The following is a 137,525-nucleotide window of genomic DNA, read 5'->3' as shown; positions in this document are numbered from 1 at the left end:
GGTAGCGGAGAGGAGAGGAGAGGAGAGGAGAGGAGGTGAGGGGAGGGGAGGGGAAGGGAGGGGAAGGGAGGAGAGGAGAGAGGAGAAGGGAAGAGAAGAGAAGAGAGGAGAGGAGAAGAGAGGAGAGGAGAGGAGAAGAGAGGGAGGGAAAAGGAGAGGAGAGGAGAGGAGAGGAGAGGAGGTGAGGGGAGGGGAGGGGAAGGGAGGGGAAGGGAGGAGAGGAGAGGAGAGGAGAGGAGGAGGAGAGGAGAGGAGAGGAGAGGAGGTGAGGGGAGGGGAGGGGAGGGGAGGAGGGAGGAGAGGAGAGGAGAGGAGGGGAGGGAAAAGGAGAGGAGAGGAGGGGAGGGAAAAGAGAGAGAGGAGAGGAGAGGTGAGAGGGAGGGGGAGAGGGTGGAGGAGGTGAGGAGGTGAGGGGAGGGGAGGGGGAGGGGAGAGGAGAGGAGAGGAGGGAGGGGAGGGGAGAGGAGAGGAGGGGAGGGGGGAGGAGAGGAGAGGAGGGATGGGAAAAGGAGAGGAGAGGAGAGGAGAGGAGAGGAGAGGAGAGGAGAGGAGAGGAGAGGAGAGGAGAGGGGAAGGCAGGAGGGGAGACGAGAGGAGAGGGGAGAGGAGACGGGAGAGGGGAGAGGAGAGGAGAGGAGAGGAGAGGAGAGGAGAGAAGGAGAGGAGAGGAGAGGAGGGGAGGGAAAAGGAGAGGAGAGGAGAGGAGAGGAGGAGGGGAAGGCAGGAGGAGGGGAGACGAGAGGGGAGAGGAGACGGGAGAGGAGAGGAGAGGAGAGGAGAGGAGAGGAGAGGAGAGGAGAGGAGAGGAGAGGAGAGGAATGTCATACTGTTATAAAAAGGTTTCATTGGAGTCACTTGTTGTGGAAAGTGTTACCCTGACATGGTCTAAATGGCCGTTTCCATGGAGTTCATTCGTATTGTTTTCAGTGGAGAATTTCAGTCCACCGCGGTCTAAATGCTCTTTCACAGACCTTTCCCACATTGCCAAGAACAAATTTCTGGGGAAATAAAAATCTCCACCTGTGTCACTTCACCTGCCAGAAAATGAGGAAAAGACTTGGTCTTTCTACTGCGCAGCACATTTAAAATGTAAAAATAAGGCCAATGCTATTTCCCTTTCGAGTCTAAATCCACCTGGGATCTGCATGTCTCAGAGTATTTACATTTTGTCTTTTATCCTTACTTTGTCCACCTCTCACGGATACGTGTGAATAAATAAAACAAAATTACAGGACAGCAGCAAGCCTTTATCGTTAGAAAATCTTACTCTTTATCTCCATCTCACATGCTTTCATTCACATGCACACCATCCCTGTCTTCTCTTTTGCATTTTATCTCCCACTCTCTCTTCACTCTTTTTTTTTTTCTTTCACACCGATGCTGCTGGGGATTTCTTTCTTATCTTATTGGTCACAGTCTGCACAGAGCAGGGACGGCATTAGGACAGGGAGAGGGGAGGAAGCAGGATAATTCCGCCATTTAATTAGTTTCAAACTTTTTCTCCCCTGGAAGACCTGTTTACTACACTGTTGTGGCCAAAAACATGGACTCTGATGCTAAACCCCATTAAATTTCACTGTAATTGGTCAAGCCATGAGCTCATGTTAGCAAAGCCTTTACAGCTGATTGGCATTCCCCACTGCGGTGGTCACAAATCCCAGTCATTTTCTTTGGATAAAGTAGTCAGCTTTAGACTCTTAATTTCTCTTTCTGTATTCAGCTTCTCTTTCTGCAGCAGCGGGAAGTAAATGAGAGGTGGACACCCGCACACAAATATTACTTTTTAAATGAGAAGTTTTACATTTTCATGCCTGCAGTTAGCAGCAGATAATCTGATTCTGCCAACAGGAGAGAAAAGAAGAATAGGCTCCCGCATGTTAAATATTTAACACTTTAATGTGAATTTCACTTTTAGTTCATGGTTTTTTTCGTGGTCATTATTTGTGATTTGTTTTTTTAAAATATCTTTCATAGGGATGGGTCATGATTTTCCAATATCATTTTTGCAACTTTCTTCTTGTCTTATTTCCCTTGTTTTTACAGGCACCTAGTAGTAATGCATTAATGCCAGACGGTGGCAGTAAAGCATCTAAAAGCTGTTTGCCAACCACCAGTAAATAACAGAAGAACACATTGCTACCTGCTTTGGGTAAAACGTGTGCGGTGCTGTGAGATTACAATATAAACATGCAACATGCAAAGAAGAGTACAACTGTTAAAAAGTTCTGTGTTGGACTCCTCCAAAAAATAAAACAAACATGAGGTGCAGTGCAAACTCTGCTAGGTAAAGCCAGCATATCATAAGTCTAATTAAGTTTATCATAGCTATTGCACCTTCATTTGACAGAACCGAGCAGTCGGTCCATCCAAAGATCAACAATCAATGGCGAGTTTTGTTATTAGATGAAGTTAGTTTGATGTTGGATGTGCAAAAACAAACAACAGCCCTTATCTCAAAGATGAAAGCTGAAGACTTGCTTCTCATCAGCTTTGTTGAAGATGAGGGTTTTCAAAATGTGATGATGGCATTTGTTGAGCTTGAGTTTTCAGAATGAGTGAGTGTCTTTCTCTAGTTCTGTGTGTGTGAGGGGGAGTGGGTGCTTGAACATGCTGGAAGTATTCATCTGAAGACGGGTTAACTGTGGCCAAACTACGGGGATGCACAAGTCAGCAACAACACTCAGATAAACTGTGGTATGTAAACCATGAGTGATGAGTGGTATGAAGGGGGTCCCAAGTGTGCCAAGAAAACAACCCCCTCCATCATCATACTACCACAGGCTGTCGTGGACTATTGACAAAAGGCATGTTGGCTCCATTGACTCATGCCAAATTCTGAGCCTTCCATCTGCAGCTTCAGCAGAAATGGACATCCATCGGACCAGAATACGTTTTTCCCGTCATCAGCTGTCTGGTTTTGGAGAACCTGTGCTCATGTTTCCCATTCTGATGTTTGTTGTGAACATTTCCAGAAGCCCCTGACCTGTAAATGCAGGATTTTATGCAGTGAAGACGAAAACTAGGAGCAACAGCTGGGCGGAGCCAAGGTGTGCTGCCTGTGCTTTCAAACCAAAACGAAAAGCTACAAGCTCTTAGAAGGGTTTCAAAACTCCTTCGAACTGAATTGGAGACACAAAAAGTGATTTGCTATCACATCAGATTTATATTTTTATGTACAGTTAGAATAACATTAACTGACGCAGCTTTAATGTTTTTGTGCAATTTTGCAAAACATAGTTAGTGGCTAAAAGTGATTTAATGACATTATGAGACACAGATGAGTTGCACAGCCATTACAGTAAAAAAAACCCTGGAAGCACAGAGCATCAGTTTGACTTGTGGAGAGAGAATACACAGGCACACAGCTATGTAAGAGTATATTATAGAAGCCCAGAGCTGGAATGATGACGCAGTATGAGAGACTGGCTCAATCACTGAACGTGATTGAAGTACCACGTGTGGTACTTCAGACTCTGGCTCTCACGATGCATTGCCCACTCCTCATTTTACCTCTGCGGCCAACTCTGAGATGTATCACGAGCAGGCACCTGATACCTGCTGCCCAGCTGGACGTCAGTGGCAGTCTTGTTAACAGAAAAATAACAATTTGGCCGTAATATCGAGGCTATTTGAGAAACGTCATAACCAACACTTGCTATTTATATTCCAGGCGTGTGTGCGCATATATTTATGCTGACTATATTTGGATCCATGTGATTATTTGCTCAAGCGGTACAGTGTTTGAAAGCCTGGTTGTTGTGTATTTACGTACTCTTCTCTGTGCACTCTCATGGTTCTGTGTGTTTGTATGTGAGAGAGAGAGAGAGAGAGAGAGAGAGAGAGAGAGAGAGAGAGGGTTAGGGACAAGTCACTAAGTCAATGCATGACCTTGTCTAACCAGCTGGGTATCCAACTCATGACAACTAAAACTTTCTCAGCCCTAAAGCCTATTTATACACCCATACAGGCCTCTTTGATGTCAGCACTTAAAAGCACCACTAACTCACCCTGGAGGAAGAGCCCGGCACACAGAGGATGCTCTGGATGTCTCAGCCTGTGTGTAAATGTGTGTGCACGCCAGTTTATGTATAAGAATGTGCGCATGTGTCCGCGCACTTGTGTTCAAACGTGTGGGTGTGTGTGTGCTCTCCGTCCACGTTTATGTTCATGATGACTCGCCATTTTTTAACTCCCCCATTTCTCATCTCTCTTTCTCTCATCCCTTTTTTTTTTTTTTTTTTTTTTTAGCTCTAATGTCTGAGGCGCAGTCTTTGTTTTGAGGTTTTAATAAGCCTTCATACCTCCTAACTTTCTCAGGACATTTTATCATCCAGCTTTTTTTTAATCATTTCCCTTCTTTGTCTAAATCTGAATCTGTCCCATATTTTATTTATTCATTTGCTGAATAGATATACTGTATCTGTGTCTTTTTTGTCAACAAACCACTGATCTGCTGGCCTACATTGTTCTTCTTAGTCTGCCATAAATATCACCTACTTGGGATGTCCTTGGCAGCATGCCATTTCAATTATCTTTCGTTCTAACTTTCTCCAGAGTAATCTTTTAATCTTACTGCTATCCACCGTAGTCTCAGCCCAGTCTTTGAAAATCACTTAGCGTTTTTTCCCCCTCTTTAATGTTCATCAAATATTGAATTTCTTTTCTGTTTTAATTCAGCACAGCCTACCACTGTGCACGTGCTTGTTGCATGCTGATATTTGACTTTTTCATTTCAAAAACAAAACAAAAAAACTGTACTATACTGATTGATATGATCAGACACTGTTTCAACTAATACCATGTTCAGAAAATCTGCTGCTTTTTACAAGCTCTTGTTGTGAGATGGATTTACATTTTTCTGAAACAATAATAGTAGAGATGAGAAAATGACCAGTCAGCAATGAACTGTCATAGTTACCAAGGCTGAAAAATCTGCCATCGACTGTGAATACAAATAGTACAGAATAACATAAAGGTACCCTGTAGAATGGTTGACCACTAGAAGCGCTATGCAGCAATGTTTTGATCCGGCGGCAACCCGCTCATTGTTTTGTGAACTGACATTTGGAAGCCTTGAGTTTTGGCCGTCGGTGTCTTGGTTCTTTTGGACTAGAAGTGACCACATTTCGACGAGCAGGAGAGGAGCAAGGATGGATCTGACTTAGAATCATAAACTGTATGTACAAGTGGACGTAGCTTCTGGTTCTGAAAAATGAGGCCAACGTGAAAGTGCCATAAAGTGCGATACCACTGAGTGCCACTAGTGGTAGGCTCCAAAAAGATTTCAGCCCCATAAACTCCCATTAAAGTTCTCTCATTAAATACAAAGTCAATATTTTTTTTTTCCACAAGGCACTTTAGTGTTGTTAGCTGTCACTCCTTTGTATTAGTTTTCTGGCGGTCCTTCTGAAAATAATCCCATCAAGAAGGCAGGGATGAAGTAGACCACAAGTTAGCAAACAATGCAGGTTTCATATTGCGAACAAAAAAAAAAGTATTTAATAGGGATGGGGCATGATTTTCAAATATTTGAATAGTCGTTAAAATATAAGCAATCGATTAGTATATGCAAGTATCATTCTTATTTCCAGGCACCTGGTTGTAATGCGAAACACGTTGCTCGGCTCCGGAGATTTGCAGGTAAAACTGTGCGGTGCTGTGAGTTTAGATGCGACGGCGCAAACAGCAAAAACATGCAAAAAACGAAGACAGCTTCCAGAAAGTTCTGTGTAGAACTCCTTCAAAACATGAAAATGAGGAGCAGTGTTATCTCCAGTCTACAGCTCAGCAGAGTGAGCAAATTTTGAATATGGTTTTTGCTTGAAATGCCCATGCCTGGTATGTGATAGCAGAGAAAAAGAAGAATGCTTCTCCGCTAATCTCACATGTTTACTCAGTTTCTCGTAGCCAAAATCCAACCCAAAAATTTGACCCAAATTACATTCAGCCCATCTCGGTGCTGCAGCGAGTCTGAGGTCTGTGCGTCAACCAGTGTCGCCTACGACCCGAAGGGAACAGAGTAGAAACTGATCATGTATTGTGTTACTCTCGCTGCAAGAGCAGTGCGTGAGACATGTCTTTTGAAACAGAGGGTGTGAACTATTAAGTGCAGGAAAAATTACATGTTGTGACATCACTGCTTCATTCTCTGCAGCTGCTGGTTGTTAAGCGGTGGAGTAGCATGTTGCTGCCGGTGGAGGTCTATATGAGTCTGTATATTTCAACTGCATTTTAGATCAGGTCCAATTATCCTCTAATCCATTCGGATTCTCTGCACATGAGGTTCAGATATATTTTCCGAAGGTCATGTTTCGGATCTGATTTTTGGGCCATCGTGTCCGGGGCGTGGTCGCAGACGTGATGTTTTGCAGTTCTTACCAAACTCAACAGCAATGTCACTGTGTATTGATGCGAGTATATTTCTGCATCACCGCAGCAGAGTGAGAAGTTAAACCACTGGACCTCTGTGAAAATAAAATTTTTATTTGGTGTTAAATTGCTCTTTACCGCTTCTGATTTAATTCTAACTAGAAGAAATTGATAACTTAAGGATCACGCTCAGGTTTTCGGACAAAGGACCACCAACATTAAAGAATACTGTCTGTCTTTACTTGACCTTGACTTTTCTTTCACTCCAGCTGGATTGATCCTGGTTTGATGTTTGAATGAAGACGGCTGGTTCGGGTGAAATATAAATTCAGGTCCCGGCACCACTCCCACGCAGTCTGTCTCTTTGTCTGACTACCACTCTTTGCTTGGCTGCCTCTGACCAACTATCTGCCTGATTGCACTCCCTCTCTCTCTCTGTCTGCCTCTCTCTCTCTCTGCCCATCAGATCGGTGTTGCTCACAGTCAGAGAGGGAGGATGTGTGAAAAGCTCAAGCAGAGACAGCAACCGCAGGAAATGCCAGCCAAAGAATGACTGAAACAAGAAAAGTGTGTCTGCACATGTGTGCATGACTGATTGAGAGCGTGTCTGCGGTCTGGGTACGTGCATTCGTTAGTTAAGTGTGTGCATGGCGTGTGTGTCACATGTCATTCCCCCTCTCTCCAGTTTTCTACCCGTCTGATTCTCTTCACTTGAACAGACTAGTCTCTCAGCCTGACAGTGTTACCGTGCGCGGCAGGAATACCAAAGCCCTGTTGTTTTAGTCCGAATGAGCCTGCTATAAATATGCTGCCACATTCACACGCTTGCACGCATCAAAATGCACAATCTCTCACACACAGCCTCCAAATATAGAACATACTTAAATTTACGTGAAACAGTCGCACATACTGTTTCAGAGCTAAACATGAAATCCATTTTGAGACGCGTGGCTGCCAAAATATCACTGAAGTGGATGTCCCAAGTCAGGATGCATACAGGCAGCACGAGGAACATGAGGATGTAGTCGTTTCAACACTTTAATCATAGATGTTCCAACACTTAAAGGCTGTAGGAGATGAAATGGAGAGCGGTGGCCTCTGCCAAGATATTAAGCATTAATGGATAAAAAAAAAGAAAGAAACACTCCACACGTACACTTCAGTGGCTACTGTGAGGAACAGTTCTGAAGCTTTATCAACCCTGAAATGGGAAGTGGTTTGTGGTATTAAAAAAGTAATACGTGACTGTTGCAAGCAAGCGGAGGCGGATGGTTTGTTGGTCAGGAGGAGGCGAGAGGCAGGGATGGTCCATCGGGCAAACAAGGTCCCTGAAATCCTAATTAACACTCCCTTGAAACACAATTCTGGCCCAGAGACGAGGCTCCTTTTGGCAGATACTAAACAGGGGGAAGAAACAGGCTGACTGCTGGACATATCACTGAAAGAGGAGCATTAATAAGGACGTGCAATAAACAAAATGCCCACAGACAGTTTCTCTGTATTTTGTTTCAGTTCAGTGAATAAATCAAGAACCTCGCATCCTCCTGTGGTTGTGTAGTTTATAGCTAAAAGACTTTATGAAACATACCTCTCTTTGAGGCCTAATATGGAACTATTTGCAGAAGGACCATCATAACACTGATCAGAAGGAGGGATTTTAGCTAATGACGCCATAATGACTTGTGGAAAAAAAATGATTGACTTTGTATTTCATGAGAGAAATTGATGCTTTTTAAATGGGAGTCTAATGGAGCCAGAGATTGTTTGGAGCCGACCCTAGTGGTCGACAGTGGTATTGTACTTTAAGGCACTTAAAAATACATAATGTTTGTACATACAGTTTTGTACAAGAGGCTCTTTTCTTAACCATTGTAAAGCATGACTTTGAAAGCTTTCTCTTTATAAAGTCAATATTTATCAACATATACAAATGCAATGATCTCCTGGACAATTAAGGGACAATATATCCTTATGTCAATGGTTGTTATTTGTACTAATGTGAACTTTGTTTCTGAAACATTGTAGCTGTGTTTGCAACGACCACTACTGCCAGAAGGTGGTGGTAATGCACCTCAAAGCTGTTTGCCAACTGCTAAAGACGAAAACTTTACTACCACGCTTCGGTCTTCAAATAATAGTTAAATTGTTCAAACCAAACATCGAAAGTATTTTGTTAAAATGCTCATTCCCAGTTGTTCCTTAACAGTGTAATCTCAAACTTCAATCTATGTTTTTTGTCTCAGAATTTTGAACACTGTAATTGGACAACTTTGGAAGTTGTAGGTAACTTCTCCTTTGGAGTTTTAATTTACACAGACTTGTACCGTCAACTTTTTAGAACCAGAAAACAGATATTTTGTAACAAGGATTTTATTCTTTTCTTCTAATGACTCAACCAAGATGCCACTCCGAGCCATAGAAGTGCTCCAGCTCTGAGTCACTCTCGGTAAAATAAATAGGAACCCCAAAATAGCTCCTCCCCCACTTCAGAAATACGGTATACAAATGAAGCAGCATGAAACTGGATTAAGACTAAATTATTTTTTTGTTTTGTTTGGGAAAATGGCCAAATACAATATATGTTCTTTTTGAAATTTAATGCAAAGAGTCAAGTGTTGCTACAGCGCATAAGCAGCCATGTATGACCCTGCTCCACAAAATATGTTAACAAAGTGAAATGTGATCCAAGTTTCCTTTATATCTTCCCTCAGAGGCAACGAGGAAAAGCGGACATCACTCACTGATCTTTTACCTGCTGGTTTGAACAACTGAGAGCATTGTCTAACATTTTAAAACAAATGCTTATTTGAAGAGTGATGCAAAGTGGCTGCTGCAGGTTTTCCCATCAAAGGGTGACCACAGGTGAAGACATGGGGTTGGTGCATGCTTTACAGCATTGTAATGAGCTCCAGCCTTTGTGTTTCTGCATTTATAATCATGTGTGAATAATGCTGCTGAACTGTGAGGGTACCTCCCACTGTGGGACCCTTAGTAGCCAGTCCCTATGCTTTCACATCTGGCTAGAGCTTTGAAGTGGCAGGTGTGCCATCTACATGCCACACACACACACACACACACACACACACACACACACACACACACACACACACACACACACACACACACACACACACACACACACTGCCACCACCATATTGGCAAAATGACTGAGAGATAGGCCTTTGTTGGCAAGTACAGAGAACATACACATTGTCATTTTGGTGTTTAGGGACTGTTTTTTGATACAGCATAATCAGATTCACACATTTTAGGTTATGAGAGGCTTTAACGAACAAAGGAAAACAGGTTTAAAACCCACATATACTTCAGGCATAAGTCATCCGGGATGAGGAATGACTTGACTCGAGTAGCACTACTCATGTGTGGAAGACCTGATCTAACACGATTTCCCCTCCCAGTGGCACATCAGAATTGTATTTCATACATATAAAAAAAAGACGAGATTTACAGACATGAACACACACGAGGCAAAAGTGCCTTGAAATTATGTTGCAAGTGAGCCAAATACACAGTAGAATAGGTCAAAAGAATTACAAAAAAAGCCATTGTGAGTTGTCTGGTGTCACTATTCCACACAGGCTCACATACATCAGCATGCATGTCTTGTTTCAAGGGTTGCGACAAGCCGAAAAGTTTGACAAAACTACCGGGCTCTCTGGGGACGCATAAATATGAACCCCTAAAAAGATTTTGCAAGATATGTGTACAGTTCTCCAGAGGCATGTTGTGTTTTAATCCCCAGTTCGTCTTGCTGTACAGAGACAGGAAAACACATTATAAGCAGGCAAACTTTATTACTATCATTTTGGACTTTTTAACCATCATGTGAACATGACAAGTAGGTCCTGTGTGTAAATCCTGATAAAGTAAATTTAGTAGATACTTTTAATTTGTATTTACTTAAGTATCAAAAGTCAAATTGCGCATTCAGAAAGAAATGGCCCCTACTTGTTTGTTTGTTTGTCAGCAGTAGCTAGTACCCGAGAAACGACCTTCCCAATTTTCAAAAAAGATGAAACTGTGTAGCATGAGCCAGAGAGGAACCCATTCAATTGTGTGTAGCTCCTAATCTCAGGTCGAATCCACAAATCGTTTTTTACTCTCATAACCATTGCGAAATGTGAGATTTGACCTACTAAATTCCATACATCTTAAAATCCAGTCAGTATTAAAGTTAAATAGTGACTAAACACAGGCCATTTAAAATACAGTTACTTCATCTCACAATCCACATTCACACATAACAGTAATCCTCTCGGATACAAATGTACTGACTCAAACCTTTTACAGTAAGCAGTTTTTGGAGCACCAGAGGTGTACTGGGATTCAGCCCTGGACCTTTTTGTTCTAATGCGTACACTGAATTAGGGCTTGGCAACATGGAAAAAAACAAATCTCCCAATATTTTTGACCAAATATAGATATATATATTGCAACAACATTGTAGGAATAACATTTGGTGCTTTCTCATATTTAAATAATGAGATTGTTGATAAAGAAACACCAGTAATGTGGATATAATGAAATATGCCTTTAAAACCAGGAAAAGACAACCTTTATATATATATATATATATATATCGATACATTGTCCAGCCCGACTGTAAGTGATGGGCACAGAGGCCAGTAAAAATGTTATGAATGTTTTGATGGTCGAATGGCCCACAGATGCAGCCTCACTTTGTCTCTAGACAGCAAAACAGTACTTTCTCACCGTTTTGGTTGTCTGTAGGGGCACATGCTCGTTGAATCACTTTGTGCTGCACACTGTTTTCACCAAAAAGAGTCCAGAGACCAAAATGGTTCCACGGTTTTAGTTTTTTTTTTTTTCTCCGTAAAAGAGGGTTGAAAGAAAGCGTTTAAATGCCACACTTGGCGCTAACAGAAGCATCCTCGTGGCCACAGTCTGACATCTAATGGCTACTTCCAGCATGACAATACGCCATGTCATCCATAGCCGATTACACAATCATGACAATTAGTTCGGTTCAGTTGCCTCCACAGTCACCACATCTCAGTCCAAAAGAGCACCTTTGAATGTGCAGCTGGCAAACCTGCAGCAGCCACATAAAAACAACGCAATGTTGAATCAGTGCAACACAAAATTCAGGCTGTCTTGAGATCTTGGCCAGCATTAGAAAGGTGTACCTAGTAAAATGGCCACAGAGTGTAGAGTTATAGGGTTATAGGGTAATCCTAATCCTGAACACACACAACACACTGAGAAGCCCTCTATGAGAGAGCAATCCTGGTTTTAAAATAACCACAGTCTAATTAGTTTTCTGCTTTGTGTGTGTGTGTGTGTGTGTGTGTGTGTGTGTGTGTGTGTGTGTGTGTGCGCACGCGTGCGTGCGTGTGTGTGTGTGTGGGGGCAGGATGGGGCTGCAGCGACAGAGTAATTAAGAGAAACAAGTCTTTGATCTTAATGAGGTTTTTCTACTCTTGTCGGAGTGAGGGGATGTGTATATATGTGAGAGGGTGTGTGTGCGTTTGTGTTCCTACTTTCTGTAGAAAAAGGAAAAAGAAAACCTCCCTCAAAATAACCCCCTCTGAAATGAAAAGTAAACTCCAATTCTGCTCCGAACAGCAGGGAAGTTTTTTCTACGCCTGTTCTGGTGACGTTCAGATTTTTGGTCAAATAGTACATGTCACTTCTTTGAAATAACAGATTTAGGTCACTGGAAAAAAAAAATGGGAAACTTCCTCCATGAGTGTCTTTTCTCAACTTCATGACTAATTGACTGGAAGATAATTTGAATGCTGAACAGTGGCAGCAGGAGTCCACTCCATTCAGCGGTGAGATTGATGCATCCAAACAACACCAACAAACATGGCCCGCAATCACTCTAGAGGGGGTTCTCCACAGAGAACATCATTACAGACTCTGTGTTGTCTGCTAAATCAAAGTAGCCTCCCTCGGCTTTGATAAAAAAAAAAGCCTGGTGCCGACCAGGGTGGGAGTTTGCTGCTGGGTTATCCAGTTGAGAATAGTCTAGTGATACACCCAATAAGTTTTCTGTTTTCTCGTTAAATGAAACAGAAAAGACCAAAAAATAGAATTAAACTCAGAGAAAGCGATACCGCCCTGCTGGTCCGCGCCACGTGATGAGCAAAGCAATGTCATCAAACAGAATAGATTTGAAATATACTATACGATAGTATCAGGCTGAATGAAAAAGGACAGTGTAGTGAAGCTGAAGAACACAATTAGTTCAAGTTGGTATGATTTATTTATAAAGCATCTTATGACAACACAGACTCAGAGGACTTTATGTGCAGAGAAAGAAAGAGGGTCTGTACATGCAACTGACCAATAATCAATCACAGGACAAAATGATGCAATGCAGTATCCCAGAACAGCAGGAGGGTCAACACAGCATGAGCCAAAGAATAGTGTGTGGAAGGGAATCATTATAAATTGTAAAATCCTTGCATATTAGTGTGTGCTAATATTTGAAGTCTGGTCTGTAAAAATGGGCTTAAAGTTTTGAGTTTTTGCTTCTACAACAACAAAGGAATATGACAGGAAAGCAACAAAAACAAGCTGTGTCATGAAAATAAATTCCTTTGGCATATGTGGCTACACCAGCATGAACACATAGATACATAAAACATACTCCATACTGACAGAAACAAGGGGAAGAAAAACATAATGTTCTTAAAGGTGCCATATGTAGGACTTAAGTCCCGTCTTGTAATACTAATCTGAAGGTTAGGAGGCGATAGTGAGTCACTGAAGTGTCCAGAAGTCTGCCATCATTCTGGTGTTGTGGCTTTCATGGTTTCTGCAGTTTGGTCAAATTTTGTTAGTGGTGGCTTTCTTTTATAACTGATGATTGTAAAGTTTGATTTTACAGACCCCAGTAGTGGATCGATCAGTTAAGTCTATCGTTTTCGTTATAGCTTGCTTATCTCCGTTTTTAATCTCTAGAAACCCGCTGAAACCTCACTGATCGACACTAAACAGAATACAAATACTGTTAGCGATTAGTTCTTGAAGACAGTGGACCACTTAGTAGCTGAGGAGTCAGATGTTAACCCGAACCCTAATCCCTCCAATAAGTAGCATTTCACTTGAAAAACACATCCCTCGTTAAACAGTACATGCCGCACATCAATCGTGACTGAAATCTGAATGTAGCTGTCATGTGTGATACAATTTAAAACTTGACACCTCTCTGGGGACTTAACATGGGTCCGGAAGAGTTTGATAAACGAGGATGAGAGCCGACGTTTGTCTCAGAACTGCTGTATAGACGATGGAACTTATTCAGATTTTCTTCTGTATAGAGCTGTGCAATGAACTTTGATGCTTTTGTGGCACCGACCAAAATGCCACAAAAGCAATTTTTTGAAATCTATGTAGTATTAAAAACAAAAAAAAAAAGCCTTGTCATTCGGTAACTAGGCTACATCTACACCAACAGGTTTTTGTTTTAAAACACAAAACCTTTACTACGTTTACGCAGTAGTAAAACCCATCAGTGTCAGTGAGCCACAGCGTTTACCACACATCATGTCTCCCACACACAACCTCTATTTCCTCTACTCGGGGAGATAAAACACTCGGTTTCAACTTGGATAAGTAACTCGTACATCAGAACACCTTATTCTATTCTTTTCAAACTAACTTCTAGCCATTTACTTCTGAGTTGACAGCGCTGCAGTAACTGCCAGCAAGATAGCATCTACTGATAGAATATAAAGTGTTGAGGGAACATTGGTAAATTGTTGCATCTGGCGATAGCTTCCATGTGAGGCATTTAGGAAACATCTTTGTACTGTCTCCCAAAAAGTTGCCTTTGAGGCGTTCAGAGGAAATCTGTACACTGTGGCAACAGAAAATAACTTGGCTTACACTCTCCCCCTCTAAACCGCATCAAAGCTAAAAGTTTGTCCCGTCATGTGTAATGTACTTTTCTTGCTCTTCAAATAAAAGACAAAAGAAGGATAATGTAAAAAGCCTTGCTCAGGATTAGTCTCAAAGTCAAGGTATCGGTACTGGTATCGACAAGTTTTGAACGATACAGCCCTACTTCTGGATAATGGAGAAGTTTTAGTAAAGCAGTCACACACATGCACACAGAATAACTTCTCAAACACATCAAAGCACTTTGTGAAAAGCGGAGATGTCACTGGGTAAATGATCAAATGTTTCTCGCTTCCTGAAAACTTGACCTTTTTCGAGCCAAGCTGGTTTCTGTTTGTGGGACACAGACGATAGGTGTCTTAATCAAACCGAAGCATTTGGTCCAGGCCGCCTCTGACAGCTTCAGACAGTTTCTCATTACCGAGCTGGCATTTAGCATTTAGTCATTTTAACATTCAGTTCCACTCTTGTCTGCTGACTCAGAGCACAGTCTGTACTCGGCTACTCCAAAAACACACCAAAACACACTAAACAGTGGGACACTAACAAGGCTTGAAATCTCTTAATCGAATCGTAAAAGCTGATTAATAGACTGATTAAGGATGATGAAGAGAACTACACAGAGATACTGACAAAGTGATGGTGTTTTTTTTTTTTACTTGGTTTGTTCATTTTTTGGTTCATTTCCCCAGCTAATTTGTCGTGTTGGTGGCTTGTGGCTCTTCTGGATTTTAATATTCATACATGCACACACACACTTGGTGTTTTTTACTGATGTGAAAAATTTCATTATACTCATCTCATAGCTCTGCATTCACACTGCAACACGACACACGAAAACTAATCATTTTCCCGTAGAGCTGAGTAACCAAACTTGGCCGGTGTGTGGATGATAAACAAACTTGTCAAAAGCCAAACAAAAAGTTGGCCACAACTGAACTTTTCTGAATTGATGGGCCGCCGACAGCCAATCAAATACTCACCCTTGTCTGTACCCCTATCACTGTGATTTTTGTTTCAATGAACAACGTTTTTTGCAGAGTGGACATGAAACTGATTACAGCCATTGAAAGCTTCCCAGTTCTCTGCTACTTTGATTTGAAAGGCTACAGAAATTAAATGACGCTTCAAGAATGGCTGCATCAAATCATGGAGGACAGTGTTAAAGGACGACTCGAGCTTGATTGAAAATTTTGCTTATTTCCTCCATCTTTGCAACATGTAAACAATTTTTTCGAGCTTACAATATGACACTTCAAAATCTAGGCTGCAGCTACGCTAACACATTTGGTCTTAAAATGCATAACCTTTGCGACATTTATGCAAGAGTAAATCTTATCAATGTCAGTTAGCTACAGCCTTTTCCAGACTTAGACTTTACTTGGGCAGCCCGTCCGTGCTAATAAAAATAATTTGGTTTCAACTTAAGTAAATCTAATGTCTAAAAACATTAAGACGCATTATTTCACCCTTTTCAATCTAATATTTTACAACAAACGAGTGGCTTTTCTGTGTGCAGCAATAGCATACAAGGCGTTTAGGGAACATTGGTCAATTGCAGTGCTCAGCGCTAACTTGTACGTGAGGCATTTAGAGGATATCTATAAAGTGTAGGTAAGGAAAATAAGCTTTACTTCCCCCCTCTAAACTGCACGAAAACGTAAGATTTGTCCCATAATGTCTGATGTAATTTTCTTTCTTTTAAAAATGACTATATAAAATTGATACCGAAAAAAGTAATATTCAGAAACCTGTATCAAAGTCAAGATCTTGGAACTGTCGCTGGTATCAACACTTATTGAATTCATGATAGACTGATGATCTGCTGGCTTTACCTGCAGAGTTTGCACTGTGCCTCATCTTCATTTATGTTTTGAAGGAGCTCCACACAGAACTTTTTGATGGCTGTAGTCGTCTCAGCATGTTTCTGTTGTTCACACCGTTGCATTTAAAGTCACTGCGCCACATAGTTTTACCCGGCAAAGCTCCAGAGCCTGGTAGCAGCATGTTCTTCTTCACCTTATGTTGTTTAATGGTGGTTGGCAGACAGCTTTCAGATGCATTACTGCCACCTTCTGACGGGAGTAACGCTTTACAACCAGGCTCCAGTGAAAGGGTAACATAGGAGGAAATATGGAAGGATGATAGTCGCTTATCGTATTCGACTTTTACATTTTAATGACTATTCAAATAGTTGTCAATCATGACCAACCCCAAAACAAATGTTGTAATAAATCTTCTTTCTGGAACTCTTTTTGAAATATTTTAAGTCCAATGTGATAGTTGAGAAAACAATCTCAGCATGGGGTCTCTTTACTAGCTGTTCTCAGGTAGAGTTGTCATGGAATTGTGGATGATTACATTTCCATTTTTATGTAAACACTTTGATGACTTCTCATTTCTGTTGGCTCAAACAAATGTGTGCTTTGGTGCTTAGAGTGCTGAAAAGGGGAGATTTAAAAAAATATTTTCCATGGCAACAGCCAGTGAATCCTGGTGCAAGACGAGGTCAAAAATGAACATCAGGCTGATATTAGTCTTTTCAAACAGCTAAACAAAATGCAACACTGGTCTCCAACATTATGCCACTGTGATGCATTTTACTACCAGCTCTACATGCAGAAATGAAAACCTAAATATAACCTGCCCTATCCACTATTGCTGATCTGTTTCTGCTCCCAGATCTCACAGTGACTCACTCCCGGAAGAACAATCCGTGTTTCGCTGTTGTTGGTAACCTCTACATGTCCCAGGTGCAATACTTTGGAAAATCCCACAGCACCGAGGCTGTCTGCTTCCCAGGTAATGGGACTTTTAAATGACTACCACAAGCTACCTGTTCTGCACACCCCGCTGCTACACAACACATTATCAGGAGATTATCCCCTGGCATACAGTGAAACCTTATCTTTGGGTTGCAGTTGGGATTATTTTGCTTTTGGAGGCACCAGTAGGAGACTTGGTGATGTAATGAAAGCCCAGCCCATCAAATTAAAAAGACTGGACACCCACTGAAACTCTATATTATCACATTACTCTACAGTATATGCAAGTTGTCTGCAATAAGCTATTTAAAAAATATATTTATATGAAGGTCAGATTTATTTCTTTTGTAGACACACCACATGACTCATAGACTTGGCACAGCACACAAGCGGCGCTGCATTCCTGAGCCAAGAAATGCCTCTGCCATGACAGCACATCAGGCACCACAGGTGACACAGAGACTTGCTGTTAGTTTCCACAGCAGCAAAAGTCTTTTTGCAGCCAAACGCACTGAATGAGCTTGAACTGAAATGACTGATAGAAGTGCTTGAATCCAATATGCGTAATGAGCACAGGCGAATTAGTATATTTATCAACATCTGTGTGCACGTGTGCATTCTTGTGTGTGTGTTTCTGCGAGGATTGCATCGCGGGATTTTTGACTCCCAGTAGATGTCATTATTTTCCACTTGCAAGCTCTCATCTCAGCATGAGCACCGAGGTATTTTTATTATTCTGTCTGTGTTATTTGGCGTCTGTGTCTCTGCACGCGCACGCATGGACGAGCGTGTGGTACAGGCAGGGAGCGAGGCATGCATGTGTTTGTGTGCATTCGCGTGTGGGTTTGTGCTTCACAACATTTTTGTCTCTCAAAAAGTTCCACTTTCTCGTGCTTTCAGGTTAGAGGAGGAGCGCTGGAAATAAAAAAAAAAAAAAGAAGAAGAAGCTACGGCGCATCAAGTGCCACAGCGTCGAGGGAATCGGTTCAAGTCACTGGCACAAACACAATCTTTCATCTCGTTCAGGAGCAAGCGTTTGAATTAACTCCATATGTGGCATGGCTGCCTTTCAGGCTGGCAGGCAGAGGGCTCGTGGGTTAGAAAGTGGGATGGGATTCACCCTGAGAGGAAAGAGATGACACGATCAATTACATTAGCAAAAAGCTTGCAAAAGGCGTTAAAAAGTGCTTTTTCTGAGTGCTGCACCTGGATAAAAGCAGCCAAGTACTGGTTGTGTTGCTGTCAGCAGCATCGTGGACAGCACTATCTGATCAGCACCACGGACAGCGTCCTGATCACTGCACCAACACTTCAGTTCTGATCGCTGACATTTTTCACCAATTAGTCCATGTAGTTCAATTAAAGGAAAGTTGAATTAATCAATCTGAAGCAAACAAGTCTCCACACCCGACCCAGGCTGGTGCACAAGTGATGCTCCTGTAACTCAAATGATGTAAATCTGCTTGAAGGACGAAACTCAGGGGGTTGTCAGTTCAAGTGCTACAAATTCACCTGAATGGAGGGACGTAACAATAACACCACCGAGTCCAACCCGGTCAAGACTCAGTGCTTAGCTGTGATGTGCTGAATAGAGTTCAGCCCTGAATCAAGAAAAAGGGAGGCCGTTTTAAAAAAATGTGTTAACTTTAAATTTGACTCAAATTTGAAATAAATAGTTTTTACCTAACATTTTCTCACAGCAATGTCTTCAAAGGAGATGGATTTATTGCAACAATTTACACTAAACGTTTAGATAAGTACAGAAAATGGCTGGAAGAAACATTGTGCTGGGTTTTGTTTCCCATTTAGAGCATTTTCTGTCTTATCTTTTTTTTTTTCCTAAGGGGTTTTACAAAATTCTAAGAAAACTCACAATATGTGGATTACAAAGCAAACACTGCGTTAATTTTAGGATTTTATCGTTTATCCTCACACAATACAAGGCTTGTCCAGATATTTTATTTTACAATGATTGTCAGATGGTTAAAAGTTTGTGGGGTTGATCAGGGTAATATTCAATCAAATAATTCCTAATTGTCTGTCCTTGTTAGGAGCACGGTTTACTTGATGGTACCAGCAGGTTACTCAGCCATACCACTGGTCTTTTCTGTCCACATTTACAGGAGTCTCTTTTTATAACCCCATAGTTTTTACTTCAGAATCATTCCCACTCCAGCCCACACAAATGAAATGAATTAAGACTCAATGTCTCTACAGTCATTTCACTTACAGCCAAAGCAAATTGATTGGGTTCCCTGCGATGCACAGTCTACTTAATGTTTGTAAGACAGCTGGCAATGAGCTTGCTCTATTAAAACACACAGATGAGCAGATGAGTTTTTAACATTTCACATAGCATTTCACATTATGTTTGAGAAGATTTCCCAGGGGTCCGCTGACTTGAGTTGTAGTGACTGTCACAGCCCCAATCTTACTCCCAATTACATTAAGGTGTAGAAGCATGGCTGGATTAACTTCCTGAGAGGCCCCACGGCATAAAAAAAGGTGTTCTTTGGGCCCATACTGATTCCCAATATACATGGCAATTTCGTTATTTCCATAGACACCCAGAAACCAACCAGTACTGTAGATCTGAAATGATTTGATTAATCTTATTAATCTTAAAATCAATTATGTGTTTAGTGTGATTTGTTTGTCAGGATTATGGAAAAACTACCAACCTGATTTTCATGAAATTTGGTGGAAGGGCTGGGCCAAGAAAACACCCATTAAATTTTGGAGCATATCCACAAATTATTTTTCACTTTAATACATCTTGTGAGATTTGGCATACTAAATGCTATACATCTTAAAATCCTGTAAATGGCAGTAAAGTTCAATAATGAAAAAATATTGGCCATTCTAGAAATACAATGACTCTATGTTACAATCCACATCCATTAGGGATGGGTCATGTTTTTTTTTTTTTTAAATATTTAAATGGTCATTAAAATTGAAAAAATAGAATAGTATTTAGCCTCCTCATCGTTATTCTTTATTTCCCCTGTTTTTAACCGGTGCCTGGTAACAGTCGATTAGTTCCAGCAATTATTGAATAGTATTTTTGCTGGAAATGCCCATCCCTGGCATACACATGTAACAGCAGTCCGCTGAGATACACATGTACTCGTTCAAACTTAATACTGCTAGCAGTCATTATGGAGCACTCTGAGACAGTGTTTTCATAGGTGGAACCAGAACCAGCACAACACCTGAGATGTGAAACTTTTTTAAATGTCATTCTAAAATGGCAATGCGTAGTTTTGAGCTAATGTTCTTTTTGAGCAGCAAAAGCTTCTTCCTGTCACGTCTCCCATTTGGGTTAAATTTGTGAAGTCTCAATTTGATTGTCGACTCAGTGGTAACCAATCGCAATGTCACAGATTGGTTTGTATAATATCATTCTGAATGCCTTGAATTTAGCATTTTGGAGCCAGAGCCTTTTTGGAGGGAACCCCTACTGGCCATCGGTGGTATTGCACTTCATGGCAATTCCACCTTGGCCTCACTTGTCAGACCCGGAAGCTACGACCGCTTTTAAATATAGTCTATACAATTATAGATGCATGGACTTTGACACCAAAAGTTATGAGAGTACCTGCAGATCTTGTTATTGAATTTTGGGGTTCTTCTTTTTGCAGGCCGTCTACTATTGTGTTGATTTTGCTTCGGCGGTCAGTCCTGGAGAAATTGGCAGTCTTTTGAAATCTATGCCATTTGTAGATTTATTTCAAATAAATTGGAGATCTTTTTAAATCCCTTGCGAGGCTCATAGGGATCCACAACCACAACTTTTTTTTTTTTTTGAAAGGATTAAGAGAGTTCTTTAGATCTTGGTATGATGACACCACACAATTCAATAGCAAAGAGAACACCAGACCATAGATGAGCCAGAGGTTTAAATAAGACAGGTCCCGCCTTTCTCTCCCGAAGGAGGTTAAAATCTGTGGCACCTAATTTGAAATTCAAATTTTATGGCTTTATTATTTATTATATTAATGCAAATATTACACAGTGTCGATTTTATATATGTGTATATACTAGCTATAATCATAGGCAATGGAATCGAAGACTATCGAATGTTTACCTGTCCAAACTTCCAAAACAAATCTCACAATTTGCCATATATTTTACACACGACTGTAGGTTATAAACACATCATAGCCATCATGAAAAATAACACATCCAGACATGTAAATGCCCTTTCACCCTCTCTTTCTTCCACACTCTGTATCTCTCTGTCCTCTCCTCCTTTGTAATGAAAACTGCGACCAATCTGAAGCTGAGTAACTCCCTGCAGCAGAGAGAGGGAGACGGAACGAGACGAAGAGAGACTGGGAGAGAGATGAGAGCACACTCAGTGCAGGGAAAGGTAGAAAGTGAGGCAAAAGAGAAAGAAAGAGAGAGGCAGACATGGAGGAGAGGAGGATAATGAGGACAGACACAGAGTGGGGTGTTTCACCACTGGAATATTTCACACTTCACATAATATTTCATTCCTACCGTCAGATTCCCGGGTTTGAGATTCCACCCAGGGCAGACAGATTGACAGACTATTTTTCATCAGCCATGCTTTCCCTTCCCAGCTCCTGAAACTGTAAACCTCTCCCTAAATGACTGCCATAAATCCTCCACAAATCCACATACATTTCTGCCATATTTCTGGTGACAGCTGATTATTTCTGCAGCGGCTAATGTGTGTGTTCACAACTGTGGCGTATTAATCTAAAATCAATGGGTCTATCATTGCTTCGCGGGTGTGTGTGAGTTCATTTGGTTTGATACACAGTTATAAAGAACAACACGTCATTTATGAAGCCAGATACGACTATGTCTTGACCTGGAAAAACTTAATTACTTTGAAATGTGTTTTTATTAAACATTATTTATGAAATATTACTAAAAGAGTAGAGTACAGAATTGTAATTTTCTGACACAATAGCCACTAATGTTGCTACACCTTTCAGACTTCTAATTCTTGCACATATGAAGACTACATGGTAGATTTATAGCAGTTTTTAAAATAACTTGTCTACATTTTAGAAAGAGGTTGACAGAAGTACGCTTCACATTTCCAGGTGGTGATCAGCAATTTATGGCTTGAAATGTTGTTGTTAGATTTTATCAGCTGGAGCTGACTGGCAAGCAAATTAAGTTAGCTGGTTAAAAATGCTATGTTTCCATGACTACTTAAAAAAAAAAAAGAGTCTTGGAAAAGGGCCCAAATATGCTCATGATTTTGTGCTAAATGAAGCTAATGCTGCAGGTCCAAGGCAAACAGATCGTGGAATAATGAATATATTTGTATGAGTTATAACTTTGTTTGATGTACGGTCAATAATTCTAAAATGTTAGGTTTAGCTCATGTTAATCCAGCCAGATTATTTTTCGTACACTAATCGTGTCTATAATGTATTACAGAAAACCGATCTGTCTTTAATGTCTAAATTATAGTTTGTCCTAAATATTCACAGCCTAATGCCACCCAATTTGACTGTTATCAGACTATTGTTATCATCACACAGCTGTTTAAAGTAAACAGGCTAATTCTCACGATAAGACTACATTTCCCATAAACCCCAACACTTCTGGTTTTGCCTTTTTTTTTGGGCCAACCAGCATGTGGTTTGTTCTGATGATGGGGAGAGGTTGAAGAGCCTGGCTAACTGTAAATTAGTAGTTATACTTGTTCTGCTACTGAGTACATTTAATTGGTAAGATTCACTTCTTTTCTGTGTAAAATTACGAACTCTTTTTCTCATATTGTATTCTCTCATACCCAGAAGATATCTTAACATTCCTAAAATATGACAACCTAATGGGACAGAGATTAAAAAAAAAAAAAGAGAGACATATGTCTGAGTCACAGAAATTCACCTCAGGAATCATAAAAAGCAAAGTGGGATGATTACCATGATGAGCTGCCTGCCTCCTATGACCTTTGACCCAACTGTTGAGGTCACAGTATCCCTTGAGTCTTCATTATGCTGCACAGGAGGAGCAGAGTGAAGAATAACTGACTGCATTATGTGTGATCCGGTCGTCTAACTGCATCACTGTGCACCATCCATGACACCCCACTCTCCTGCGCTCTGCAGTTTATAGTCATGATGTCTTCATCCAGTGTTCGAAATGTGTAGTAGTTTAATAAAAACTGTGCTATTTAAACATCACTTAATACCAAACTATTCATGAAACCCTCTTCTAATTACTGCAAACAAATGACGCCATGCTGGAGATGATTGGTAATCTGAGCTTCGCACCAGTGAAGCTCTCACTGCTAATGCTTCTTGAAATTAAGACCACATTTCCCATAAACCAATAAACATTAAATCCTTTTAAGAGGAAACTTCATCTTCTCAAAAATGTAATTTCTTCAGACACATTTTCTCTTCTGGTTTACTGGAGAGGATAAACGGCTTGAAAGTGATTTTCCATCTGTCTTTCACTCCGTTTACCACCTGCCTTTGACAGGCCACAGTCCTGTTTGTGCTGGCATCAGTCTCTTCCTCCTTTGTGTCATGCAGCCGACCCCGTGGCACACAAAGTGAAATGTAGTGTCCGGTTGAGGCTGCCAAACTGATTGAACGCGTCCTCGTTCGTTGACGGTAAATATCCCAGGTAACCAGCCAGAGAATCGGGTCAGTTGCAGCTGAGTGTTGGTGCACTCATCTGAGTTCTGGCACCAGAGGACCAAATGTTAGCCAGCTCCTGGCCATATACGGCTGCCAGATTAGGCTAGAAACAGGCCCAGTTAGCAGCACTCAAGTTGGGCTCACACCTGGAACAGGATCAATGTACCTGCGACGATCCTGGCATGTAATTCATCTTGAGTCTGGCAACTGGAGGGCTGCAAGATTTAGCTGCTGGACATTTTTGGCTATCTGACTACACTTAGGCAGTGAAAAGTGCATGTAGCCTTAATGCCTCCAGGTCCAACTGCTGGAAGTCGGACGAAAATTGCATCCTTTTTGTCTGCCACAGCTTAAGCATCTGTTCTGCAAACATTTACAGTGTTTTCCTTTGAGAACTAAAGAAACCTGAAGAGAAAGCTGTTGCTGCTCCTTCCTCGTAGACAGAGAACTTCTTTTCATACCAGTCAAATAAATAAAGAAACCGTGTGTGTATGTAGAGGTATTGATCTCTGCTTTGTAGGAAGACGATCACGTTGATGAACAACCAGACCGCAGCCTGATTCACAGAAGTGAGAGACTTCAAACAACTACCCACATTAGTTTTTGATGTTTCGTTGTTTTTTTTACTTACAAAGACTTACAAAGAAATCGTCTTGCGTTGCTCCAACGTCCAGAAAACCAATCAGCATTTAAATTAGCTAACTCTAAAGAGAAGGGCTTAAAGATAGAATATTTATGTGACATGGTGTGGTGATGATGTATAAGTTGAGGAAATATGTGAGGGGTCTTTGGCGAGTAGATGGTGATGTCATCTAAATTAGTTCCATATACCGTATATTTAAGTAGATGTAGCTCCCGGTTCTGAAAAATGAGGCCGATGTGGAAATGTCTTAAACAGCAATACCACCGAGGGCCACTAAGGCTTGGCTCCAAAAAGGCTCTGGCTCCATAGACTCCCATTCAACTTCTCTCAGGAGATACAAAGTCAATGATTTTTTTTCCACAAGTTATTATGGTGTCATTTGCTAAAGTCACTCTTTATTAGTTTTGTGGCGGTCCATCTGAAAAGAATCCCGTCATTACTCAGATATTAGGCCTTAAAAAGCAATGTGTTTGTCTGTTTGATTGACAAGTTTCCACTATCGGTGGATGGGGATAGTGGTGCCGTCTGATGTTGCTGTGTGACATGATGCGATGCACCTTTGATTCACCGAAAGGTCAGCTGGTGTTGAGCAGCAACAGCTTTATGGTCTGAGATGGGTAGTCCAGCAGAGGTGATGTTATACGGTGTGATGCAGGAACAACAAACAAAGTCAAGGATAAAGCCCTCGATGTGGGCTGTAAAGGTGACATATTGCGTTTAGATGCAAGCAATCTAACAGTGCTTTCAGATCTTTAGGGAACATATGGTCAGTGTTATCAAAAAGGACGTTAAAATTGAGAGGAAAATATCTGCCGTTATCAGATGAGAGAGATTTTGTTGAGCAAAAACAATGGCTGTGCTTATGTTGGTTTTTTTTTAGACCGATAAAATGACTGTTTGATAAAAACAATTATAATAACAATAAGTAACAGGGGTTTTAGACATGGGCTGCATCTTGTATGAAGCAATGCATCATATTCATAAGACGCAGCACTTTTCCACCTAACCTTCATTTATACTTCATGAAACTATTTGTAATTGAAACAGTTTACATTGCAGTCAGTTGAACCGAGAATCACAGACTATAGAGAAATCTACAAAACTATAAATATAACACTCTTGTTTTTAAGTGACCTCTTGCTGACCTCTCCTTATGGTCATAGTTATACCTCAGTTGTTGCTCTTCTGTCTGTTGCTTGGAAACATTACGATTCCACTGCAGCTTAATTTATCAGGTTTTGTCGTGTTGCACAGCAATAACGTGCAGCACAGTGGCTGAAGGAAGAAAAAAACAAACAAACGTGAACAACAGGGAGCCGCACGGCAACAATCAGCGTGTCTCTAGTCAAGCCCTCGGCTGGGCTGGTTAGTATGGAGATTGGGTGCTGGAGGTTAAATGAGGAGACGACTTTCCTTTTGGGAGAAAACCAGAAGTCTGCTCTGACTTCAAACCGTGTGAAATATTAACAAGGCCGGGGACTATACAGCGGCTGCACAGCTCTGGCCTCCTCATAACGTCGAGACAAAGAGACGGCATTAAAAGAGATTCTCTTTCTGAAGAGAGAAGTATGTTATAGATAAAAAAAAAAGAGAGGATGAATGGCAGAGAACAACTACTATTTTCTGAGATATACTGTATATATATATATATATATATATATAAAAAAAAAGCTATATATTTAGAGAAATGATAAATAATTGTATGGTGACTCGTGGACGTACAGAGGTGTCCAATTGATTCCCGTGTTGACTGAAGTGTTAAGCAGGTAATCAATCAGTAATTTAAAACAGATTATAATTTAAAGTCCCCCTCTGCACCCTGCTGCGTGACTCAGTCTGAGCTCAGCACTTAAACTAACTCTAATATGATGCAAGAATCCTGCAACCGAGACACACTGAGAAAAAGAAAATATGCAGAATGTATGCAACTTTTTCATTTTTAATCATTTCCCTAAACTGTGCGCTGGTTGTATTGGTCTTATGTTAGGTCTAATACTAAAGCAGAGGCAGACACTGACTCACTCCTCATGTAGCACAAAGGCTGCCCCTGGAAAAGTTGCAGTGATGCTGTAATCAGCAGAATTGGGGGTTTTTCAAACGCTGCGAGCAGAAACCAGGAGTCAGATTTACACTCCGACACAATTACTTTCTGCGGGGACAGAAAGAAAAGATAAAGGAAAGTAGAAAAGGACATGAGATACAACAACTGATTTCAAGTTTGTATGTCAGATTCTTTTTTTTGTTATTATTATTCTTCACTTTTTATCAGTCGAGCTGCAACAAAGCATCTAACCACTTAAATATCGAATTTGTCCCCGTGAAGGAAGCCCCAGAGGCCTCCAGGGAGCAGCTTTTGACTTGAGCACAGAAATATTGTCCGGTACGCGAGGAGACAGGGGCTCGAATGAGGCACGCTGATTGCTATTCTGAAACACGGCGTTGTGCAGAGAGGAAGGGAAGGCCAGTGCCGAGAGAAAAATCTATAGCTGCACTGACAAAAGGGAGGGAAGTGAAGGGTGTGTGTGTGTGTCTGTCTGTGTGTGTGTGCGTTAGGGGGATAAAATACGGTGAGTACCCGGGCCAAAATCACTGCAGAGCCTCATTCTCCCTCCCCGTCACACACACAGATATTGTCACCGAGCCTTCCCGTCTTTTCAAAGATGATTTAAAAAGAGATTAAAAGAGAGACGCAGATTTCTCTTCAGTCCCCCGTTGCCATGGCGATAGACAAACTAGTCACTCCCTCTCTCTCTCTTCCTATTACGATCAAATCAACACGTAGGTGTCGTGAACGCAGCAGCAGCCAAACCGCACATATCTGTTTGTATTACTTATGATTTGCGGACATTTATGTGTTTACTTAGTTGCATTGTGGGGACTCGATGACGTAGGTCATAACTGGGACAGTTGTCGTTGTGGTGTAGGGGTCGTCTTCAGGAACTGAATGTAAAGTCCTCAGAGGTGATGGAAACATGACTCTGTGTGTGTGTGCGCGTGAGTGTGGTGGAGACACTCTTGGTGTCTTGGCTCACGATGCTGCCTCCCTCTTGCTGTTGTTGTTGTTGTTGTTGCTTTTATGCAGTGACAATGAGGGAGCCTGAATTAATCAGACCGCTGTGATCTCATGTGAGGGGCTCCCTCATCCCGCTGCTGCTGCAGCACTGGAAACCTCGTATCTCCAGGATGTCAGATTTTCGTGACGAGAACAGTGAATGATATCGTTTTCCATCATCATATAGAGCAGAGTGGCCCAATTCAAGGCCCCGGGACCAAGTTTGCTTCGTTGATTCAGCTTTTGACAAAGTCGCGCTTAGTCTACCTGTTAAACGCTGTAAAATCCAAACTGTAATGACTACGAACCGTACATTTTGGGCAGCTGTAAAGTACATAATATAGGTTTCACTGCAGTGGTAATTCTCTGTAAATGAAATTATATTTTAATGAGAAGCAATTTCATATAAATATATATTTTTGCTCTCTGCCCTCCATCCAGTTGAATTTTTGGCGCTTCATACGAAAGAATTTGGGCACCTCCTTTATAGACTATACAGCTCAGTCACACAGAGCTCACTGTGCAGAACCAGAGATCACCACTCAACCAACATGACAACAATGTGTGGCATGTTTTAGTAAAATCTATTTTCTGTTTGGGTTGCCTCTCGGTTTCATTGCTCTGAAAGTTGCACAAACCAAAACTCAGTGGATCAGCGCTCCTTTCCATTTTTGGTAAAATATTCAAGACAATCTGACAAGATCACAATTTGACAGCAGTAACTCTACATGACAGTATTCCTTCCAAGTGGCAACCAACCCACTGGTTTGTGAACTGCTGCTTTGAAGCCTCGAGTTTCCCAATTTGGCTGTTGCCATCTTCGTTTTGCTTTGTTTTTTGGATCCAACCGTGACCATATTTGGAAGAGCTGGGGAGAAGCAAGGGGTAGTTTTGACTGAGAAGCTAATGGCACTATGCCCGCCCAACTATACCAGAAACCTGACTGGACCCCAGGCCCATCCCCAAGCATACTTGTGTTTGAAGGTCTAATATGTAATTAATGATGAAATTATTTTAGGAAGGTACACCAGACCACTGGTCAGAAGGAGGGAATTTATCTAATGACACCATTATGACTTGTGGAAAACATTTTATGATTTTGTATTTCGTGATAGAAGTTGACGCTTTTTGAATGGCAGTACATTGGAGCCGGCCAATTTCACTTCAGCATTGCCTTCACTTTTCAGATCCGAAGACTACATCCATTTTTATACACTGTTAATGCAACTGACCCTTTAAATACATAAAGTGTTAAATATTGACTTCAGGTCTGTTTGTGTTATTATTAATGAGAGCGATAGCTATGTACACAGAAAGAAAGTAAATACTTGCACGGAGAGAAGGTGATTAGTGTTCCTGCCATTGATTTATGTCTGCTTAAATATCAGCTTGCTGACATTTAAACCTGCAGTAGGTCACAGTTTCCTGTACTTGGACCGTATCATTGCACAGCTTTAGTTTTGGAGAGGTGTCTGCTTTCTTCTTGTACATGCTTTAAAAAAAAAAAAAGCAGAAGACTCACACCGTAAAAAATAAGATTAGTCTGAACTACTTCCTGCAAACACTGAGGACGTCCTCGGAAAGCAACACACCCACTGATCCCCTCCAGAAGAATCATCAGCTAAATATAGGCTTCATAGGCTTTGGGGCAGAGAAGAAACAATGGGATGCAGGAAACGGAGGAAGAGCGGAGAGGAAGGTAGAGGGGGAGGGGATCAGGTGGGAGGAAGAAGAGATGGAGAGGGAAGAGGAAGGAAGAAGAGAGAAGTGTGAAAATGCAGACGAGCAAAGGTGGCAAACGTCTGATTTCAAGTTTGGGCAGCTAAAAATATATAATTTCTTTCCGTGTACATTTTCACATCTTTCTTGATTTGAAGTTGTATTATCAAAACACACAGAGCTCACAGGTAGCTTTAAATGTTAAAAATATTCCTCAACAATAACTCCGATACAACAACTGAAATAAAGCCGGAAGGTAATTCGTATGAACCCGAGCTGAAGACAAAGTTGTTTATCTTACTTTTTTGAATCTACTTCAGGGATAACTTACGGCGGTATTAAGTTCAAATAAAGTGGAAAGAGTTGAGCATCAAAGTTACATTTGACCCAAATTCCTCAAATTAAGATGCTCAGAGCGAAGCCCTTTAATAAAATCGGTTCATTTCGTCTGGATCTGAAAACACAGTGAATCCAGTAAGAATGCGAGACGACACTTCGTGAACTCATTAAGGTCTAAAAAAGTCCCCCTTTAAATATGTTCTGTGAAGTTATCCGACCCTGCTATAAATCGGCGGCTGAAGCTCTCACTGTTCTCAGCTGTGACATGATGAGGTCAAGAGTGATTTAAGTCACATGCGGCAGTTCACAGTTCAAAAAAGCCAGGAATGCCATAAACTTCTTTTTTCTTTATTTTAAACCTGGTGTTTGCTTCCTGCTGAGGTCAAGAGCTGCTCCGAGCAGAAATTTACAGCACTGTTTTTGTTTCTGGAATTTCCTTCACTTAAAACGAATCCCTGCTGGTGTGAGTTTGAGGGAAAACTCAGGGTGATGAAGCAGCGTCATATGTTGTCATACGTGTGAAGAAAAACAATTATTATTCATATAACGTGAACTTTGAGAGCCCTAAACTCAGACCCTGGATCTGGTTGATAGTAAATGTGCGACACACATCCTTTATCGCAAATTAAAAGGATTAGTCTACTGGCGGGCAATAATTAAAAACTCTTTACCTCATTGCACATCTGACTTTCACAAAGCTCGCAGGAACGATGCATCGTAGCAAAAATATTCAGGGCTTGTAAGAGTTTATTTGCAATTAAAAGTTAACATTTGGTTCTTTGAAAGGGAGCCTAAAGTATCCCTTGATGGTCCCGACAGCCCACGCCAACCCTGCAGGTCGTTTTTGTAGTTTTTGACCATTATTAGCGCCAACCTGCTGTGAGCGAGTAAACATACTGTTTATGTGTTTCAAATGTTTAGAAAGAATCGACTTTTGGCCTTTGCAAATGATTCATTCAAAAGAGCAAGTGAGTTCCAGTCATTGATTTGCAAGGATACAGTCACATGGAGCCCATTGTTTTCTACAAGCTAACGGTTAATTGGCTAATTTAGAACGGGGCTGCCTTGAGTGACAGGAGGATTGTGGGATTAGTCGAGGAGTTCGGCACTGCCAAGATGGTGACGGCCAGAAAGCTTCAAAACCTCTCTTCAGGAATGTGGGTGATGTCATCCTTTTTTTTTTTTTATGTGGTCTGTGGTTATCACAAGATGTTCAGTGGCCTATTTCACCGTGTGTACACTTACAAAGTTACAATTGTTTGAACGCACACACGTTCAAGTTCCCTGTTGTTTTTATAGACTTCCTCTATAAACACAAACTTAAAGTATTGGCCTGGCCTGTATGAGAGGAGGACTCACTGGTGCTGCTGCAGCTGCATTGATTGATTGTAGTGATTTGGGACACCTGCTTTCCACATCACCATGTTTCATGAGCATGGACAATGCTACTTTTATATTCACATCATCAGAGGGTCATGTTGAAAGTAATCTGCCCTTGACTCCTTCTAATCCCCTTGCATATGGTGACTCAAGGCTGTCATACTGCCCTCCTTCACACCCACAGTCAGCACCACCAGACTTAACTTTCAGAGCTCAGGGTTTCTGCCCTGAACCAGGTCCTCTCACTAACCAGTCAGTGGTGTATTCATCATCATTCAACGCCACAAAATCCTATTTTATTTAATCCTGTTACTAATCAGGAAAAGCATGCAGTGAATGGAAAGAGTTGAAATAAAATAGTCTTTGCTTGATGAGGTAAATGAGGAGGTTGAACCAAAAAAACAAACCTAAGGCAGTCCAGAGATTGTCAAAAGACAGCTAATGTCTGAAAGCTACAGCAGGTAGACAAAAGAAAATCGTGAGAGGAGCTAGTGGTTGTCAGGAGGATGTATATATGCTGCAGTAATTGACTAATGAATAGCAGGTGTGCATGCTGGAGAAGCAGGAACCTCACTGAGGGAAACTAGTAGACTGTCGGGGGCGGACGTGCCGAGTCTGAAATGACAAAGAAAAGTTAGCAGAGAAGCCAAACAAAAAAAGATTTCCGGAAATTCAAAAACTGTGATCATAAACAATCCCACTTTTAGTTGTGCAGCAACTGTGTGTAGGACAAGAAAGGCTTTATTTCCTCCATTTGTGATGTAACTACACAACAACAAAAAACAGAACACTTTATTTACTAGATGCTTTGAGCAACGGGCTTTGCTCAGGTTTGACTTTGCTTCTCTGGTAAATGTGTAACTGAGAGAGCTCAGAGCACGAGAGGGCTCAGTTCAGATCTGTGCAAATCTCTGTGGTGCTGTGTCATATTTATTTTAGCAGCCTAGTAGATAGAGATAGCTGCTGCTGACTGCTGCTAAATAATAGATAACCGTTCATTCCTTTAAAAAAAAAAAAAAAAACACTCACTATTCATCAGTTTCTGCAGAGTTCTGCAAGAGAAAGATAGGGCAGAATGAAAGAAGAAGAAAAGCAGAAGACGGACAGAAAAGGGAAGAATCACGTCTTCTTGTCTCTGAAGTCCAAGTCCGGGGAGCAAAACGCCTCACACCAGCGGACCAGTGTCAGAGAAGAGTGTCAATTATTTATCCCGGGGGGTTCGGCGGGGAGGAGAGGAAAGACAGATTTGTGTTGGTGAGGTTGCGTGAAGATGACTCACTGTGCGTCTCTCTCACACACACACACACACACACACACACACACACACACACACACACACACACACACACACACACACACACACACACACACACACTCACACACACACACACACTCATATAGCGTCTCTTTCATGGCTTCATCTCGCTGTTCTTTTCCCTCCTCCGTGCTCTCACTCTTAACCTCCTTCTGTCACTCACTCTCTCTGCTGTTGATGAAGTCATGCTGCCACGCCCGGTGTTGTGCTCCCCACTAACACGCCTGGCCAGGCTTTCGTCGATTACTACTAAAAGCCATTAACCCTTGAAACGGAAGGCTGCGGCGACACACTCAGTATCATTCATAAGATATGAGCTCCATTTCCCTCCTCTGGCCTGTTTCTCTAAACTCTGAAGGTAATAACTTGCAGAGAGGCAGCGAATTGCCTTCAGTAAAGATGAGGGTTTACAGCTGGGACAGATATGGTTCGCAAGAATAGTAGTTTTAAATTACATGGCTTCAACATGGTCGCAGTGATTTGCCACTCTCCCGTCACAACAAGTCCTCCAACCCATATTGGTCGTTTGTTCTGACACTCACAAACGACTTAAAGTCGGGGTTTCTTAAAATTAGAGCCCTTGGTTATGGTTAGGCACAACAACCACTTGATTAGGGTTAGAGAAAGATAATGGTCTGGGTTAAAATAAAAACTTAAACCATGTTGTGCATAAAAGATGCGACTACTTTGAAGTTATGCAACCTTTGTCGTCATGGCAACAGCAAATGCGGCTTTAAAAAAAACCGGTCCCGATTCTTAGTTGGACAGGAGCAGCGAACTGGGTCTCCTGCTGGTCTGTGAATTGTCGTTTTGATGCCTCGACTCCGGCATTTTGGCCTTCGACATTTTTTTTTTTTTTTTAAATCCAGAAGTGACCATATTTGGAGGAGTTGAAGAATCCTGACTGCACCCCAGGCATGCCCCCAAAATACCTCTCTTTATCCCTGACAGTTCTGGCTTGGCCAGGTACCTGGTACCCTGTACCTGGTACCCGATACTATTAGTATCACCTCAGTCGGCGTTCCAAGCAAGTTGAGTCGATACTAAATACATTGGGATATGTTTTCCCACAACACAATGGAAGTGTGTTCAGACCAAAGCTCGCCCCCAAGGTGCTGTGATCGCACGACCGAAGTCCGAAGCCCGAAGTGTGTATTGACAGCACTCATTAGTGATCTGCAATAGTTCCTGTACTGTTAATCTCCTTCTATGAATCTGAGTAATGCACTGCAGCAGACTCCACAGGGTGTCAGATAATAGGTTTCTTTTATTAGTGGATTTAGCTTTAAATTTGATTCAATTTACCCCACCTCTCAGATTTGTCAGTTTTTGATCATTTTTGTGTCAGCTCAGCCCTCTGAGGAGAACCACACCACATCAGTCAAACTCACCCTCGCAGGTTGTAAACTTTGCCATTTATCCAGAAAGAGCAACAGTCAAAAACATGAGTCATTCACACATTTAAAAAAACTGACTCTCGCTCCCATAGATGATTCATTTAGTCTGCTGGCATAAAAGAGGAACTCATTATGGAGTTTTATTACATTTTTTTTTTTTTTTATTACTTTTCAGAATGCAGTTGTCTTCTGTAATCTATTGAGAAATTTATCGTACAGTGTATCAGGTAAAGTTTTGGCTTAATGTAGCTTCCAGTAATGAGGCATATTTAGGCATTTTATTATCATCATTAGCGTCCTGACGACACCCTATTTTATTTTTATTTTTTTAAGTCCGTATATCTGGTTCATCATGCTTTATTTCTTTCTTGTTTGGGGATCCACAGATGCGACTGTTGTATGTGAAAAAAAAAAAAATCCGTCCCTCCAGGAGTTCTTTTGTAATTGTTGCGATCCAAAATGCCTGATTTTGTGGCAAATGTTCTAAAAAAATACAATGCAATTGAGATTTAAGTGAGTTTTTTGTGGTAAAATTGCGGGAATTAGAAAAAAAATTGCAAGTGGAGGAAAACAAATTGCGTTTTTTTTTTTCAACAACAACCTAAATAGTAATATATAACCACTTTGTTTGATAATAAGCATGCTGCACATCATATTTTATTCATAATTTAGCAAAATTACAAGCACCTGCAAATATTGCGGAAATTTCTTGAATTTGAGTTTTACAGTCGCAAGATCACGATTTCCTGGAGGGACTCGATAACAGTGAATGCAAATTCTATCGCTTCGTCTTTCTAGAATTTTCTAGAAAATGAGCTCAAAAGTTCATTGATTAGCAAAACTGGTCAGTTTGATTTGTCCTCTTTATTGACAAACAGTGCATTGTAAATGTAAGATTCAGAAAGTTTACGGCTACAAACTCGCACGCACGATGTACAAACATTTTACTGTACACTGAACAGCACACACACATTATATTACACCCACACACGCGCACACAAAGATGCACAGGCGTGCGCATACTCACATTATATTACAGTATTATAGTACATTACAGTGGGATGCTCCGACTATATGAGCAGTTAACACCTATAACAGTATCGTAGGTAAACAGAGAAAGGCAGACTACAGCTGATTACTGAGCTGTTTTTCTTTTTTCAAGAGAAACCGTACATTACATACATACTGAAAAGTATGGCAAGCAATTAGAACAAAAACAAGTTACCATGATAAAAGCAGAGAAGTCAAATTTTCTGTAGAGAGTGTGCGCAGTCAGACTGGTTTCTGTTCAGGGTTAGTTTGATGAAACACTGAATAAAATGCAATAACAAAGTTAAAAAAAAAGATTGAGTTGTAAAGGAAATAAAACAGAAGGCAGACGACTTTTATGTTCAGTTTTGGGATCAATGCTCATAACAATACCTTCTTTTTTCCACCAGCCTGAAGAGATGCAAGTTTGATAAAAAAAAAAAAAAAAAGTCCACAGCTGTGTTTGTGGCTTTGTAAGGCCCGAATGTGTTTTGAGCTAAAACCATTGGGCTGATTCACTGATCAGGTGTATCACAATCACACCAAAGCTAACGTGTCAAGCGTCCCGTTGTGCTTCCCCTAGAAGGGAAAAGTAAGGTGCTTTAGGTTTAGGCACCAAAAACTATGTGATTAGGGTTAGAAAGAGGTCATGGTTTGGGTTGAAATAAAAAGTTTCAGTTAAGTAATGTTATGCATGTTACTTGACATATTCTGCGTAAAATACGTTACATTATGTAAGTAACTTGCGTAACGTTTGCTTTCTCGTGGACTTGAGTGCCGGTCTCTCAGTCCAGTGTCTGTTCCATCTAAGCACCCCGGACCGCCTGCCTGGGAGGTACTTCTTCAGCAGGCTGGTCATACGTGCGTGTACTTTTCACACCTAGATGAGACAAAACGTGACACATGACACGGTATCCTCTAGAAGACTGATGTGTTTCGCACCCTTTGACGTGATAGTAAACTGGATGATAATGGTTTTGCAGGTATTTGCCAATGAAGCAAAGTAACTCGACAAAGTAACATTTGTAATTGATGACGCCATAAAATGTAAAGGCCCCACCATAGTAATTACAATTCATCCTTCAGGAAATGATTGAGCAAGGAGCAAAGTCATGGGACCAAAGTCAGCAGGCTTTATCGTCTTGAGACCATAAATCTCTGTTCAAAATCTCAAAGCAATCAGTAGTAGTTCAGAAATATCAGTCTCGCATAAAGTTGTGGACCAACCAAAAACTGAGAAAACCTTTCCTCTGTGTGTGTGTGTACATCCAGAATGTGTCAGCTCAGAACGACTGGACACAAGGAGGAAGGAACAACCATTACTTTCACAGTTTTGGAGGGGCTTAAATGTGCCCATATATCCTGAAGAGATGCAAGTTCAAAATGTTTGCGAGAGGAGTGCATCTAAAATAGAATGATTGCTTGCCTTTAAACTGTTAGTCAAAGGAGAAGGTGGAAATGTGGACCGGCGGCAGAGTGAGTTGTTCAGAGAGGTTGTGGGTATTCAGAGAAGAAGAGGACAGCCGGGTGGAGCAGAGAGAGAGAGAGAGAGAGAGAGAGAGAGAGAGAGAGAGAGAGAGAGAAAGAGATACCCTGCCTCGTTTTTTATTAAAACACCAGTCGAGCTTTGCCTTTCGCTCCTCCAACCCTCCCTTTCTCTCTTCTGTTATCCTCCCCTTCTCTTCTCTCTTACATATTCCCTTTCACTTTTTCCCCTCTTCATAACTGGCCTGCTCTCATCTTCAGCCTCACCTACAGTATCTATTCCACCAGAGAAGCAGCAGCAGGAGGAAAGCATCCGAGTCTGTCCAAAAAAAACAACAACCTGCAATTAAAAGATAAATCCACCCTAAAGCACTTACAGGAGACTCACCTTGATTTCGTGGGCCGAGGTTATTGTTTATTGTTTAGGGCCCTATATTATTTTTGTCATTATTTCCTGCACAGCTATAGTCTGAAGGGAGTTTTTTTTATCTAAAACATCTGCAGTAAATGTCAGGTTTTGGTGTCAGTCCGACGGAGGGCTTTTTTTTAATTTTATTTTTTAATTTTTTTTTACAGCTGCCATTTGTACTGCATTGACAGTATTCCCAGCAGACCAAAATGCATTGCAGCTGCATAAAATATCGAGTTTTTACAAATGAGATGAGCCGTGGTCACATATGTAACCATATTCACAAAGCAGTCAGCTAGGTTCCCTGCAACACAAAGGTATGATGTAACACCACATAACAAAATGATATCCCCACATTTGACATACCTGCCAATGGTTTAACATTACACGTGGCATCAGTAAGACGCCAAAAAAAACAGCAATGCTATAGCTGGGGAAGAACGAACGGCTGGGAGTTTTAAGCATTACTTTGCCTCTGTTTACTCGAGCCACTGATTATGCAAAGCTGTACTATTTCACAAACAGGCCATTAGCCACACTGCAGCAGCAAGCCTTGCCAAACTCTGAGTGCAGCAGGAATTGCATCCAGAAGTTAACAAGCAACAAGTTTGCCAACTCTGGTATATACGAGGTGCAATCAAAAAGTTCAGAGGCTCTTTCTTCTTTCTCTCAAACGGAGCACAGCAGCATGACGTCCATCGAGCAGCAGGAAGCTATAGCTTTGGGGAGTTTTCTCTTGATCAACGTCAGTACCTGTGTGACAGATTTTTCTAAGCTCCGTTAAGTGTTCATCTGCAATTTCACCACGGACTTGAACAGAACGCAGATTTCAAATTTGATTTCAAACTTGGGAAATCAGCAATGGAGTTCCTTGAAACGCTTCAGAAAATCTACGGCGAGGAAGCAAAGAGCCGGGCAAAGTGTTTTGCAGAGGTTTTGCATTTCCAGAGGGGCCCGAACGTCACCGAAGACCGAAGACAGCGGGTCAGGTCCGGAGGAACCAGGTGGGTGTTGTTTAACATTCGTGGGTTTTTGCACCAGGAATTCGTCCCTCAGGATCAGACTGTCAACACCGAGTTTTACTGTGATGTTCCGAGGCGTCTGAGGGAAAACATTCGGCAACCTTAACTGTGGCGCAATGGAAGTTGGGTTCTCCAACCTGACAACTGCCTGCTCACAGTATATTGAAAATGCGTGAGTTTCTCGCCTGCAGCTGCACGACCATCACTCCCCACCACCTGTTCGTGCCGGATCTGGCTCTCTGCAACTTGTTTGTTCCGCAAAATGAAGTTCAAGTTGAATAGTCCTTGACGTCCTTACACAAAAGGACTTTCAAGGGGCGTCCGAAGCGTGGCACGAGCGTTGGGGGCATATGTATTCGCTGCACAAGGAGACTACTTGGAAGGGAATGGCGACAAGATCTAAATCAGGTATGTTTTTTTGGTTGTTATACGGGCCGTCTCCGAACTTGTTGATTGCAACCGAGTTGAGCATACAGGCTCGTGGCTCTGAACTGCCAGGTCCCGCATACAGCTGTGATGAACCCAGAGGGGAAAACACGTCTTCAAGCTAAACTTTTGTCACAGAACTCAAATAAGTTTGTAACTCTATTTTAAGGTTATGCTTCTATTTATATGGCTGGCTAGAATGAATTAACTTAACGTATAACAGCTGAGTGAGAGAAGTTTTAGATCAAGACTGCGAGCGTATGACTCCGTAGTACGTACCAGTGTAGATACAAATCAAACCCGAACCAAAAGATTTGTTCAATCAGTTTTTGCCAACACTACGGGGATGAAGACTGCTGGATTGGAAGCATGCAAATAATCAAAGCAGGTTTCTAAAAGTTTAAAAGATGACTTTGCAAAGGTTTTATGAAGAAGGAAATTAATTCCCAAAATTTGTTGAGAGAATTTCCTCCACAGGGCGTCTTCAACAGTTTCGTACCGACGAGAAATGATACAGGACACGCACTGATGCATGTCAGACAAACTGCGACTTTCAAATGTCAGCGCTAATTAAACTTCACTTGTACACATCAAAATACCATCTTTCACAGTTACATTCATTTTCCACGGTGTTCCCAAAGCCACTTCACCACCCTGCATGATTAGTTTTCATTTTTTGCAGCTGTCAGTAGCTTCTTTATTTCTTCTGTGCATGCGTGCAGATTTTTTTTGTGGTATACGTTCATGTGTTACTTTAGTGTGGAAGTGGGACCCAGCTAGTTTCTTAGGGAAACATTTGATCTTCAAGACATCGAGTTTTAAAAAGTCGACACAGAGTGGGAAATTTTACCTTTTTTTTCCCACTATCTCATGAAACACCTTTTTTGTGTTGTTGGAAGGAAGCCTTTCACTGCAGGCTCGGTGATTTTTTTTAATATATATTTTTTTTAATTTAACAATGTTCATAAAAAGAAAAAGAGATAAAAAGGAGAGAGGCATTTAAAAAGCTCGATGTTAAAAGTATTAAACATGAAGTTTAGTCATCTACGATAATATGTGACCAGCTATTCAGTACAGATACAATCAGTGTTTTAACTCTTACATACAAATACGGAACTCTACTCGTTTTTAGGCAACAGATTTAGGGTGGATTTAACTTTTAAGAGTGCTTCAGAAAACTAACATCAAAACCTGCTTTCTCCACGGACTCTTTAAAGCACTTCATCATATATTAATCTTTACATAGTGCACGATTTACCAATAAAATATCCCATTTTATGCAGCAATGGGGACAAACCTCACATCTACCGTGTTCCTGAGATATCCTCCATGTGGTGAACATTTGTGCTCACACTGAGACACGTCACAAAATAAGTACAAGACGTGCCGTATATCCTTTATGCCTTCACCGTTTTTTCACGAACACCGACACAGTAACATGTGAAATGTCTCTTGAGAGCTCACATCTAACTTGTTAAATAGAAGAAAAAAACAAAACATAAAGCAAAGAATAGTCACATCACACTTAGATACAGATGTTACATAATGCATTAAGATGCCTGCCTGTGTTGATAGCTTTCATTTATTCTGCATGACATTTTTTTTTAGGTGGCATTCAATATGAGTTTTTAGGCACGCTCGTCGCCTCCCTCTTTATTAAACCCCCGAGCCAGCGCTGAAACTGTTCTTCCAGAGGCATCTATTTACAACGAATTATGCCTCTGAACCACTGACACGCTCCCAGTTGATCTCAATACTTCCTGATAAAATGTTCAATAAGCTGCTGTTGCCAGGCAACAAATGCAATTGCGGTCGCGCAGTCAGAGTTTTGGCGAGAAAAAGTGGGGACTGAAATGTTTGGAGGTTTGAAACAGGCGCCGACGTCTCACTGTCACAGCGTTCATAAATAAAAGAGTTTGGGGGCGTCCCAATGGTGGCGAGCGGCGGTGCGAGGGAAACACAAACACAGCGTTTTGGAGGACGCGTCGGAGCCGTGCGTCAGTAAAACGTGTCGAAAAGCAAACAGCTCAACACTTGTGTCACTGTGAGCCGGGGCTCGCGGCGGATGACAAATAAAATCAGAACATCCAATCAGGGCCGCTGACTGGTAATCCTTGGGATGTGGATGCACACGCATGACCAGAGGTTTGGGCTGAAGGCAGAGCGAGCCTGCTGTTGTTTCACAGCTGGTAATCCGCTCAGTGCTCAGATAAAAGAGATCTCCCAGTGCTTCTCCACCAGCGTGCCCCGGAGCGAGATCAGGCCTTCTTGATATCATATTTTGTGAGGACTAGTGATTCAAACATCACATTAAGTACTAAAAACATGACAAATAAGCCGCCAATTTCCTTCCTGACCCCGAGCGTTTTGGTATTTGACTATCTTTTCTCTGACACGTCACAAATCAATCTTGTAAATGCGTGCCGGGCCGCCATTGAAAAGGTTGCTGTCTGTCCGCAGATGAGAACATTGACAGGTCACTTCCCGGCATTTCATCTGCAAACTGACACAACAGTATTTATCAGAGATGTCAATCGGGAAATGAGACTGTCAAAACAGACTCTGACAACACTGACACTGTCCGGCAGCCAATGAATTAAAAAAAAAAAAAAAGAAAAAAAAAAAGAAAAAAAGAAAAGGAAATGGATGAATACAAAGGGCCCTGCCTGGCTGCCTGCTGCACAGTGATGATTGCCATCTGGACGGCAGCCATGTAGTTTAGACAGAAATGAGATTTGTTCCATGCGTGGACAGAACATGAGCATTGGATTTCTGGTTGGTTCATGCACCGACTGGCAATCGGCTTCAGGATTTGCAGCCAAATTACAGGAACATTGGATGACAATACCTGTTCTGTCTTTTGAGATTCACAACAGGTGCGTCTCAGTAGCTGGTAAAGACAATACACACAGTCTGTCGAGCTGTTTTCTTCCGTACCTCCGAGGACGCTCTGTTCCTCGCTTGGAAGAGCCACTGCTATGGTTTAATATTTCTTTATCTAATTCTCTTGCCGTTTTCTGATCTGTAATTGGCTTTACTCAGAGGGCATTTGCACTGATTGTAAAACATCATCCATTATGAGTTCTCTCTGAATTAAGTACTTTAAGTAGGCCAGGACTTGTTCGCAGTCTGTGTGGAAGAGTTTCTCTTTTCATGGTTGCATTGAAGGAAGGAAAAAATAGCAACTGTGAAACCTTTTTTTTTTCTTTTCGTCTCCAGTCCACAGCAATTTAAAATTTGTTCCAGTGATGAGTCAGGCGAGGAAGATAATCGTTAAGAAGTCACAAATACTCCAGTGACATTGATCTGTCAGATGCTGTTGGCAAAAATGAAAGCAAATGACTAAACAGGAAAAAAAAGATCCCATATTGTAATATGTACAGACTCTTCAATATGAAGACAGATTCCATTTCAACTGTTGGCTGTTGTCTGGATTCAAATGGTATCAAACTTTCACCAACAAGTATTCTCAACACAACATGCTGGAGATAACGAGCCTGTGGTCTCCGGGTTTAAAGACCGTTTTTTTAGGCTTTCGGTCCAGTTTGTGTCTCTTCGTATAAACGTCTGCTCGGCCAGTTTCCTCTTCACAGCAGTGTCTTTTATCCACACATTAAAAAAAAGCCGCCCCGTCTTCCTTCAGTCAGTCAAGTTTTTAAAAAACGGTCTTCAGATTTCGGCGATGGAAGTTATCTTTTTGTTGAATGGGGATTTGTGAGTGCAACCCTTTGAGGTCAGATGCTAGTTTGGTATTTTCCAAAGTGTTGCGTATTTTTGTTCTTAATTGGTGGAACGAATCTCGCCTGCACACCGATTTTTTTTTTTCCTTCCCCCGGGAGCCATTCAGGTTAGATCACTTTTGGAAGCTAAACTGCATGAAAGAAGTTCGTCCGGTGACTGAAAGACGGTTTTGGCCATGCAGACACATAAATGGCCATAACGGCTGTTTAAAAAGACGTAAAGTGGCCGAGACCTCCGAAAGCATTTAGTGTACGACGGTCAAAGTATAAGAAGGCAGCCTGCTCGTTCACGGACCGCAATCGGGTCGAGTATTTTCTGACTGCATCGCTCCCCGTGCGGCTACACAGATTCAGTCGGAGACTGGTCATCGACGTGGTGCCTCATCGACTGCGCGCTGGTCAGAATTTTTTTCTGGTGTCCGGCGAGAGACACGCCGATCCTCTGCAGATCTCTGTGAACACACAGAAACACGCGAGGTTGTGTCATCAGAGCCAAAAATCGAATTATAAAGCTGCTGTTGGATTTTTACACCAATAAATCACTTGAGCACTTGAACTGGAACAGAAAAGGTGCCACTACTCTAAATTAGCACAGCATGAACATGCAGAAGGGTCTCTTTAGGAGTGCTTTGATTAAATAATGACGAAGCAGAAGCCCCTGTTTCCCTAAAGAGGAAAATATATACCGTCCTCCTTTACTTGTTCAACCCTCGTTATAAAAGAAACTACGCTTTGAAGCCACATCAAACCAGTGAGGTTTAACAGTGTGTCGTGTGCGTCATTAATCTTATATTCCTGATCTGATAAAACAGCTCGGGTACTTTGCTTTCAACCGCAGCAAAAGATATACATGCCCACACATCCCGTGTAATGTCATATATCGGCTATAAAGTAATGCAAAATGGGCAACAACTGTTAAATCGAATTCAGCATGAATTTATGTTGCTTAAAACCCAAGAAAAGTGGTTTCAGGTGGTTTTCCATCCATTCCCCCCCCCCAGGACAAGTGGTTCCCTCTGCATGAAAAGTGTCTTAAATAAAGTCAAGCTAACACATATCTGCTTTCTTTACACTGGTACTTTGTTGACTTAATTAATCCCTTTGGCGAAATGTATCCCTCTCCATTTGGACTATTTTAGGAGCAGCGGGCAGCCAAAGTGCAACACACGGGGAACCACTCCAGGTGTGATGCTGGAGCTCTGGTCAAAGGTAACAACTGGAACCTCCAGTGGACAATTCCCCGACAGAAGATTATGAAGGTCAGGGCCAGCAGCTGTCGAGCAGAGCTGAAGCACAAACTGAAACTCTTCTTGCATATTGGCCATCTTAACAGGCTAATTCAGGCAGGACAAAAGCCGATGAAGCCTTTCATGATAAAATGTGTATTTACTAAAAAGGACAGTCAAAACACGCTTTGAATTTCCTGACTCTCTCACAGTGACAGATTACTATTTACTTGCCAGAGATAAAGTGAAGGTCTGTACTGATAACGGAGATTTTTATACTGCACCAGCATGACTTTATGTAAAAAAATGTAAATCAGATATATGGAGACAAATGTTCACATGAATCTCCAGTCAGCCAACCAGCCGCCACACCACTTGTCCAAATAACAAGACGCTGACTTGGCAGCAAGAGCAGCGTGAGACGCAAGGCAGACAAAAATAGAGGCGGTTTAATGGCCAAACTTACTCGGCTGTGATTTGTGTGACGAGCGGCAGAGAGGTGAAGCCCGAGCCGAGGAAGGAATCCCTGTACTGGGTCATCTTCAGTGCAGCCAGCCAGTCTTCCACTGAGCTCACCCTGCTCAGGTCCGGAGCTCCACGGTCTAACAAGGGATGATGCGGAGGACTGCAGAGAGTAGATAGGGTCCGACGGGGAGTTAGAAAAACAGCTGTATCGCCGAAACACAGGGATGAGGCAGGAAGAGAGTGTTTGTGTATGTAAATGAGTTTGTATCTGTGCTCACCCGGGGGGCATGTTGTTGGTGCCGGTTTTGAGGGATGCAGGGTTGCGAATCATTTTGTCCAGCATGCTGACAATATCAGGGAACTTGGGCCGTGCGTTTCTGTCCTTCTGCCAGCAGTCGAGCATCAGTTGGTGCAGCACCACTGGACAGTCCATGGGAGCCGGCAGCCTGAAGTCCTGCTCGATGGCATTTATCACCTGGGACACAGCAGGGGAGGCAAGCGGGGAAAAATAAACACAAGTGGTTACAGTCATAGATATAGTGAAAAACTATCCATTTTTTTTTTTTTTGTGTGTGTGTATATTTTAGTCTAATTATTTCAGTCTGCTCCAATCACACACACAACACACAGGTGTTTGTAGGGGGGGAAAAACAGCTTAGTTAAATCCAAATGTTCTCTAACTGGTCAGCACCTGACAGCAGACAGACAAAGGCCGTCTCAAATCACGTATTTGTACACTTACACATGCTTTTTTTGAGTGCAAAAAAGTTTGCGTGTACTACAAATTAAGTACGGAGACGCTGGACACTTTTCACCCTCAACGGTCGCCGTTATGGCTTCGTAGCGGAAAGGAAGGGACCACCGAGCTTTTTCCAAACCGCGCCTGCTGAGTAAGCTGCAGCTGATATATTATACAAATACCAGTTGTTTCCGTCCGACAAACGTGTTTATTTTTCAAGTACCAATAGACTATTGTTGGATAGAAGCCGTCAGTATGTTTATTGTGGGCGTGAAACAGAGGGCACAAAAACGTGTTTACTTTTAGGTAAATTAACCAAACAAAGCAGGCAGGTGTTTTGATGCATTTAAAATGTTACGGTCATTTCTGGTAAGGGCAGTACGATATGAGACAACACTACCGTGACGAAATTCACACTCAAATGGTATTAGTACACGAGTAAATGTACTAACGGAAGTATGCAAATTGAGACACAGCAAAAATTAATGTCTAATATTCCTTTGTGTCTGCGGTATACATCTGTTTTTTGCTTTCAGCTTGTTCTGCTGCTCAATACTATTAGCTTCCAATACGACTGATTTAACATTTGTAGGCGGGGTATGATTTTTTTGAGGACGGCGTGTCAATTAAACCAGGCATGCTCCAAAACATACCTTTCTTTGAAGCCTAATGTCACATTTTAGCATTTTGAATGGGAATGTATTGAAGCCTGCCCCGAGTGGCTCTCCGTGGTATTGATCTCCATGGCACTTCCACATTGGCTTATTTCAGACCCAGAGATCAAGTTCATTTTTATATCTGATATTTTTCTTCCATGCCAACACTTTTAAAACTTTTTTTTAAATTGTTTTTTCTAAAGGTTTTTGACACAATTCAGAAATACAAGAGTACTTTTTGTTCTAAATGAGTCAACGTTTCATAAATGTTAGATATAAATGACAATATTTTGAAAGACCTTCCGTCTTGTTATATGACATCATTCAGTTGCATACAGTGCTGCAGAACCGTGATGCTCAGGATATCAAGGTGCTGTCACATCCACCACTCCAGTCCAGCTCTCTCGCTGCTCTTTAGGGGACACCTTCTATTTTTCTATCAACTTTTGATTTGTCTCTTCCTGTTGGCAAACCAGCGCTTGGTATAGAGAAGGTCTTCTCCGTTACAGCTCCTTTGCAAGTTCAGACAGGTGTATTTTTACAGATCAATCTTGCCTCGTTCCTTTATTCAAAACCAGAGAAAAAAAATAAAAACTCAGATTAGTTAAGAGGATCCAATTTCTGTTTGAAAACTTCATCCCGACGCAGTGTGCAGTCACGCAGTATATCCAGATACTCATCTCAAAGCAGCAGTACCTGCAGTCTCTGATGTGGAGGCAGGTACTTTTACGCAGAGGAGCTTTTGACTTCATTATGCCAGTGCAGGTATTGAGAATGATAAAGACCTTTCAAGGTTTTTTTTCTGTGAAAACTTTTAGGCAGGAATTTTGCATTGCAGAGAGGTTGTGCTAAATGTGTCTAATACCTCTGAGTACAGAATGTAATTATCCTGAACATCACACCATTCAAAACTAGCTCCCTTGCCACACAAAGAAAAATAATCACAGAAAAGGAATATCAAGTTCAGTCATCATTATCTAAAATTATTCTGGCCCCTGCTCCAGGAACGGGAAAATAATGTGTTAAATGTCTCCCCAGCTCTAATTATGATGGTCAGAATGTTTAAAACTTCAATCAGGTCTGCCCCGAGGGCTCGAAAAGTGCCGTCTAATATGTTCTGTATTTGTACAGCCGTCACATAAAATCTTTCTTGCAGATTTTTTCGCAAATCAGATATCCATTTACCATCATCTTTCTTGTCACCTTTCACACTTTATTCTTTAGAGGACAAATCAGTCGCTTTTCAGCCTCATACGTTACAGATAAGTGAATATATCAATTTGTAAATTTCGATGATAAATAAGGATTTTGTTGAAGTTTCACATCATTTAGATTTAGTCATGGCTGATATTGGAAATAAGAGTTTGGAGATGAGGATTCCAATCCTGTGTGTCATGACATCACCCGTTAAGAAATAAAGGCATTGATAATAGTCAAAGGTTGTTCCGCCTCGGTGATGACAATGTTATGTTTTTTTTTGTTTTTTTTTATGCAAGATGATAAGAATAAGGATTCAAAGAAAAGCAATTGGCAAAGTACTATTTAAACCATCCATGAATATATTATTATATTAATATACTTTCATATTTTAGGAAATGAGTTTATTTACTCTTTTGGTGAGAGTTGGATGCCATTTCATCTGCACAGTCAATATGGTGAGTTCCGGCACACAACATACATCATGTGGTGGTCAAATGCTGATTGGTTAAGGGCTGCGCCAATAGTTTCAAAATGTACCCATGTATTCACACAAATGAATTTGGTTTGGTACCAGGCGAGGAAACAGCTACATCTGGCCAAGAAGTAGTGCCACACATTGTTATTTTAATATGCGTTAGAAAAAATAATTCCTGAGTTTAAGAGGTGGAATTTGTTACCTTTGAAGCGAAGCAGAGAGAGGTGTGTATTACCACATTTTGGTTTGGCTGGTGAATAAAATCTATTCTATTACAGGTTTAAAATTTAAAGGAAATATTCTTTTATATTCTGTGTTAATTCTATCAATTTTGTCCAGAGAAAAATATCTCAGCGAGACTGATGTTTATTAAATGGCATTTTGACATTGATTTACACCCACGCAAACCTCTAAAACTATTGACTGGATTTTCTTTAGAATCGGCGTGAAGATCCAGTGAACACAGTGTCATAAAGAATGGCTAAACTTGCTCTTTTATTTTTGTTGCTAAACACTGAATTTTTCTCCACCGGTCACGTCATTTCAGACTCACCATTCGTGAGTCATTCCCTGATCCGTCCCTCGTGTGTTCCCATTGTTCCCCATCACCTGACCTCCACATCCACCTGCACACCTGCTCCTCGTTCCCTCATTTTCCCCCCTTTACCGGCCCGGCAGCCTCAGCGCTGCCAAATCTTCTCTTTTGCCTTCCTGCCAAAGTGGTCCAGCCTTTTGTCTTGTTATCCTGCCCGCATCAGTTTCTGACCTCTACCGAGTTTTTTTTTTAAATTTTTTTTACTTTGGCTTGCCAGCATTTGCCCCATCGGACTTCTCTGCCTCTCCTTGCTTTGATCGTTGACCTAGTAAACCTTGTTTCAACTCCACCTGTTTTGCCTTTGATTCGCGCTCTCCGAGCTGTGGCATTGTGTTTCGTATTTTGTTTCTGTAGAGAAACAGACGTGCCTTAAAAATTCCTTGAAATAATACCTCCTGTTCTTTTTTTTCTTTTTTTTTTCACGGCTTCTTGTAAATTTAAAGTTACAAGTCCGTGCCAGTGTACTTGTAAGCCTACCTCGCGGACAGTTGAGGTAAAGCGCTGCTTATTGCTACTGTAAATGCGGCGCCGGGGATTTGTCAGCTCGCAGAGTGAACTCCACTTGACCCCGACACACTTCTCAGGCTTTGTGGTGCATAAATTCACCCTAAGCAGCGCTGTCAATCAAAAATAGCAGCGAGTGTAGTGAAACATCACAGGTCTCTTTCATGATTAATTCATGTCGAACATAGCACCTGCAGTGCCTCCGTTGACAATTTCGACGCTCCGTGTTCTTTGAAGTCGTGTGTGTGTGTGCCTTTACACATGTATGCTTGCATGCGTGTGGTTTAGCTGTGTGTGTGATATGTGTGAGTTTAGGGTGTGAGCTTCATGCATACTTAATGCCCCAGCAGACTCTCGTTACAGCTATAGTGGTAACACACAATTTTCCCCATCATTATACACAGTCTGTGCCGTTATAAATCTGTCTCCGTCATTACACTGAGTCTCCGTCGTTACTGCTGCATGTGCTGCTTCCGTTAGCTCGGGAGCAACCGTGGGGGGAGGTGGTGGTGGGAGGGGGGGGGGGGGGGGGTGGATGAGGAGAGACAGCAGGGAGGAGGTAAGAGGCAGGAGGGGAAGTGTGAAAGGAAGGGTAAAGAGATGGTAAAGGTGATGTACACGCCAGACAGGGAAATGGCGCTCCGCAGACAAAAAAATAAATAAAAAAAAATGAGGCAACGATTTCCTTTTTATTGCTTGAAAGGTAAGCGTCTCTCTAACCGTTGGAAGAGTTGGAACAGTTGCTGCTGATTAACTCCTCAGCAGAGAGACAGCTGACCTTATAGAGAAAACCTCACATACAGTCCGAGCTAACAAGGTCTAACGCGGGCTAAATATCGCCGGAGTGGAGCTGCGGTTAGAAAAATGTCATCCACGCAGAGAAATGAGACGAGGCAACTCTAATTTCCTCTAAGAGACTTGAGAGAGTGTTGATTACTTCCCTGGTAAATAAACACAACTGAAGCCACTCAGAGGAGCTTCGGCAGATTGTTTCTGCAGCCACAAAAATGTATTTGAAAGTTTTCATTAATGATAAACAGGAGGCTTGTAAAAATCCCAAGCTCCTTGGTGTCAAAGCCATTAGATATATAGTTTCAGAGGGCGACAACTGGGATTTGGAGCCTCCGTGCTTTGAAGTAGGTTTTAGTGCCAAAACTAACTATAATCTGTGTATCATGTTTCTTCTCGGCATGGGAACCTAAAAATAAAGATGTCAGCAATCCAATCTTGTGGAACCTCCTTTTCCATGTACCGCACCTGATCCCCTTTAGGTTTTAACAGTCAAATTGAATACTCAGCCTAAGGAACTTTTTTTTTTTTTTTACGTTATATTTAACACAAAAACAGCAGAGAACTATAATATGATTGCGCATCAAATTGGTGATCATTTCTAGCCTGAAAAAAAACAAAACAGCGGAATGAATGTAATCTCAAAGAACTGAACTTCAATGTGATAGGAGCACAAAGAAAAAAAGAAAAAAACAAATTGATCATACTGTGAAGGTGATTGGAATAAAGATGTCAGTACAATAAACATATTCCCTGAAGAAAATGTCAGGAAGGAAACAGTGCTGGTGCCTTTTGATCTGATGTTCAGAGAACAAACACTTATGTGACACTTAAATTGATGTCCTCGTTTTTCATGTGTTTTCCTAGACATGCAGACACCCAGCTGGGAGAGACGGCAAAGGAAACAAACAAGCGCGCCTCGCACACACACACACACACACACACACACACACACACACACACACACACACACACACACACACACACACACACACACACACACACCAGAAAGGCAATCTTTTACAGTCACAGACATCACTGAGAGCTCAAAACAACAGGCAGACTCTCTCACAAACACACAAGCAGGTGGTGACTTACATCTTGGTTGCTCATGTCCCAGTAAGGTCTCTCTCCGTATGACATCACCTCCCAGGTGACGATCCCGTAACTCCAGACATCTGAAGCTGACGTGAATTTCCTGTAGGCGATCGCCTCCGGTGCCGTCCACCGCACTGGGATTTTACCTCCCTGAGACAAAGAAGAAAGGGGGGAGAAGAAAGAGAATTTATAAAAGACGGAAATAAACAAACGGACTCGGAAAGGATTCAAAATGTGTTGCTTTCTACCTGATGGGTCTGCTTGCATGTAACAGAGGCGGTAGGCAGCCCATATATCTGCAATAGTGTGCTATCAAGGTGAAGGTGAGGACTGAATACTAATGAAATGGTCATCATACAGTTGCTCCTACTACATACAGTGATGAGAGCTGTGTGTACGTATGTGAAAAAGAAAGATGGTACTTTAAAATCTAAAACCCTTAATCCTCCTACATTTTTGCTTCCCCAGGTGTGTAAGTGAAGACAAAGCAGCTGTTTGATCACACACACCTGTTCCAAATACCGGACACAAATTCACAGCAATCTGCTGTTGTCTTTTCTAATGAAGACAAACTAGTGAGAAAAAAAACAAATTCCTTCTTCTGACTGCTGACCGAAATCCAGGATAAAGAAATGTATTACTACACGCTGGTCTGGTTGGTGTATAAAATATGTTGTAGCGAAGGAAATGTTTGAGACAAACACTCACACAATCCCTCCGAGCAGATTGATTTCAGCCAGGAAAGCGACGTGACTTTACAGCACCAACACTTTTGTCCAGAGTGAAATATCTTCGCAAGACCTGGATTTTCTTGTCATTAAATTTCTAACAGGCATTCGTTTCCCCAGAGGATGATGCGTTCAGTGATCATCTGACTTTCCATGACTTTATAGTCATGAGTGAATATCTCGTGAATTAGCTTCAGAATGAAGATTCCCAGAGCATAGTGCTACTTGAAGCAAATGACTCCTTGCCTATGAGACCTGACAAAATAAACTCTGAAAGCACTGTGGGCAGCAGGAAATGCAGGAATGACCGCGGGTGTAAAAAAGAGGGAGGAGTTGAAAGAAAATGCTGTTCTGTGCAAAGACATGTAAACTGTTAAAAATAAATATCACAGGTAGCTGTACGCCATTTTTGATGATGAAAAAAACTCCCAACTATAAAAACGTCCTATGATGTGTCTGCTTAACATTTGATTGCACTTCAATCAATCTGAATCTACCAATTTTTCACTTTATGTGTTATTTTAATGAATGTGAGTGGAACGGTCCTGGTTTTCCTGGTTATTAAAACCACCGTCACAACAAGTGTTTTCCCATCTTCAGGCCGCAGTGTGTGTATGGAGAATTAGTGTGTCATATCTAGCTTATGTGTGTGTGTGTGTGTGTGTGTGTGTGTGTGTGTGTGTGTGTGTGTGTGTGTGTGTGTGTGTGTGACATCTTACCAGTGAGCTGGTGTATGTGGGGTCGGAGGTGTCCTCCTCCAGATATCGTGATAAGCCGAAGTCGGACACTTTACACATCAGGTTACTGTTAACCAAGATGTTCCGCGCTGCCAGGTCCCGGTGAACATAACTCATCTCCGCCAGATACCTGTAACATCAACAGGATTTATTGTGTGATGGTGTGTTATCTGGTGCCAGCTACCTAGGTTACTATAAAAAGGTAATGGGATTTAGAGTGGGGGTGTGTCTGTGTGTGTTATCGCTGTGCCAGCTACCTTCGATGAAAAAATAAATGGGATTTAATGTGTATATGGACATGTTTTCGTGTTATCACAGCCTGCAATATAACACAGATAGGATCTGGCATGTGTGTGTGTGTGTGTACGTACATGTGTGTGTGTGTGTGTGTGTGTGTGTGTGTGTGTGTGCGCGCGTGTGTGTGTGTGTGTGTTTGAGCAGTGTTTTGATATGCCAAGCCGAGAAGTTGGGGTGCAGTTAACTTATAACTCATATCTCAGGCTGCTGATACACATGACCAGACAGTATTGGATATCACCACATGAGATCTCAGAATGGAAGAACTGATACTGTCACAGAGAAATCTAACTTCTCATTGAACGATCTGAAAAAGTTTCTTCGTCTTTGTTATCGATTTCTGTTGTAGAAGTGTGTGTGTGTGTGTGTGTGTGTGTGTGTGTGTGTGTGTGTGTGTGTGTGTGTGTGTGTGTGTGTGTGTGTGTGAGTGAGTGTTTGTGTTTGTGTTGTCAGTACCTCATTCCAGACACGATGCCCCTCAGCATACCAACCAGCTGGATCACAGGGAACTGTCCGTCATTTTGCTGTAAAGCCATGAACCGTGACAGAATTGTTTATATTTCACATTATGACACTTTTTTTTTTTCACTTTAGTTATTTAGAGAAAGTCTGGACAAGAGATGTGTCAGTATTCTAAAAATGTCATAATAGACATCTTTGGGGTATAAATACATCAAAAAGAAAACTGAAAAAGGGACCCAGCAGAAACCATCTTCCTCTGGTTGTAAGAAATGCAGAATCAATTGATAGTTTTAAAAAGCTTTTCAAAATGCATTTGTTTCCCATAAGCACTTTGTGCCCCAAAGAATGCTCGCCTCTCTTGTAGTTTTAATGTCATTTTAATACTGTTTTTATAGTGTTATTTCTTGTTTTAAACGTTCACTTTTACATCACCTTGTACCTCTGGTAAGAAAAAAGTTGAGTTACTTATCATTTAAAAGTCAGTCGATGGTGTAATGAGTGTGTTCTGTGCTTCATGTTACGGTCAATGTAAAAAGACGAGATGAGACTGGAATCTGATTTAATTGATCAAGGAAGAGAAATTTGGGTTGCTTTCATACTTGGTAACGGTACCGTACTCGAGGATGTTTGGTAATTGTGAACGTTGTTGCTTAACGGTTGTAGACGTGAGCTTGGGACTGGAAGAATAAAATCTGGGTGGGAGAGTCAAACAGCATCCTTTGACCATCCATCATTAAGACCACTGTGGTGCTCTTAACTCCGGCTGCTCCAGTGGAGCTGCTCAGTGGCCTCCAGGTCAGACTGGTTGGACTGGGCAGTTTCCAGGTGTGACACATGTTGACCGACATCCTGACTTCCTCACAAATATTCATAGTCTTAACAGATTATTGCAGATACATCTTTGCCACCTTTGTTTGAGCAATGCTGCATGTCTCTAGTGAGTGGACACACACTGCAGGATACAACACACACTTTGAACAGCATGAAGCAACATGACCAAGGCTATACAGAAGTGGCTTTACGGCATATTGAGAGTGAAGACATTTTGAGGCGCTTTAGGCTTTTTGTTTTTATGAGGCATTTTCTACGAAGATCCAAATATTTCCTTTTTTGCCGTTTCACTCTTTCACCTTTGGGCCAGACTGTTTCTTGTAAACTCCTCTGACATCCCTGCTGACACAGTTGCAGTCCAAGGTGTGTGTGTGTGTGTGTCTTTTAATTCACTTTGCGCATCAAACCATGCCTTTGATGCTCCTCTAGCCTAATCCTCTGCCGGCAAAGACCTTCTTCTAGGTACACACAAACACACACACGCTGCATTGATCCTCTGGGTCTTGTGCCTGCAAGATGGTCACGCTAGGACAGCAACACCAGTAGGATCGATCATTGCGTCTGTGTGTGTGTGTGTGTGTGTGTGTGTGTGTGTGTGTGTGTGTGAGTCATCGGAGGATTTCTGAGTCAAAAGGGGTCACGCTGTGAGAACCAAACATCAAAGACTTTGTCTTTCTGTTTTTAGAGACGCCTCAAAAGGAGGGCAGGATCAAAGAGACGGACAGACTGACAGGCTGGCAGGATGAGGAGGAAAGAGCACAGGAAGGAGAAGAGAGGAGAAAAAGGCAGAGCAGAAGGTTGGTTCTGTCTTTCTTGTGTCTCTTTCTGCAAAAAAAAAAATACCAGCGGTCCTCCTTTCAACTGTTACCGTGTTTGGGTGTTCATGCGTTTGAACCGTATGTGTGCATATAGATGCTGTAGGCACATACACTAAGTCACCAGTTTATTCGGTATGCAAACCTAAAACTAATGCAGCCTTAAATGCCACACATTTCAATGCACCAATCAGGATTCAGCAACATTTTGAATAAGAATCTGAAGACATTTATTTGGTCTCTGTCAATCAAATCAGATCAAATCACACCCACAACCCCAGATTAGGTTTTTGCTAGTTTTAGACACAAGTCGTCGTTTTCCATCCAGCGCCTCCGATGTTGTAAATGTAATTGTAGCCATCTGGGCACCAATGAGCGTGTTGATGTTAAAATGAAGTCTGGTCAGGTACAAAGCTATTTAGAGGGAGCAGAAAGTAATTTCCAGGTCTTAAATCAATGGTGCAGTATTTTACTGTTGTTTTAAGGGTGTATTATTAAGATTGTAATATGTACCTACATAAGTGAGTGCATAATAAGCGCACACTCTGCTTGTTACACACACAGGAACATGCAGCAGTGCAAAAGATTACAATGTCAGTGTGAAAGAGCTCTTTCCCAATATTCACCAAATCCACATTTATTTAAATAATCCACTAAGGTGCAAGCACACCAGCTTTTAAAAGGGATTTGGATATGACACTCTTGATTGGTTTATTTAATGTTAACACGCCAATGATTCAGTAGGAGACTAAGTGCCATCCGTCTGAATCACACGCCTCACTTTGTGATCAGATTATTTGCCGTTAAACCAGCAAAAGTGGATTTGGACACCCTGACTGTACTTCCCTCATGAGCTTTAGACCGTGTGCTCAAGTTAAAACACATCACTACTATTTTTAACGTGACTGTATCTTGTAATAAATATGTAATCTCATTGAGGAATACTCCTGAAGCCAAGATTACAAAGTAATGAATGAACTGTCAAAGTCAACTGACAACATCAATGAAAAGTCAGAGAGGTGCTCAGAATAATGGAAAGCTGATGAGGACGTTGGGGTTGACAGAAAGCTCTTGAAAAAGTAGGTGAACCTCAAGGCGAGACCGAGTTCCTTGAGTTGAGAAATGCTTTTTTTTTTTAAACAAAGCAAGAATAATATTTTTATTAACAGTAATATTAGACACACATTACTTACGCAATGTGCAGCTTTATTTTGAAGACGTCTGGTATCAGAATATGCTGCATCTGCCTGACATTAAAACTGTAGACAATCCTTTCCTGAAAGTGATGAAAAGTGCAGCATGTTATTTACCCTGAGAAATGAGTCCAGTGCTCCGTTCTCCATGAACTCGGTGATGATCATCGTCGGCCTGCTCTTGGTGACCACGCCCTCCAGTCTGATAATGTTTGGCTGGTCAAACTGGCCCATGATTGACGCCTCGGACAGGAAGTCCCTCCTCTGCCTCTCGGAGTAGCCCACCTTCAGGGTCTTGATGGCTACAAGGATTTCTTTTTTCCCAACAGGTTTCAGGCGACCCTTGTACACCTCCCCGAACTCACCTGAAAAAGGAGAAAACGCTGAATTAAAGCATTCTTTAGAAACGCTAAATCACTACACGTCTAGCGCTCTTCAGAAAACAGAAAGTGACTCAGCAGGGAAAACAACAAGTCGTTGTTTTTTTAATGCTCCGTAATTCAAAGCCCTTAAATAAATTATGACACGACAAAAGAGGCTAATAAAATACCACAGTTATGATTTAAAATGGGTCACCTGAGAAATCAGAGGGGCTGAACGTTATACTGTTTGGTTAGCTTTCCTTATTTAACATGAATGAGTGAAAACAAACTCATTGTTCTCGGGGAAGGACGTGTTAAACACACAAACACACTCTTGAGTGCTGGGAGCCGCCGCTTGCACACTCCATCTCATAGCAAAGGCCTCTGAGCAGCTCTGACGGAGCAGATTGGGGTCGAGGGCTCTGGTCAAGGGCACCTTTTTTTTTTTTTTTTTTTTTTTTTTGCAGACTTAAAGAACAACAAAAATTGGATCCCCTCAATAACTGCCCTCAAGGGAGAGAAAAGGTTGTGCAGCAGAGGTGGCAAACAAGATAAAAGGGACAGTGCCATTATTATTATTGCTCAAATACTTGGCTTTGCACACCACACCTCAAATATAATCCCCTGGTTAAATAAAGGCGACCCGGTGACCTCGTGGATAAAGAGACAGCGCTGAAACAAAAAGCTCTTGGATTCGATTCCTGGCTGCAGTTTAATTTGTCTTTCAGGCTTAAGCACTTTCTGACTTTGTTCAGTGTTCTGTCTGTTATTGAGCGGAGGTCTCTGTGGTCATATAGGAAGCCGTCTTCTTTGTATTAGCTACCTTCCTAGAAATTAAAAATAAAGAGTCAATACAGCAGAGGCAGAGACTTTTTGTCCGCTCACATTGGCCATGCACAAAAAAATGAGCGAGCCAACAATTTTAATGCTCTCTCGCTGGAGAAATCCCACAACAAGTCATAGCTCCAGGCTTTCTGCTGAAGGTTTCTCATCTCCCAAGAACAAGTCAGGAAAATTCTAATGACCGTTATCATTTAAAAAGCGCCTCCACAGCCTCAGAAGACCCGAAGCTCGGTTACTTGATCCCAACTGGCTCACACAAAAACAAAAATGTTTTTAATTGTTTCCAACAGCCACACTGGAGGGCAGAGTAAAACGCCAGCTGTCATAAAGAGGGAGGAGAGGCAACATCATTTAAATATGGTGATACTGTAACAAACATTTTAAGCACTCATTGCTGGAAGACATTTCAAGTTTTGTGCCCGGTTGTTTACGTGAAAGGTGAAATAATAATAATAAAAAAAGAAAAGAAGTTAAAACCCTGGTCCCCGTCCTAAATCCGTCCAACCCCCCATAATCTGATGTTACACGTGTGTAGGGGGGGGAGAGAGTTTCTAAACTCTCTGTTTTCAAAGACAGTACTCCTCAGAGAGGGGAGTTGGTCTAATTGGTGTCGTGACGCTTTGATAGATTATTCTGTGTTTATAAATCTGACTACTTGATTCAATTTAATTCAGTTTTATTTATGAAATGCTAAATTCCAACACAAGACACAACAGAAGGTTACAACATTACAGAGAGGAACCTAACAATTCAACAATTTACACATGCGCAACAGCTGCGAGGAAAAAACTCACGTTTAACAGGAGTTGATTGATCGATAGTATCTTATTTATACATTGGAAATTTTCGTTCCATAAATCATCACTTTGATCCAGGAGTTGCCCTATAATAATATAGGTATATTTGTCAATATAATGAAGAAAAAAAAATCATATTGTGATGGTGGCAATAGTTTGTAATCACATATTGTTAGGCGGCGTAATTGTATGACATGCGTTACATTACTTGCGCACAACAACAACAAGCATGATTGAAAGAGGCTCCGTGGTGGAGGAGCTGGTTTCAAATTGGGGAGCAACTTTGGTTGTGTAGCATTGGTTTGGTTATAAAAAAAAAAAGTCAACAACAATAACAACAGTAATATGTTGTTTTTACTGAATATTTGAAGGCTAACTGTTACGTTTATGCTGACATTAAAAACTATAACTCCTTACTTTGTTTCAATTGCATGTTTTTGACATTAAAAATACAATATTTTTCGGTGTTTTTGTCAAATCGTCAAGAATATCTTTCTCACGGAAAAACCCTGAAGTATCGTATAATTATTATCTATATAACCGACCCCTAGTTTGGAGGTATTCTAAAAAAACAACAACTAAAAGTTCAGTTGTCGCCTTCATTTGTCTGTTGTTATTGTTTTCATCATGTACTGCCACTGCTGATCAAATCAGTTTCAATGTAATCTGGCTGTAACTTCAATGAACTTTTTCGTGGCACAGGAAATTTCCTTTCTGTTGAGACACAGATGTCTTTTGTCAAAATAAATGCAGCTGTATGCTGCTTGGGGACAGGAAAATTGAATATCACTTCAAAATAAAAGTCCTCATCCCGGAGATAAAAATCGGTGTGTGAATAATGGATGAGTGATGGGAATTGGATGACAGGCCGTGTCGTCCTGTCCCACTGTGATCTCTACTCCACATCTCACTGCTCATTAAAAAATATCTACTGTCACTGCTGTAAACCAGCAGAAGCAGAGATGGATGGAGAGCAAAATAGGAAGGAGAATGGAAAGAGGATGGAGGTGGAGGTGGTGGAGGTGGTGGTGGTGGGCGCGGTGGGGGGGAGGGTAGAAAAAGTGAAGGATGGAGATGAGACAGCATTTATACGACGGGAGAGGAAGGATAAAAGGATGAATGTGGAGGGACGAAAACAGTAATTTTCTCCACAAGAGGCAAAATCAGAGGACATGTCAGGTCTTTTTTTTGAAAACAGAGGAGGTCAAGGAGAGGCTGGAGCATCAGAAGAAAGATTCATTGGTTTTGTTATAAAATATTCGTCTTAAATCTACAGTTTATCCAAATCCACTGTTCGTAAAGGACTATCAGGTGAGATATTATTGTTCTTTTCTATTATAAATTATAACGTTTCACGACTTGTCTTCAGTCAAATAAAGTGCTTTTGTGAAGGACATTTCTTACAGTGTGAGTGATAGGTAATAAGGAGAGAGGAAAAGAGAGGGTGTTATCGCAGAGGGAGAGGACGAGGCAGGAAGACGAGATATTTTTTTATTATCTCCGTAGGGTGCTTTCTTTCTTTTATCTTCCCTCCTCAATCTGTTGTTCTGCTTTCTCCCCCCTCCTTTGGTTCTTTGTTTAGCATATCTCCATACACAAACAAACCCTAAAACTCCGGAGGGGCTGAACCAACCGCGGCGATAGTTGAGCATAGGAGGAGGTATCAAAGAAATACACGGAGGCAAAACAAGAAGGAAATAAGTGTGGATCCATTTTCACTTTTCACATAGAGTGGGTGGAGATCCAGCCATTTAAGGGCTCAAAGTCCGGCCACGCCTTACATCACTGGGGCTTATGTTCCCCCCCCCCCTCCATCCCCGGCATTTTCATCCCTCCCCTGTCACCTCTGGCAGAGGTGAGAAACTCTTCCCTGAGAGAAATAAAGCGAGAAACTGAGGGATTACCGAAAGCCTCTCAGAGTGGCTCAACAGACCAAAGCCCAGAGCACATGAATCTGGTTCACGACCTTTAACACCAGGAGCTCACTGCTCATTTGGGTGTGATTGGTTTTGGCCCACGGGAAAAAATAACTTCAGTTATCTTGGGAATAACATCTGAAGAAAAAAACATTCCTCCGTTTAATACGGTTTGAGGTGAAAGACAATTTTTATTAGATAATATTTGAATAGCAGAATATGCACAAGATCGTAAAGCATTTTATACCGTGATAATAATCGCTTTAACTTCTTTGAAGTACTTTGATTTCTTTTTCTATTTTGTAGGTATTTACTTCACTGTATAAACCCCAAACTGACGGATTATTTAAAGTTTTATCATAAAAAAAAAAAAGTCTCAATTGATTTCCCCTAAAGTACAATATGCAATGATATCATGATAGATAAAATTGTATGTACCTTGAAAGTTTCCAAGAAACCAACCAGTACTTTGAAGTAAAAAAAAAAGAAAAAAAAAAAGAAAGAAAAATCGCCATTGGCCCTCAAGTATTTTTGTGTTGATTAATTTGTGGTAACAGATTAATTAACTCTCGGGGGTCTCACTGGAATCGTGAATAACAAGAAAAGCATCAAATTGAACAAAGTTGAGTTTTTTTTTAACTTGCGTACGTGAGTCGGCTTACGTAAGTAATGTGTGTAACAACATACTTTTTTAAACCAAAACCATAAATTGCTTTCGTACCTAACCAAACTGTGACCATTAGCCATACGTTTATTATTGTTACCATGACAACGGAGATCTCCAACAGTCATTTAAGTCGTTTTTGCAAATAAGCATTTCTGTCATTTAGGTATCAGGACATGCTGGTCCTGTAGAGGGCGCTGAAAACACTATATAGTATTATAATATAGTATTTTGGGAGTCATTTCGTTGTTTCGGTACGAGGATGTGTTGATCATTTTTATTAAGTGCTGATACAGAGTATATTTTTGTTTATTTAACTTTGTGGTCCCAGAATTTTTTTTTTTAGGGGAAACAAAAACAAATAATAAACAAATGTAAAAAAAAAAAAAAAATTCTGACGGATAAAACAACAGTATAGAATTGTCAAATATTTTTACAAGATTTTTGGGGCACTATTTATTTACGCATAAAGATGTTCTGTGTTTCATTTGGACAGAAGCTATAAAGTTAAAGTGAAACAGTAAAGGGTATATCAGTTGTAAAATAAGTCACTTGACTGTAAAATCTTTCCTTATTTTTTTATTTCCGTCTTTTCTCCTTTTTCCATCCAACAGCTAAAATGCAAAAACTAGATGCCCCTCCACCCAAAAAAATAAATTCAGGGGACGCTTGGGGACCAACTTTCTCCGTTTGCCAAACATCACACAGCATTTTTACGGTGAGAGTGCAGATAGCCAAAGAGAATGCATGAAGACAGTTTTAATTTATTCCTGTGAAAGTTTTCAGCATGCATAAAACATCTCTCCTGACTTCAAAGGAAAAAATAAAGCAAAATAATAAATTGGCATTGCGTGCTTCCAGATCTCTCTCATTGACACAAAAGTCTGGCACTGTTGAACACATTGATTAATTTACTGCTGAGTAGCTACTGTTCCAAGTGACAGTTGGTCTCATTATATAAAGCAAGGTTTACTTTTCTTACTTCCCTTTTGAGGCAGTCTATAGTGAACTAGCACTGTGAATTTAATTTCTTTTTATCTAACTCTTCAACTGGAGCTCTTGCTTCCATGGACTTTTCATTTTAATCATTTGTTGAGATTTTCTTTTAACAGTTTACAGAAACAACACGAGAGAGAGGAAGGGCAAGGACGCTTAAGTCCATGAAAATCTCTACCTGATCCGATGACTTCCTCTATTTTGACACAGGAGGGGTCGATTTCCTTGGCAAACTCCCGGACAGCCTCGTTGGGGTCCTCGTAGGTGAAAGGGTCAATGTAGATCTTGACCCCTGGTGAACTGTGACCCTCAGACAGGGTGGGAAAGGTCACGGTGGGGGTGGGACCGCTGAACATGTCTGGTCTCAGTGTCACCTCTGAGGAGAAAGTAGGAACGTTTAAAGTAGGGCAGACATGGGCACTTATTTATCTTTACAACTTAGAAGTAAAGAGTGCAGAGTCAGGAGGGTTCGTACCTCCACCTGTGTTGTACTGCTGCAGCTTGTCGCCGTACACACTCTCCTTCAACTGCCTCTGCCTCTGTCTAAACACAGAGAATTTGGGGGCGGGGAGGGGGGAGGAGGGGGGGTGGCAGGTAGACAGAAATTTTACACAAGTTTGAAATGTTGTGAGACTAAAATTCTAATTGGTTGTCTATCTCTTCAGCGTGTCGAGGGGAAATTTAAGTTTTCCTGAATATCTCAAATGAAAAAGTCTGCCTGAGGAAAACATCTTCTGGGAATTCATTAGTATTGGGTGACTTGTCACTGTTCGGTGTCGTCAGCTCTTGTTTCCTGCTTTCATCTGAGAATGGAACCAAAGGAATGCACTCTGTAATATTTCAATACGTCAACTGATCTTCACAATAGTCATCTTATACCACAGACAGGAGAGACAGCTTGCCGCTTTCTATTTCTGGGAGGTCACAGGGTCACAGAAACCTTTGACATTTCAAATTTCACTTTGAAAGTTTTGTGAAATGAAATGGGATGTGCAAAAGCGACGCCAATATTGATCCACAACTGAACTTCTATTTCTAGTAATTACAAATTCTTTTACCCATAAATGACAATATATTTCCCTGTGAATAAAGCTGAGACATACAGTATGCTGCTCTAATTCATGTGTACACATATCATATTAATAAAGCTTTGTATCTAGATTTTGATATTACATTTTATTCATTAATACAATTTTGTCATTCAGCATTATGTTTACAGGGATTTTATATCCTCATCAAAAAGTTATAGTTTAGAAGAAGACACTGTTCACTGTAACGTCCAGGTTTCCTCATACAGTAGTTTAGAAAAAATACCAAACTCAAAGTCCCCCTACAAGCATTCTAATGTTTCTCACAGTGTTCCTCAGCTGATGATATAATCGTTCACATGATGGCAAATACTGTCAGACGTGGTTAAAAGCTCCAGAAAAAGCAGATTCGTTTGTTTTGGTCAAGACTAATGGTTAAGCTACTGTGAACGTTTGTGTGGATGTAGCGTAGATATCGAAGTCTGGTACCAAATGACAAGACATTTTTCTGCACAAGATAGTATAGAATTATTGTTGACTTTTGGTACCCAGCCTTATTAATATGGCATCTTCCATCCCTTCCAGTTCGGACATTATAATGACACATGTATGCAGTTGCAGTATGTTGAGGCTGTGTGTGTGTGTGTGTGTGTGTGTGTGTGTGTGTTTTTGTTTTTGTTTATCTGCAAACCGTTACCTGGTACAGATGATGGCGATAGCTACCAGCGAGACGATACACACTCCACCTACTAAAGAGCCTGCAATCAGGGAGAGCTGCTGTCCGAGCTCTGACTTATACTCATCTGCAGGAACACACACACACACACACACACACAAAGCACACACACACACACACACACACACACACACACACACACACACACACACACACACACACACACACAAAGCACACACACAAAGCACACACACACACACAAAGCACACAAATTGAGAAAAAATATATTGTATTTCATAATTCTCATATTTTTGAGACTCTCACATACACAGTATTTCTGGGAGGGAAAATATACAAGTGACATTTTCTCTCTGTCTCTCTAACACATAAAATATAATTTACCAGGCTCATTTTACATGACTGCAAGCACTCTGTCTCTGTCTCTGTCTCTCTCTCTCTCACATACACACACACAAAGTAGGGCAGAATTTAATTACTTTACAGCCAGATTTTCACTCTTGTGCAACCTCTCTCATTCCCTCTCTCAGCTATGCACTCTCATCCTTCTCCACCATAACCCCACCCCACACACACACACACACACACACACACACACACACACACACACACACACACACACACACACACACACACACACACACACACACACACACACTCCAGCCAACCGCCCACCCACTTACCATCGGTGAGGGTTTGGAAGAGCATCTCCTTGCTGTACGCTCCGTAGCCGGCCACAGTGCGGGCCCTCACCTGGACCACGTAGCCGGTCCCGGGCCTCAGACCCTCCAGAACCACATTAGGTGTCTCGCTCTGGACCACTGAACTGTTGAGCACTGAGGAGGAGGACTGAGGAGGAGGTACAGAAAACAAATATAATTCAGTATCACCCGAGACAGACTACATTAATACTTCTTCAGGCAAGGACTAAATTCAGCATTTTCAAACTGTTACGCCATAGAGGCCCTGGCAGGACTAACTAACTGAAACAAGTTTGGATCAGTCTCGGGCCTTTTATTCACGTTATTCATTTATCTAAATGTAAGCTAAGTCCCACCGAAGTTAGCAACCTCTTCTTCAAGGGAGGCCTGACCAGGACTGCAGCATCCCAAGTTTCAGTCAACACAGCACAGAATCAGGCAACACAAATAAAACCTTAATAAATGGGAATGATGTTTGAAGATCCCCCCAAAAAATGTGGAAATCAAAAGCAGGAAAAATTTGCTAAAAACAAAGACAAAGAGGAGAACAATAGTTTGCCACATCACACCAGTCTCCAACTATCCACACTGCAAAACGTGAGTAGCTTGGACTTTGTTATTTGGGTGAATTGACCCTTAAAGATGAAACACCAGAATACAAAGCAGCTTGTTTTTGTAATTTAAACCTCTGAGCGCAACCTGGACTACTCATGGGTGAGTTGAATCTGTAACCATATCGGCAGCACAGGTGTGGGTGGAGATAGAGGCGGGGACTATTTGGATATTTGCGTACTGAATGAAGGCAAAAGTGTCGCGATACATCTAATCCCCTTTAAGGCATTAGAGGATTTTTTTTTTTCTTTGAAAAAACTTCTAAAAATGTAATTTTGGTGAACAGAGAGGGGTTTTGTAGGGGCTTTATTAATGCCAAGAGAAGAACTTTAACATCCCCCTTTTGAATTTAAAAGACTAAAAGCTTGAAAGCATTTTGTTCGTTTTACTCTGAGCGAAAAGAGAGTGCAGCACAGAGGGATCCTCCAAGTGTGCCCCAGTAGACGACAGAAAAGATAAGAAATGCACTCATATTTCAAAGTAAGGGACTATTGCTGCAGCCGCTATTGTTGCTGCGGTATTCATGTCTTGAAATTTGGATCATGAGGCTTAATTTGAGGGCTGATGGCTTTCAAAATACGGCGGAAGAATTTTCACTACTCGATGTGGTGATTGTTAAATAAATGTTTTTACTATGAGCCGAGGAAACCGATTCCACACCATCAGAAGCAGTGTAGTGTGTGTGCTTCACTATTCTTTCCCCCACCAGCCAATTAAAATAAACTGCAATGAGGACATGGTGGCAGTTGTCTTTTCTAAAAAATAACTCCAGTTATCGCAGACACCAAGACACTACACTCTTCACCACTCCACACTATAGTCTTCAATGTCAAAGGTTGCAATGAACTTAATGAGCTATACATCAGATAATTTACACAATTATTCACATTTTAGTATTTTCTGCCACAGTAAGATGTTAGGAAGTCACTGAGTTTCAGATATTTAGCTGGTATTTAACCGTGGAGATTTTTTGATTTGTAATTTCTGTGGCAATCCCAGTACAACGCTTTAAGAAATTACACTTAAAAAACAGCAAATGGACAGAAATACTGTTGCTTCTACTGTGATGAATCCACAGACCTTGCTGGAAACAGTCTTCATTGGTACTACTTTCTACCGAGGAAGTCTTCCCTATGAAAACATATAACAGTAAGCTGTGTACAGATCCTGCGTCATGCGGCTTCTGGAAGGACATGTTGTAATATACAAATTATAGATTTCAGTGTTTGTCCTCATTTTATTGTTGTGGCAACATAGAAAAGGCCCAAATGGTTTATTTCCAAACTTCCCCACATGAAACCAATTACAAGGCTGGAGTAATTTAATGTATCTATCTCCATCATTTGGTTGAACTGACCCTTTAACAGCTCCACTTGTATCGAATATCTTCTTAAAATAACTTTTGTTCCATTTCTTTGTTCCACTTTCTTCTTATTTTTGAACCTCCTATTTTAACCCCACATTTCTTTCCACCTTAAAGCTCCCTCTTGGTCCCCTCTCCTAAACCTCCTCTCATCTATATTCCTCATTTTGTCCAGCAGCAGCCTTCTCATTTTTCTCCTCCCTCTTTGACCCCTTTCATTTTCTTCATTCCCTGCAAATATAACACACTGATAATGCAGTTAATTAGCTATTACCGACAGAGACAAGCGAGCGTTCGGTTTTCTCTCCTTCTATTCTCCCTCCTGAGGTGAATTAGGTATCAGGCCTATCTCATAAACCCGAGGCTACCACCTTTTACCTTCGTCTATCAACGCTCTCCTTCTAGGCTTCCTCTTTTCCGCCAGTTTCTTTCAGATAAAAAAAAGGTTTTTACCGTGGCTAAATCGAAACGGTCCGGAGAGAACGAGAGATATGGTTGTTGGTGATGGCATGAAAGGGTGGGGTGGGGGTGGGGTGAGCGGGGGTGGGGGGTATCATGCTGCGAGGATGAAGGGCGGAGGAGGTGGAGGGGGTCGACAGCAGAGCGAAGGCGAGGGGAAGAGGAGATGATGGCGGTGATGAGGCGGTCAGTTCGGGAGGGAAAAAGAGTGGGAAGAATTTAAGTGGAAAAAAAGAGGGAGGGTTATCAGAAGAGGACATGAATGAGAAAGGGTTGAAGATGATTCCATTTTTATTACCGTCATTTTTCACAACCAATACCCATCTCATCGTCAACCTCGTCAATATAAACCCTTTTCATTGTTTCTGCTGTGTTGAAAGATTTCTTATTCCCATTCTTGTCGACTTACATCACCTAGATATGCTTATTTAACATTGCTGAGCCCTACTTTCTCTTAATGTATTCGGGTTTGATATACTGTACAGTGACCAAAGATAGATCCACTAATCCTACTCTGATAATTAGGACATGACACATGGTCAATTATATGCAGTGTTAAAAGCTGGGAGTTATATTTGGAATTGGACACAGAAATGGGGGTATTGTGTCGGGGGGTGGGGTTTAGTTTTGGAGGTGTGTGTGGGGGGGGGAGTGGCTTTATGCTCACGGTGAAGAGGTTAAGGGGCCAGCCCATGTGGGAAGGCCTGCTAGCCAGAGATAAGTAATGGGGGAAAATCCTGCCTTCCTGCGCCATATCAAATTTACTACATTAAAACCTCATTATCTATAGAGTGGGAGCGAGAGAGGAGGAGGAGAGGGGAAGGATGAAGGATGGAGGAGGAGATGGAGGGAAGGAAGGAGGAGAAATTACAAAACTGCCAGAAAACGAGGTACAGCGCTGCTCTGTGGTAAGAAAAACCTGTCCTCTCTCTGCAGGCTTATCAAACTGCTCCCTCAGGACATCTTCACTCAAAGCTATGAGCTAAAATTAGTCGTTATGTGGTCGACTGCTCACATTGGGAAATACAATATCTTAATTGGCCCCCATGTTAAATATTATTAAAGGAAAAGAAGCAAATAAGGTTAACTTACGGAAAAGTCGCTGCCATGATTTTGACTAAGGGTTTTATCTGTCAGACTGCAGCTGCAGTACATCTCTCAGCGAGTGCACCGCTTCTCACTCTGTCCTCGACTCACTCTAATTGCTATCCGAGAGGCAGAATCTGTACTTTCTCTTTCGTTGTCTGCCGTTCTCCATATTTTCCAGGAACTTCGCTGTTACAAAAACCGTGGCAGGTACAAGTGATGAGGGTGCTGGACTCGGAGTGAGGGTTGCTATGCTTTTTATGTGGTGTATTGTAAAATGTAAACATTTTAGGCCCGAAAAATAAAGTGAGGATGATTTCAAAAATAATGCTGTGAATGGGTTTTTGAATGGGTGCTCCCAGCTTGGAATGCTTGAAGTCCATTTCTGTAAGCGATTCGTACACTATTTGCGATTCACACTCAATCTCTTGCACTTTGTCAAAATGGCAACTCTTCGGCTTGAACATAATCTTAGGGAACAGCAAGGAACCAGGAACCAAATGCAGCAAGTACGGCCGTAGGGAACAACATTTATGTTGGCGTGAGTGAGAAACTTGTTTATTTTCAAAGCCCATTGTCATGTTGGAGAATCCAAGTGCCATCATACCACAGCTCAGATCGTTTGGAACGAATGTTTTCCTTCAGATGCCTCAGAACGTCACAGTTGAACTCTGTGTTGACAGTCTGACCCTGGGGGACGTTATTGAAACGCGCAAGGGTCTCCGTTGGTGATTTACCAAGTTTGACACAAGGTTTGATGTTTCAGGTCCAGGGTGACATTGCAAATGTGCACATACCAGTGGTAAAAACAGGCATATAACGCAGGTGCTGGTGTCGATAAAGCAACGCAAATGTAACACAATTGCAGAGCTTCCCCCTGCTCCGTGCACATTACTGTTACACATTACTCCGTTCGTGTGCAACAGGAACAGTCTCCAAACATTTTAATGGCACCTTGTGTCATAATACCAGCAAACCCTCATGCCACAACAAAACAAATTACCCACAAAAACATGTCATATGAGCATTTTCTGATCTGCCACCTACATACTTGAGAGACAGGTAGAAGTATTGGTTTACAGAAACCAGTGGTTACTGTCAGTAGGACTGTGGTTTCCAAAGTCTGGTAGCACAGCCAACCTTCCTGGTGGTAAACAATGACGCACAACTTCTGCCTTCGCATCCAAGAGGACACTTGCAATTTGCATGGCTCCAAAATGGTAGGAAAAGTTTGGCACTTCAGCACGCAACAATCATTCTGTTTCTCCTCTGAGGACAATCAACAGTTCATGTTTGAACTCCAGTGAATTCTGCACAAGAGTATCTGCAAATGTTTCTTGTTTGAACAAATGATGGAATGCTTTCAGGTAACTTATTTTGACAATGACATAAATGGACTCATCAAATGACTTACATTTCATACACTTATCTTCCATTATGGACATTAGATTTTGGATCTGCTTGCGTAGAAAAATAACAAAAAAAGTAGCAGCATTTCAATGTGAAAGTAAGACATGAAAGAGTCCGGTTTGAATATATTTTTGCATACAAATCAGCGAGGTCACAAGACTAATCTCATTAAAAGTACACCAAGGTTATTCCAAGGTGCATACTTAATGCATTTACTAGCCTACATAAATTACTTAATTTCATTAAAAGTTGAATGCGATTAATCAAAAGCATTAACATACATGTTGGAAAGCCAACTTGGTAGTTCTAATTACTCATTGCTAATTATGTCATGATGAATGTGCTGTATTTGAACTTTAAAAGCAATAATAGAAACCTGAACAGTAGAAATGCCACACATTCTCCCCTCTCCTTTTGCAGCAAAGTAGAATCACAGCCATACACTATGTTGTGCTGTAAAATTGGAATCTTTGAGTGAGTCCTCTGGAGCCACAGACTTTAGGACTGTGCCAGAGAGTTTTCATCAAAGAGAATAGATAAGAAAAACAGTTGACAAGAGTCTTGAGCATTTAAAGTTTCTAGTTCTGTTTGCTGTTGAGAGTTTTCTGTGAGTTATGGAAGCACCAACTCACTGACAGAATGCATTAAGAAGGAAAAATGAGTGCAGGGACCAACAGCGGTTTCCCCCAAAAATGCCAAAAACAATTTTCTTTAGGTTTGTAAATAGGAGAGAAGGATGGCGGGGAATGAAACGTGGGCTGTGGATGTGGAGGCGTGATTTTCTTTTTGGTGTAGTTTACACAATCCCTCGTAGGTTCTTTGCTCATTATTTTTAATCTGTCTGCAGCGAAAGTCTATCCGTTTTTGCAGCTGTTGGCTCAGCTTCAAAAAAGATGGAGATGTTCTTTTATTTACCTTTGGGTGATAGATATGCTTGTAATTTAACTTTCAGTCTCAAAATGAATCGCTTCCCATTGACTAAATTACAAAGAAGACAAGATATGCACTCATGACTTTCCTTGCTCTTTTTATTTCCTAAAGCAGCAACCTTCGATGGGAAAGCAATCAGGTCCTGCAGGTTTCACCCCTGAATCAGAGCCTCTCATGGGGGGTGGCAGTTTGACACTCTCCATCCAGGCTAGTTTGATCATTGCCATCTGAAGCCTTTTGTTCCATAGTCTCCTGGTTCATACAGATTAGGACTTTGTCCACTACAGGGCAGCTGAGGGATTGATTGCTTCATGAAGACAACCTCACAGAGCAAAGAGGTTGGATCTTTGCACAGCACCCACTAAGGGATAAGCTTTACTCCTCTTACTCAGGCGCGGAGGTAGAAGGATCCTCCAGTGCTGAATATGGCTATAACAATCATAAAATTATGATTAACTGCCATACAAATAAGTGCAATTAACCCTCTAATTGTTTTTTTCTGTTCATTTTATGGCACTATTATGGTATAAGCCTAACTATAGTTTAATAATACACACCTGAAGAGCCATTTATTGGCTGTGGTGTTTAGCTTTATAACTAAATCTATGTTGGTAAGGTAAATATAGGCTCATCGAAATACAGTCGGTTTATTATTAGCATCTCGACAAAAACAGTTGGTGGTGCGAATTCTCTGCTCATATGCCATTAAACCATCGCAGAATAAGGGGGCGCAATAAGGTAGCGGCATTTCTAACCATGATGTAAAATGACTGTGGTCAGCTCAGGCGATCATGTAATATGTGCGACAGGCCCACTGCTGTACATAACAAAAGCAGGAGTGACGTCTTTATCAACACATTCACACTGTAATCTGTCGGGAAAAACACTGAAAACAAGTGAATCTGCATTTTCAGAAAGGTCAGTAATGTTTCTGTAGAAAGAACTGCTTCAGACATTAGGAGCTTTAGTTGGTCAGAATAATCGTTGAATATGGGGAAATGAAGTGATTCCACAGAATGGGAATACGATCACAAAGCTAAAAAATAGTTATTGTTACATTAAAAGAATGTGAAAGTTTATTTTGCCAGGGGTCAGCACGCCTCGCCTGGGATCACCAAACCCAAATTCACTGCATTAATACATCGGTCTGGCCACGCGGTAAATAACTGTTGCAGACTTTGAAGACTCTGTCTTCTACGTCTGGATATGTGTTCGCATTGCTACAACTGTTCGTATCGCTTTGTCTACCACTACCGCTTGTCCGGGCATTTGGCCGCCCTCACCGGTTGCCGATTGGTCCGCACTTCAGAGTGGCTGAGTGAACCTCCATGCGATCTTTGTTTCCAGACTATTATCACAGCGACGACCGAAGCTATGAGCAATAGGTGGGCGGAGGCGGGATAGAGCACGCCTTGATCCAGACCGAGGGTAGACACAGAACATGATATCCTTAACTCTGTGGTCGAGAGTGAGAAGGATGAAGCAGCCTTCCATAGAGTTTAGTTAAAAGACAGAATGGCACTTCTCCTGTCCATAAGTACTTCTGCTAGTGATTGGCAAAGGGGTTAAAAGAAGATACAAGGAATCTTTTTTTTTCTTTCTATTGTTTCCCTTCAATGTCAATGTCTGATAAAGAAGTCCTGAACATTCAGCTCTGGACGGATGGATGTTTTCCTGCAGAGATGTTCGACTTTCTGTGGTTTAGCCTTCCTCTCTGGGAGGAGATAGATAAAAGTTAACCATATACCAGTGGTCTGTGCTGACTTCTGGCACACACAGAGGTCCACAGGGAGACATGGAGCCCACATCAACACAGTAAACTGAAAAAATTAATCCAGGAGACAATCTCACTCAGCAAACAGAAGAGCAATATTAGTGGCTGCAGTCCACAAACACTATGCCTTTCCTCCCCATGGACTTTGGAATATGTGCAAATATCAAGAACCGGTAGAAAAACTGCATTAGAGCTGAAAAAAATGGGGCTGAAAGTGCTACTATGTTCTCCTAAAAAGCTATAAAATGATGTTCCATATGTCTCTTATTACGTTCCCTGAGTTAAAAACATTACACTGCCTAAGTAACTTAAGTAATAGGTTTCTCACTTGAGACTTGAACACAGATTTCTGTGAAAGGCCTTGTGTTTGTTCCATCCAACCACCCTCTATCTCATTCCTATGCAGATTTTTTTTCTTTCTACTGTGTCACATGACCTCCTTCTTCAATCTAGGTGAGCATGGTAAAGATGCCAAATGGCACCTTGTGCGTGACTGTGACGGCAACAGCTTTGATAAAAGGGTAGTATTTGGCACTCTGGGAAGACAACAGGCTGGATTTTTCACAGGTTGCTTTTTCCACTAGGGATTGAAGTGAAGAGTGGTCGGCATATTGCTTTTAGAGTTTTTATTCCTCGTTTTCCTTGCAGTCTTCATCTTTTTCTGGAGGTATGAAAGATGCGGGGTTTTTTTTAGCCCTTTGACTTTTTGCATGAAAACCACAAGTTCTGCATGAGATCTTAGTCTTTCATGTGACCACGTAACCGTTTGCTTCATTGAATCTGACAGATCTTAATTTGATTTCATACTGCATGTTGCACACATGAAAACTATGACAGCACAATGACTTATTTCATGGAAGAAACCTTGACAGCTTCAGATTCAATAATTTAAAAAAGGCAATTAACCTTTCTTTTACTATTGAGCTAAAGTGATGGAGTCTTATAGTAAGGCAAGAGCTCAGAGTCATCATTTGTTAATGAATGGAATCTCATTATTGCTGCACAAATACTATCAACCATTTTTGTGTGCTGGAATAAAGCGAGGCTCTTCATCACTGTAGGAACCCTGTCAGTTAGACTACAGGCCCCATGAAATATCCATTGTAGTGCAAGATCAATCCTCACTTATTAGGAAATAATATTTTACAAAAGAAAGATGATACATTAACAGACATTAACCACAAGTGGGAGAGAAAATACATCAATCACAGGATTTATAAATCTAAGAAATATGCTGACAGGTTCCTGCCTCCAGCTGTTTTTAATTAAATATAATGTCATGTCTATCAGCCACTTATCAATCAGGAATAGTCATATAAAGTGACAGGGAATAATGAATAAAAACAAATATTGAGGTATCATTTTGAATATTATTGTGAAGAATGGACACATTAAAAACATCAGTCTTTGTTTCTGTCACTATTCTATGTTTGTTTGGGACATCGGTGTAACAGTGGACGTTGTCCTGTCATCGTTTTATTTATTTTTTTATTTTTTATTATTTAGCCTTCATGGTCAAACCTGGTTCATTTAACCAGGTTTGTCCCATTGAGATTAAAGGATCTCTTTTACAAGGGAGGGACAACTATTTAGAATTACACGCACATGAGCTAAGCATACAGACCAGAAGCCGGGGGAAAGAGACTCTGTCTAAAGGTCAGATATCCACATACCAGCACTGCTTTTGTCTACCTCTGATCAGTCTATTTACTCAGCATATGCCGATAAATGACTTATTGTTCATACATCTGATGAAGATGATGTAGACAGAAACATGAACCCCTACATCATCACAGCAAGTGGAGGAAGTGACTCTAGAGAACAATGTCACTCAGCAAACTAGAAGGGCACTCGTAGAGTGCAGACCTCTGCCAAGGCTAATCATCCACTCTTCTATTATATTCAAATCTGGAACCACACTCAGAATATGTTTATTTATTGTTACAATTGTACCGGTTCCGATTATCCCCGGCTAAGCGACTCCCCGAGTGCCATGTAACGACTGCTCTGCTGTTTTTACTTTGAGCATGTGTGTCCCAGAGGATCACTAGAACCCGTGAATGTTGATTGTGATATGGAGTTGATGTATTTCCAGTATGGCCTATGTTTTTTCACTATTGAACTTTAGATCCATTTACTGGATTTTAAAATGTATGAGCCCAGTGTTTTTCCTACCGTCGTAACACCCAAGCTTTTTTTTTTTTTTTTTTCTATGTTTAAAAAAATGTTTGGTTCGGGTATTATTAATGCATTGTTTTTTGTCAAAAAGGTGCCCAGCAATTCCACTGCTACCACAGCACCTAAGCCCTCCAGAAACTGAGAGAAAACCCTGTTACCCTATCTTGTAAAGTTACTGAAAGTGAACAATACTTTATTAATCTGCCTCGTGATTCAGACCCACTCCAAAATTGAATGGGTTCTTCCCTGACCCGTGTTACATCCTTCCACCAAATTTCCATAATCCTGCAGACAAACAAGTAAACCGCACCCAAAAAAATACCCTCCTTGGCGGAAGTAACAATGGAGCAATATTAGTGGCTGCAGTCCACAAACACTGTGACATTTCTTGCCATCGACTTTGGAATATGTATCACAAGAAGCCTCTAGTGAAGAACCGCATCAAAGCTGTAAAAACATGACATACTATCACCGAGAAAATAAACCTACCTGCCATAATGGAGACCGTTTTTTCACTTGTATTCAAGTATTTATGAGCTGAAGTGTTTGTAAAGAAGTGAGACTGTTGCTGGTCTTAAGTAACAGTCCTGATAATAGATGACTTTGATGCAGTTTATATTGATTTGCTTGTTTTATCGGCTGTGACCATTACACCAAAAAGCACACAACCGCACACACACACAAGCACTCGCAGACATTCATCATCCCACTTTACCTTGTCATAGTACCGCATCTCGTAGTCGAGGATAATTCCGTTGGGCTGTTCAGGCGGTGGCCATGACAGCGAGAAACTGCGGCTCGTTGAGCTCACTTGGTGCATTATGGGTACTACTGAGGGAGCTGTTCAAAAACACACACATAACACCCAAAAACACACAATCAATTAGGGTGTTAAAGGATTCACTAGCACGCTTAAACACCATAAATATGGAAATATAGTGTGTAATGTGATGACATATTGCCAAAGATTATTTGCGTGCAAAGGAGAAAAATGTTTCCTCTTCCAGGCTCATGAAAACAAATTACTGCACTTGTCACTGATGGGGAAACGAGAGTTATGTCTGCAATGCATTTTTTTACCCATAATTTTTGGAACCAGAAGCTGCTGGCTGTAAAGTATTTCATGGTTTTTGCTTCTGGGATTGTTTAATGAGACGGTTTTCATCCCATGCGTACTTTGATACTACTTTGGTATCTCAAAGTGGAGATGGGAAGACTGATGCGACATTATCATGATGAGATGTTTTCCACTGTTTTAAATTTAATTAAAACAGGTGTTTTAAAGGGGGGGAAAAACTGAAAATATACTTGAGTTTGTCTCCTTGGATTTATGTGGATCCTGTTTGAAACTATCACATCCTAAATAGACAGTGTGCATTTTATACAGCTGAGTGATCAGGACATCATGGTACCGTAATAATGCTCCGTAAATGCTATGATACCTCTAGAGCCAAATCATTTTTCTGTCAGGTGAAAACCTCACAGTCTTTTTTTAATATTGCCACTATTGACATTTTACACAGTTCTCTGTACGTGGAGTGGGTTTCATACCGTAAGGTGCAATGAAATACGCTGAAAACCGATTGCATAATTTAAGAATCCCCCCAAGTGCAGTCAACCTGAAAATAAATCAGTTTTTGTTGAGTCCTAAAAGATTTCAGGGATAAGAGAGGTTTGCATCCGGGAGCGGTAACAAATGCTCTCAGAAAGCGACAGGGTGACAATGGATCATGTTTCGATTAGGAATGAGCCCGGGTGGCTGTAGATGAGGTAAATGATGTGTTTTCCATCAGAGCAAAGCGGCTTTTAAATCTAAATTTGGGTAGCGGTGGAAATATCACTTGTGTCTGTCTCCATAAAGTATTGAAGGAGTAATAACTCAGTTGCTTTATGGTCTCTAAGAATTATACTGTGGGAGACTTGAGGGAGAGGAATGCGGGGAGAGGGGATAAAACCCAGAAAAAGAGAACAGAGAGGAGCAGAAGAAAAGAGGAAAACAGGATGAAAGCTGTGGATGTGCAGGGAAGACAGAGAGAAAGAGGGGTGGGGGGGGCAGAGAGATGACAAGCTTATAACATGTTTTATGAATTAAAAGGCTGAAGCTGAATTTCCTGTATCTCCCGAGCCATCCCTCCCTCACATAATCCACTGTGCCCTAGGGTATGCTTACACGCACGTACACAGATGCTCACACACACATTTACATGGCCTCTGCCCTCCAAACTCACCAGCTTGATTGGTTGTAATGTTGATTGACAGTTGCTGGGCGGGGTAAGGGCTCTTGTTGGAGACTCCATTGACTGCCTGTGAACAATATGAAGTGTAATGGTCAGTTACCGACATTTATACTCCACCACAGTTATTTACTGTACCACCCCTCTTGGATTTACTGTTGCTATGCCCGTCAAGCTCTCCAGTCCGGCACCGCACACATGTAGCTCACGATAATTACAACGGAAGATTTATCACTTCAAATTCTCAATAATTCTTGAAAAATAGGCATCTGTTTACGCCAGAAGTAGGCCGAAGCAGGTTTCTCATTTCTACCTGAAAGGACGAGTTCTGCTTACACATTACATCAGCTTTATTTGATTCAGCTAACCCTCGCTCCTGGAATTGGCTGAAAAATATGGCTCCAGGCAACGTTTTGATTTTTAATGGCGGCATGAAAATAAGGAAATAGTATCTACTTTGCACTGTACTACTACTGCTAGCTCATTTAACTTCTACACGTTAAAAAAAAACACAAGATTAGACTCTTTTAAAACATTCTTTAGAGACTCTTTCAAGACTTCTTTTTCTAGACTCTTTCTATACTTTCTAAAATAACACGTATGGTGGCCTAGCTCACATATGTGGACAAGCGAGACAGATTTATGCTTAAATGTTTGTATTCAAATGATCAGTCCCTCCAGGATGTCACAGATTTTTGGGGATATTTGTGATAAAGAATGCTCGATTGTGCAGCGGAAAAGTTTTAAGTTTTAAGTTATATATGCAAACATTTTTGTAGCTAGAAAAACACAAACCAATTTCTTACTTGTTTTTTTTTTTTAAATTATATGTTGATTATTTGGGCTTGTGAAAGGCTAAAAAAAATAATTCTTTATGTATGCAGCATCTGCTTCCCTGCAGCGCCACAAACACCACATGCAGAGAAATCCCAAGCTTGACAGACCTGCCTTTCCCAATTATAGTTTCCGAGCCGTGATTGGACACTTGCTGAGGTTCAGCAGGCACTCAGTTATCAGAAACTATAAGATCGTTTTGATTTCAGACAGCACAAAATTCTTCCGCCGTCTTCTTGAAACTGCAAGATCTCAGAGTCTGTCTCATCTCGCCAACACAAAGACACAATTAGCAGGTTGTGAGTGTGTTTTAAAGACCACCTAATTAGCTGCCACATATTGTTTGTCACGAGCTCAGTTAATCATTTTGACAGCTGATGCAATGTGTTCAGTCACGGCAAATCATCAAACCAAGGTTGGTGCTTAATGAAGACTTACTCCAAGCTTCTCTTTTATATTGTTTTGTTTTCCAGTTTTATTTGGTGTTATCCCCCTTTCTAGTGGGTTTGTTTGAGTCACAAAATACCTGGTACGAAGACTATAAAAGCCCATTAATACGTTGATAACAATTGTTGATGAATTAAGGTTGTCAGATGACACCTGCTTCCAGACTTTATATAATTAGAGTAGTTGTCGGTTATCCCCTTTGCTATATAATTGAATTATGAAGCAAAATGAGACAAAGCCTGGATATCTTCGTGGAAGTTCATCTTTTTTTGAAGGTGGCTGCCTTCTGTAAACACGTCAAATTACAATCAATAATGTCACGATCAACATGTTCATTATTGGGTCAGTGTTATAGTCATTCATTCATTCATCATTATTGATCTGTTCATCCCACAACGTATGCTTGAAAATGGATCATCTAATCGGCCACACATATCAGTGCATCTAGGAGCGGATTATACGCACAAAAACATCTTCAGTTAGTCGATTCAGTGAATGCTGCACTGGTCACATTGGGACACTGAAGTAAAATGCTTTGATCTCTTAACGTTTGTCATGCAGAGGATCTTGATTCAGGCCTCAAACATCGATGGTAAAAGAGGCAGATGGCAGAAGATTGAAAGTTTACCATTGTACTGGTTTTACAGACCTCAGGGTGACCTTGAGGAATACAACTGTGGATTGTGCATAAAAGCTGACACGTCAGGAAGCATCTAAGTAGCCTCAGTATCCTTGAGCATTGTGGTGAATATCTGGCAGCTATTTGCATTTAAAACATTGAACTGACAGCACCAAGGTTGTTTTTAAAGTAGGTAATAAGGATAACTACTTTTTTTAACAGCAACTTTACATATTAATTTGTATCTCCATGAAAAAAAAAATGTAAATAAAAATTAAGTTGCGGTGAATTTTTAAGTAACTTGTGGTGTCAAAATTGTGCAATATTCCACGAAAACCTCAAAATAAACCCAAATACAGTCTGTAGTTGAACTTTTTTTGTTTTAACACAATTTTCAGTGTTTCTCAGACCATGGTAGTAGGAGAAATGGACAGGTGAAATGAAGATAACGTCACTTCACATCACTTTTTATGTTAATTTATTAACGGAGAGACGTCGACCTCAAAAGTCGAAAATCCGGGCCAAAATATCAGCGTTTATTTAAACACACCAAACCTGAATCTGATGCAGTAGTGCCAATGAAAATGTAACTGCTGCACCACACGATAAGCACAGGAGGAGAGGCTTTAATCCTGGCTTGATCCATATTGGGAACGTTGGGCGCAAAACAAAATGAATGTACACTCACACATCTTTACCAAGTGGCCATGAGGAGGAAGAGAGCTGATTGGATATAATCCCGGGTCCTGAATATAATCATCGCCCATCCCAAAAGCAGTCAGTTGAGAGGAAACACTGTATTTGGTGTGATGCTGGGTCAACACGGGAGTCAACTGTAAATTGTAAATCCAGGGTGAATAAAACTGCCGTCCTCCACAAACGAGCGAGTCGCAACCCTTCACAAACACCTTTTAAATCCACAGGTGACGAGTGTGTGATGCACAAAAGATCGTCACTTAAGATTTTCTGTTAACGACACTGAAAAAAACAAAGCCTGAAACGGACAGAGAGTCTCTCCGGGGACACACCTGTATCTCGAAGGTGTAGGACGTGTGGGCCCGCAGCTTGCTGATCTCAACCCTCGTGTCCTTTAACGCTCGCTTGCCCGGAACAAACGCCACGCTGTCATCACACGGCTGGCACGCCCGCCGCTCGCTGCTGTGGCACCGGCGGCACAAGACGTTGTACGACAAGTCTTCTCGGTGCCCGGTTTCACGCGGAGGGTGCCACTCCAGCAGCACCCACGTCTGGTTGACAACTGAGACCACGTTACGAGGAGCTGAAGGGACACCTGGGGAGAGAAATGATAAGGAGACTCAGAGGGAATGAACACTGAAAAGACATGTTTCCAGTGTCCCTGTCGCTGTCAGTCGATCCTTTAATGACCCTGTAACCGACCACGCCAAAGTGCTGCTGTCATCAACCACCGAAATTAACATTAGTCTGTCAGTTTAAAGCTTGACACCTGAATGCAATCAAGATGTATTGGTGGCGAGCACTCGAGACAATAATTTGTTTCTTTTGTAAAGCCACGCCTGGTATTGGCTTACATATGGATTTTTTTATTTTTTTATTATCATAGGATGTCTGGTATTTTATGGCTGTTGTGTAAGCAGAGCTGCATGTATGCAATTCACGTTTGGAAACATTTCAGTTATCAGTTAAGATAACTTTGCAGTAACGAGCATCACAAGAGGTTTGTCATTAAAGTAAATGCACGATGGGAGACCTCAATATCAGATTTGATATTCTTGGTCCCAAAAAGTGAAGAATCTCAGATTAAAGAAAAACCTTGAATATTCTTCACGCAGACCAGCGAGTATGAAAATGACTGTTTTACTTTGTTGGCGTCAGCTCACATTATATCAGGGGAGGGGTTATGTGCAAAGTTTGCCAAGTGCAGTTTCAAACCAGTATATAGGGAGTTTGGTCTTCAGCCAACACTATCTCTGACTGTCAAAAGGTGACCCAACAGCTCACCGCCTGCCAGAGAATCCGTGTCTCTTTGTCTCTTTGCAGTCAGACAGTTTCTGTCTCGCTGGTTCGCTCTCTTTCCCCTCAACTCGTCTCTTTGATCTCAGGAGGAGTTCGTTTTTTTTCTGGGGAGTTAGTGAGTCTTTAGTGCACAACCCGGAGTTTTCACAAGGTTAAACCTAGCGGGCGCGCTTCTCCTTGACTGTTCGCGCACATCACAGAAGCTGCGACGCACACACGAAACAAGAGCAGTGGAGATAAAGTGGATGTTCAACCTTGGCATAGGCTGAATCACAGAGTCCTATGAAATGACTGAGATGGCCCTGTGGAATATGTGTATGTGTGTATTTCTCAAACAGACACTCGGAGAAAGCCATGCTGCAAAATCAAAGTGCTAACAATCAGTAGGGGGTTGAAAATCTAAGTAGCTCCATCTTATAAACATTTCTACTAAGAGAGAGAGAGAGAGAGAGAGAGAGAGAGAGAGTGAGAGAGAGAGAGAGAAGCTGAGTCTGTGCATTCATAATTATACACACACAGGCGCATGCAGTGTGTTGACACAGATATTCACTCCATCTTACTTTTTATCTAACTAGCACAAATACAGATGCTTTTAAACTGTCAGGCACTCACAGAGTTCACAGCAAGAACACGTTCAAATGCAAAAACAAAGTGAGAAAGAAGGTAATAATCACATTTGAAATTTTCCAATTCCAGTTTATACTGCTACGACAAGAGATACCATTTGAAAAGAGCCACAGACACAATCTGTGCTGCTGTTTACAGCCACACACTAAGCTTTTGTCACCGTTTTGCAAGTGGTTTACACAATATTATTCTGACCTATACGCAAAAAATAAACTACAAAAATGCCCACACACATTCAGTACACACACCTCCTCCGTACCTATGCAGCCCGTGAGGCACGCAGAGGGAATGATTTTCTGTCAGGCGGTTATTCACACGCTGCACATTCACTCTTCCACCTCACTGATCTGGTTTTATATCTGATCGAGTTCATGCCAACTACAAATAAACTGCATCTCCTTCTTATATTCAAGTTCCATCCTGCTGTTTTCAAAGTTTTCACTCATCTTTTGTGCTTGAAAAAAAACAAAACTTGTAACTCAATTTGTTTTTGTCCTTGAATTCAAAGTGCCAAGGTAATTCACAGAGCTGTGTAGGCTGAGCGGGTCGACACCCGAAACCTTTCTACTGGGATTTTTCTTCTAGCAGCATCAATTTGAGCGTGTGCTGCTTTTCATGTGCTTCTTCTGTTGTCACAACAGGTTAAACCACTTCAACTGTTCCTCAACCACTGTGGCAAAATCATTTTTAAAACTTTTTACTTTGAGGCTCCTTTTGTCATCTGTTTTCATACAATTTCAACGCAGATACTGATTTTGTGTTGTTGTTTCTTTTTTAATCACCTAACCTGTTTGGCTTGGTTCAAACAAAGTCTGGGACAATTGATCATTAGATTTGATTTATATAATAATAATTAATAATAATAATAATAATAATAATAATAATAATAATAATAATAATTAACTTTATTTTTGAAGCAAATTAAATACTTCAAGTCTAAAGCAAATAAAAGCAGGCACTTAAAATAATGCAAATATAATGGGGGAAAAAAACACAGATATTAGACAACAACCGCAACTGTAAAACAAGTAAGACATGTTGGAAATTAAAAAAAAAAATTAAAAAACTGTGCTAGAATCAATAAAAAGATAAGAAGTGATTTAAATGATGTCACTGATCCTTACAGTCAGATTGTCTGTATTAGTTATTGAGGAAACTATCATTCAAACTCACATTTAGACTAAACTATGGATTGTGATCACCTTAAAAGTGCTAATGATGTTCATTTTGGTGTGAATGAAAAGAAGGTTTGTATCAAAGAGGGTTCGTGACTTTAGCTACTGAAGTATTTTTGAATCTATGTGCTGATTGGCGACAGTCAAGAAGGTGATGTGTACAGTACAAATTATGTATAAGCTGTCCTTCCTGGAGCTAATCTGGTGACTGATAAAATAAAGTATATGTTTGTCTACAAACATTTCTGAATTCACCTTTTAAAACATCAAAGTGAAAATGGATTAAGGCAGAGTTTATGTATGACTTCAGTAGTATACATGTCTCCATGTGGAAGCTCCTCATTATAAAGCGAGTGAGACATAGCTGCCAAACAGTAACTAGTCTTCTTTAACATTAAGGTAAAAGACACAATTATTTTTGTCGTGTTTCTGCCTTTCTGTCACTATTTATGACATATCAGGCTCAGTTGCAGTCTTGACTATTAAAGCTCATTATTAGAATTTTCTTGTTCTTGAGCATGTTGTCCCATCAGAGGGGATAAAAAAAAAAACCCCTCACAAACATGCTATCAGTCACTGCAATTAGATTCCCCTACGTAGCTCCCCGTAGCACTGATGATGCAGGATGAAAAGACCTGCCTATTGCTCACAACCTCAGTCTTTGCTGTGGTTATAGTCTGGAAACTGTGTTGGCAGTTGTCGGAAATATTGAGAATTTGAAGGCGGAGCAAGAAAAATGCCTACATTTTTTTTTTTTTAACAAGTCTGCAATGGTCTTTTACCAACATGGTGCTGCACTCTGCTCACATTGGGGGAGGGCCACCATTGTTTACAGCTTGGTGAGTTTGAGCGCACAACAATCGCCATATGGTGGTCAATGCTGATTGGTTAAAGGCTGCTCCAATAGTTTCAAAATTAACCTGAGGTCTACGCCCAATAGGAAGCAACAACTGGAAACAATGCCCATTGGTGGGTGACCAGACCCATGTATTCATGCAGTAAATTTGGGATCGGTATCTTTTAGTCAACACTGGGACATCTTCGACTAAAATCCTATATTGGACTATAAGAATAACAACCAGTGCTTAATTAATGGAATTAAAAATCAAGGCTCATACAGTGATTACCATTTTTCACTGTCAACATTTGTAATAGGTGAAAATTGTAGCTTTTAGATGCAGGTTACCTTTTTAATGTTTTTCTGAGGGTTAAATATTGCAAATTCATTCATGAATGCATAACAGAAAAATTAAAAGCAGGCTATGAATGAACCATAACTTTTTTTATCCTTCAAAAATCCAGGTCACCAGGACGTGCCCAAACAAACACACAGACAGACACGCACACGTGACTACACACACAGTGCAGTTTGTGAGTTTGAGACGAGCTGCATACAGTCCAAAATGATTCATGTCTCAACCTACTTCCACCATCTCTCTGTGGAACCAAGAGGCTGTGTTTTTCAAACTGTGAGCCTCGCCTTGCATAGCAATATAGCCTCTTCAACACACTAAACACATATTCACTTCAGTAGAAAGCCTGAGGAATGTGGCAGCATTATTACTTACTGCTCCCCAAATCCCCAAACAAGGACGAGAATGTTGCCACACTCTGAATGAGGCGCATAAAATTAGGGCGGGATATGATAAATCAAAGCAGATGTTGGCTTTTAATTTCATTATGAAATATTGGACTGTCAGTGGCATCAGCTGCTGATGTGCAATAATATATTATCTATTGGTAACTTTAGTCCAAAACAAATCTGCCTGTATTGGTGATCTTGAGGGTCAGATACTGAAAGGTGCATTGAGTATGTGTGCGTGTTTGACAGAGACTGACTCACTGGTGCACACGTCCTCTGGTCTGTCCATGTCTCCGCGATAATAGCCGTTCCGACAACCACAGAGGGTGGCGGCCTCGATGGTGGAGCGACTGTTGAGCGGGCATTGCTGACATAATCCTGCCCCCTGGGATGACTTAAAGGTGCCCTGAGGGCAAGCTGTAAAGAAAGATAAGAGTGGAAAAACACATAAATACCGACACATAACTCTGCCTACTGAGCATGAGTGAAACACAAGTGGTAAGTTCTAATTTTCTTAGCTTGAGTCATGTTTCTGCGTCTCTTGTTTGTCTTGATTATGAGACATTTGGTGTACTTTGTTTTAGAAGGATGACGTGCCAGTAGACTTATTATCGGTACTATAAAGTTGACACAGCACAGAGGGGGATTTTCTGAGGACAGCTGCACATTATCCTGTGCTGACAAGATACACAAAAACATTTCATGTATAGACACACAAAATCGGTGTCGTGCTGCTTATCCGCGGTGTAGATTGTTCCTCTGGCTTCTTTTTCTGGGTCAGAGTTGTTTCTGTCCATTAATATTAACTGCATTATTATATGAAACGCATATATGAAAAGGATGACGACCACTTTTTTTTTTTTTTATCCAACTTTTATTTATCCAGGGATGACTCGTGCTGAGCACACAATGCATTCTTGTTATTCAGCCTGCATACGTGCCGTTTCATTATTTGCACTGCAGTCCTTCCGGGATAAAACAAGTCTAATAATGGAAGGGAGGATCAGTTTGGATCAGATATTTTTGGCACTCTGAGTCCATGAATTGTGAAAACAACAGCTATCCAAAGTTTCTTACAGGCTGTATTAAACATCATGGGTCATGAGTCCGGAAACATGGGTCCGGTAATAGTGCCACACACGTTTACCAGAGCCTGGTAATAATAAAGACACAATGCTACGGCACAACCAGCAGAAACATGCGAAGGCTACGACAACCTTCAAAAAAAAAAAAAAAAAAAATGATGTGCAGTAAAAATTCTCCCAGGTGTAGCTAGCATATAAAAAGTAATCCACAGATCAATCAATGGCTCACTTGTCACCAGACGAAGTAAGTTTGATGTTAGACGTGCAAAGCAAACAACGAACCTCGACTCAAAGATGAAGCTAAAAAATTGTTTCTCGACAGCTGTCAAAGGCGAGGGTTTTAAAGTTTGAGCCCGAGTCCTTCAAAATAATAGTCTAGTCTCCAACTTTTTTCCTCTGAGAACAACTTTGATCAAATGAAAGATCTACTTATGCTACGCAGCACTCAGACATCGTAAAAATGTTTTTCCAAATAGCTGATCTCCATCAAACCAACTGAATAAACTTCTTTTATGTGAACAATAACAGAATGATACTTTAAAGCACACATACTCAACAAGGGCTTGCCAGCTACTCGTTAGAACCTTTGGTCTAAAAGTTCTCCGCGAATATCGAATAGTAATTTTGCTTGAAATGCCCGCAGTTGTCTTGTACGTAGACCCTCCCTCAAAATAGATGTAACAGCCATTTGAATGTGGCAGGACTGGTAAGAGCTTCACTGCTGAAAGTAATAATGCAAGCATGAGCCTTCGTAGTGACCGAATCATTTCCATTTAACTTTCCAAGCTTTTAGAAACATCTCTCTACTCTGTGCATAGTTTTTTTCAACCACTGGAATCATCAGAAACGTTTTAATTACTGACATCCTACACAAGTATGAAGTGCATGATGTTAATAAGGCTGGACAATCGAATAAAAGTAATTACAAGTTCTCACTTATCACCATGAAAAGTACCCTTTCACACCGACCCTCCCTCCATAGTTTCATCCAGAAGCAGCAGCAGGTTTTTGATGCCAAACACGCACACATCATACTTCTTTTTTCCAGCTGGTCTGGCAAAAGTGCTGTTGCATTTTTAATTTTTAACATACATTTTTAATCTCAACACAGCTCGACCTTCGTCTGAACATGATGTCATAGACCAGACGCATGGCTGTGAAATCATTTTACTGCCTCTTTGAACAAAATAACAGATTTACTGCTCGCGTTAGCAACAGCGCTGCTGACGGCATGTCTGGGCTCGCTCACAGATATTTTAAGCAATGAGACTAACTCTGTGTTTACTTAAAATATGTTTGCAAGTAATAAACAGCAGGATAGAAAATATAATACAGTGTACAGGTAGTTCAAAGTTGAAATAGAAAAAGTTAAATTGGCTAAACAAATGAAAAGTAACATCATGACATGGTCAAACACCTGAAGTAAAATATATCACGTTATGTCCCAGAGAAATGCCTGTTTTTAATTCACACATGCGATTTTATAAGTGTCTTTTCATGAGGCCAAACACATTCTGAAATATAACTTCAAGTAAAAAACACAAAAAGGAAAACAGGGAAACAGAGAGGTGTGAAATGAGGAATATAAAACTAAAACAAGAGCTCTGCCAAAAGGCTGAAACAAACCAAATTAGTTTTTTTTGATGTTCCCTTTTTTTCAGTTTTGATTTATCTTTGGTGCCTTTGTTTTTCTTTCCTCTCTGTAATGAATGTTTACTTCATCCCCGAGATACTTTAGACGATGTAGGACCGAAATGCAAATGTTACATATATTCATGGTGGAAGACGGAGGACGACTGCACAAGCAGCCTTTTAAAATGAGGTCCGAATGATAACATGAAGTGTGTAACAGAAGTAAGTGGGACAAAGTGGCAGCAAGTTAAGATCCTCAAAGTGGCAGTTTATTAAATGTCAAAGGGTCAGGAGAGAAAACAGTGCCAGAAAAGAAAAAACAAAGACGGAAACAAAGAAATACTCAAAGAGAGAAAGAAATGAGAAGATAAGGTGAAGAGAAATAAAATGAGACTGCTGCTTTTTATTCTTCCTTCTCAATGTCATTGCATTTCTGCAGTGCCGTTCTATTGTTTTGTCGAACCTGGAATGTTATACATGTATTGGTATTTCTTGGTTCAGCATTTGTTCTAACATGATTTACAATGGAGGAAGCTTTTCTTTGTTCTCCTATTTTACTGCATATAATGTTGTATCAGAGCCACAGAGCTTCATGCACCTACTCAGATCTCAGTGTTGGAGCCGACTTCATATCACATTACATGCTTTGATCGAGTTTGTATTGAACATCAACAATTTTACACACAACAAGCACCCAATGATTAGCATGGAAAACTGCTTAATTGCTTGGAAATGATCTAACATCACTGATACATCAGCGATATGTATATTTTATAGATACTTGTTGCTTAAGAAGTCCTTATTAAATGTGGTGTAAGGTATGAAAACCTCATTAAAGATGGAACAACTTGCAGATGAATAGAAAATGATGAATAATGAATGTACAGAAAATTATCTAGACTATTTAGATTTTCTAAAAATCGTTTAATTCATTTTTGTGCAAAAAAATACCAATAATTAATTTACTCCAGCTTCTCAAATATGACAATTTTCCACTTGTTTGTGTTATTTTATAGTGTATTGAGTATTTTTAGGGTTTCATAATTGTTAGTTGGACAAAATAAGCAGGGTGGCTGTGATTATGTCTTTAACAATTAAATCAATATTCACAAAAACACTGGTCCAATTAAACAGAGTGGAAATAATCTTTGGTTGCACGCATACATATGGCAAGGAGCCGTTAGTGTAAAATAATTAAACTGACAGACTGAATCACATGCAGAGGACGCAAACTGTTCAGGTCCTGGTGATGCTTCGCTCCTAACCGTCACTACATTTTACAATCTGTAGGATTGTTTGAATCCAGCTGTAACTGTAAATATGAATTCACTACCATCGACCATCAACAACAAAGACAGATTTGAGACACACCTTTAAGGATGCAGTATGCTCAAAAAGAACAAGTTACGCTATGTGATGTCTGACTGTATTGGAAGGCAAAAGAGTTAAATAGCTGAACCGCCTTGCAAAAAGGTGGAAAGAAAAGCTATTCTTCACAGAGACTATGAACAAATATATAAATGTGGATTAATGGCACACACTTATGGACAGTCTTTCCTGGATGGCATTCATCGTGTCGCACTCGGTTGTACTCAGGAGAAGTTAAGGAGCCTGGGAGAGAAGTGAAGATCCTGCTTACTTTCTCACCTCCACACTCCTGGCTAATTACTTGGCAAAGGCATTTTCAGATTCCGAGAGGTGTGGGATGAGTGTTTTTCAAATGCAACAAACACTTTGGTCGGAGCGTACGGACACTTTAAGAGTAAAAAAAAACCACGGGGCGTCCCTGTAGGTATTAAGTCGCTGACCATGAGTCTACGGCCAGGGGGCTTTGCTGCAGCTCCTTCTGCTCCACTTCCTGTCAACACGCTACCGTGTAATAAATGCATAATCATGACCCAAACGTTTGTTTAAATGCACAAAGCTGTGAAAGGCTATTGAGACATAGGGTTAAAGACTATGGTGGTCTTTACATTCAACTGGATGCAATAAACACTTTCCTTTCTGTTTCCTTTGAACCTGTCACCAAGTGTGTGTACCACTTGAAATGTAGAAACGTGATACTTTCTGAAGGGTTAAGAAGTCTCTTAAATTAGGAGTCTCTGCCTCTAGTGTCTGTGTCAGCCTCCTTTTCTTTTATTTCTTTATATCCAGCAGTAGAAGCATCTCTTCAGGAGTGACAGTGTGTGTGTGTGTGTGTGTGTGTGTGTGTGTGTGTGTGTGTGTGTGTGTGTGTGTGTGTGTGTGCGTGCGTGCGTGCGTGCGTGCGTGCGTGCGTGCGTGCGTGTGCGTGTGTGTGTGTGTGTGCGTGTGCATGTTTCTGTCTTGAATAGGCAGATAGACATCTGGCTTGTCAAGGTCATTTATTCAGCAACCATGCTCATACACATGGGGCGTGTCACCATGGCAACAAGTCGTGCTCCCTCTCTCTATTACTTATCCCTACATATAGTTATCTCTTGCACTGCCTGTGTGTGTGTGTGTGTGTGTGTGTGTGTGTGTGTGTGTGTGTGTGTGTGTGTGTGTGTGTGTGTGTGTGTGTGTGTCTGTCCAACCGTCTGATGATTTCAAACTAGTAGCACCACATATGTAAGCGAATGAATTCACTTATAAAGCAGGAAAAGATCAAAATATTGACTTGGCAGAAAAATCAAGTATGACTAAGAACAATTCCTTTAATGTAAGAAGATATTCTTTGAATGTGTTTGATCGTACAGTTAAATTAGCAATCATTTTTATTCTTGCAATTTCAGTTTCAATAGTGTCCCAGTAAATTCAACCCTTCTGAGAGCAACAATCAAGCATCATTTCTAACATATGTTAACGGAGGCCGCAACATTCTGGGTACAGTGGGATACAAAAAGAGAAAGAAAATGCGAAAAAAAATACATGTGAAAAGTATCAGCACAGAGAGTTTCAGAGGAATGAAGCCAGAAAGAGTTAAAAAGGCACACAGAGATTATTCCTCTGTTTCCTTCTGTGCCCTTTGCCAGCTGTGTGGAGTCACGCAGCGGCCATGTGGATGACAATAGTCCAAAGTTGGCTTACAGGCTCTCTAATCAATTATTAAAAACTTGCATGACTGTGTGCGTGTTAAAAGCCCGCAGGTTTTAAAAAAAACTCTGGGAGCATTGTTGGGGTTCACAGCAGGGGACGTTAGTGTGTATTCAGTGGTGGTGCTTACATTTGTGGAGTGGTGCTTTTGAAGTAAGGGTCTTGAATATTTACTTTACACACACACACACACACACACACACACACACCACACCACACCACACCACACACACCACACCACACCACACCACACCACACCACACACACACACACACACACACACACACACACACCACTTTGATGCTGAGCCAGTTTTGCCGTATGGTTTGCACAATATGCTGATTTGGTGCAAAATAAACACCATGTCTGTGGCCTGACACAGACACACACACACACACACACACACACACACACACACACACACACACACACACACACACACACACACACACACACACACACACACACAAGACGACCATCTGTTCTAATAGTGAGTCCAGCTTCCTGCCAAGTTGTTATCAGCTGATTGGCAGAAAAGCACACCAAAAAGATGCCAACTCTGGAGAAGACAGACAGGACATGCACTGTTCCGCAACTTCTGAAAGCACTGTTAAACCTCAAAAGCTTTGAATAAAGCACACGGAGCAGATGCACGCTGACATGCCAACACAGCAACTATCGAGTCATGCTGACCGAGTCTCTCTTTGGTCTGCATACCTTATCAAACACAATACTCCAATGAGTTGGGCCTTTAAATGAGGATAAACTGAAAACAAATATTCTGCTTACAAACCACCCAGAGTCTGACTGTGCAAATCCAGTCACCCTTTCTAGTTAGGCTTTGCGATTTAAACCATATTAAAGCTGATATCACAATAATAAATTCCCTTAACAAGAAAATTAAGACTTAAACATATTGTCCATAAATTTCACAGCTTGGTAATGTATTAATAATCCAATCCCAACACAGAAACAAAGCAGGTTCTAACCAATCATGTGGCTGGAGTTAGGCCTAGTAGGGTTGGTAGCATTGCCCAAAACCACCACATGCTATTGTTTTTTTTAATTAGAAATTGGACAAAAGAGAGTTGGACAGGAGTGAAAAGTGTTCCTTTCATGGAAGCTTTTTCACATTGGCTCACAACCGTTTAACAGTTAATAGAAACAGATAAATGAATTCACCAGAAGTCAGTGTTGTGGTGATTCTTTGCAAGTGGCAACCCACCGTGACGTCACCCACTGCTTTATGAACTGCAAATCTGAAGCCTCCAGTCTACTATTTTGGCCATTGCTATCGCGGTTTTACAGAGCCAAAAGTGACCAAATTTGGTCGAGCTGAGAAGAAGTGAAATGTGACCGAGAACCTGAGGACACTAAGCCCGCCTTCCCATACTGGAAACCTGACAGTACCACAGGCATGTCAATAAAACCAGACATGCCTCCTAACATAGCTCTCTTTGAGACCTCATATCTAATTAATTATGGAATTATTTTCAGAATAACCACCAGAACACTAATCAAAAGGAGAGAATTTCACAAATTACATCATAATTAATTGTGAAAAAAATGTATTGACTTTGTATTTCATGAGAAGTTGATGGTGTTTGAATGGGAGCCTAATGGAGCCGGAAGTCTTTTGTAGCCAGCCCCTAGCGGCCCTCAGTGGTACTGCACCTTTGCCTTTGCTTCACTTTTTAGACCAGGGGACTCTGTCCATTTTTATATGCAGTCTATGATTCTTCGGTAACTTAAAGCCCCACCCCCTCCAGAGGATCAGACAATGTCAAAATGGATCAAAGCTAACATTACTTAAAGACCAAACCGATAGTAACACCTAAAGCATCAACATTTAATTATTAAGACTCCTCCCCAGGAAAGAGTACCAAGACCTTTACGACCACAAAAAATACAAAAACAGGATTGCATATTTCTGCTTTATTTAAAAAGATGTTGTTTCCAGATGATATAATTCTTGGTAATTTTGCAGATAAAAAATATCCATCTAGGGAATTTTATGCTCAACAGAGATATTTATATTGACAAAATTTCTTATGAAGAAATGTTTGCTATATGATGCAACCGAACTACCATGATTTTTATTACAAAAAGAACGACATTGAAAAGCTCAACAAAGCACTTAATGATTCCAAATTCCAAATGATGTCAACTAACATGTCACATTCCTGTAATACTGTCAGACTTCATCAGTATCTTCCATGAATCGTGACTGGTTTACCTTCTGAAAAAGGTTTTCTGTGCAAAACAGAGACAAAGGCTAAGATCCCATTTCAGTCAGTGTACTTCATGTATTTCACCAGAGGCAGATAGAAAACTATTCATCATTCTCCATGCTCTCTATCGCTTATATTTCTCAGTTTTTAACCTTTCTGTCCTTGGATTGTTCCTTTTTTTTACTTTCTTCCCAGTCCATCCCCCCAGAGGGCTTTCCTGTTTCTTTCTTTCTTTCTTTCTTTCTTTCTTTCTTTCTTTCTTTCTTTCTTTCTTTCTTTCTTTCTTTCTTTCTTTCGTTCTTTCTTTCGTTCTTTCTTTCTTTTCATCCCTTCCTTCCTTCCTTCCAGGTACCCTTCTATCTCACCGACACTCTCCGACACTCTCCGACAGTTCAGGACTAATTTGCTGCAGCCTAATCTGGCTGGAACATGCTAAACTAATTAACATGAGACAAAGTGGCCTCACTTATCATTTCACCATATGTACATACATCACACACACTCACACGTCCACACACACTCAAGCTGTCGCACGCACTCACACACACACACACACACACACACACACACACACACACACACACACACACACACACACACACACACACAAAATGGATGAGACTCTCCAGGGAGAATAAGAAATGATGGGTACTACTTCAGAGAGGAAATGGGGAAGAAGGCCAGATATAAAAAGGAACGAAAAAGAGGTAGAGATATTTGGAGCATTGAGTCTAGGGGAGCTATTTCTGTACCGTGTTCGCCCAAGTATGCCTCTGCAAATATTAACATATGGAGCATCGTGAGCTGCCCCCTTGGGCAAAAATACATACATGCTTGGAATTATTCAGCAACGACTGCCAAAAATGACACACTTTGTACTTTTGGACTCAGTACAACATCTGCATTTGAATTTACTCAGCATATCAACAGATAGTGATGATGTTGTTTTGGAATCCAAGTAAAGACTTAAATACAGAACATTTTGTATTAATTTGAATGCAGTTTGCATTTTTGATTGCTGCAGTATTTCTATAGTTTCACCTGCCGTGTTTGCATGATCCGTTACCTCTTGTTTGCTTTCTAAAATATCGACTGCATATGCAAGGTTGCTGTGGTTGAATATTGGACGCATGTTTGCTGGATATGGATTAGCTGTCACAGTGGGTTGTTAGCTTTTGCTATAAAACAATATGAAATTTATGTGCAGCATGCAACAGTGTTTGCAGTAGCAGGGTCACCGGAGCAGATTTGAAAATCAGATAATTCCATCTGCACAGCAGCAGCTCTGATACGCTGTGATGCGGTGCAGTATTTGCTGACGTTTTCATTTCATCTTCATTTTCTTTTACGAGCTCAGTTTGAATCTTGCGCAGCTTCATTAATGTAGAGATTTACCTCGACACACGTTGCCATTGTCTGGCTCATAACCCGCCTTGCAGCTGCAGCTGCCGATGGGCACCATCCACTCTCCATCTCCGTTACAGTAGAGCTTTATGGGCACGTCTACTTCCTCAGCGTTTGGGATGCAGTTTCCTCTGGCAATGACTAATGAAGTGGACTCTGCTCCTGTCAGTGTCTGCACAAAAAAAAAAGAAGCATAAGAAAAATCCTAGTTAAATGCCCATCCAACAGCTGCACCTAAGTCTGAGTTTACATTTAGCTCAGGTCCGTACCTCAGGGAAGAAAGCAAAGTTCTGCACGACACTGGGGCATTTCTTGTAGAATACTCTGACAGCCAGGAGGGACATGCAAGCGCCCAGATCCTGGAAGGCCAAGTGGAACCCTCTGCCTTTGGACAGCGGCCCAAAACTCCTAACTTCTGTGTTCACCTTCATTAGCCTGCCCCCAAAATCTACCTGGGAGAAACTTTCATCTGCTGCAATGGTGTCCACCTGGCAGACAGAGAAAAGAAGAAAAGACAAGACAGAAAATAAACATGAGAACAAACTTTTTTTGTAGGTTCCCTTTTCTGGCTTGAATAGAAAATTTTAGACCGCAAAATACTTGAGAAATGTGTATCTGACCACATAACATTACATCGTTTTAATGTCATAATCCATAATTTACTATTTCCTCAATGAACTTGTCAATATTTGGATGGGCAACTAAGATTTATCAGTGCAAATACTGTAACTATGCTGAAAAAAAATCAGATAAATTATAAATGTATGAGACCGTGTATATGACATTTCTAGCAGAGCTGTTATGAATCCCAACGAGCTCTGGGAAAAACACACCCAGTCAATAAGTGTTAAATTCTGAATGCTGGTGGAGGTTAAAGAGCTCGAAGCTGTTTGAAATTTTTTGATTAAATCAGCATTTGGGGCAATCTAATGGATTCAGTGCAGTGTTTTTGTTCGTAGCTGTACACTGAAAGTGCAATCGTGTCAGATCAGCAATAGCAACATATGAGGCTCATGCTCATAATATTACCCAAGAGTACTGACTTGTTTGTGTTGAGTAACAGATGAAGTTCATCATTAAAACTTTACTTTTGAAATCCTCATGTATACTGTGCAAAGACTCCCAGAACCACTGGCTCTTCCCACTTTTCTTCCTCCCACTATTCAAAGGATCTAGTTTCCTGGCAGTTACCTTTAGAAATGGGGCATTGGCCCAGTACTCCACCCCTTTGATGCCTTCTGACACCGTCCTGTCGGTCTCCAGGTAGTAGAGGTTGAACGTCTCCTTGCAGGAGCCGAGGACGCTGGGTATGGAGGCGCAGTCACGCACGGTGAAGCGGATCTCCACGTAGATGCGTTGCGCTGCCCGCCGGTCGATGTAAGTCGTGAGGAGCCAGTTGTTCTGGCTGGGCTCAAACACGTTGCACACCTGGTACGTTCTGATGGTGTTGAGGTTCTCGTCGTAGCCGCTCACCTCCTCCCACTGGATGTGTGTGAAGAAGAGGCAAGTCGTGTGAGAGGGGAGGAAGTGGAGGGAGAGAGGAGAGGAGAGGAGAGGAGAGGAGAGGAGAGGAGAGGAGAGGAGAGGAGAGGAGAGGAGAGGAGAGGAGAGGAGGGGAAGGGATGGGGGGAGAGGAGAGGAGAGGAGAGGAGAGGAGAGGAGAGGAGAGGAGAGGAGAGGAGGGGAGGGGAGGGGAGGGGATGGGAAGGGATGGGGGGAGAGGAGAGGAGAGGAGAGGAGAGGAGAGGAGAGGAGAGGAGAGGAGAGGAGAGGAGAGGAGAGGAGAGGAGAGGAGAGGAGGCTAAAATGATTAATGGGTTTACCAAGACCTGACACAAATTAAACTTTCTCCATCCCTCCCTCCCATTTTGTCTTCCCCTCTTTTCCTGCCTCCCTCATTCTCTTCTTCTCTCCTCCACCTTGTTGCACCGTGCTGCACAGGGACGACCATTCATCACAATTAGAGCCGCTCACCTCAAACACACGCACGCACGCACACGCGCACACGCGCACACGCGCACACGCACACACACACACACACACACACACACACACACACAGCAGACCACTGTGACCGGCTAGTTGCCAAGCCAGAATTTAAAAGAGCCAAGGAGTTCAACAAAGTGGGTTGAAGACCCTGTTCTGTCCTCGTGTATTCTGTTCTATTCTCTTTCATTCATACGTCTGTTGCAGAGTCTTGTGTGCTGCACCTATCTGATCTTTTCGTATCCGTTTTATTCAGCATCAATAGTGGCTAATTGGTGTCACCTTGCTACTGTAATTAAGATTTTGACAGACTTGTTAATGGATCACTGTAAAGTGTACTCAAACTGCTTTTCCCAAGGGTACACACTCACACACTCACAGTACACTTTTGGACATTGTTCTTACTCCATTGGCAGGGAACGATATCCAGCCAAGCTCAGCTGTCGCTGTCCTTGTATCCATCACTGTCTCTGTCAGACAAAAAGAGAGATAGGGAGAAAGAGGTGAACTGAGGGAGATGCAGGAAGAGGACAGGTATGGTCATAATTAATAGTCAGCTCAGATGCCAAACTTAGTACTGCTTTGTGTTGTGCGCCTTTCGTATTCATAAAACCCACTTTACACCGTTTCTGCAATGTTTCTCCTTCTGTTCTGTGCACACCATCACAAAATAGCCACAATTGAACCAGGCGTCTAATTATGTGAATATACAATACACAAAAGCAACAATGACCCGACACAATGACAACAAAGCTAATCCAGTTCTTGTATGTTGTTTTTTTTTTTGTACTTTTGCATAACAGAAAAAAAACTTCTGGTCAAAGCAGATTTCCACTCATATTGGTGCCAAGGAATAACACTCACTCATTATCAGTGTTCATTATGTGCACATATGACTTCATCACACACTGCTTTATATCATTAAACAGTAACCACGTTGACATTGTATCATAGAAGTAGTACTGCATATAATATTTGAGGAATATACAATGATGGCTGTTGGCTCATAACGTTACAGAGCAGTTCAAAACACGAAGGTTCATTCTCCGTTGGCGTTACCTGGCTGTGAGCTCGCTTAATGTCCACAGTGCCTCGCAACTGTTGTTATGACTTCCCATGTCATAACCACGAGCTCACCACTTCTGTTTGAACGCCGGCCCAGACGTGATGCCATGACTTCAGGCGGTTACCAACAACAACAACAGCAGTTACCAACTAAAACATCTTAGCATCAGCGTTAATTATAAGATGGAGGCATTTCTGTGTGTACTGTGCAGTACTAAACCAACCGATACGCAGGGCTTCTGCGCACTGCTGTCTGGCAAAACAGGATTTTTACATCCCGTTTGCATCAGTGTGATTATGTTCTTTGATGTGCGAGGGGTTTATTCTTCGAAAAAAAAAAAAAAAAAAAAAAAACAGACATTCCTGTCTATTTTAACCATGAACAGTTTCTCTGTCATTTTTCCAGAAAATGTAGTGTATGACAGGCATTACTGCTGTCTTACTGCAACCACACCACAGCAGAGGATTTTACCCACATTCATAAAAATATATAAAAATAAGTGCTTGCATTTATATAAAATGGTACCGCCCAACCCTGGCAGTTAGCATAAATTAAATAATAATTACATCCAGGTGAAATCAGTTAGAGCCACTGATAGTAATTAAATAAATGAATATAATGTAGATGTGTGTAACACTCAGCTTATCTGGATGCCAGTAATTACTTCATGTCGCCACCTGAACCAACACAATCAGATCGAAGTAACTTCACATACTAACCTGACACACTGATTAAATCCCAGCTGGGTGACACACTGACACAGTAACGTGCTTCACAAACTTAATCAGATGACAACAAAGGTGTTGGAAACGCAAGAAGTATGCCGTACGAGCCCAGATGGCAACACTCACTGTGCAACATGTCATTATATGTCTTCGTATTATAGATCTCCCTGCGTTAATGGTGAAACATTGCAATGCGAGTAGCTATAAGAACTATTTTCCGCATCGCTCTGTCTGGTATATGCAAAGCCTGGCAGGCCGGGAAATTGGAGAATGAGAGAAAATCAATTAGGAAATTATTAATTTACATTATCATGTCCATGCATGTTAATGTTGGTGTAGTACAATAAGTGGAAGGAATAACACAAAGAAAAAAAAAATAGGATTGTAGAGAGGATGTTATTTTTAATCACATATCGCCAGTGGTGCTCCTAGACCGTGCAGCAAATATTCAAATGGAAATCTTTTCTTGAATTTGCATGATATTCTACTCCCCCAGTTACTAAAGCTTGTTAAAAGAAATATACTAGATCACCATTACGGAAAATTGAGGGTCGATTTATTCAAACAATTGAAACTGTTCAGCGTTTCTCTCAGCTGTCAGAGAAACTGGAAATTTGAAACCAAAATAGAGTATTTGAACTGTCTTTTCGAATAGTTTTTTTTCCGGTTCACGGTCTATTATGAACTGCAGTGTGATTCTGCAGTGTGAGAAGCTGCCTGTGCACCCATTAGTGTACCTTTTATAACCCTCATTTTGTACACAAGTGGGTTCCTCACTGCGTTACTGGTGGGCGAACTAAACAACTGTGTTCAAAATTAGCGGTGACAAAAACACAGCGAGCGGACACGCCGAGCTGCCCCGGCCAACATAAGTTAGCTGGCCTGCTGACAACATGGACCCGAACACGGAGCCCTTTGTAATAAAACACGGTGAGAAGATTCGACGACATCACACCATGAGGCGGCCGCAGGCAAACTACCCCCCTTGATTCTTGACATGCTCTCCTCCTCCTGCACTCTTTCATACTGTCACCCTGCCTCTCATTATCTGCTCTCCTCCTCCTCCTCCTCCTCACACCCTCCCCACCTTCATCCTCTCCTTCACTCTACCTCCCCATCTTTCATCCCTCCTCTACCTTGGGTGCTTCTTTTTTTTTTTTTTTTTTTGTCAGCGAGCTAGCCTAATTACAGCAGAAACCAAGTTTTTCCAGCTCTCCCTTGGGAGAGAAGGTCGTTTTGGAAAATGAAATGCTTGTCACGCTGAAATGTATTCAACGATCAAATTCTTGGACCAAAGCTTATTCAAACGGTGACAAGTGTCACTGTCTAATTTGTAGCTTCAGTGCGCTTAGTGGCATGTTGTCAACAAAGATTTTCAAAAAGCGATCTGCAGCAGAATACAGACCCAGTTTATTTCTGCCTTGCATATTTTGCCTCTTCACAGTCTTTGAAGTTTGTGGTGAAAAAAAAAAAAAAGGCTAAAAAGAAAAAATGGTAATATAGAGAGGAACCCACAATGTTGACAGAGGAGATGTTGGAATAGCTCCTGTAGTCTTACAAGCTATAGCTTCCAGCAAACTATTGCAAGACAGGATTTGAATCAAGGCTCTGCTTCAAGAATAGAACAACGTCGGTGCACTGCCACCATACCACCAACTTTCTGCTTCAGAACAGCGTGTTCGAGGCGTGCTCTCGGCCAATTGTAGTGTACGATATACAGACTTTGCTGGCTAATGCGTTTATTGAAAATTGATTGCGCCATTGTAACCAGGGACCCTTGGGAGGCCCCTGTGATTCATCATTTCACATTATTAAATCCTGCTCCCTGCCTGACCGTTATGACCCACTGCTGCGAGAGTAATATGTAAACATAAAAAAATAAAAAAATAAACTGTTTTTAAATACATCTTACTTCCTGTCCCAGCTAATCTGTCGAGTGCTGTCTAAAGCAAAATATATTTAAAATAAAGCAAATATTTAGCATTTTAGGTGGAAAACATTCCAGAAACAAGCCATTGATGAGCATATTTGCCAATTAGTTTTCTTTTAATTGACTAATCAAATAATTCAATGAGTTTTTAACTCTAATCTTCACATATTTATTACAAACCAGTCAATAGACCAACATCTATCAGCATGCATACCTTGTGAATGATCAATTTAAAAGAGAAAAGAAGTCTAATGAGAACAAAACGAGTCATGTATTTGATGGACTATGCAGGGCTTATTAGAGTGTATCTACTCATCTGTCTAATTAACAGCACACGCCACACACCTCTCCACGCATAATGTGGTATACTCGCCGATCAGCCTAATTACTTTTGACATATTGGAGGCTGTGATCGCGGTGTGCCTGCCTCCCCCACACTGGTGCACCTCCTCAACCAGCACTACACCACAGAACAAAACCAAAAGCCATTTTATGTCAGAGGAAACAGCAGGTAAATCTGGGCGATATTGTAGCAGTCAAAGAGGTCGTTAAATCCTTGTTGTGGCCCACTGGGGAGAAATAAAAGTATTTCCATCACAGACGCTGGATTACAAGTAATTTCCCGGTTTTGCCTCCCCCTCTTTTCCTCTCTCTCTCTCTCTCTCTCTCTCTCTCTCTCTCTCTCTCTCTCTCTCTCTCTCTTTATGTGCGTGATGTAGAAGTACCGGTGGTCAAATGGCAAGTGAGGTCGTTTCATCTTATGCTAATTAGTCAAGTGTGTTCTCATCAGGTTGGTCTGCTGCTCAAAGACGGCAATTAGTCCTGATTTATAGGCCTGTGTGTGCATGTATACATGTTCTTCTATGTTTGGGTGGACAAATTGTAGTCTGAAACCATCGTACTGCGGGCGTTTGGGCCGACTTCATGAGTTAAACTTGGTTTTAGTGTTAAGGGCAGGTTTGGTTAGGGCAATTAATTGTCTCACAAATAATTGCGATTAACAATCCAGTTTAGTTTAATAATACACATGCATTTTATGAGGAAGAGTCCTTTGATTGTAATCATTTTGTATAATTGCTGGAATTGTTTCCATTCATCTGTATAAAAACAGTTGGATGAAACAAACAAAAATGTCATATTTCTTAAGTTCCCTTTTTCTTGTATGATCTAATGGCACATTAGGGGACAATTAGCACCACCAATTGTTTATCTTGAGGTGCTTAACCTCTCATTTTTAACTGACCGTATTTTGATGAGCATCGACTGAAATGGACATCATGGGTTTAGTTGCAAAGCTAAGCCCCACAGCCAATAAAAGACTTTTCTTCACAATGTGTATGTGCACTATTAAATTACGATTTGTCTTATATTATAAGTACATTTACGTGTATGACAATTAATCATCGAATAAAATGTAATGATCGCGACAGCCCTGTATTTACTGTACCGTAGCCTACTGAACGGGAATATGTCTGGAGAGGAAGCCAGAAGAAAGTATGTCTGGGAGCACCATATTCGTGGTTAAAGGAGAACTTTAAAATAACACACACACAAGCCCAACAAATGCTAAAAGCCCCCCTGAGGAGAGAGACGTCATACCGCCCACAGAGACACTCGTTGACCTATCAGGCGTTCAAGTGGAATGACACAGCATCATGGAAGGGCAACTCAGTCAGCAGAGCACACATTCAGAAGCAGATGTGCACTTATAATTATATATATACATACACACACACACACCAACTCTGCAGGACTCATGCAGTGCTGCTTTTCTTTTAATTCAACCTCACATGCCCCCCCTCCCCCCAAAATCAATTACGGTGACAGTTATGAATCTAAAATCTAAATAACTCCTGCACACACAAATCCAGGGAATGATGTCATTAAACTTAAGCACTCGATGAACAGTTAAACAAAAAGCTGGAAAGAAAAGAACAAAAAACAAGTACATTTCAGTATTATCAAGCTTTAGCTCATGTCAAACATGTTCTCTTCTAAAAGGCCCACAGGAGCTCCAGCAGGCTTCGTATTATACTCTGGTGTCTCGAAACTGCTGTTATCTGCACGCAGTCCCCTTCAGCCAAAATCAGGCTCGTACACAGCCTACAAAGTCTCACTCAGTAATCTCCACTTTCAACATCACTCCGAAGCGCTGGCTAATAGGCTGACCCGGGTGTCTTTAAAAGAGTCTGCTCAGCAGTTTAAAAAAAAAAAAAACATATCGTATCAGCAGAAAAATAGACATAACTATGCAGCATCAGTGGAGCTACACGAGGAGCCGTAGATGTTATGGGCAAAATTACAATTCTGCTTCAATAGCATGACACCATCATGTCATGTAGCAAAGAGGGAGTTTGAGTTGGGGGCATTTTTGCATTTTGGTTCCCATTTGAAGATGCACTGAATGGTAAATTACCATTGAATTACCAGAAATGTTCACTACTTTCCTAGAAATTGTGTGTAAAAATCAATAGCAGCCAACCTTCAAATAACAAGGTTAGAGTCTTCCTCACTCTATCGTGACGCTGTAGCTGCTGGTTTATTTAACTTATCTTTTGTGTGCTTATTTACATCCTCCACTATACTTCCCATGGTACATTGGGCTCTGTTAACACTCCATTAAGTGCAGAAACACAAATGTAAGCCTTGACTTCAGGCTTCTGCTGGCAACATTTAAAAGAACCCCAGATTATACTCTATCGCATTTGTGTAGAAGTGTATAAATATCTAATCCTTGTTTATTTGCTCTCACACACTGCAGGGATTTAGGTATTTGAGCATGCCACCATGTGCACTGGTATCGGGAAAAGGCCAACCAATAGGTTGGCAGCATATTAAGTGTTGATGATGATTACCGAGCCATTAGTTGAACCTTTGGGGTTATCAAGAGGTTGCTTAAATTTATGAACCTCAGAATCTTTGCATGTGCTACAGTTTTTCCAGCTGAACGTCTTCCACTGGGCATAATGAACTCACCTGAAGACCTGTGTTCATAGAGCTTACTGCTTCCTGGGCTCCATTTCCTGCAGTGATGCTTTATTCTGAAAGGTTTGTTCGTGTCAAGAGTGGTCTCGATGATGAAATATCCCTGTGTCAAAGTTCCACTTGAGGTTGCTGAATTGCTCTTTATAGACTTAAGCATTTTGCTCTCCAGCTCCGATGGCAGCTAAATTAGGTGCCGCAACTCTTAAAGGAGTTTTGGTCAGCTCTTATTCCTACATATTTAAAAGTTATTTTACCAAGACAGATAATTCAAGAACCTTCATCCCTGCTCTCAAAAAAAGTAATCTTTGGCACAAAGATTTTGAACAGGCGAACAATATGTAGTGCATCATAGTGTTAAATAACTGTTAAAGTAAAACAGGCAAGTAGGGTTTGAAGAAAGCCCTCATGTAAGCTTATTGAACTTGGTATCGAGTTATTGATTTCTGGTAGCCAATCCTAACATTCCTAGCCCACAGGTGACAAACCCACAGACAATCATCTGACTCAGCAGTTCCCCTCTGAATAGCATTTTAGTGTCTTTGAGTGCCCTATTTTGATCTTAAAACCTACACCTTCCCTGTTTTGGTTCATTCTCAGCAGCAGGTAGCACGAGATATTTTAATCAAGTTGACGAGAGCAAAATTAAAGCTAAAAGTAAAGTTGATATCAGACTTATGTTGGTCATGTGGGCAGAAATGTAATATGTTCCCCATAACATCTGTATTGGACAATAAATACTCTTATGTCCTAAAGTTTTTTCCTGTGTGACTATCAGCTGCTACGAACAGAAGACTTCCCAACAAGAGGTGGTAAAGCGATAATCCGACAAGAAAAGAACTGCACGGACACAGATTTCATCCATCCATCAGAAACACATAATAGACGTTTTCAGGCCAAGTGTGCCCACAAAACAGTGTCATCTCACAGCAACAGATCTTCAGGATTAGACGTGTGCACAAGTGTAACCAATGCCTTTAGGTATCAGGTTGTTTTTCCATTGCTGACACGTCGTCGTTGTTGTTGTTGTTGTTATTGTGAATGGAAACACCAGGCCGCAGAGTTATAAAGAACAACCAAGCTGTCACACATGAGCACTTATCTGTGTCACAGTTTCGTATTGAACAAGCGCCTCACAGAGATCTCACTCACACACACACGCACGCACGCACGCACACACACACACACACACACGCACGCACGCACGCACACACACACACACACACACACACACACACACACACACACACACACACACACACACACACACACACACACTCTCAGTCTCAGTCTCAGACTTTGTGGTCTATTTCTTTGTGTCTTTTTCTGGCTTTTCTTTTTTGCCTCCCCACCAGCCCCTGATTTCACCTCTCCTCCTATTCCCACATCTGTTGTTAGCAGCCTCGACCTAGAAAATATGCGGAGTTCTGATTTCACTTGATGAAAGAGGACATGTTGATCACCGTTGCAAAAAAATAAAATGTAATCGGTGTCCTAGAGAAACCTTCTATCTCGGCTTTTGTGAAACTGAAAAAGGCCCCTTAAATCCCTCCTAATACCTGCACATTTTCACACTTCAGAGCTTTCTCCATTTTTTTCGGTTGCTGCCAGAAAAGGTCGCGAAATGCTGCTGCCACATGTTGAATTTTTATCCTTGTCACAAAGGCATATATGTTAGATATAATTCAATAGAACACAGTAAAAACAAGGCCTTTAGAATACAGAAGATACACCGTGGCTCTCTGAAATATGATTGCTTGTCACAGCAGAGGCTTGTCACTATAAATATAACTGCAACATATTGAGTTTTTAGACAACGGGGTGTGCTAGTCACTGTAAAATGAATAAATAAATAAATAACTTATTGTCTTTTAGAAAATAGGAATGGCACAACAATAAAACAAGAACATACTGGGGATCGTATTTTTAGAACTGAGCCCCAGTGAAGCCTGTCTTTCTCATCCTCTCTCTCCCTCTCTGGAAGAAAAGTTAACATGAAACTACCACTACCACAAAAAGAAACACGCACTCGCGCGCGTGCACACGCTCGCTCTGAGACACAAGCGCCGTGTGAAGCACCCAGTCTGTCACCGTGGCAGAATCCTTTGTGCTTTTGTGACTAACGCGAGGGGAACAGGCCTCTAACTGACATGCATGTTTTGAAGGAGAGTGAGTGTAGAAGCCACATTAGACACTGTCACATTGTGGATCATTTGTTAAAGTGATGTTCGGTGCGTTGATAGGGCGGGTAATTCGGAGGGCTACATGAGTGGGCACGAGCGAGGATAATATAGCTTCTGTAGCCACAAATGAAAGGTTATGGGTGTGGAAAATACTGTGAAATATATTGCAGAGATTGAGCAGGATGATTCTGTCTGTAATTTGTCACCATGCGTGATTACTGGTGTCAGGTTTAAGCAAAGAGTCTTCCACGTTAATGCAAAAAGCATATTTAGAATGACATTAATGTGCATTAAGTATTGAAGAAATACGAGACTCTCGTCGGGGTTTTAATGGTGTGTTTGTTCGTCCTAAACTATTCGGAAAGCGCCACTCGGTTTGGGATGATCCTTCCTCGGTTCGGTACACCCTGTGATCCAAACAGTTACTGCAAAAGGTCTATTCCTGTCTACGTATTCACACTACCAGACTAAAAATTCCCAAATTTAGCAGGGTTAAGGTCTTTACAAGCCGGGGGGGGGGGTGACAAAAACAAAATGCTAGATACGTGCCTGCAAATATTTGCACATCGAAACTATTGATATCGGCAGCGAATTTGCGACTGTTATTCAAAAAAGGGTTGAAAAAGATTTTGCGTCGGCTCATTAATTCGGAAAAATGAAGGATTTAATGTCGTGCTCCTCCTCATTTGACTAAAAAAAAAAAAAGAGGAGATTTTGGTACGTCGGCCTAACCTTGCTTTCGCCTGCGCACTAAAAAGTCAAATACATCTAAAGTGAACTATGTAAATTCCGTACTATTCTGATAACCTACGTCGTCCTGGAGATCGTTGTCTTTTTCATTTTTGTAGCTTTGTTGCCGTTGAATATTTGCAAATTGATATGCAAATGAATTGCACCAAAAAAAACACATCTGCCAGCTGTAGCAAGCTAAAAGGGTTTAGCCTTGAAACCTGGGCAGACACTGTGCAAGTTTTATTCGACATGTACAATATGTTAACTCGTACTGCATGACCAGATCCTGCGACACTTCTCTGCTCACACTGTAAGGGGTTAACCGACCAGCCCCCATGTGGAGTTAACACTGAACCCGGCTACCCGCTCGCTTTTGTCGAGAGAAAAATTCTGGTAAAAAAAAAAAATGTTTTCAAACAAGGTTGCTTTGTCCTCAGTGTTGACAAAAAAAAAAAAAAAAGGAGAAAGGCAACCCCACTTTGTGCAACTCTAAAGCTTTAGAAAATAATCGCTGCACACCTGAATGTGTGGGATGTGCATCAGTGGGATTTCTGAGGTTGAAACTACACCTGTTGGCTTTAATGGTTCATTTAAGTCAATGATGAATATGTTGCGCTTGTCTTCGTAGATCTATTTCATTTGATTTATTTTGTACATGAGAGTAAACAGGTCTTTTCCAGTACGAGCCTTAGATGTTACAGGGAGAACTATCAAAAATTAGACACAATTCATTTTTGTTTGCTTTCCCTGCTGTCCCCAAAATGTATGCAACCATGAACCCAAAACCAAAGCACATACCTCATTTTGCTGTGAATTATGTGTACCGTTATACTCCTTGACTGTTACCTTAGTGTAGCATGAAGACTGGAAACCAGAGTTGGGATTTTACAGGTGTTTATATGTTAAGATACAGATAAGCTAATGTTTGAATTAATACAATAATATTACATAATGCAGCATATTTATTTTTTTTCCCTGCTAAAGCTTATAGTTTGATTTACTAACAATATTTTACTCCTACGTTACCGTTTCACTGTAATAATGATAAATCCACTCCTTTTAATGTCTAAATGTCAAATCTAAGTCCCTGAGATATCATGGCTTTTAGTCCCTCATAGGAGTCAAGCTCCAGACACTTACCCATAATGCAACCAATATGCTTTCTGGTATTAATGTGTAATCTTCAAGCCCAAGCTGAGATAACTGTCAACGTAATCAGGGTTATTTTTGCAAATCTCGCAAATCTCTTCCCGAACCACGCAACACATAATGTAACTGTTTTGACAGGCTGGATAATACTGGACTGACTATTAAACTGGAATTTATGGATAAAATCGGTGTCTCCCCTTCAAAAAAATAACACTGTATCGACATAATAAAAGTGTATTGTCACTAAAGCTGGAACAATTTATCCATTAGTTGATTGACAGAAAATCAAGTGACTACTTTGATAATTGATTATTTCATGCAAACTACTCATCATGCAGAATGTTGAGCGTCATCTAGTTGTAACTTCTCAATTGGGAGAATTTTGATTTGTGTGATACGAAACCGGTCTTTGAGTTTTGGCGTGTTGATGAGACTGAGCTATTTGAAGACATCACCTCCTGGCTTTCGGATATTGTTATGGACATTAATAACTCACCAGCCGATAATAATAATCAGTCAATTAATCAATGGCAATTCTTGTTTGTACTGTCCAATCTTCGGCTATCAATGGACTTCTAACAATTTCCAAATCAGCAGTCATTCTCCAAAATTCATTTTTCAAACTCGGGGGGGGGGGGGATTGACTGTTTAAATTCTTTACTACTACAAGTCTTACATTTCTTACCTTAGATTCAAGTTCCCTGAACTACAGTATATAGCTCTCTCTTTTTCCATCTCTTAATGCTTGTAAAGTTCTTCCGTGAGGACTTTACTATGTTGAGTGACCCGATATAACTTGTGTTGGGATTTGGCGCAATATAAATAAAATAAAAATGTTTTAGATGATTTTACGGTTTAGCCAGCGGTTCTTGTTTTCAGGTTCACTTTATCGAAACCTATGTGAGTACAGATCACGCTAAGTGACTTGGTCAGGGTGGAAGTCGGTCCGGCTGATGCAGCGTTCCGGCCAGTCGTCCCCGACTCGGGTACTTGAGATGAACCTGTACTAACGTTAAGATTGAAAGTCTACACAAATTTAAATATGACATGTAGAGTACAGATTAAATGAAACAACTTCTTTAACTATCAAAAAAAAAAAAAACTAACAAATTTATAAAACTATATGCTGCAAAATCCAGTAGAGCTTTAAGAGTATCAAGAGATGTCTAATGTTTTCGCTGTGTGTGTCTCTGAGCTGCCAGTCAGAAATGAAAGATGAGTGTGACACGAAGTCAGACGAGGCAGAACCGCGAGCTACACACTAAAGCATTACAGCTCCAAACGCCAACATGTAATCTCTGAGCCCCAACATCAAAGCCTGAATCCCCCACATATTTCATGAAAATCAATCTGAAGTAAATATTCTTTCATTTGCTGTTTCTTTTTCACTTTAACAAGTAAACTGATAGTAATTTAGAAACCCGCCGGAGTCTATCAAAGAATCGTTATAGCAGTGACTTGTGATCAGAAAAAAGTTAGATGGAAAAGGTCTCTCTTCAACGCCGCTGAAAGGAAATGGGCCACAGTGCGTATTGTGTGTCGACAGTAAGTACATCTGCACTGCATCTCAAACGGTGACAGGCTCATCTTCTTCTGAAAGAATACACCCACAGCAGCATTACAGCTTCTTAGGTTTATATAAGTGCACTGAGAAGGCAACGCAGAGGAAAAAAATAAGTACAGCAAAATGCACATCTCCAGCGTATTGAAGCCAGCCTACAATCACTTTTCTTTGTATGAAGAAACAGATCACTTAAACTGTTCTTAATGCAGCACAGTTCCTCAAATTACATAATTGCTTTAAGATTATTTTTTAGGCAATTTGTCTATATTAGACGGGAGCAGCAGACATGGACAGAAAATGTAGGGAAATAGAGCAGCATAGGTCCAACCAGCTGGGAAGTGAACCGGGGACTCACTACCGATGACATGCGGCAAGCGGCAACATCCAGGGCTGAAAAAAACAAATCCAAATAGGAAGTGTCAAAAAACTGCAGTTCCTCATATGGCCACTTGAGGCTGGCTCTAAAAGTGAGTCAAGGCCTGCTAAAATGACAAACTTTACAGCAGAGATTAAACAAGTTTGCAGCCTGGTACAAAACACAGTTTTTTTTTTGTCTCCATAGGTATTTTCTCCATTCATGACAACTGTACAGAGGCAAACTTTTTCATATAATTCACCCGTTGAAATGGTATTAATTATGCATAATTAAGGACGTGGCTGCTTTGAGTGACGGGTGGGTGTCGTCATAGTTTATGAGCTGCCTGCAGGTTTTGGCAATCAAGCTTTATTTGGCTCACCTCAGCTCACCCATACTACCTCTCTGCCCAGTTTTGGATTAGGACGGAGTAAAGCCGACTCAGGCACTGCCAAAATGGTGACGGCCAGAGTCACCTGGACCTGAAACTGCTTGTCATGAAAACTATGAGTGACGTCCATTTTTTGTATATACAGTCTATGGTATGAGCCCTAAACACTGGGCCATCAGGTTGTCCACTTAAGCTCTTTTTTTAGCCAACATCAGAAATGGCTAATGCAAAAAAAAAACTATATGTAACACCAGAGAAAATAAATACAAAATATACAAAATACAAAAACTTTTTCTTTTCTATTATCTATAATGTACATATAGTACGTGTGAAATGCATCTGGACCCTTAGTGTGCTGAAAGCGTAAAGACCCACAGCAGTGTTATGGAAGAAAACTAATGCACCAAAGATTACTCAATGAACAAAGAAATGTTGTCATGTTTACAACTAGAAAAAAAACAAACACTTATGTCCTGAGAGGCACACAAATATCTGGACCTTTCATAGACAGAAGTGGACAGAGGTAGACGTGCTAGAGGACACTGACAATTGAATATGAAAAGAAAAAGTAGCTCATGAACACAGGCTGATGTTTGATAAGGGAACATTTTTGTTGTTCTTGCTCAGGATCTTTTTTCTTTTATTATTCAGAGTGATAAATGTTACCTTTGATCTTTGTAAAAAGAAAAAAAATATATTGATTAAAATATACACGGGAGACAGAAAGTGGAAGAAAGTAAAATAAAACAAAACCCCGGGTTAGCAGTGTACCTTTTGATATTTCTGGCTTTAAAATATGACTTTAACAACTTTCCAATTTTCCTCACCACACATGTACATTGTCTATTTTTAGTGGGGGTTTTTCTTACAGTATGTTTGTTGAGTCCAGCCACGATAATGATACTCAACTGAAAACCTTTCAATAATTTACATATTTGATTTTAACTGTTTAACTCTCACTGACAAAAACCGAAAGCCTTTTCCCCAGCTAGAACAACACATAACTATCAATAAATGTTGTTCTGATATTCTGACAATAATTGACAAAAAAACAATCACCAGCGCCAAACAATTAAATCATTTTTGTCTTGAGTGCATTGACAGCAGGGTATTCAGATGTACCAGGAGATACAGCAGGCCGAGGGATACGCTGCAATTCCCCAAAAAACATCTGGCTGGCATTTACTTGGTATCCTGAAATATCAATCAGCGTGAAATGTCACTGACTGACGAGGTAATTTGAACACGATTATACAATTTTTCTTAGGCGTGTTGTGACCCAACGAGCCAATCAAAACTTCCCCAAAAACAAACCCAAGCTCCTGCACCAGTTTTAATGTTGTTGTCTTTTTACCATCCCCCACCATACAGATGAACTATAAGTATATAATCCTTCCTCGGCAGAAACGAGGTTGTCCAATCATCTAATTTGTATTCTATTAAAGCGGACCATTAGTCACAGATCTGTTTATCACATGTCAGATGTGTCTCAGCTCGTCTCCCCGGAGACAGCCAGAGAAAGACGGAAATGATCAAAGAGAGAAAGAGATATCAGCTTGACCACATGCCACCAGGCCTCTGCTGTATCTCCCCTGACAGTCTCAGTCTATCAGCAGGTCAATCTGTTGACAGATTTTTCGACCGAAAGCCCAGCCTGATAGACATCCGCCGGCTCAGCGAGGCTCCTTATGCTAACGAAGAATGTGCAGCGTGGCTGCGCGACACATGCTCGCACAGTATGACGCGCAGTCAAGTCAGTGTGGAGCCGCTCGCTACCAGACACACTGCAGACCAGTGTGAGGGCGGAGAGGCTGCTGGCTCGACCCGCGAGAGGGAGAAACCTTTGCAGAGCATCAGGCAGCACTGTGGGTTCACTGATTATTTACCGGTAGAAAGTCCAATAGGCTAATCAGAATTTTTTTTAGAACAAACACTGAAAGGCAGATTCGCGAAATTAAATCAAATCTCTTGATGTTTTTGAGATTTCTGCTGCGATACCAGTACAGTGAGGGTGGAATTGAACCTGTTTCTAGTGATCACACTGAAAAAAATACCACAATTAATAAATGCATTAGTTGATACAATCGACCAATTAAGTCTTGTGGTTCCAACATGATCATTTGCTGATTTTGTCTGTATTATATCAAAGTGAATATCTTTGGGTCTTACGCTGTAGGTATGGAGAAGACAAACCATTTATAAAGCATGTCCTTTACTAGATTTTTATTTTTGGCATCTTCTTAAGACATTGCTGCTAGAAATTGTTCATATCAACTTGCCTTAACTAACCACAAGCAACATACTTGTTCGTCGGCTTCCCTCTTTCGGAGAACCATGACGGTGAACCTGATGGGTTTATGGGAAAAGCTGAAACAGGAAGGCTCTGATCCCAGACTAGATTTTTTTTCTTATGTGATTTTTTAACTTTGGACCTCTATAAAAGTTATATCAAACAAAAACCACAGTGAGTAAAAGCGTGTCATTCTGTCATACACTCTATAGCGGGGACCATTTCAACAACCAGAAAAGTGAAGTAGCAGGGAACTCAGATTACCACTTAATGCAAAACTAGCAGTTTACACATCAATTTATGATTTAAATTTAACAGGTTCTGTAATATTAAATTGGATGATTTCACTTTCATACAGTGGATTTCACGTGTTTCTCTGCAGGATGAGGTGCTTGAACATGTACCATTTTAGATCTCCTGTTATTTAATCAAATGCTGAGAGGCCACTTTGGCACTGTTGAGAGGTGCTGTTAAGTGAAGTGCAGGCAGGGAACAGCCATGAAAAACTCTTCAAAACCAGATTCTCTGTTCAGAAACTCATCAGATTAGAGTCACAGAGGTGAAGAGGTCGGATTGAGATGAGAGGTGTAACTTCAGGCAGCGGGGTTCACCACAAGGTCGCTCCGAACCGTGAACCTGCCGCGGTTATTTTGGAGTCACTGAGGATACATGTATATTCCACATGCAATCTAAGGTAAAACAAGCATCCCTAAACAATTTCAGCTATGTGAGAAATATGTTAAGCCTTGGGAGGGACGTTTTTAAGTTTGTTGACCTTTTTGAGGTAGAAAGCTGAGGAGGATCAGTTGCAGCGGGAGGGTTTGAGGAAGGATCAGGAGAGACGAAAAACTAAACTCAGAGAAAAGGCAGTACTTTCAAGAAAATTACCACAAATTATTACATTTTTATCTTGTTTTCTCAGCCTTTGCTCAGCAGCCTTATCCACGTCATGTTGAATCACTGCCACACTCATCATTTGTGCCTTGAAGATGCTGCTGGAGTAAGTGTGAAGTGTGTGCTACTGTGTGTGTGCGTCAGGGTCGTGGAAGTCAAGTGCTGGTGTCTAGTCAACTGCATTGCTTCGCTTCAGTGCATTCACACACACACACAGTTTGACCTGCTGTCACAAAGATGTGCCCATGTTTCCTCCTGGATCGACCCTCAGGACTTCAATACAACAGCTGCATCCACCTCTGCTCTTCCTCTGTGAAGCTCTGCTTCCCTCCCTCCCATCACGTCATCTTTTACTCTTGTGGCTCTCAAAGCAGAGTTTGTCAATTTTCGAGTATAAATTGGGTCCAGAACTGACTGTTACGCTTTGCTGTGTCCTTACGGAGTGTTTTCAACCATTGTGGGACAGGATTCTGTCAGTCAGGTTTCTTACTTTTTACCGTACACATTTCCATATATTTGAAGTCCGTTTATAGATGCTGGGTTGTCCTTGTTCATGTATCAGTAACCTGATGATTTGTGTATATGGAGATAAAATGAAAACAAGAATTTTCTTCTGTTTTTTTGTTTTTTTCCCTCTTGAATATGGGGACTAAATAGCCGCTTCCATTCTTATTTCAGATGTCCTGACTTCAGTCTACACTGCAAGCGCTTGTACATCTTGTCAACCCTTACACATATTTAAAGCATACAACATTAACAAGAATTAGCATTTCAACTAAAAACGAAATACTTCCAAAACCATGACATCTTATAGGATGGAAAGTGGAGTACACCAAACAGGTTGGTGTTCCAGTACAGTAAGTTTTCATACAAATGATCAACTATATGTATCTGTAAAAATAATGTTCTCATTGTGAAATGAAGTCAAACGGTGGACAAGGGGCTCAAAGCAAACAGTGCACTGAATGTTTGCAGAGTGACTATTGAATCTGGCTCGTGACCAGCAAGATGTTGCACGCCAACCTTTGTATCTCCCATTTTTATCTTTCCTTTTATATCTAAAAGACTAAATCTTGAAGAAAAACAATATATAGCACATTGTGGGAGTATCATGCCGCAGCCTCACAGTTGTATAAACTGATAAAAAGAGATTGCTATGTTATATTTACCTGCGTATGCATACACACTTGTTCACTGCTTTATGATTCCACAACAGCAAGAAATTGCCAAGCAGGATTACAAGCCTGCTAACGGCTGCTCAGATACAAAGATGCTTGTTAAAATGGCTCCTAGTGGGAGAGCCTCGACACTTATTGGTTCTCCGCTCCATACATCAAACTGCAGAGGACTAACCGCCAGGTTCTTCTTTCTCTTTATGTGTCTTTCTTGCTTCAACTTATTTCCCATCCTCTCTCTCTTTCTCTCAGGAGATTTGCTATCATAACTGCTGTCGTGCAGAGTAAAACTGTCAAAGTAAAATTGCCCACCGTCGCTCCCCTGCCTGCCCTCTCTGCCGTGGTATTTGCTTTGCCCCCCTGCTGTGTTGAAAATTTTGCGAGGAGAATGAGGAAAATATAAAACCACAAAAAAGCCTGATCTGCGGGGTCATGATACATGCACGGCTGAAGAGTGTGACATTTCGCCAGACAAAAGTCTACACGTGTCGGACCTGAACAATAATCTTTCCCTTCCCCGCGGTCACTTTCCTTCTGTTCCTGAGTAGAGGCCCTGAATGCCCCACTGCCCCAGCAGAGCAGCGTGGCGGCCGACAGAACAGAAGCCGGTGGCTGTTGAAGGCAGGTGTGGGTGAAACGGAGCGAATGTGAAGCCGCGTAGCGCTTTAAAAGAGCACAGACGCTTGGTCACCCGTGACTTGATAAGGTTTTAACTGAAAGGGGGACAAAAGACTTTAGTAGAGAGCTAAAACTATGAAATGACACATTTTCTCAAAATAAAAAAAAGTGGGATTTCCACTGGTGGAAAACGCTTTTTAAATATTCTGAGAAAATGATTGGTTTTACCAAAACACTGGATTACTTCTAACAGCTGCAGAAATGTGTGAATTTGGAGGCTAGAACATTTTACACCTGTGACAGCAAATTAACTGACTACTACTTTGATTATCAATTCATGCTTTCAGTCTTTTATCAAGTAAGACTCTGAGCCTCACTCACTATTTTGAGTGCGTAACAGAGCTCACACTGTCCAGTGTAGAAATGGTGAACTACAAGTACCTGGACGATGCACTTAAAACAGTCAAAAAATTGGGGGTGAAACACTGGAACCCTTTTTATGCAAATTGTTCAGACATGTGGCCATAAATCAGTTTTTTACCTTGTGAGGGGGCAAGATGAAAACTCAGGAGATCACCAACATTATTGCAATTAATGCTGTGGGGAACATGAATATTTCAAATTTCATAATTTATCCAGACACTGTTGAGGTATTTTAGTTGGTCTACACCGCTGCTTTTCATGTGACAATTTCAAGCGTTTTCCTGTTTTATAACATAATAAATCTTGATGAGGAATTTTAAGACATCATTTTGGGCTATGTTAATTCCGGATAAACCTATTTCCCAGTTTAAAAAAAAAAAAAATGCTGAATCTAAGTTGAAAAGACTTAAATTGATAATCAAAATATTTCAATGTCCTGCATCACTGTTCCCTCCCTTAACAGTAACATTCTTGATTAGGCACTTTTTCCACTGCAACCTTTTCAAGGTGAGGCAAAATAACTGATGTGCGTTGTCTCTGCCATTATGTCCTCTCACCCCTCCTTTTTTTTATTTATTTTTTTTTATTTTTTTTCTCCAGCAGTGACACAGTCCTTAATATCCAGCTCGGCTATCTGTGAGACCATATGCCCACGGCAGGAACCCTGAAGAGGCTGGCAGAGGGCCCACTCACAACCAGCAAATAAATAATGGGCCATTATGTTCAATCATATGCTGAGCTATAAAGGTCTAAAGCTCAGAGCCGCAGTATGCAACATGCAGCATGAAAAAAAAAACAGAACAGAATACAATTCTTCTGTACAGCCAAAGCCTGACATAGATTTACTCTGTACAACAGAGCTCCACTGTTGTCTGAAAACTATTAAAAACACATCAATCAGAACCACTGTTGCACTGGGCAACATGTTCCTTCATTACTACAAACATGAGCACTGTCGTTAATTTCAAGTCAATCCCACATATATCTTCTTACTGCTGTAAATGCTTCAGTTTGAGAATAAAAGCAGTGCCCAGCTGTTTCCGAGGTAATTTAGACTTGAAAAACATAAACTATATAATTGTAACCCTTTTTCAAAAGTGTCTGTCTTCAGTAGGAACTAAATGGGCTGGGACAGTGTGTCACAGACAGGGTAGGGAATTTGGAAAGTATTGATGGATGAACACGTTTTTTTTTCACGTCATTTCACTGATTTATAGACCATAACAAAAATGTGGAATATTGCCCACCATATCCTTAAAATTCATTGCTCTTTATTGATTTTCTCTTGATGATGTGATTCACAAGAGAAAATGATTTGCCAACACTTTTGATTGATTCATTATTAAAGTCATCAAGCAAAAGTGGGACAAAATTATTGTATTGATTGTAGCTTCTCAAAAAAGATGTTCTGTTTTTCGCTATAGGCAAGAATTATGTGTTGGGCTCTAGGAACATGTGATGTGTACTTTTCATTATCTATTTCATGAAGTAAACAATCAGTCAAACAATCTAAAAACAAAAAAAACACGTGATCGATGAATTAATAATGAAATGAGTTATCAACAGATTCTTAATTCGTTTTTTACTCAATCTGGGGTTGAACACATTATTATTGAATAGAACTGCTATTAAAATAATAATAACAATAATAACTCATACATTAGTGACGTTTTGAATATTTGAATAACCAGTGTTGCGCAAGAATATTCATGTGTTCCTGGATTGAAACGATGGTGGTGAACCGTCACTAAATTCTTTCAGGATTCTGCAATCTTCCCTCTCTGCCTGATTTGCATTTAAAAGAAGTAAATGCATATTTGAAAATTGTGTCATGCCTCCCCTTTGTTTTTTCACCTCAGCCGGTTGGTTGAGCAGTTGGTGGGAAGCCTGAGGTCAAGGTAAATGAAGGGGTTTTTTTATTGGTGAAATCTACCACAGCAGTGCAGAGAAATGATTTTGCCTTTGTCTGAAACAAAGGGTAATTGATGCCATTGCTTACCTTGCATGTTGAAGAGAAAGAATCAATACAGAAGACAGCACAACTCAAGGAGCATGCCATAGCAGTCTGTCTAACATAGTGGTGTATTGATGTGACTCTTTGAGCTGCAAATTAGTTGAAGTGACAGTATAATGGAACCCAGTGAAAGGAAACAGGAACATTTTAGGTGAAACAAAGGATTCTTTGAGTCCTTTCATGCCCACCAGTGCTCTGTTCTCTAATGGTATCAATTATAGCTTCATATTAGGGAAATATAATCTATTTAGACTGGTTTGTTATGCAAATAACCTGAGGACTTTGGGTGGTGAAGTGTTTTATAATGTACAAGCCTTCTGCTTCTCTCCGCAGCTAAAATCAATTTACGCTTTTTCAAACATGTCAGAAATGGCAGCTCCAGATGAGAAATGGTGATTGTACTTAAACGTCTGTAATGGAGGTGGTTTAGATGCTGATTGACTAATATAGAGCGCATATTCAGAGAGTAGGTTATATGCTGCAGGGAACGCTCATCTTGTACTCTTATTTATAATAGCTAAAGTAGGTCAACAGCACAGACTTTTTGATATCAAGTTTAAGGTTTACAACGGGCTAAAATGTCTACACTTACTGAATGTTGGCTTTATAAAGGAGCAGGCCTACAATTGTTCATTCTTTTTTTTTTTTTTTAGCAATCTGTCAACCATTATAATTAATGAATTGTTTATTTGATAAAAGGTCAGAAAATAGTGAAAAATTGACATAGCCACAGTCCAAGGTGATGTGTGATGGTAAAAAAAAAACACAAATGCAAAGAAGCAAATCCTCACGTTGGGGAGGCTTCAACAAGCAAAGTTTCAATTGATCGAGTCATCAACGAATCGACTACTTGTTGACCTTTTTCAAAGGCGTGCATATGCCGTGTAGGGTTAAGGAGCCAATCACAATGCCTGTAGTTTTCATCCAAGTGGGGGCCTGTGTTTGCCTGGCTCCACCAGATTATCACTCACAGATTCAGTTTTCTTCGCTGTGATAATGGCGTGGAAACCCTGCTCACATTAACATTTGGTCATCGATCAATATCAGTGGTTAAGTTGAAGGTATTTTGTTATTTTGATGTAGTTGCAGCGGTGGTAAAGTTTAGTCTCATACAAATTGGATGAAGCTGCTTCAATAGTTTTGAAATTAAGCCTCTCTCTCTCTCTGTCTTTCTCTCTCTGTCTCTCTCTCTGTCTCTGTCTCTTCAATTTGGGAATACACAAAAAGGCATACATTGCCCCCAAAAATATAAAAGCAACCACCTTTGTTTAGATACAGTTAAAATGCTCAGTCCAGGTTTGTTGGATGTGATTCATCCAATACACAGACTGAAAGGAAAGGATCTTACCCGGGTAAAAAGCACAGTTTGACAAAACTTCCTGGACTATATCCTTAAAACAAGATTCAGGCCTAAAACTGTAAAAAATGTTTATTCAAAACGCAGCATGTACGACTGGTTCTGATGTATCAATCTCAATCATTGTAGAACTGGACAAACGAGCCTCATTCCCACTCCCACGGTGAGTTTTAACTGGATAAACAAGCACTGTTATACATCCGTTTCAAGAGAAAGACATCACTTTCACTGCTCATTATAGCTGTCAATGGGAAGAAATGCAGTTCCATTGATCGGCAGGTTCTCCTACAGCAGGTCAGCTGTCTTTACGCCAGACCGTAACACATGGCTGTGGCTATTTATTGCGCCCGTATCACTAATTTATCGCACGCATCTGTCAAACAACATCACAGTGTATAGACAGGAAGCTCAGGATGAAACATATTTTCAGCATTATTCTTTTATAAATACCAGTGTAAGTGTAGAAAATCACATATGCATTGCTTTTATGTATGCGCATTGTTTATACATCTGGCCCCTTGACTCAAGGTCTGCATGAGTCACATCTCATGGCCTCCTTGGGTGGATGAAATTTGCTCATTTTCTTGTACTATTTGTGCAATTTTAAAAGGAAAATGTTTGAATACTGTGTGGTTTCAATGGCAAACTTTCAGACAGCTGTATGCATTGGATCTTCAATTTGCTTATAAAGACTTGATTTAGTAGAGCTTTAAAGAATTTACAGTTTAAGTGAAGACCTGAGCCTTCCATAATAAAAAAAAATAAAATCTCTGGCAGAGCGGCAGCTAGAGTATAAACCATTTTAGAACAGGTTGCACAGATTGCATCTGTAATCATCAGACAGGGATGTGACCCAAACATTTGGTACGGAAACGATGCCAAAGGTATGCATTAAAACACTCCATTTTACCTCAACTAACTGCTGTGACTCATCACCGACACAGTGGAACAACGAACTCTTCCGGAATATAAGAACAGGATTGTTGAGTTGTGTGAAAATTCACAGCCAGGGTGTGAATATTCATAGTTAAGGATATATTTTCACACTAAAATAACGTATTAATCACATCCCGGTAAACATTAAGCTTGTTTTGTTCGCGATGACTTCCTGAACCACTGAAAACTGTGATAGTGAAGTCTGATAGCCTGTGCGTATAGAGGAGTATAGTGTCTAATACCACACTGACTGATCTCAAATTGCCTCTTAATGCCCAACCCGCCGTGGGAAACCCAGCACCAAAGCCCAGGACTCTGAGTCTCTCAGAAAAAGGTAAATATTCCCACAGGTTCCGAGTACCTGACGGCAGAAGAAAACCAAATTTATTCTGAAACAATTTGGATGCCGTGTGGAAATAAATATTTAATACTGAAGGCAGGCCCTGAGGAGGAATAGACTGGGCAGCAGTGGGGAACACGCCTCAGGACCGGTGCGAAGGATCTTCTTCCAACCGCCTACTTTTCCCCAGTTCAACCATCTGTCTGTCACATTGATAACCTGTCACCAGATGAATATAGAAACAGCATCTTTAAAACATGAGCCGACAGAGCGTGGTGCAGGGTACAGTATGCATGTGGATGTGTGGCGGCTGTGCTGTGGATGTATGCGCAATGTGTCATCTGCATAGCCATTCGCAATAAGGGTGCGATAGGTTTCCCCCGAGGAGGTCATTTGTTCATTTGTTGCACACACACACACACACACACACACACACACACACACACACACACACACACACACACACACACACTGAACAAAGTCAAATTACAGCTTGTCATGTTAACACCAGCATCTAAAACCGGATCTATGATGTTTAACCTTTAGTATTCCCACAAGGTGACAGATGGGGCACGACGGTGTGTTTGTGTTCAGGCTCCAGGGAGAAGGACTGAAATAGTTTATGTATAAGAAAGGAAATAAGCAGAAGTAATCATACGAGCAGGTTACATTTATCCGTGCCTTTATTGGAAGTGTAAGACCAATTCATGATTTCTAAATTAGGCTCCGACCGGCAGCTCTTGCATGAAAAAGTCGAAAGAAATTAACTCCTCGACCCCTCGACACTCAACACTGACACAAATCAGCAATTTCGGTGACAGAGTCTGCTGCTGACTGGGCATTTGGGTTCAGACGCGGATGACTTTGCCAGCCCTCCCAAGGCTTGTTTGTGGGATATGTAGCACTTATACCCAACAATATCCGCTGGGTCAGGGTTTGTATTGACTTTCAAAATAACAGGGTCAAACGCTGGATTACTGTACTGCATTTTGGGCTCGCTGAATAGGTGAAAATCCTGAGGGGGGGAGCATGTAAAGGTCGTTGAACAATTGCAGCATTTACAGGCAACATAAATGACAGCCAAGAGGTATGGCCAGAATAATACACTTACACTTTTGTTTTGATAACGAACTTTTCAAGTATGCTGGCTGATTTCCCTGCATCTTCACTCTTCCCCAAAACTGCAAAGCCTGCCAGACTTCACGCTTTCAAAAAGCTGCTTATGGCTACCTTTGTAAACAACAGATACGATCAAGACTAAAACCTTTCAAATCTACAAATGCACTCATTTCCTACACAACAATCAGCAGGGCTCAGGCGAAAATAAATTACGGGAGAGAAACGCGGTAGAGGCAGATAGAGAAAAAAAAAAACCCTGCAGCCACACTATACAAACACAACAGTGATAACTGATTTTATAATAATTGATTAACCATTTGAGTGACTTTCCTGCCAAAAATGCAAAAGATTCTCCAGGTCCTGCTTTTCCAGTGTGGGGTTTGGCTGCTTCACTTCACTTCACTTGGTGACCGTGTGTTCCTGTAGTAGACTTAATATATTCTGGCTTTACCTGGCAAAGTTAAAACTGCACCTCATTTTTGTTTTTAAATGATGTAACTTTTACTTTTTTGAAGGGGTTCCACTCAGAACTATCGCAGCATCTAATCTCACAGCTTCATACGCGTTTTGTAAGAGCCTGGTTGCAACTCACTTCTCTTCTCCTTTTTCTGTCATTTCATGTCAGTTTTATACAGCTTTTAGGTGAATTACTGCCACCTACTGGTCGTGGTAACGCATTATTACCAGGCGCCTTTTAAAACAAAGGAAATAAGACAAGATAATAGTCTCCTAAATTATTACATTTTTTTAATGATTATCTAAAAATTCCAAAATTATGACCCATCCCTAATCTATACTTCATTTTGGCACTTCAATGTTTGATACCAACCCAACAAAGCAACCATGTTGTGGTTGCAGCTTCTCAAATGCTCATATTTCAAGCATTTTCTGCATTTCGGGACAAATTTCAGGAAATCATGATTTCTATTGACCAAACAAATAATCAATTAATTGATTAATCAAGAAAACAATAAATGAGCTAATTGTTGACTGCAGTCCTTTTCAAAACCCATCTTTTATACTGCACTGCGGTGTCTTGTTACTTCAATTACATTATCAGACGGTATAGTATGTGCTGTTATTGTTTCTGTGAGAGATGAGAATCAGCCAATAATATCAACACCGGTGCGATCACCAGGCAGGCTCTGGAAAAACTCAGAGTTTACAAAGGCAAAGGTATAAAAGTGTCCACGGAGCAGAGATAATAACAGCGACTGTGTCAGCAGTGGGTCTATTTTACACCAATAGGCTCAGATCAGCTTATACATCAGTTCATTAGGCACCTACTTACCATGAAAAGGCCACCGTGACCACAAAACAACCCACCACCCACACTCTACTTTTGTCTCCAGCTAAACCTCCTACCTCTCTCTCCCCCACAGACACACAAATACACAGACGCGCACGCACAAACACACACACACACACACACACACACACACAGACAGACACACACACAGAGGGACTCCAACAGCATTCCGTTTAATCAAAGCAGACCTGCCCTTCAACACATTTACATGTCTCATGATGGGGGAGACTCAGTACGGAGCCCGTCATTACGCGCACCATTAAAACACAGCAGTAGACTAATCTAGCGCTTCCATAAGCAGCAGCAGCATCAGGAGGAGAAGCAGCAGAGGACAAGGGAGTGGAGGCTGACGCAGCAGGAGGAGAAGGGGAGGAAGCAAGACGAAGGACTACTTGTTTACTTGTTTGAAGAAAATGCAGGAGAATACGCAGAGGAGGGGAAGGGGATCTGGAGGAAGAGGAGCAGGAGGAAGAACCAGCTGGAGGTTCAGCAGGAGCAGCAGGTGAAGTTAGAACTGACGCATGAGGAGGAACAGCGGGAGGAGACACCTGAAGAAGAGTAAAGGGCGAGACCTTTGGTGATGCTTGGGGAGGAGGAGGAGAAGGAGGAAGAGGAAGAGGAGTGGGTGATGCAGGAGCAGACTGGCAGAGAAGAAGCGGGGGCAACAGGCCAGGAGCAGCAGCAGGAACAATGTTTGAAGTGTAGGAAGGACAGATGCTCAAAGAGGAGCAGAAGAGGGTCAAGGGTGATGCTTAGAGACGAGAAAAAGAAGATTGTGCTTGAGGAGAAGCAGGTTTAGGTTGCAAATTGTTTGGAGAGGTGCAGAGGCAGTGGAAGATGCTTTAAGCAGCAACAGGAGGTGATGCTTGGGGAGAAACAGCACTAAAAGCATTGCTTGAGGAGGTCATACTTGGGGCGTAGCAGCAAGAGAAAAAGGGAGGTGATGTTGAGAGAGGAGCAGAGGGAGGTGATGCTCGGAGAGAAGTGGTAAGATATGATCGGGGTGCAGAAGGAAAAAGGAGCAGCGGGGGCCATGCTTGAGGAAAAAGGAGCAGGAACAGGGCGAAGGGCGGATAAGCAGAAGGAGTAAAACACGAGGCTCAGACAGCGGCGGCGGCAGCAGGAGACGCTCGAGGAGATGTAAAAACAAGGGGCCAGCAGGTGATGCGGAGGCAGCAGGAGTTTCACGCTTTGAGAGGAGCGACAGGAGATCAGGTGCAACAAAGGGGGCAGACGGAGATGTGTGGTGAAGGAGCAGGGGGACGTGGCGCTTCGGGGAGGGTGTGATGGGTGGAAAACAGCAGGGCGGGTGAAAGGTGATGTTGGGGAGGAGCAGCAGAAGGAGCAGCGGGAGGGAGGAGGAGGTGGCGGCGGCAGCAGCAGCAGCAGCTTCAGTGGAGTCAGTGAGCACCTGTGAGCTGTAATTATAATTCACTCTGCTTCTCCAGGTGAGTGGTGGCCTGTGTGATAATCGAGCGACAACAGTGCACTCAGGGGTGAGAAACACTGCAATGTTTGACACTAAACACCTCATATTATTATACAGTGGCTGCATATTTGAGTACATTATGGACTCCGAGTGTGTATGTGTGTGTGTATATATATATATATATATAATTTAAGCCTGAAACATAATATGAACATAGAGCTTTATGCCATTAAAAATGTCCAGGTGGCTGTTTAAAAGTAGAATAAACAACATTTTAGAAGAAGCCTGCAGGTTTCTTCCCTCTGTAATCTCATGTATGTGCATACTTTCATGTATCCATTACTGATACTGTCTCCAATAATGAAGCACCAGTTGGTTTCAAATTCCACCACTGAAAGACAAATGGCCCTCATCTACAACCCCAAACACACTGAAAACTTCTTGTGTTAATACTCAAAGCAGCACCACATTCACAAGTTTCTTTGCAGAGGCTACAGAGCTCTGCAGAAAGTTACGTCTACAAGAATGAATCAAAGGATTACAAAGCCTCGTGAAGCATCGTGCTTTAGTTAGTGCATGCATTAATTCAAGACTTCACCCCGCACCAGCAGACACTGAGAAATGTCCCTTCTTTTCTTACCTTCCACTGCGCACACCGAAGTAATCACACAGAGGAGCAGCGCGACCCAAGTGGTTGGCACCGCCAGCATGACTCCCCGCCTGTCCTCTCCCATTATCCGGCTGACAGAAAGAAAAAAAAAAAAGAAATCCCACAGAAACACGCTGTATTCCTCCGGTGAGCAGTCACATCTCAGTCCTCAGTTTGAGCGTGCTGAAAGCCGGCAGAGTCAGCGGGGACTGAGTCGGGGAGTCTGCTGCCGGGGCTCCGCTCTCTCCGCTCAGCCTGATTCTTTCTCGCACCTTTCTGTCCAATCAGGAGAGAGCATGTCGGCTCGTAAACCAATCACCCCTTCTTTTCCACCTGACCCAAGCTCAATGCCCACTGGTCAGGTCCCCCCCCACCCCCACCCCCCCCACCCCGCTCCTCCCGCCCCCCGCCCCGGCACGGCTGCTGTGTGACGGGAGAGCGACACCCAGTGGCAACTAAAAGCCGGTCCTGCTCTCGTCAGGGACAAGTTAAATTGCTCGAGTCTCATTACGATGGGATGTGATGGGGAGTTGTGGTTTTTAATAAGGTCGTTGGTGCTGCATTAATAATACATCTAAATGGTAAAATAGGAGAACCAATCCATCTACACGTGATTATTTGTCCCTTCCTGTGGGTTTTGTTTGAGATTGTTTCCTTTTACTTTCTCAGTAGACTGCAAGAAAATAGAAGCAAATGCAGTAAGGCAAAGTCACAGAAAACATTTGGTGGATACTGGAAAAGAGTTGTGTGTTATATCTTAATTTTGATTGACTTTATTAATGGAAAAGTGCAAGAACAACTGTATTTTTTTCAAATGCAGCAACAGGTGTCCATAAAACCTTGTTACTCCAACTGGTCACAGCACTATTGCACCTAAAACCACGTTATTCTTTGAACTGTGCCGCACTGAGCATCTTCACATCGTATACTCTGAATTGTGAGAACTTCCTCTGGAGATTTTGGTTGCATCACAGGTGTTGGACATAACGGCTGATACATCTCACTTTGACTGTGAAATATGAGCTCCTGACAGGCTCAATCAGGACAGATAGGTCTCATTGACGGGCTCAATGAAGGACAGCACACTTCCCCTCCGCATACAAAAAAAAACTATACTTTTGTAACGGAAACTACAAAAAGCCAGCAAATACACTAGGAGGTCCTGATCACTCCTCGTCTTGTTTCAAATGATACATACAGTATGTATGACAACTAAAAGACCCATCCAAACTTGAAAGTCCAAACTATAGAGGAAAGACCTTTTTTTGTTTTGTTCCCTTTTTAACACACATTTAAAAAAAAACCAACTCAACAATATGTTGGTGTGTTTGCTTTCTTGTTGCTCAAGGCCTCAGCTAAAACAAACAAAAGAGAGTAGTTTTGCCAGTCCTTCATGACAGGAGAGACCTCAGGGTTAAATTAAACACGTGAAAACAGCCTTTACAGCGTCAAGACAAAAAGTCGAGACCACACCAGAGTAGTTGGCCTCGTGTCACAGAAGTATGTGATTCACCTGCACAGGTGTTTTCACTTATGTTGGCTAACTAGATCTCTGTTCAGGACTGATTGACATTTCCCTTCTGTTATTTTTACTGGTACCCGAGCAGCGTAAAAACAATCTGTTTCACTTCCTAAAGGTTTATATGACCAACTTCAACCGTCACCGGATAAAGACAAATACATTTGTGATGAGACTCATAAATAATGTTGCATTTTTTTTTTTTTTTTTTTTTTTTTTTTTTTTTTTTTACACTGTGGGGCTGCTATAGTGCTTTAAAAGAGACGTATGCTATATTTGAAGGGTTTTAGCTTTATGATCTGCTGTGCAGTTTACTTGGTTTATATTATGACCACAACGGCACAAAAAATGACAGTCTAATGTAGCATCATATAGATCATGTGCTCATCTACATGTAACTTCTCCTTGTACAAGCAGTCAAGCATTATGTCGTGCTGGCAGCTCAGCAAATGATTAATTACTTCTTTGTTGAATGTACATATTTAACAATATTATGAAGAAATGAGTGAACAAGGAGCATTACAAAGTTGTTGTTGTTTTTGGCTGCCTGAAACAATCTAAAAGTTTTAATGACGACTGCAGTGTGCAACTTTCAGCCCTGGTGGCTTTGGATCAATTTACTCGTTAGCTTTCCGTCCCATCTCCTTCCTCCTGAGCCTCTTTGTCTCTCGCTGCCTGTAACATTACTGCATTTTTCAGCCCAGACTTTCCATTTGCTGTCCCTCAACATTACATTTTTCAGCTTTTACACCTCTACAACAGTCACTTTAATGCACTGCATCCTGTACAGTATCTTACAGAGCTGTGTAAATGTGTGTGTGTAAGTGAGAAGCAGAGAAATGAAGGGAGATGCTTCTTATCTTAAAGTCACCACTTGGAGGCAGTTTAAAATTCCCTTCCAGTCACAGGTGAAGACCTGAAAATCGATTACAGGCCTGCTGGCTGCCACACGACCAGAACAATAATGTTTAAAGTGTCTCCAGAGTTTAAGGTTACTCTTTTAAAAATCGTACAGCAGGAGCTTTGGAGTCTTTTGTGAAGAGGTAACTCCTTCCTGAGAGACACAAAGAGGCGGGTAAACCTTGATCAGGGACAAACGGGTCAGACAGAGTGCTGAGCGTCGATTCATCGCCTTCATGTCTAGACACAGCTCAGTAAAAATCAACAGCGTGGTAGTGTGTGGCTGCCACACTTGTCCTCCCACATCGCAGTCAAATTCAGCTCAGATTCTATTTTTACTTCCACGTCATTCACAATTACAGGACAGACACATTTCAGGAAAGACCCATAATGTAGAAAAGAGTCAGTTCAGACAGATGTTTGCATCAGGCCCGCTCCGTCACAGTTGCATACGACACAATTGCTGAGAAATGAAATGTGAGCCGCGTTCACTGAAACATTCATCTTTGTTCATAAACAGAAACTTGTGGTGAACTTTCTGTGCCTGTGTGTGTGTGTGTGTGTGTGTGTGTGTGTGTGTGCGTGTGCGTGTGTGTGTGTGTGTGCGTGTGCGTGTGCGTGTGCGTGTGCATGCGCTCTGTTTCATTCTGTTGTATCAGATTTAAAAACATCAGCATCAGGACAATAAATCATTCATTAACTCCAAACCCCTGACTGGCACAGGATTGTCGTCAGCCTCGTTTTCCTCCAGCAGGGCCGGATGAGACTTGTCGGTGCCTGTTACAATGAGCTAAATGTTTATTTATAGCCGGAGTGCAGCTGGCAAGTGGAGGCTTTTAATAGAAAAAGAGTAAAATCATCCTAAATTTGATCTTGTTGATGGATGTGGGATGATATCTGCGGAGTGGGTGTGGCATCTGATTCTCCCTGCACTGGAAACAGGAAGTTAGTTGTGACCAAATCTGGTGGCCGCAGAGCATCAGGCAAATAGTGTACAGAGAACAACTGGTCATTTTTGACTTAGTCTGACTTGAATATTTAGATGAAAAGCTGCATCAGGTCAGAAGTGTTCATGCTGAGATCAACAGAAAGATCTATAAATGAAATGTATCACACCAAAGCATGTAAGAAACCCTTCAGCGCACCGTATGAGTGTCACGTTTTGCCTCACCTATGCGTGAAAAGTACACACGACTATGACCATCAAAAAAGGAGGTTATGTGACAAGTGCAAAGGGTGATAAAGTCCAACTGGAGAGGAGGACAAACAAGACTTTGATCCTCATGGTCGTTGTTCGAGTCTGTAAGAAAGCAAAAGTCACCATGTATTCTATTAAATTATGTAAATAAGTTACTTACATAATGAGACCTAATTAACTTACATTATGCATGTTAAACAACTTATATAACAAACATAATGTTACTTAATGTGACATAAAAGGACTTGTATAAGCCCATACCATGACCTTTCCCGAACCCTAATCATTTGGTTGATGGTGGTTAAACCTAAAGCACCTTAATTTTCATGCCTAGGCGACGCAAAACGTGACACTGACACGGTATCCTCAAGTGCACCGACGGGTCTTACATACTTTGACATGATACTGTGGTGCCATGTAGCCTTTCATAAAAGCAATAGTTGCACATTTTGGAAAAGTAACATATTTTCCTTGTCTCCAAGTGGCAGCTACAGCTACTTAACTTAGCGCAGAGATTGGAAACAGTTACCCTAGCTTTGTTTAGAGGTATCGAAATCCATTTCTGTTGTATCTTATTTAAACATTCAAAAACAGCATTGTGAAAACACAAATTGTATGGTTTTCGCTGTATTGATCAGTGAACAGCTTCCCTTCTGATTCCAGTCTTACTTTTAACCTGTTGTACGGAGCTAATTTCCTGCCAAAACATCACAAACAAACAAAACGTGTTTTGCAAACAGGTTTGCAAATTCAAAACACCAGTTTGTTAATCAAATGCATTTTTTTTTTTTGTTGCAAATACAAGTACCTATCAAACAAATATACAACATATTTTTGATACATCATGCTTCAAAAACAAATATAGCTAATGAAGTCTCACAAATACAAAAAATAACATATAACTTGCAAACAAAAAATATCACTTTTGGCACAATCTTTTCGTGGAGTTTCTCCGAAATATCCTGAATATATCCTCCACAACAGCAGGTGGCGCTATGTCAATTCCAACATACTGATGTTCTTCCTCGCCAGAGCCATATAAATATGTTGTCTGTTTGCTTGATAGGTAAGTTGTGCATTTGCAAAACAAAATGTATTAATTTGTCAATGGTGTTTTGCATTTGTTTGTGAATTGAAGGGCATTTGTAAAACATGCTTTGTTTGTTTGGCATGAAATGAACTCAACTTAGCTTCATTTCTCGAAAACAAGATATGAGTTATATTGATCATCTCGTGTAACTCTCGGAAACGATCATATTTTGTCGAATTGCTGAACTATTCCTTTAACAGACTTAAAATCAACAATAATCAAATCAAACCATCTGTGGAAAATATCCACTTCTACAATCAAACAGAGTTTAATGGATGAAATGTGTGATTTAATACACCGATGAATAAAAACCAGCTTAATACACAGCCCCAGAATGTGTGAATATGTGTATGTGTAACACATCTGCCATTTGTGTGAAGCAGGAGTCCCATATGAACCAGTATAGCAGTGCAGGCCGAAAGAAAGACATGCCAAGTAAACGATATCTCACCAGGTTAATGTAGACAGCAGTCTGCAAATATCCTGTATGTACAAAAACTCAGAGCATTATTTTTTTTAACGTAATGAAGAACAAAATCTGGGGAAAGGGTTGTTACATGTGTTCAATGTACTTTGGGCATCGTCGGCTGTCAAAAAGTGTAAAGTGTAAAAAGCTTTGGTTTGACCTGCTGTTTACCAGCCAGTGTCGATTGGTCATCATTTACTTACTTAACACAGGCATGCATTCCTCCAGGAGTCCGCTCTGCGTCGTGAAATGTCCTCTGTGGAGTATTCTTTCTTTTTTTTTTTTTTGGATTGGATATTGCAGCCCAGTATCTTGCCAAAGTGTTTAATACACCCGTCCGTGCACGAGAGGACGGTGTGTCAGCGTTACGTTTTGCTTCCACTGAGTGCGAAAAGTGCACGCAGGTATGGTCAGGGTCGAAGAAGGTAGTCATGTGGCGGGACACAAAAAACAAAAAGTATTCCAATTACATTACGTATGTTAAGTAATGTTAGTTATGTAAAATTACATATTTTAAACCAAACATGATCTTTTCCTAACCATAACCAACAGTTTTTTCATGCCCAAACCAAAGGCACCTTAATTCTTGCAAATAGGTGAGGAAAAAAAAACATCACACTGACACGTCCTCTAGTGGAACGACAGGTGTACTACACACTTTGCAGTGATCCTGGGTTGATTATCTGTCAAAATAATGTGCAATTTTCTGTCTTCAGAAAACAGAATTTACGTAAAGAAACTGCTCGGGTGTGCTTGTTTTCCAAGAGGTTTCATGTGACTGCTTACTTCTTTACAAAGGTGACGGGTTGATAAAAAAAGTGGTCGTTTGCTTTTTTTTTTTAAATGGTTGGGTTTACAGTAAACGTGAGGTAAAATCTTGCAATCACAACATCTCATACATTTCAGGAGCGTGATAATTTATCTGCAATATTTCAAACAAGGCCTACTGAATGTATCTGTTTATGCCAACACACACGGAAACGTCTGGACGACTACATCACAGAGTATGAGGGGGATTCATTGCCGATAGAGTATTATACTGTACATTCATGGCTCAATATGGTGCCAGTCTTTAAGCTAATGCACACAAACATTTACAGCATACACAATGTTTGTTAAGGTAGACAACCTCGACTCAAGTTATAAAATAAAATAAAAAAACAACTTGTTGAACGCACCATAAATCGGGCACACATTTTTTCAACGAGCTCTGCATCCTGCTGACTGGACACTGGAGCTAAATGGACATTGTAGTCTTCATCATCAGAGCCTTCTTTGTCATCATTAGTCACCACTCCCTTGTTTGTCTTCTTCATCTTCCTCCAACCATCCACGTCACAGGAATCCATTGAAACCAGCTCAACAAACTAAATCACCCTCAAACTACATATTAAAACTCAGCAAAATAAAGAATATAATCAGTTGTTTTTTTTGTTTTTTTTTGCTCCTCTTAGTCAAAGAAAATGTCCTTTCATTCTCCAAAATGTCTTTTTTATTTTTTGGCAAAGTTACGGTCCAGTCCCCCCCTCCCGCCCACCCTACCAAACCCTTGTTTGTCCTTCCCGTGGTTCAGCCGTGCTCGAGACTTCAGAGTCTGACTGGAGGCAGCGGCGGTCCATCATCGCTGAAGCAGCAGGACGGTCAACGGGAGCAGGAGTAGGAGGCCGCAGAGGCCGCTTTGGGACCTGGCTGCGCCTCTGACTCGGTTGTTGTCTGGCGAGTAGGCGTACAATCCCGGTCTGCTCCGAGGACACTGACCACCTACGCACATCCCACTTCCTGAGCCGCTGATGTCATCACCTGAGAGGTTATCAAGGAGAGACGGAAAACACTTTCTTAAAGAAAAGTTGTTCATACTTGATGAGAAGGAGATAAGTTTTTCGTTTTTTGTCAAGACAGAAGTCACCTTCAATTGCTCTTGTTAAGCTCCCACTTTCCAAGTTTGTAATTGGGTCCAAGTGACATTTATGATTTAAATTAAGGTTTTAATTAAGTCATTTGTGAGGAGTATTTTGTCCTCAAGTCCCAGCTGTCATCATCTCTAGTTTAACTCAGGGAATCAGACTATTAAATAGCTTCAGGCGAGGGTGTACGATGTATATGTAAGACGCCAGATTGGTGAGTTTTGTAACAGTGATAGAAGACATAAAATATAATTATCGGAATTTACATTTTATAGTATAAATATTAGAAATAGACCCACTTGCATCCTGGAAGTCCACGTCGTTGCCATCCAGTGCATTTTTCAGCCTGTTGCTCATTATTTTGAGTTGCATGATCTGCTGCCGGATGGTCATGTCTGGCTTTGTGATGTCGAGCTCCACTTCTGGGTTGTTAATCTGATTGGCCAAACCATCACCCATCACTTCAGGAAGGTACCTGATTGGAAGAGAAAGAGAAGAATCATGACGCTGCGTTCAGATCATGGCTCAAGTTATGGTTTATGATTTGGTATGCGTTCACGACTCACGACTGTTGCATGATTACGGAGTCGGTTATACGAGTATTAACGGTCCTATACGGTATAAATGAAGTTTTCTCGTTCTATTTTGATTATGAAGCTGGTCTGGTGTTGTATACGAATATATTTAAAGTGCCAAATCGCTCAGTCCACAGAGAAATGCACACAGTCCCTACTCAGCAAATGTTAGTTTGTGTTGTCACAAACTCCCGCTCATGTCATTTGCTCGCCTTCAGAACAGCCCAGTGTTGAACCTTTTATGCAGAGAAAACCACCGGACACTCATTCTGTCACCAGCAAGCTACAAGACCTGTAAAAAGTAAACCTGTAGTTGGCCTGGGTGTGTAGCTTAAAAAAAAAAAGTGTCAGCCAATCAGAAAACTGGGTCATTGATATCAATGCACCTTAAAGGCAAAGACACAAAACAATCTGTTATTGCTAGAAGGTTTGTTGCTTAAAACCCCAAACATATCTACTTATCGATGTTAAGGCTGCAAATAAAACACTGCAAAAGTGTAAAATATGGGACCTATAAAGTACTGTACACTGACAGTTACTGGATACCATGTCCATTAACTGTGGTTTGTGAGGCATCTATATCTGTTTGCTTTTCAGGCGCTTGTGTGTTATGAGGTGCCAAGTCGGATACGGCTGATCTTTCAGAAAGTCTCCCAGATGCAGTTAATTACTATCTTGGCATCGGGGCAGTTCTGGTGAAGAAGAAGAAGAATTAGAACAGTGTTAATCCACTGTGTGAATGACTAAATGCTGTAAGAGACACGATGAGAGTGGGTAATTGTTTTGAATTACGACTCCATGTAAATATTTGTTTACCTAGAAACACATGCAGCAGACACTCTCTCAGTATAGTAAACCTGCAAAGCTGTGTTCATTTTTGTAAATTAAGTGTGGTAATTTGTCAAAACCTGGTGCCAACATTACCCACAATGCAACTTAAAAGCACAGAGTTTGACTGGAGAGGTGTGATATGCCCATATTGTATGATAATGCAGCCTTATCTTAACCAGAGACAATGGACAGGCTACAGAGGTCTGATTAGGGATTTACATGAACAATAGATCGGTGAAAAAAATTAATTAAAGCATTACAAACGTACAGTATTTACACCTGAATCTTTAATTAAATCATACAACAATGAAGAATGTTTATGTAACTACTTGAAAATCCAGCCATTTCCTGTTAGAGCATATTACACTACAAAATAACCATATTTAAACTCTGAACTTCAAACTCTACTGTTCAATGCACCAAGAAAAATGAATTTATTCGTCATGAAATCCACTAGAGGTCGCTGTGGAGCTTCAGACACTTTATCACAAGAATAATTCATTCTGCCACATCGACACACACTAATTTCATATTTCCTTAATCTGTCACATACAGTCAGCGATTCATCTATTTTTCATGGCCTCTCTCACATTATTCTGTCTCACACACACACGCACCCACGCACGCACGCACACACACACACACACACACACACACACACACACACACACACAAAGGCACATCTATATTTCATGCCTTTTGACAGTCATATATTTCTGAGTGTTCTGCTCAAGATAAATCTCATCAGTTGGCTGCAATCCAACCACTTTAAAGGAAGAGAGGTGTGTTTGTGTGTGTTTGTGTAGCTGGATAACGTATACACGTCAAAGGGGCATCAGGTTGTTCTGTAACCCATTTACACGTGGGCTAAGGGAGGCTGAAAAACGCCATGAATGCTTGAGTTTCAAATCGCTGTATGTGGAAGAAATGTTATTCCTACAACTCGAAACAAATTTCCATTCAGTGCAGTTTTCAGTTTGTCAGAGAAGAAACAGTTTGTTGCCACTCACTTTTGACACAAGTGCCATGAAATGGCTTTCAACAAGAAGAAAAGAGGCCCGTATCATAGCAACATTATCAGACGCAGGTCGTTCCTCTTCCTTCCCTCTTTGTTCTCGTCCCTTCAGAAGCCTTGTTTAGCTTTTAAGTGTTAAAGAACACGAGTTTTGTCTTTGGAGTGAATCTTGTTTTTTTTGTGCCTTATGAATAAATCTGAACAGATTTCAGACCTTGAAAATGTTTTATTCAAGACCCAGCCTTTGATTTTATGGCTGAAGGATGGAAGAGTGTTCTGGAGAATCACAGTTGGTTGTAGGAACATCATATAATTTCCTTTCATGCCTTTCAATAACAAGCAAAATGGACCTTCTGTACAGGCCACAAAGGACACACAAAGCGAAGAGTTTTGCAAAGGAACTACAATTACAAAAATGATGTTTATGTTATCTAAACATAATCTGAAGAGGAGGTGGATTTAATTATGCAGAGAAAGCATGCAGTGGGTTAGATTCATGTTTAAAGCTCCAAAAAGGTTTTTCTTATTCTTACTTGGCTTTTGTAATCCCATTCCAGCATTTATCCTGACTGTTGCCTCCTGCAGCCAATTTGCTGCAAAGTGCCACAGGGAGCTGCACCCAGTACTGACGCATCTCCCTCAGTTTACTGGAGAGATCTGATACCTGAGAACAAAGACAGTAAAAAAAAAAAATTATTATCCCGCATTTTACAGCTTAGATACAGAATCCTGAACAAGTCATAATGTGTCACATTTAATCATTCAACACACAACAATAGATCAAAACTACACGTTTATACCTTAAACCCTGCAGACAAAAAAAACCACCAAAGAGACATCATGTTATCAATTTATTTAAAAACAAATCTATAACTTTGATTTCCCTTAAAATAATTACACAAACATGAGGCATCTACATGTGGACGTACACACCTGCATTTCCAGTCGGAGTCCAGCCGTCGGTGAGGGTTTGTACTCTGACGCCGTCAGCGAGCTGCTCTTCCTCTTCTGCTCATGACCGGTTGGACTTCCTGTTCCCGGTTCACCTGGAGTTCCACATGTCTGGTAGACCTGCACGCAAACACATAGATGCACACGAACACAGATACGCATGAGAAACTGAAAAGGATGGTTTGTTTGTGTCTGTGAGAACTAAAGAAATCCACTAGAGGTCGCCACAGACACGTGTTTCAGACTGTGAGGATATTTGGGCTTCTTGTTGCCCCAAAACCCAATAAATTTTGGCACTGATGTCTACAGTGGTAAATATTGAAGGGGCAGATAGATCAGTATCACTGTACATGGTCAATTATTTTTGTCTGGTCTTATCAGAGTCCATTACCACTGGAGCAGACTGATGAGCTCAATCTCTGGTGTCCTCAAGGCTGTTATGTATGATAATATATTGTGATTTTTGCATACTCCTTGATAAAGAGAGGGTTTTTCAGAGAGGACTGCAGACTTATAAAAGATGAGCTGCTATCTGTGAGGAGATGAAAAGATTGCAGGGAAAGCGGCCTGGGTGTTTGTAAGATAAATAAGTGATAAGATGAAGTGAGACGTCTTACCTTGGCTGTAAAGGAGTCCATGTTTTCCTGCAGGTACTGCACAGCCTCGTAGATTCGAGCGGGGATGGAGGAGAGAACCACATCGAGGCTGGGCTCTGTGCTGAAACTAGACGCCACCTGGATCATTGTGTCTGAACGGAGGAAATACGACAGAAACGTCAAATCCACTTGGACGACCTGGATTTCCTCGTGCATTACTCGATACGTTCTCGATGTGTCTCACCTATGAGGTTGTGCCACTCGGGGTCCAGGTCGGCTTGGTTGGCCAGGCAGCCCTTCATGACGTTGGCGCAGTAGTTGGAGCAGGGTTTGACGGAGGCCACGCCGCGACAGTGGGTGCAGTAAACCAGCTTCATCAGGGCCTTCACACACTCTGGACTCAAGGAAACCTGGTGTGACGGTCAGCATCATAAACTTTAGGTTTTAGCACAGTGAGGAGGACATTTATGTGTTACACGGGAAATGTATTGATGTCCCAGATGAAAAGTTTCTTTTGTGAACTCGCTGTTTTTATCAGGGAATTTAGTCCAGTACGGCCCACAGTGACAATAGAGGGAACGGTTTCTTTTACACTGTAGCTTCTGATTATGAATGCAAGGCATGAAAGGTGTCCAGTTCCTCAGTTGAGCTATTTTACCACCAAAGCTCACAGATCGGATGGAGAGACACTCCGGCCAAAGGTGTACCCGAAAACGATAGCGAGGCGTTAACGAACCGCAGTTGTGCATTTTCAAGTTCAAATTTAAACAGTTTTGTTGATCATTTTCAAACACAAACTGTTTACTTTTATATATCTGGATGCATTTTCCTACAAGCTTGTATACACATTCATTTCTGTGCAATTTGAAACTTATCTAAAAGACTCGAACCTTGCTTGAATTGTACAATCCTTTACAGTCGGCATCAGGTCTGCATTCATTTGTGTCAATGTTACATTATTTTTGATAATCTGCATTCATGACATTCATGTAGCTTTGACAACAACACAAAAAAACACTGATGGATTACACAACTGAAGCAAGTTTAAAGATGAGCTCTTTACATCAATTCCAAATGAAGGTGAAGCCAAAAAAAATAAAAAAAAAAAATAATTTTTTTTTTTGAAAACAGCAGAATATTTTGCAAAATGGATACAAAAAAAGGGGTGAACATACTGGATGGAGGTTTAATTATCACTGATGTGGTCCTTTGAACTGAAGCTTATACAGTAAATCAAGCATGCGTACTCGGCGTGAATGAAGAAAAGAAGCTGTAAACGATGTGCTGGGACCATGTAAGGTCGGTCAAACATTGAAAAGAAATAAAACAGAAAAACGAAGACTGAGTCACATCAGACGCACTGTGCCTCTGAGAGTTTGGGGGGGAGGGGGGGGAATCGAGAGCTGTAAAAAAACATGATCACACCCATAATTTGACAAGAGCGTTGTCATCCCTCCCGATGAGAGCTTTGTTCTCATGGCAGAGTCTGACACGTCATTTCTGATGATCTCTGTGTTTCTTATTTGTAGGGTGGAGACACTTTCTCTGACAGGTAGGGTGTGACGAACAGGCAGCCATCATATCTGCTTTCCTGGGACTCAGCCCAGCAGGCCACACACACACACACACACACACACACACACACACACACACACACACACACACACACACACACACACACAGACACACAGACAGACAGACACACACAGTCATGTTCTCATGACTTCAGAGGACATTATTTGAATCAGATTTAGTTCCTGGAGACTTACCCAAACCATGACCAGTGTTTCCTTAACCCTAAAATCTAATAATATACCGAATGGGGACTTACTGTTTGTCCCCAAAAGAGGCAGGTGTCCCCACAATGTGACTGGGTAAACACAGTTACGTCCCTTGCAACAAGTAATACTCACCTGTGAGACCCTCTTGACCACGTCCGCGCTGACGAGCAGCCCCTGGACAAACGACCGCGCTGTGACAAAAGCCCGGATCACCTTCGCCTTCATGTCCCGGGGGACGTCTCCAAATGGTCGCAGCGTCTCCTGTTGCTTGGCAACACATTCAAGGTAGTCTTCTGATAGGTCGACCTGTCAGACGGGAGATGACAGCGGCGGAGGCGGTGTAGGAGAAATGTGTTATTGAGTATACTAAAATACTTTTCACCCCTGTCAGATGAATGCAAATCAGGATGCATTTCAGAATAAGAATAGATGTGTATTTTTATCAGCTTGTCACATTTTGTCTTTTTATGAACCAGAACAGTAACAGCGGCTGAAAGGATGAGCAGGACTAGTTCAGAAAACCCTCTAATTGTGTCTATTAAAATGTGTGTATTAGAAATCTTACATTCAATGTGAGGCTGTATTTTGAACTCACGTCTTTGGGGGTAGATGTTTTAAAGATTCGCTCCAAAAGGTGGGACCAGAAATCCGACAGGTTTTCGTCCAGGTTGAGAGCGGAGCCCCGATAGTACTGACGCAGGTCGGCGTAGAGGTCTCCATACAGGCGAGTGTTCTGGGAGTACAGGGCGCCGAGCGGAGACAGCACCTCCTGCAGGGAGCGCTCAGAACGACTGTGCAGTTCAGTGAAATAGGCTGGATGGAGGATGGAGGAGGGGAGTGAGAAAAGATAGAGTTGACAATAAATAACACAAATAAGAGAAGAAGGACAGAGGACAAAAATAACAATTCACTGCTAAAATATAATGACTTTAATTTGAAAAGCTGATGTAGAGAATAGTTGACAGTTGTCTCTTATGACACCCAACAGACAAAGAGAAACATTGGCACTCATTTGGAGGCCTTTTTTCTGACAAACTAATGAATTTAAGTTGGATATTCCATTTCCTTTTAGCTCTGTTTTCATCTCCACCGACATAAAAAATTAATCACGTCTTTTTCAAGGCTAAATGCTTGACTATGTTAATCAGCCGATCAATATCTTTGTGTGTTTTCTGATTGGAGCCGAGTAGGTAGTGCAAAGCCTGGTATTACCAAACCCAAATCCACATTTATATTTATAATATCTGGGTCTGGCTGCACTCCATTGAGGATTGTATCCAGTCGTTGCTTCCTAATGGGTTCGTTTTAAAACTATTGGAGCAGCCTTTATCCACTCAGCTACGTATGTTGTGCATCAAAACTTACCAAACTGTAAACAACCGGGATCTTCCTCCCTACGCGTACATTGTTTAATGCCATGTTAGTACATTGCTTAAATTTCTCGATATTTACTGGCTTCGCTACAACTGTTTATATTTCTTCATCTACTTCTACTTCTGCCACTGCTGCCATTGTTGGATTTAGAAACAAATGCTTGACTTCAAAGTCATTGCACTTAGCCACAGATAGTTCACATAAAAGAGGAGGTGTTTGCAGCATCTGGCCAATCACAAACATGGACAAGTGTACTGACAGCAGAGCCACATATTTTAAAAAGGAGGAGCAAACTATAATAAAAAAAACAAAACATAATGAAGTTAAACAGATAATCCAAACTGATCTCCACTTGATCTTCTCCGATTGGTGCTGACAATTTTCAGAGAGAACTGATTGGTCAGTAGGTGGTACGTTCTTACATTTTGATCCAATATCTTCAACATAACCTGCTCCGGACCAGGTTAAGTTTGCAGCATAGGTTACCATGGTGATCTAGCCATCTTAAAAGAGAGCCAGCTTTGTGACACTGACAACCCTGGATTTAGTCTCAACATACCTCGCTAAACCACTCATCTCGTAGTACACCCCTCAGGTCCTTGATTGATCCGTGCTTCAAAGTGGCTTTTAGTGAACTTTAATGCGAACAGAGCTTCCAGACTACAATCAGACCGAAGCTGTAAGCAATAGGTGGGCAGAGCTCGGCTAGCACACAGTGGGACACAGCTGCCTGCTGCGTGTGGAAACACTGACGAGAGTGGTGAGACGGAATCAGTAATGCTTTAGGTCGTAAACACTAAAAACAACAGCAACAGTAACAACAAAAACGCCAAAACAAAACTCAATAATACTCCATAGAACCAAAGGAATTTGCAGAGTTGGTGAAATTTCTCTGCGAGTTTGTCCCGAAACATTATATGTCCTCATTTGTCATTTTATTTCGTAAAGAAACATAAAAAAAAACAATTGAAATACATATATATTTTAAGATATATTAAGAACACAAAAGAATGAATGTCCAGATAGCACAGGTGAGCTTGTTGGAAAGGTAACAAAGAATATTGTTTAATATTACTGCTATGATTGCATTCTTGAGTGTATTTTTTTTTTACAGCCGTGATCCTCATTAACTCTCTGTACGACCCAGCTGATTAACAAACCCAATTAATATTCACTTTTTTTTTTCTTTTGCATTATTTAAGCTTCCTTTGAAATTTCCTCTGCAGCCAGATGGATATAAAGTGAGAGAGAGGTCAAGCAGAGAGAATGAGGGAGTCAGCGAGCTGTCTCTGCAGTGTGTTGGTCTGGGCTTTTCCCTCGTGCTTCAAAGGCTGTGGACCAGTGCCAGCCTGTCCTAACCACAACCAGATGGACGGCCACATTAACTGCTACTGAGGTGGCCTCCCGCCTTCAACAGCGCTGTTTCATACTGTCCTTCCTCTGACTAGTCGTCGTCCTCCTGCGCTCCGTTTGTCTTCTGTCTTTTAAAAAAAAAAATATATATATATATTGTTTCTTCTCTGTACTAATGAAACATTTCTCACTTGCTGCTGGTGTTTGTCTGTGTTCCCTGTTGTTAGCAGTGGCACTTCTCAGTCTTCTTTCTCCCTCCATCCCTTCCTTTCTCTGATGTGCAGTGATCTGCAGACTCGGCTCCTCAGTGGGTCAACTGCTCATTAGCTGAACCAGTCAATGCCCCAGGGGACACCCCTCTGTTTGTGTGTGTGTGTGTGTGTGTGTGTGTGTGTGTGTGTGTGTGTGTGTGTGTGTGTCCCCTGAGATCAGGGGATCGGCTTATCACATTTCATTGTGTCTGGCTGACTCTGCTCTCATTATAGCACCCAGTCAGGGGTCCCCTTGATGCACAGGACACACACACACACACACACACACACACACACACACACACACACACACACACACACGCATGCACGCGCACTCACCGTCTCCATTGAAGCTGCAGTATTGAGCGTCGAGCTTGTACCAAACACAAACACACAACATTACAAATGTGACACTCCGCTGGGCTCACTTCTAAAGCTTTGCTACTGAGCTCAGCCAGTAATGAGTGTCTTTTAAACACACACACACACACACACACACACACACCCTACTTACTGTCGAAGCTCCTGTGGAGAGCGTTGAAGGCCGCCTGCAGCGATCTGCCGGCCTCTCTGATCAGTCCCTCTGTCTCTTGGCCGCTCAAACCGGCCAGGTTCTCCTCCATGGTGCTGGTGCAGCAGGTCGGGCCCTGAGGACACATCCTCAGATGTTCACCTGGTACAGCGGGGAAGACACAGAGCCACTAATTTAATTGGACTTAATGAATTTACATTAAGTGATAATTTAATATGTCAGCTCTTGAATTCACCACCCAGTCAAACAAGCATCAACATCAGGCTTAAGGAAATGGGAGTTTTGAGTTTTGTCTATCATCACTTTAGTCCACACTTAAACATCCTAACAGCTGTTTTAGGATCCCCAGAGGATGAATCCAAAAGACGTAATATCTTGACTTTGTGTCTAGCACATGCTGAGGGTAAACATTTTAG

At 41.2% G+C, this 137,525-nt stretch overlaps 2 protein-coding genes across 2 annotated transcripts in view; both read right to left on the bottom strand.

Moving 5' to 3' along the window:
- Positions 1–34,349: 34,349 nt before the first annotated feature.
- Positions 34,350–121,082, bottom strand: LOC138200430 (ephrin type-B receptor 1-like). The gene is made up of 20 exons (XM_069153091.1): positions 120,765–121,082; positions 93,549–93,613; positions 92,349–92,639; positions 91,427–91,645; positions 91,149–91,329; positions 82,013–82,168; positions 77,401–77,663; positions 74,467–74,542; positions 72,954–73,078; positions 62,409–62,574; positions 61,729–61,834; positions 60,479–60,546; positions 60,182–60,379; positions 54,543–54,790; positions 51,581–51,648; positions 50,810–50,957; positions 49,363–49,512; positions 43,585–43,781; positions 43,308–43,466; positions 34,350–42,067 (listed from the first exon to the last, which is right to left on the bottom strand). The coding sequence occupies exons 1-20, from the start codon at positions 120,856–120,858 to the stop codon at positions 41,956–41,958; spliced, it is 3,090 nt and encodes a 1,029-aa protein (XP_069009192.1). The 5' UTR covers positions 120,859–121,082; the 3' UTR covers positions 34,350–41,955.
- A 4,070-nt stretch (positions 121,083–125,152) lies between these two features.
- Positions 125,153–137,525, bottom strand: part of gpc1a (glypican 1a) — a 39,947-nt gene continuing 27,574 nt past the window's right edge. The window contains exons 2-10 of the mRNA XM_069153090.1: positions 137,092–137,250; positions 134,195–134,412; positions 133,732–133,905; positions 132,063–132,228; positions 131,840–131,970; positions 131,205–131,342; positions 130,805–130,935; positions 128,150–128,325; positions 125,153–127,746 (exon numbers count right to left, since the gene is read on the bottom strand). Coding sequence (XP_069009191.1) covers positions 127,565–127,746; positions 128,150–128,325; positions 130,805–130,935; positions 131,205–131,342; positions 131,840–131,970; positions 132,063–132,228; positions 133,732–133,905; positions 134,195–134,412; positions 137,092–137,250 — 1,475 coding nt within the window. The 3' untranslated portion in view covers positions 125,153–127,564. The remainder of the gene's footprint in view (positions 127,747–128,149; positions 128,326–130,804; positions 130,936–131,204; positions 131,343–131,839; positions 131,971–132,062; positions 132,229–133,731; positions 133,906–134,194; positions 134,413–137,091; positions 137,251–137,525) is intronic.

The sequence above is a fragment of the Embiotoca jacksoni genome, unplaced genomic scaffold, assembly GCF_022577435.1.
Source record: "Embiotoca jacksoni isolate LCO1_2020_lvr unplaced genomic scaffold, fEmbJac1.0.p SCAF_19, whole genome shotgun sequence".
Lineage (NCBI taxonomy): Eukaryota > Metazoa > Chordata > Actinopteri > Embiotocidae > Embiotoca > Embiotoca jacksoni.
This window is presented reverse-complemented; position numbering and strand designations above follow the sequence as displayed.

What these genes read in the sequence shown, in the direction of transcription:
- LOC138200430 (XM_069153091.1), bottom strand. Translation starts at nt 120,858, where the DNA reads ATGGGAGAGGACAGGCGGGGAGTCATGCTGGCGGTGCCAACCACTTGG. An exon ending in AGATGCGGTACTATGACAAG is followed by an intron (nt 62,575 to 72,953) that starts GTAAAGTGGGAT and finishes CCTCCTCCTCAG; the next exon opens with TCCTCCTCCTCAGTGCTCAA. An exon ending in GGCATCGTGTCTGGAATGAG is followed by an intron (nt 50,958 to 51,580) that starts GTACTGACAACA and finishes TTGATGTTACAG; the next exon opens with GTATCTGGCGGAGATGAGTT.